The 119750-nt window shown below is 45.7% G+C and overlaps 2 protein-coding genes, 1 long non-coding RNA gene and 1 pseudogene across 4 annotated transcripts; 3 read left to right on the plus strand and 1 right to left on the minus strand.

The window, feature by feature from the left end:
- Positions 1-6006: 6006 nt before the first annotated feature.
- Positions 6007-35291, minus strand: LOC136580465 (zinc finger protein 154-like). Its single transcript, XM_066581053.1, has 7 exons — positions 35195-35291; positions 24370-24513; positions 23499-23690; positions 23130-23253; positions 22392-22489; positions 19468-19576; positions 6007-6903 (listed from the first exon to the last, which is right to left on the minus strand). Exons 2-7 carry the CDS (start codon positions 24445-24447, stop codon positions 6038-6040), a joined length of 1467 nt encoding a protein of 488 aa, XP_066437150.1. The 5' UTR covers positions 24448-24513; positions 35195-35291; the 3' UTR covers positions 6007-6037.
- A 5284-nt stretch (positions 35292-40575) lies between these two features.
- On the plus strand, positions 40576-80021 carry LOC136581054 (zinc finger protein 271-like; annotated as a pseudogene).
- LOC136580467 (uncharacterized) lies at positions 53386-61231 on the plus strand. The gene is made up of 2 exons (XR_010786957.1): positions 53386-53569; positions 60893-61231. It is a non-coding gene; the product is annotated as an uncharacterized lncRNA (long non-coding RNA).
- An 8931-nt stretch (positions 80022-88952) lies between the features above and the next one.
- Positions 88953-99104, plus strand: LOC136580466 (oocyte zinc finger protein XlCOF8.4-like). 2 transcript variants are annotated; one of them, XM_066581054.1, is made up of 7 exons: positions 88953-89049; positions 92010-92143; positions 92240-92428; positions 92508-92631; positions 95991-96088; positions 96172-96277; positions 98110-99104. In XM_066581054.1, the coding sequence occupies exons 1-7, from the start codon at positions 88989-88991 to the stop codon at positions 98769-98771; spliced, it is 1374 nt and encodes a 457-aa protein (XP_066437151.1). In that variant the 5' UTR covers positions 88953-88988; the 3' UTR covers positions 98772-99104. The 2 variants fall into 2 exon arrangements, with proteins under 2 accessions (XP_066437151.1, XP_066437152.1); XM_066581055.1 differs by lacking the exon at positions 88953-89049 and having other exon boundaries at positions 92009-92143; positions 92221-92428.
- The last annotated feature ends 20646 nt before the right edge of the window (positions 99105-119750 follow it).

Below are 119750 nucleotides of genomic sequence, written 5' to 3' on the forward strand. Positions count from 1 at the left end.
GATCCCCCCCTCCTAGGAGTAGGGACTTACGGGCAGTGGGGAAACCCTGACGCAAGGGAGAGACGACCGAGGAAGAGTGCAAGGTCTGGTGCTTGATCTCCATATTAAGTTTTTTAGGGGGGTTTGTGAGGGTATATATATATATTGCCATATGTTTTTTATGCTTTATACCTATGTGCAAGTTCTATTCAATTCCAAATGAGAAAAAAAACTTATATGTCGCCTTACATCAGATATTCCAAAGGCCTTGCAAGGCGAAGACAAAATGTATCTTGAACAAAATGTATTTTAAACACAAGGAATAACCAGACAAGAAGGCCGCGTGTACTTGGCCGTTTTCCCAGAAGCGCCATATTAAGATGTTCAACATCTGAACTTTCACTGTCTCAGGCCGGAAATCCGGACTTCCCATATATGGTTATAAGCCCATCACCCAATTCCTGGTGATGAGACAAAGGGTATAAGATCTCATGTAATCTGTAATAAAGCGCGAAGCGCAGCCATGTCCCCGTGTGAGGAACGATACCAGACCTCCGTGTGGTGTTTCTTTCTTTACGGCCGGCAGCAGGGCAAGTGGGGTGGGCCTGATTGGTGCTGTACTTAGAATTACCCTGACACTGGTAGTGGGGGACTCAATTATTAGGGGGACAGAGCGGAATCTGCCACAAAGACCTGGATCAACAAACAGTATGTTGTCTTCCTGGCGCTCGAGTATGATACATCACGGATTGGGTTGACAGATTACTGGGAGGGGCTGGTGAGGACCTTAAAAATGATTTCAGGGAACTAGGACGTGAGCTTAGGGCAGCATTTCCCAAACTGTGCTCCACGGGGCTCTGACCGAGGGTCTAGATCCCCGATCTACTCACTGATGTAGCAGTGTCCAGACAGACTCTAGCAAGCAACAGGACTTGCGATGGTATATCAATGCAGATCACATGAGCCGGCTCCGGACATGTGATCCGCGTTGCTATGCGACCACAGGTCCTGTTCATATATTTCTTCACTACAGCCTGTCCAGACACTGCTGCAGCAGTGAGTAGAGCGGGGATTAATGGTGGAGGCCAGCAATTGGGGGTAGCCCATTACTACTGGGGACACCATTAGGGGGGAGCCCTGTTACTACCGGGGGGAAAGACATAAGGGGAGACCTTTACTACTGGCGGACAGCAATTGGAGGGAGCCCTGTTACTACTGGGGGACTGCCATAGAGGGGAGCCCATTACTATTGAGGCAGCAATAGGGGGAGCCCTGTTACTATTGGGGGACAGCAATAGGGGGGAGTCCATTACTAACGGGGAACAGCAACAGGGGGAAGCCCATTACTACTGGGGCAGCACTGACAGAAGCCCATTACTACCAGGGTAGCAATAGGGTTGAGCCCATTACTACTGTGGCAGCAATAGGGGTCACCTATTACTACTGGGGCCGCAATAAAAGTCACCTATCACTACTGGGCAGAAATGGGGGACTGTGTTTCTACTGGGGCCGCAATGGGGGAGCCTATTACTACTGGGGCAGCAATTGGCGTCGTTATTACTACTCTACTGGGGCAGCAATAGGGGCTAACTATTACTACTGGGGCCAATATAGAGGGTCACTATTACTACTGGGGGCCACCAATATATGGTGTCACCATTACTACTGGGGCCACTAATATAGGGGGTCACTATTACTACTGGGGCCACCAATATAGGGGGTCACAATTACTATGCGGGGTGGATTTGCTACGGAATTTACAATAGCTGTAGCAGCAAAGTGGATGAGATTTTGAAAATCATCCACATGCTGTGGACAAAATCTGCACAACAAACGTGAGGATATTGATATATGGTGCGGGAATTAATTCCTGTTTTTTTCTTTTAAATGGCCCTGTCCTTTTTACGACGGAGGTAAAAAATATGTTGTGCTAAGCCACACCCCTAATCCCTCCCCTGACCACACCCTCTGTCCCTCTTTGGGGCTCCATGATAAAATTTTGCTTCAAAAAGGGCTCCATTGCTGAAAACGTTTGGGAATCACTGGCTTAGGGCAATGACCTCCAAAATAATATTTTCTGAAATACTCCCTGTATGTGCCACACCAGAAAGTCAGCGGAAGATTAGGGAGGTAAACTAGTGGCTCCAGGAAGGAGGGGTTTGCTTTCCTGGAGAAATGGGCTGACCTTGCTGTTGACTACAGGCTCCACCGTAAGGATGGGCTGCATCTCAATGGGGAGGGGGCAGCTGTGCTGGGGGAGAAGATGGCTAGAAGGTTGGAGGAGTGTTTAAAGTAGGGACTGGGGGGAGAACAGGACAATAGGGGGAATATCGAGTTACCTGGGATTAAGTAATGGAAATGGGGGCGGAACAGTGGGAGGGATTAGTACAGTTAGGACTGACAGTTTAGTTAATAGGGATACACTTGAAATGAAAAATAGCCCAAATCTTCTAATCTGTATGATGAATAATGCTAGAAGTCTGACTAATAAAGTAGACGAACTGGAAGTAATAATATGTGAGGAAAACTATGACATAGTGGGAATAACGGAGACCACAGTAAAATATCAATATTTGCAGATGATACAGAACTATGGTTCTTTAAGTAATTAACACAAGAGAGGACACAAGGCACTTGCAAGAAAATCTAGATAAGGGCTCCTGTCCACAGGCGATGATTCGCTGGCGGTAAATCGCCAGTGAATCACGGTGTCTGAAGCTTTCCATAGCGTTTCTATGAAAAGCTTCACCCCCTGTCCACGAGCGGAGAATCATTGCGATTCTCTGCTCGCGGCCGGCAATTTGCAGCATGCTGTGAATTGCCGTGATTCTTCACAGTCAGTCTATCTGTCAGATAGGCTGACAGCGGAGATCTGTCTGCTGACTCCTGCTCCGGGGCGGCGCAGATCCGCCGTGGGATACCGCAACCCCCCTGGACAGGCAGCCTAAATTGGGGGCTTGGACAGAAAATTGGCAGAAAATGAGGTGTAACACTAATAAATGTAAGGTTCTGCACATGAGCAGGGAAATTACACATCACCATTACACACAAAATGGGAAACCACTGTGTAACCCCGACATAGTAAAGGACTTTTACCGGTAGTTAGCTGTAAGCTTAACTGGAGCAACCAGTGTCAGGCAGCTGCTGCCAAGGCAAATAGGATCATGGGGTGCATCAAAAGAGGTATAGGGGCACATGACGAGAACATTGTTCTTCCTCTTTACAAGTCATCGGTCAGACCACATATGGAATATTGTGGACAGTTTTGGGCACCGGTACTCATTTATCAGGGCTTGAGTGGGTGGAAAGACGGGCAAATAAAGTAATAAATGGGTGGACTACAGTACCCAGAGAGGTTATAAAAATTGGGGTTATTTAGTTTAGAAAAGACTGCTGAGGGGTGAGCTAATAACTATGTATAAATATATCAGGGGACAATGCAGAGATCTCTCCCATCATCTTTTTATACCCAGGATTGTGACTGTAACAACAGGGCACCCTCTACATCTAGTGGGAAGAAGGTTTCTACACCAACATAGGAGATTCTTTACTGTAAGAGCAGTGAGACTATGGAACTCTCTGCCTGAGGACGTGGTGATGGCGAACTCGATAAAAGAGAACAAGAGAGGCCTGGACACCTTTCTTAAGCGCTACAATATTATATGTTATAATCATTAATAACTTCAGAAGGGTCGGTGATCCGGGGATTATTCCAACTGCCAGATTGGGGTCAGGAAGAATTTTTTTCCCTTAAATAGGGAAAATTGGCTTCTACCTCATTGTGTTTTTTTTTTGCCTTCCTCTGGATCAACATTGGGGGGTAATAGGCTGAACTGGATGGATAGGTCTTATTTTGGCCTTATACACTGTGTTGGGCTACCTGTCCACAGGCGTTTCGGTATCCCGCGGCGAAGATCCACCGCCCGGGAGCAGGAGCCGGCAGATGGATCTCCGCTGTCAGCCTATCTGACAGATAGGTTGACTGTGGAGAATCACGGTAAATTTGCAGCATGTTGCGAATTGCCGCCCGTGAGCGGAGAATGGCAATGATTCTCCGCTCGTGGACAGCAGGGAAGCGCTCTCCATATCAACGCTATGGATGCGTTAAAGGTGTTTTCTCACTACTTGAAATTGCTCCACAACCACTCTGTCCCTCCTAGATGCTGCTGACCAGGACTTATGACTGCTGCAGCCAATCAGTGGCTATAGAAGATCACTGCTATGGTCAGCGATTGGCTGCAGCAGTCACAAGTCCTGGTCAGCAGCATCTAGGAAGGACAGAGCACGGTTGTCAATCGAAATGTTTTGTTTTCCTGGACAACTTATCCAAAAAACCACTGAGAGTCAACTTTGTTACAGACACATTGGAAAGCCATAATAAATGATAAAGATTATAAGTGCTGCATGTCTGTAGGTCAGAGACTGATATGACCTCATAATTAGCATTTAGTTGTAAAATGATAATTACTGTGATATTAACCTGTTCAAGTACCTCCAGCCTCAAAACATTCACGGACACTGGAAAAATGTCCTCTATTTTTACTGACTGTTCAGGAATTTCGGAATGGTCGGCAACCCTGGGGCAGAGTGTTGTGAAGAAATTTCAAGTCATGGGAAAATCTCTTGAACCCCTTAGGCTTAGTGCGAAATCAGGCTGTGAATCATGGCCCGATATAGTGCTCGCCAACATGTGATATCCCCGTGGATGCAAGGCGTTTTTACATCAAAGCCGCCTCGCATCACTTCAGGGAAGTAGCGATCCTCTGCCGCAGCTGGGAAACCTTGCATCGCACCCCATGCACCTAGCATGCAGTGCGATACTGCCGCCAGCCCCATTGAAGACAATGGGCGATGCCATAGCACGCTCAAAGATAGGACGTGCCGCGATCGCAGTGCGATGTGGGATAAAAATGCTCATGTGTATGACCCCAAAAGAAGGGGGTTCATATTCATGCAAGATTTGTGTCTCGAAACACAATAATCCCATGCGATTTTGTGGGGTTAAGGATGCAACGATTTTTGGGGGGGATCTTCACCTCCGCTTTTCAAAAGCCGTAACTTTTTTATTATTCCGTCAATATGGCCATATGAAGGCTTATTTTTTGAGTGATGAGCTGTATTTTTATTGCTACCATTTTTTTGCGTACATGTAATGTATAACTTTTATTAATTTTTCGGGAGGGGAGGGAGAAAAAAAACACCAATTCTATGTTTTTTGCTGTTTTCTTTTTTTTTCCTTTTACAACATTAGGGCTTATTCCGACGTGCGTATATCAGCCGGGTTTTCACATCCGGCCGATATATACTGTCCCTCTCTGCAGGGGGAGGAGGCGGGCCAGAAGCAGTGCATAGAGTTCCCGCTCCTCTCCGCCCCTCGACACTGGCTGAAATGGGAGGGGCAGAGCGAAGCTAAGTCCCGTGCACGGGACATAAGTTTTCATCTTGTTGCCTTACGTACCAGGCAGCCAAGACATAAACCTACATCCTGTATTTTTGAGGGGTTAAGACTAGGGCTTAGCAGCAACTTTGGGTGCATCGCACGTCGCATGGCCAGAGATCACAGTGTTGGCCTAACTGCATTGCCTATAATGTAATTGAACGTAGTCACATTTAAACTCTGAAGCGACCACAACATGATAGTCTAGCGGGTTTGATTTTCTTGTGACTGTCGTGTCACTGCACCATGACAATATCGCATTGTCTTTCATTGCAATGCTTGTAATGATGGCAGCGAGATTCTACGATCTTTTGCTGCGTGACTTGTGTTGCGGCCCTTGTCTAAATTCTATGTTCAGAGAGTTCTGGACTCTTGTGGATCTCTGTTCATGGAAAACCCCTCTGATTAAAAGAAAGGTGAATAAACAAAGGACTGCGCCTCAAAATCAACAAAACTAGAGCGCGGCAATTTTTACTATTTGTTGTCTATTCCTCCGATTAAAAGTCCCAAGCAGAAAGAAGGGGATCACATCATTAAATAGTATAAAATATATATTTTTATATCAATTAAAAACCATTTCTTCAATAAATAGTAAAAAAACATGTTGACATTAGGGACTCTTTACGTAAGAAAATCATCCTGTGTGTGGATTGTCTGGTGTTTAACCAGATGTGATTTCAGGGCAAATTTCATACTACAATCAGGACAAGAATAAGGCTTCTCTCCAGTATGACTCCTCTGATGTTCAATGAGAGCCGATTTCCGGGTAAAAGATCTCTCACACTCTAAACATGAAAACGGACGCTCCCCAGTGTGAACCTTCTGATGTCTCAAGAGGTCCGACTTCTGTTTAAAACATTTGCCACATTCTGAACAGGAGAATGGCTTCTCCCCCGTGTGGACCTTTCGATGAATTTCAAGATGTTGTTTCCGTGTGAAACACTTCCCACACTCCGAACAGAAATACGGCTTCTCCCCGGTGTGAATCCTCTGATGTATCACAAGGTCCGACTTCTGGATAAAACCTCTCCCGCAGTCCAAACATGAGAACGGCTTCACCGCGGCGTGGAATTTCTGATGTTCCACAAGGATTGATCTTTGGGTAAAACATCTCCCACATTCCGTACATAAATATGGCTTCTCCCCTGTGTGGATTCTTTCATGGCCAATAAGACCGGATTTCCTGTTGAAACGTTTCCCACATTCGGTACATGAAAATGGCCTCTCGTCTTTGTGAGTCCTCTTATGCATGGTAAGATTAAACTTCTTTTTAAAACCTCTCCCACACTCAGAACATTTGAAAATTTTATTTTTCTGTGAATGGTTAGAAGAAGTTTCCTCGGGATCAGAGGACAGATCTCTGACCGGAGGGACTGACGGTATATGTGGGGTAAATAGATCTTCTCCACACGCATCTTTGAGTTCTACTTCATGCTCTGGATATTTAACGAGATGTCCATCTAAGTTGTTTGTGTAGTGGTAATCTGCTGGAAATTGAAAAACATTTTAAAGGTGTTGTGCAATGGTAGTTTTTAAATTAAGGTTGACACACTAAAAAAGGCTATACTAGCTATTTCATCCTGGACTATCGGTCTGTGTGTAAAATCGTCTGTTAATTGCCAGGATGCACCTACTTGGAGTTACAACTTCAGCCTGGCATTAGGGGCAAATAGTGGCCGACTACCAGTCCTCATGCAATAGCCCCCTAAACAATTGTTGATACTTTTATTTCCTAATGATGGGGATGCTGCTTTACAGTAGGGCTACACAGCGAAATTGGGTGCGTTTAACATTGCATGGCCAGAGATCACAGTATTGCCCTACCTGCATTCCCTGTAATGTTAATGAATGTGGTCACATTTCGACTCGCAGGTTACTGCAACATGTTAGTCGCAAGAAATCCAGCAGGTTTAGTTTTCTTGAGACTGTCATGTCACGGCACCTTGCGAGTCGCAACGAGATCACATTGACTTTCATTGCAATGCTTTTGATAAAGTGAGCACCACTCTATGATTTTTGACTGCAAAACCAGTATTGCGACTACAGTCATTGTGGTGCCCTGGACTAAATGATATATTCTACAGAATCATTCATTGAATGCCCCAATGATTAGGAGACAAGCAGAAATATAAAGGTCACTCTTTTAAATAGTATTAAAAAATGTATACTATTTAAATCAATCAAAAACTATTTCTTCAACAAATACTCAAAAACATTTTACTATCAGGGGCCCTTTAAATAAAACAATTGTCCTGTGTATGAACTGTCTTATGTTTAACCAGATGTGATTTTAGGGAAAAAAGCTATTCCTACAATCAAGACAAGAATAAAGAGCTTCAGATAGTGACCAGTATGGTCGCCAATGTGACAAGAAATTTGAAAATGGCGACAATATTGAAAAATCTTGTTGCCATTTGCAACTATTACCATGGCTGTACTGTAGTTTAAAAATATCTCCCTGAATCTAGTAGATGTTCTCCCCCTGATGCTCACGGGCTACAGAAAAGCAACATGAGATATCAAGTGGTAAAAGCCTAATTATTGATGCCTTAATCTCATTTTGTGCGAGCGCGTGTGAGTGCTTCAGCTTTGGAGATTCACACAAAGCTGTTGAAGACCAACAGGAAGGTAACTTGGCTCTGAAACCTTGATCTGCCACAATCCTGGACAGGGACAGCAAACAGCGGAGCTTCACATTTTCTGAGCTGCAGCTGTGATCAAGCACTAGGTGGAGTAGTTGGCAGGGCTTGACTAGTAGCCAGCTACTTTTTGCCTTCTCACTGTCTAGTAGTGACCTGATCATAGTCCACATCACCTGTTCTGCCATGTGTGGGAATGGTGCTGTGCTCTATCATCCAGCAGGTCATGTTTCTCAGATTCACTGCAAACTGCATTATATTACGTGCTCTCATTCTCATCAAAGAGTAATAATTACAGTATTATATATCGTGACATATTAGTCTCTATCCTCTCTATTTGAAGGGGCTTTCTCACCAAAACTATTTCTTATCCACAGGTTAGGCGATAAAAGTATTATTGCAGAGGGTCTGACTATTCGGACTACCAGGCATCACAAACAGAAATACGGCTTCTTCCCTGTGTGAATCTTCTGAAGCATGATGAGGTCCGGCTTCTGGATAAAACCTCTCCTGCAGTCCAAGCATGAGAACAGCTTTACCCCGGTGTGAAATTTCTGATGTTCAATAAGAATTGATCTTTGGGTAAAACATCTCCCACATTCAAGACTTGAATATGGCTTCTCCCCAGTGTGAATCCTCTGATGTTCAGCAAGAATGGATCTCCTGGTAAAGCACCTCTCACACTCCCCAGTGAACCATCTGAGGACTGGTAAGATGCTTGCCACATTCTGAACATGAGAAGGGCTTCTCCCTCATATGGACCTTATAATTACTCTGAAGATGTTGTTTATACAAGAAACACTGTCCACTCCAACATAAATATGGCTTCTCCCCTGTGTGGATTCTTTCATGGGTAATAAGACTAGATTTCCTGCTGAAACATTTCCCACATTCAGTACACGACAATGGCCTCTCGTCTTTGTCAGGTAAGATTAGAATTCTTTTTAAGGCTGGGTTCACACAGGCAGAAATCTTGTGGAATGTCCGCAGTGGGACCGCACGTAAATTCTGCAAGATTTCTGCAGCTGAAGTTCCGAGACATTTGGCGTGGGTTCTGAAAGCGGCTTATTACGCTGTGGCCATGTCTCCCCATAGAGATAAGAGAGCCTGCAGTGGTAACAGCGATACAGTTGACATGCCGCAGCTTTCAATTCCGCAGTATGTCAGTTTCAGCGAGGCTTGGCAGATTTTTGCAGATTTCGTCGACTTTGCTGCTTAGTCTCAGGCTTAAGATTGCAGGGGGAATTTCTGTGTGAAAGTCTGCACGGAAATTCCACCCCATGTGAACCCAGCCTTAAACATCTGCCATGGTCGGAACATTGGAAATTTTTAGTTTTCTGTGAATAATCAGAAGAAGGTTCCCCGGAATTAGATGGCCGATCTCTGCTTTGAAAGACTGAGGGTATATGTGGGGAAAATGGATGTTCTTCACCTGTATCTCTAAATTCTACTTTATGCTCTGAATACTTAAGACTTAAGTTGTTTGTGTAGTGGTAATCTGCTGGAAATTGAAAAAGATTTTAAAGGGCTTGTCCGGTGGTACTTTTTCTTTTCTTCTCAGGCTGGCACAGGTATAAAATGCTAAACAGAGCCATACTCCCCTGTTCCGTCCCAGATTATCAGCCTGTATGAAAAATCGTACATCTGAATAGTCTCAGACTATTATGGGTTTGTGTTCTGTCCATACAATACATGGAAAGCACACGGCCCAAAAATGCATCCATCTAAATGGGCCCTTTAAAGACACGGTGTTTGATGCATATCATTGTTAAGCACTTTTATCCTCCTCTAAACTCCATAACTCATTTTCTACGGTTGGTCTTCTATTTAGTTAAGTCGATTGGCACGCTAGGGTACAGGTTATGCAGTGAGTTCCACAAGGGACTTTACAACATTCTGTTCTTAGTTCTTCTGTGACCCATTCACACCTGGCCAATGGAGACCCATCCCTCTGTCGCCATTTTGACTTCATATTCAGGAGTAGGTGATGAGGTGAAGCGTTGGAAGCAAAACCATAGGGCTGCTATGCAAGTGCTCCTGTATGCTTTTGAAGCATATAAATGTTGGCAGATGTTAATTGGCATCATAATTTGGTTCCACGCTGAGGGGCATCTCTTATTGGAAGGCACTAATAGATCCCCACTATCAAATACTTATTGTTGTGGTCATCAAAACGGTTGATACATTTTAGGATAATATGAACTCTCTTATGGAACAATTCGGGTCAACTATGGCAGCCGTTGCCCTTCCCTAGCGGGAAAAGCACATTAAAGCCATGTAAATCTGAATTATTTACAGTATCTGCAATATTTTCAAAATCTCATCCACATGCTGCAGAAAAAAATCTGCTGCAGAAACTGAACTGTGGTGCGTATTTTGGATATGTAGCATGTCAATTATAGCACTGGATTTTCAGATCAGATTCCACCTCTTCAAATGAGAAGGTGCACCAAAATCTGTGTTAAAATCTACATATAAATCAACTCCAAATGGTGCAGATTTTGATATGAATATAGAGATGCGGATCTGCTGCAGACATTCCGCAGCAAATTCCATCCCGTGTGCACATGCCCTAAACAAGCAATGATCTATCTTTGATTCCTGTCTAGTAAAACTTGACACCTGAAGAAAAAATGAAAACTAAAAAAAAAAAATGAGACCACTATGAGAAGAACTTTCTGTGCTCTGCTGACTTTAAAAGTGATCAGTGGGGGGCGTGGCCAGCGACCAACATGGCAAGTCGCACTTGAGAGGAGCTCCCCAGGGGAAAAGCTAATCCTGTAAGAATCCTGACCTTAGGGTGCCGTAATAGGACAAAAAAGTCCTCTAATACCTGCTGCTAGAGGCTGGGATGGAACCGGGACTGATTAGACCCGCCGAGCGTGCTGTGGAGCGGCGTGGACCGGCCCGGAGGTGAGACCGCGCCAACGCCCTGTCTGCTTCCCGCCGCTGCCGACGTCCAGAGTGACAGCGCCGGAGTCTTACCCCACCGAGCACCGTTCGGAAAGACAGAGCTGCCCTTCTCCTCTCCCTCCGAAAAACAAGCCGACGCTCGCGGAGCTGAACCGTCGGCCCCGGCCGTCCGGGTGGCCGCCTGGAGCCCCCCCTCCCGCGGCTGCGGGGCGAACACACTTACCGTCCCGACTGGGCGCTGCAAGAGGACGTGTGATCCTTCGCTTTGCGGAGCAGCCACCTCCGAATCTCCTCCCGGATTTACCCCTCCTGCCGCCGCTGTGAGCGCCGCCGCCGGAGTGTCTGAACCCGACCGCGGAGGAGACACAAGCGATCTCTCCTTCTCCTGCTGCAAATCCCCCCTCCCCTCCTTTCCCGCGGGGCGAGCGCCCCTCCTTTCCCGGCTGGGCTCTGCAGGGAGGCAAGCGCTGCTGTACCTTGATGAGCAGCTGCCTCTGAGCTTCCTCCCGTGCCCCCCCTCCCTGCCGCCGCAGAGAGTACCTCCGCTGAAAATCTGGGCCCGACCGCGGGGGGGGGGCACGAGCGGCTTCCTTGCCTCCCGGCACACACTGCTGAGGACCGAATAATCACCAACCCCTGCGCTCCTGAGCAGCCGGCGGCCCGGAGACCGGACAACACCCGAGGGACTGAGATCTCCTGCACCCGGCTGCGCCACCTACTTGCCACCTGAGACAACCCGGCCGACACGAGTTCCGCGGAGGGCCGTGGGCTGACGGTTTGAACGGCCCGACTGACCGGCTGGCGCCTTCTCCCCTGCTGCCGCGAAGACACAACGCACTGGGCCTGGTGGAACAGCCGTCCGGGCGGTCCCGGCGCCTGTTGCTGGGCTTGACGATCCCTGGGAACGCGCTGCTCCCGGCTGTTCGGCGAAACAGAGCCCCCTTGCTGCCGAGGAGAGGCAGAACTCTCGATTCCCCTGCCGCGGTTCGTCTGCCGCGGAGCTGCCGAGAACCGTGACTCGTCTAACCCCCCGGCACTTTCACCACCGCAGTGAACGCAACTCACCACACCCGGCTGGACGCCGGGGGCAAGACGACCCGCCGACCGTGATCCGGCCCAGCGGAGCCGGCGACAAAATCGTAAGTGGGGACAAAGGTCGGGGGACAACACCTAGCAGCGGCACGCCGCCGAGCTAGACGCCAGGCGCCTGGAGAGGAGAAGCCCGGACGGGGAAACCCCATCCCCTCCAAACTAATTTGGACTTGAGCCAGCAAAACATAAAGTACCCCCCCCCCCCACTCTATGACTCTCCCCTCTGCGGCTCTGTTGAGACCCCCTAACCGCTACAGAGGAGGCCGCTAAGACCCGACGACTATCCGGTTGAGCTACCTGAACTGACCTGAGCCCAAAATAAAATAATATCTCCCCATATTGATAACTCATCTCACCAGTAGGCTAAACTCCGGAAGACGATTGAGACTCTGTGACAGTAAAGCCCCCGGAGACAATAACAATCTAAACTCTCTATTAGAACCCTCACAAGCTACCGGATGGGCTAACCAGCCCTATAAGCAAGTAATCTTCTTCAGAAATACTCACACGTTCACATCACCAAAGAAACCGCTTACGCTTTCAGTCAAACACGTTAAATAACTGCCCGTGAACATGAGCACGCGCGCAAAAAGCGGCCCTGCGGCAGAGAGACTGAAAGAATTCTCACGCACTGAAACTCCGGAGCATACCCCTCGAGTGACGCGACCCGCTCAAACAAAAGAAACCGAAGATGCATCTGGGCAGCCACCGGAACCTACAATGCGTCAACTCCTGGAGGCAATTAACACCTGCAAGACCGCCCTTACAGATAAGATAGAAGAGGTCAAATCAGACGTAGTCCTCCTGAGACAAGATCTACAAAATATGCGCGGCAGGGTGAGGGAGATGGAGGACCGCATTTCGAATGTGGAGGACTCCCTGCGTCCAATCCCCGCAACAGTCAAGAAAGCCATGAGAATAGCGGAATATTGTCAAGCAAAAATCGACGATCTTGAAAATCGGGCGCGCCGCAATAATTTACGCATAATCGGCCTACCTGAGAAGACAGAAGGCTCACAACCAGAACTCTTTGCGGAAAATTGGCTAAAATCATTGTTGGGCGAAGACACCTTCTCTGCCCACTTTGCCGTGGAGAGGGCTCATCGCGTCCCGGCGAAACCGCCACAGCCGGGCGCACCCCCACGCCCGTTTCTAGCAAGAATTCTTAACTGCAGGGATCGTGACGCCGCCCTACGTCAAGCCAGATTAAAAGGCCCACTCAAACACAACAACTCAGTGATATCTATCTTCCCTGACGTTTCTGCGGACTTGCAAAAACAAAGAGCTACCTTTATGGAGGTTAAAAAGAAATTTAGGGATAGAAATATCCCCTATTCAATGGCATACCCAGCCCGTCTGCGCATCGCCGCAGAGGGAAAAGTAATTTTTTTACACTCCCCTACTGAAGCTCTGGAGTGGCTCGAAATGCATCCGGTGTCACCAAGAGGCGCCAATTCATAACATGTGTAAATATGTATACTGAGTTGAAATGTGGCTGAGAAGCTTATTATCCCCCTGACCTACTGGTGGTGTGCCGGTCGTCCATGCCGCGGACCTGTAGCCCGGGACCTCCCGTGTCTCAACGTTACTTTAATTTAATAATCTAAATCCACCAGACAAAGCCAGCCACCCATAGGCCACTGGGACCCTTTCCCCCCCAGTAAGATCAGCTACCTACAGATAGTTTGTAGCTTAAGGTTTTCATCGACTCCTGTCTTTAGATTTACCGGAACCCTAATTTAGGGTTCCTACGTTTATATTCAGACAGGATGCTAATAACCAATGGTTTAAACTGTTTTGAGACAATTGTTGTTATATGTTTTGAACTGTCTATGCCAATGACCCCCACTGCTCTGTACTTGCAAAGTCCTTCCCCCCGTCCTCCCCCAATTATAGGGACGCCGATTGAGACCTATATTTACACCGATACCAATGTCTTTAAAATATCTTAGCTGGAACGTACGTGGTCTCGGCACAACCCTTAAGCGCAGGAAAGTCTTCTCCTTTATTAAACAAACAAACCCCCATATCGTGTGTTTGCAGGAGACCCACCTCACCAGGGACAGAGCCGACACCCTTAAGAAGCCGTGGGTACAGTGGGCGGCCCACTCCTTTCACACCCCCTCTTCCAGAGGCGTTACATTGCTTATACACAGATCCATAAGATGGAACCCTATTAATGTCCGTAAAGACCCGGAGGGTAGATCAATATTCGTGTATGCAGAAATAGATTCCAAACCATATGTCATCTTATGCATTTATAATCCACCACACAATAACCTCTCTCTCCTTCAGACGGCTGTGTCCTTCGCACACCAATACCCCTCAGTAGGGGTACTTTGTATGGGAGACTTTAATCTAGTAATGGACCCGACCAAAGACAAATTCTATGCCCTGGCCAACACAAATACAAGCACTAACTCCTCCCTCCGGCAGATAACCGAGAGCGTGGGTTGGGTCGACCTCTGGCGGCTACATCATCCCAACACCCTGGAATATACTTGCCACTCCCCCGGCCAGAACTCCCTCTCGAGAATTGACTATATATTCAGCTCCGCGGAAGTGGCGGTGTATCTCTCAGATGTAGCACATTGTCCGCGGGGAATATCGGACCACAGTCCGATACTCCTAACACTGAAATTTCCCCAACTCCAAATTTTGCCTACCTGGAAACTACACCCGTTTTGGCTTAAATTGTTGGGCCCAGACGACCAAACTCCGTTTCATATATCCCTCTTCTTAGATGCCCATAATAACAATACCCACCCGGCCCTGAGATGGGATACCCTTAAAGCATACCTTCGAGGGTTCCTTAAATCAGCCATTACATATATCAAACAAACGACAGCCCAGGTGGACAGAGAGATAGAAATCAAGACACTTGAGGCAGAAAAGACCTACACTGATAACCCCACGGACTCTAACAAAGAAGCATGGCTCAGTTGTTCTCGCCTCTACAAACACCAAGTTCACGCTAAGGCCAAACGTAAATTATTCTTTGCGAAGCAATATTATTTCGAACTAGGTAACCAATCCAGCCATTTGTTAGCCAATCTGATTAAACACGAGAAACACCTAAACACGATCCTTAAGATAAAAGATCAAAATGGTGCGGAGCTGACTGACGCCCCAGCCATCACAAATCGTTTTAAAGAATACTACGCTAACCTATATAGCTCACCCACAAATTTTACAAAGGCAGATATCCTAGACTATCTGAGTGACCTGACCTTTCCAACATTGTCCGAAGAACAGGTAGAGTTCTTGGAGGCCCCAATCACCCTAGACGAAATACGGCAGACAATCCGAGACATGGCATCTAATAAAGCCCCAGGCCCGGACGGCCTCCCGATTGAAATGTACCGGAAATATGACGAACAACTGGCCCCGCTGCTATTAGAAACATTACAACAGGCCCAATTAGACCAATCCCTTCCGCCCTCGTTCTACGGAGCATCTATTATAGTCATTTTGAAACCAGACAAAGACCCCACAGATTGTAGCTCATACCGACCCATATCCCTGGTAAATGTTGACTACAAAATCCTAACAAAACTCCTGGCCACAAGACTAAATCAAGTAATCCTATCTATTATACACCCTGACCAGACCGGCTTTATGCCAGGAAAGTCCACAACAATCAACATACGGAGAGTACAGACAGCAATTCAACTGGGCAAACAGTTTAACATGCCCTGGGCATTGGTCTCATTAGACATAATGAAGGCCTTCGATTCGCTGGAGTGGACTTTCCTCGAGGCCTGCCTGGTTCGCTTTGGGTTTGGCCCCCAATTCTTACAATGGGTTAAAACCATTTACAAATCGCCAAGCGCCAACGTAATAGTAAACGGCATCCCATCCACCGAGTTCCGCCTCGCAAGAGGCACCCGTCAGGGCTGCCCGCTGTCCCCGGCGCTATTTGCCATAGCCATTGAAGCCATGGCAATCCGGTTGAGAAGCACCTCTGAAGTAACCGGCATTAAATGGGCGGGCCTTGAAAGTAAAGTGGGCTTATATGCGGATGATACAATCCTATTTTTTGTCAGACCCTATAACCTCCTTCTCCCACGCTATGACCCAAATTGACAAATTTTCCCACCTATCGGGTCTACATGTCAACTGGCCCAAGTCCACAATTCTATATACAAATCTCAACCCAATAATAGACCCTTGTGTCGCCAGATATAACCTAGCCGTGGTTTCCACTTTCAAATACTTGGGAATATATATGTCCCGAAATCCAAACAACGCCATAAAAGATAATATCGACCCACTGCTCGGGAATGTCAAAAATAAACTAGAGCGATGGGCCAAATTGCCGCTTTCGGTGGCTGGCCGTATAAACCTGATAAAGATGGCGATTCAACCTAAATGCCTGTATATACTACAACATATGCCAATAATTGTACCCAAACGCATCTTTCAAGCCCTCAATTCCTTCACTACATCTTTCATTTGGAACTCCACACGATCCAAGCTTAGTCTTTCGACCCTACAAAGACCGAAGGAGCGGGCTGGAATGGCGCTCCCAGACCTGCACGTATATTACCTAGCCGGACAGCTACGCAATGTCCGGAGCTGGTTCCTAGAGCGGGAAATGCCCATCGCTGACCAATACCTGGCAAAACAAGTAAAGGGCAACAACCTTTTAAATTTCCTGGAATTCCCAGAACATACCAACCCTCCCGATATACTGCCACTTCACAAACTAGCTTTAAAGGTGTGGAGGGAGGCTAAGGCCATCCAACAGTACAAAGGAGTAATGTGCGAACTTCCCTTATGGAACAACCCCGGCCTTAAAGCCCTCCAGTCAGTCCCAGACCCTCAATACTGGAGGTCTTTTGGAGTGGTGTCGGTGGGAGACGTGTATACAGACGGGAGTCTCCTCACATTTAACCAATTGCGGGAAAAAACACAGTCCCCACAACTTCAGCTATTTAGATACTTTCAGTTGCGGCACGCCCTGAACTCCCAATTCCCACCTACCTCCACAAACATATCCAAATACCCCACAATTGGTATCCTCAGATCCCAGGGGCCCAAGGGCCTAATCTCGGTGCTCTACACGCACCTCCTTTCAGCCAAAACCGACCATAACCCGCCCTCAGCCTACGATAGATGGAAGACAGCCATTCCGTCCTTAACACCGGAGGACTGGACAGATATATCCGAATCCCATCTCTCAGTTTCCCCTGCAGTCAACAATAAATTGATCCAGCTATATATTATCCACCAAGCATACCTCACACCCAGCCGTCTATATAAAATGGGCAACTCTTCCTCAAACTCCAGCCATAGATGCCGCCAGCCAGAAGCTAACTTCTGGCATTTGATTTGGGACTGCCCCCTGGTAAATGGATTCTGGTCTGAGATTGTATCCTTCATAAACTCACTACTACCATCCCCCCTTAATATTGGGATGGACCCTAAGACGATCCTATTTGGCCTATTGGAGGAAGAGGAATGGCCGTACCACACCCGCACTTTCCTACAGAAGACCTTATTCTTGGCGCGTAAAACAATAGCTACTTATTGGATGGCTGCGGGAATCCCTACGATCTCATGTTGGGTTCGGTCGGTGAACACAGTAATCTCCTACGAAAAAATTATTTACCAAAACAGAGGCTGCCCAAACAAATTTCAAAAAATATGGGATATCTGGCTGGATACCAATTCCACTTTATCTGGAGAATGAACTCCCAGACTCATGTTCCCTCTTTCCATCCCACCCCCACCCCACCCCATACACTCTCCTGTGCCCCCATTTACTAAGCAAATAGCAAACGCAGAGTTCCATCCCATAAAGAATTCATCCAATAGGCATAGACGGTTCGAGTTTAATTGTTTAAGTTTATCGTAACCCAAAAGAAAAAATGTACAAGGAAAATGTTATGTTATTACGTTCAAGCAAGTTACAACACAGTATGTACTATTTGCAATATCGAGTTTGTTTACCATTTGATTTTATTATGTACTGTGCAAATTTTCCTTAATAAAGAAAATAAAGTAAAAAGTGATCAGTGCTCCCAACCAGGTCAGAGGTAATACCCACAACAAGCCTGGTGACTGCATTTCATCTTCAGGTACATTCACACTAGCGTTAGTCTACCAGCCCACTTCTGTTTTGCCTTTATTAACAGAGAAACGGATATAAACACTTCCATTGTTTTCCCCATTTATTTCAATAAGGTTTCTATTTTTAAATTTGTCTCACATTTAGTTAGATTTCTGTGATTTTTGCCAAAAAAAATAGTTCAGTCTGCAACATTATTTTTACAGAGAAAACATAGTGTAAATCTAACGGAAGGGAAGACAAATGTGAAAACTGAGACCCCATGGGGGGAAAAAACTGAAGCGTCTATTTCAATTCTCTGTTGTTATTGAAGACAGAGCAGAAGAATAAAAATGTGCTGGAAAGACTAAGGCCCAATGTCCACGGGCAGGTTTGATTTTCGAGTCCGCAAATCAAGCCGCCCATAGAGAAACATGGGCGTCCGCAAATCAAATAAAGCATGCGGATTCGATTTGCGGACCATTTGATCTGGAAAAAAAAAATCACAGAATGCTCCATTTCAATGTGGATCCTGCACAGACAACTTTCATGGAAGTCAATGGAAGCTGTCCAATCTATTGCCCATCAACAATTGAATTGAGGACGGGCCATAGATTCCGCAAGAAAGCAGGAGTTTTAAAAAAAAGCAAAAACAAGGAAACGTTGCATGCGCACCGGCACTTCTGCACGCACGCGCAGACCCGGAAATAGAAGACCTGGACAAGTAATCACAGTGTCTTCTGTCACAGGCAGGATCGGATTCTGCTCTGGGCTCCTGCATGTTTTATCCGCCCGTGGACATGAGGCCTAATGCTAGTGTAAATGCACCCTTCCTCTATCCAGGATATCACCTATTTTCAAATATTTGTCCAATGTAAACATAATAACACCTTAAAGGAGTTGTGCAAAGATACACACCCAATCCCAAAATACAGGGTAAGAAGTGAACATCTGATCACCCTGGGTCCCACTCTTGGCACCACCAGCAATCTGTCCTATTGCAGGATGCCCATCATTCACAAGGACAGTTAAAGGTCTGTTCTTGGTCATAAAGAGGTGATAGAGCATATGATCAGGGGATGCCATCTTCGCACAACATATTTAACAAAACTTTGCATTCATGTAAATTTCTACTATAGTCCTTATTCCTCTTATTAGAGTGTTCATAACTGTCTGAAGAGAATTTGCGAGTCGCCTCACGGATCATTTTTTTCTGTGCAACTCCACCACTGCCATGAACATTATCAACAACCTGCCACTACACATATCCCCGTATCCTACCTTCTGGCGAATCTCAATGACACGTAATGCCTAGGATAGCTGGGAATGTATAACTAGTAGTGGTTATCACTTACCTTTGCTGAGCTTTGATGGAATTTCCCTGTCCTCGTTTTGCCCATCAGCCCTCGTTTGCAGCTCTTCTCCTACCATAACGTCACCTTTAATATTAATCAGAACTTCACCCTGATTCAACATGTGAAAAGCATCATAGACAGTTAAGCAGACAATTCAAGACATTTAGAAGAAGCTTTAGGCCGCCTGCAGACGGCTGGGTCGGATCCGGCTGCAAGAATTCTTGCAGCGGGACCCGACCCAAGCGTCTGCAGAGAGCAGCGTGACACTCACCTGCTCCCGCGGCCCTGGCTCTTTCATGTGCCGGCTGCCGGGCAGCCGGCACATGCGCAGAGCGAAGCCGGCAGCTGGTAAGTGACGTTTCAGAAATAAAGCATATCGCGCGGCCAAATCGCGGCCGTCTGCATAGGATTGCGTTTGTTAACGCAATCCTATGGCAGCTTCCAGGGGCGGGAATTCCCGCCGCTGAATTTCCGCCTGTCTGCAGGCGGCCATACAGATAATTATGTTACAGGGCGGTTGACTCCAGATATCTGTCGTTATCCTCCTAAAAGTATCACAATTATAATATGCATATGCGATGAAACTAAAATACTGAGTATAAGAAAGAGGATAGATATGCGCTAGATAGTGTTATGCTTGGGAGGTCGTCTGCTTTCTTCGTTGCTGTTGGGGCAGTTGCTATGACCCATTGGAGGGGATCAGCAGACCACACTGCTTAGCCTTATTACAGAGAGGAGTTGTTATGTCCAACCAGGATGCCCTGGATCTGTCACCCGCAGATGTCTCACAAAAGCAAATGAACAAATAACAAAACAGAGAGAGAACCAAAATATGGGAAACACTGTCCCTATATAACCAAACAAAGGCCGCCTGCACACGGGCGGAAATCCTATGCAGACGGCCACGGTTTGGCTGCGCGAAATCTCGTGTGGCAAACAAACCGCGGCATGTCCTATTTTTGTGCAGGGCACGCACTCACCCGGCCACCGGCTCCGGTCTGCGCATGCGCCGGCTGCGCAGCAGCCGGCACATGAAAGAGCCGGGGCCGCCAGGCACGGGTGAGTACGCGCTCGTCCCTGCAGGCTCTCGGGTCGGGTCCCGCGGCGAGAATTCTCGCTGCCGGATCCGACCTGCTCGTCTGCAGGCGGCCAAAGGGAAGGGCCCTGCCTGAACGCAGGCGATCGCCCCAATAAGAACGGTCCTGAATGTAAACCTCAGCCCCTAGCTGACCCTATGTGGGAAAGGGAAAACACAAGAAAAGCAAAACTAGAAATGATAGGAAGCGCAGTACTCAGCTTGAGATGCAGCCTGAATGTTATCTTAGCCAGACAGAGACTGAAAATCAACCGCAGTTCAACTCAGTATCAGGTCAACTTAAATAGTCCTAGAATTACCCACTGAGCCAGACGATGTAGAAACACATCCGAAACCAGCACCAGACTATCCGCAAGGCAGCAATTCCAGAACCGCCGCAACAGGAGTATTGGATTTATTTAGCTCTCTATAAATACTATTGGTTTCTGCAGTGTAGTGTGGTTGATAGCTGTGACAACGTATATTCTATCCTGTATTCTTTGTTCTAATTCTAAGTATCTTATTCTATTCTGTCTACATATTCTCAAAACTGTGTAACATCATTTGGCAGTTGTAGAAAAAATGCTGCAAAGTAAGAATTTTTTTCAAAAATAGGAGCCTGACTCCAAATTTATTTTGCAACAAGATACAACTCCAAACACAAAAACAATGTCATTAGGAATTATCTTCAGTGTAAAGAAGGGTCCTGGAAGTGATGACATGGCCCTCACAGTGCCCTGATCTCAACATCATCAATTCAGTTTGGGATTACATGAAGAGACAGAAGGAATTGAGCAAATCTACATTCAGAGAAGATCCAAGACATTAGTGCTACAAGATGTTTGAAAAAAGCACCAACTCACACTCTAATCTTTGCCAGAAGTGTCAAAAAGATAGCCACCACATATGAAAAACCGCATGCCGTGATTTAGATCCCGCTCGTGGACGCCAGCGCTGCGCTTTCCATAACAACGCTATGGAAAGCTTTACACAGCGTGATCACCAGGGGATCATCGCCTGTGGACATGCAGCCTTACAGAATTGCCAATATTCATCTGGTTTCTTGTGCCACCAATCTCTAAGGGTTCACCATTTTCATTTGGTTCTTCATGCACAAAATCTTCAATAAAAAAGAGAGTGTGCAGGTGTATCTAGAAGAATTGATGCTGCTTTGCAGGTCAAGGGGGGGGGGGGGGGAGTCACAACAAATATTGATTTGATTTAATTTTTCTTATGTGCATTCCCTCTGCATTTTGTTAACTCACCAAAAAACTAATTATCCCTGCTATTTTGGAAAGCATTTTTACCTTACAACATTTTTGCACACCTGCTTAAAACTCTTGCACAGCCCTGTATATTTCTTGCAGCGTCCGATTGCTACACTATTCATTTCTACTATAAGTCCTGGGTATATCTGAGTCCTGACAGACGCTACTAGCACCAAGGAAAGGCGACTGCTAAATGTGAAGTTGAGTTTTGTTGTTTAGTAGAGATGAGCGAGCATACTCGCTAAGGACAATTACTCGAGCGAGCATTGTCCTTAGCGAGTACCTGCCCGCTCGAAAGAAAAGGCTCGGGTGCCTGCGGTGGGGCGGCGAGCGGCGGGGAACGGAGGGAAGATCTCTCTCTCCCCCCCGCTCCCCCTGCTCACTCCCGCAACTCACCACTCACCCCCGCCAGCACCCGAACCTTTTCTTCCGAGCGGGCAGGTACTCGCTAAGGACAATGCTCGCTCGAGTAATTGTCCTTAGCGAGTATGCTCGCTCATCTCTATTGTTTAGCTTTCAGCCGTGTCGTAATAGATGCTTACTTAGATAGATAGAAATGGTCAGACATTGGCTCCATCTACCTGATCATCCTGTGGGACACTATGAACTTCTTCTGGACCGTCTTGAGAATGAATAGGACTGGCACAAGCCTCTGCTGAATTACTTCTACTGTATTCATCTGCAAGAAATACAAACCCAGTGACTGAATACCTTGTTTATACGTGAATATGAAATAATGAGATCCTCAAAAATCCTTCTCGTCCCAAAGAGGTTTTCCCAACTAGCAGTAATGGCATGTCCACAAGACATGCCCTAAATTCCCCACGGGTAAGGATCCTCCCTTTGGCATCGCCCCTACATGCTCTATTGTTTTTGTCTCTTTTTGTCACTCCCATAGACTTAAATGGCTTGTGGCCACCTCCTTACTGAACATAAATGAAATATGCAGCAATCGGCAGTCAGTGAAGGGAGATTATAGGAACCCCTTCACCCGATAGGTTATGGTCTCTGAGGTGGGACAGCACTGAACTGCTATTTATAGCAAATCATTTGAATATGTCATAAATGCTAAAAATGGGAATACCACTTTATATAGAAAGTCCCACCTGAACAACTCCTTTTCTAAACGAGGACCTTCTGACAATCAGGTGATTGTTGTTGGTACGGGAGCTGAAACATCAGCGATGAGCTGTTATTTTTGGGAACGCTGTGAGTAGCCACGCGTTTTTCTTGCAACAGTTCGTAAACATGGAACCCCTTTTGTGATGTCTTTATGCCCCATTAGGGCAACCGCTTTGTCAGGGAACATGTTCTCTTACCCTGTGGTGTGAGGGGCTGGTGGTCCTCCATCATGATGTCCTTGTACTGATCTTTGTGTCCCTCTAAATACTCCCACTCTTCCATAGAGAGATGGACAGTGACGTCCTGACACCTTACAGGGACCTGACAGACACAATGTTACAGTCACCGTCCAGACACAAGATTTATGAAGATGGTCAGAAAGAAAAACTTTTTATTACCTATAGCAACCAATCACCGAGCGCTTTCATTTCTTCTACTGCTGAAAGAAAATGAAAGCTGTGCTGTGATTGGTTGCAATGGGTAATAAGGACCATTTTTCTTTTGGACAGTTTCATAAATCTGCCCTATTTTCCCTATTATGTCTCAGCCTTCCCAACAGCGCTCACCTCTTCAGTCAGCAGCTCAATGATCTTGTTGGTCTTTTGTATAATCTTCTGGGCATCACTTCTTTCATGTACCAGCAACTGAAATGGAGGTAACATCGTTGTGATCTGGGTCTGACTCCATCCTCCTGGCAGACAGGGAAAGTTAAGGGGGGTCAATTGTTCATCAGTCGACTTCTTTACTATGATGTAATCCTGTGGATGTAGAGAGACCTGATTAATGTAATTATATGCCTTGCTACAATTGATCAACCCTCCTGTCATGTCATGGCCTTCTTAAGAGTTGTCTAGAAAATCAACAAAATGGCCATCATTTGCAGCTTGTGAAAAACCCGCGGGTTGATGAGACGGTATAAGGAGGAAAATACAATTGTGTTTAAGCTCAAAGATGCCAAAGTCAATAGCAACCACGGCACCAAAGTGACTGTTTGCAATGGGAGGGGCAAGAAGGGATGGAGCTTAGCTCCGCCCAGTCTCGCCCCTCCCATTGCAAACAGTGGCAGGGGGTGGGAGCTCAGCACACTAGCTCCCGCCCCATCCTGTCTCCTCCCCTTGCAGAGAGGGGCAGCGTATATTGGGGGGGGCGTGAAACCTGGCTGATATACGTCCATGTAAATAAGCCATAAAGATGTAAAAATAAAAACTTATCTATTAAAAATGCTTAATTTGATCAGACAGTCTGGGGGATACAGCAACAAAACGATGTTAACCCGATGCAAGACCCTGATTTTATTTACATCACTATGTACCATGTAAATCCTCTCTGATATGTATCTCATAGACTGTTTATTATTATTTAATAAATAAAACGAATTAAAAAAAAAATGCTTAATTATGAAAACAAGAAGTGTAAGTACATCCCAGAACTCCTCACCTCTCCAGTTAGCAGGTAAATGATCTCCAAGGTGAGTTTTATTATTCTTTCAGTCATTTTGTTCCTGTCTTTTTCCATCTTGGGTGGATCATTCAAGAAAGAAATATCTTGTGGAGGAGACGTCAAATGGTATAATACCGTAATCTAAATGAAAAATAAAATGGTGATTGCGGTATTTTTTATCCCATGTGAAATACAGAAATACTGAGATACAGTTAACCCCTTCCCCCTGCAGTCAGTTTCAGCCTTCCGGACTAGACCCAATTTTCAAATCTGACACGTGTCACTTTAAGTGGTAATAACTTTGGAATGTTTTTACTTATGCAAGTGATTCTGAGACTGTTTGTTTTCATGACACATTTAACTAAATGTTAGTATCGATTTTGGTTGATATATTTAGCGTTTTATCTACCGTATATACTGGAGTATTAGCCGACCTGAGTATAAGCCGAGTCAATAAGTTTTACCACAAAAAAACTGGTAAAACTTATTGACTTGAGTATAAGCCTAGCTATACTCGAGTATATACTAGGTAAAGAAAAAATGCAATACTCACCTCCCAGCTGGAGTCTGTGTCCCTGGCGCGATGGTCTCCCCGTCGGTGTGGCAAGCTGCTTGATAGTTCTCCCCGCTGTCATCTCCGTGCTCGGCTTTGAATTCCCCCACCATCAGCGTTGTGTAAGTAAGCGCTGTGATTGGATCGAGCGCCAGCCAATCACAGACGGCGCTCGGTAAACCAATCACAGCCATTCACAACCAATCACAACCATCCACTGAATAGCTGTGAATGATCGAGCGCCGGCTGTGATTGGCTGGTGCTCGATCCAATCACAGGGCTTCTTCACGCAGTGCTGAAGGTGGTGAATTCAAAGCGAGCAGGGGGAATTCTCAAGCAGCTTGCTGCACCGCCGGGGAGACCATCACGCAGGGGACACAGACGCCCGCTGGGAGGTGAGTATTGCGGGTTTTTTGTTGTTGTTTTTTTTTACCTCACTCGAGTATAAGCCGGGGGGGGGGGGGGGGAAGGGGCTTTTTCAGCATAAAAAAATGTGCTGAAAAACTATGCTTATACTCAAATATATATGGTATTTTTAAAAAATCCTGTGTGCTATTTTCAAACTTTGAATTTTTATATTTTTTAGGCCGCCTGCAGATGGCTGGGTCGGATCCTCTGCGAGAATTCTCGCAGCGGGATCCGACCCGCGTCTCTGCAGTTACCAGTGTCGGTCTCACCTGCTCCCGCGGCTCCAGCTCTGTGATGTGCTGGCTGCTGCCCAGCCGGTGCATGCGCAGGGCGGAGCCGGCGCGCCGGGATTGACATTTCTGTGCGGGTCTCGCAGAGGTAAGCGCCGCACTGGGCCCTGCAGGGGCTTGGGTCGGGTTCCGCTGCAAGAATTCTTGCAGCAGGATCCGACCCGGCTGTCTGCAGGCTGCCTTTCTCTTATATTTTTGCTCTCACTCTCTCCTGCTCAAGGTTAGGCACATCCTCTATATAAGCCACACCCTCTTAGTTAACCCCTTAGATTGCCCCATCCAGGACAGCAATTTATTTTTTCAACCCTGCTTTAAAAAAAAAAAATCAAAAGCTCTCACCTGCTCCCGCAGCTCCAGCTCTGTGATGTGCCGGCTGCCGCCAAGCCGGTGCATGCACAGAGCGGAGCCGTTGCAATTGACATTTCTGTGCGGCCCTCTGTGAGACCCGCACAGAAATAGAACATGCCGCAATTTGTTTTCTGTGTGTATTTTCACGTGGACAAATTGCGGCTGTCTGCATAGGATTGGTTTTGTAATGCAATCCTATGCAGGCAGGCACGGGCGGAAATTCTGCGGGAAATCCTGTGGAGGAATTTCCGCCCGTGTGCAGGGGGCCTAAGACAGATTATCATAGCATGCAAAATAGCTAATAAAAAACATTTACCGTATGTAAATAATACCAGTTCATATTGTGCAGATTGGGTTTGTCAGCAGTCACCCCTCCCCCACCTTGGGTTGAGTTGAGTGGCTGCTCATTAGTCTGCACATGAACAGTTTTGCTCCTCGATAGTGCAATCTGGTTTGCTGCGTGCTATTAGGGCACATGGCGATTGAGCCTTCCCTGTAGTTTATATCTTGTATCTGGCTTCTTTATCTCTGAGTTGTCTTTGTACATTTTTTTCTGATTTTAAATACACAGAGGTTGGAGCGGAAGCAGTGGAAGTCTCCGCGCCGCACTCTGTGTAGTGGCCGGTACTCCTAACTGCAGGCACGGCTCGTGTTGATTTCAATGAGAGTTGTGCTGGGACTTCCGCTCTGACCTCTGTGTATTTGCGGTGCTGACAGCATGCACCTGCTCAGCTGATCGGTAAGGGGGTCTCGAGTGGCAGACCCCAGCCGATCAACTATTGATGACCTATCCTGAAGATACATCATCAGTAGTATTCTCCCTGCGAAACCCCTTTAAGCCTGAGGAAGTACCCTAAGTAGGTTTTAAAGCTCGCTATAACATCATGTATTTTTGTTAGCCATTAAAAGGTATCATATCTACAAGATTACTTGGTTTCTCTTTTTTATCCATTTTTAACATATAAAAAAGGCAAAAAGAAATAAAACAGGTCTGTTGAAATTGGATATAAACAGAACCAAATGAAACTGATAGAATCATATCTATCTACTGAATCAGCTTTTAAAAAACCTATCATTTCCATTTAGTTCCACTGGTTTTGCTATTCATTTCATTAAAAAAAGACTTGAAAATAAAACACTGATACGACCAAGCCCTTAAATGTAGGCCGTATTCACACGGGCAAGTGTGGTTTTTGGTCTGTGAAAAACTGACCATTTTACATGTGATTTTAGTACAGTTTTCATGCATGATTTGCATTCTTTTTAATCTGTCTTTCACTGCTTTGTACTTCTTGTTTTTTCTTTGTGGTCCCCATAATAATGTGTTAAATACGGATTGCAATTGCATGCAGATATCATCATATGCGTTGCGATCCTTTTTTAATGCTTCCATAGATAATAATGAGCAATTCTTGCAGAAGAATCACAAAAAAAAAATCGGACATTGAGTGATTTTTCTAACTCGGATTATCAGTCTAAGGGCTTATCCACACAAGTGCTTATAGGCCGCGTTTTTACGCCCGACCGTATATACTCGACCATTTGAGGCATTGTTTTTTTTTTTTTTAAACTCGTTTTATTGAACAGTGTATATTCCATACAAAACATGAATAAACAACTTTGGTTACATTTTGGCTCCATGTGATCGTACAGTTGCTCTTAAATGCGTCACATTAACATATACAGAGATCATTTACAATGCGTCATTATCTTTGCTAGTGGTGTCAATAATGTTTGCTTATTTTACGGGTTCCTTCTAGGCACAGCTGCTCTCATTAGACTTTGGAATCGGTCTTGCGTGAATACTGTGCTGGTCGATCCACACCATTTTTCCCATATTTTATCAAATTTTTCTGGGCACTTTCTGTTTTTGTATACTATTTTTTCATATGGTAGTATGGCGTTAATTATGTTCTGCCATTTTGTGAGTGTCGGGGGGCGTCTGTCCATCCACCGTAGGGCCACTGTTTTGCGGGCATAGAATAACGCCTTGGTGAGAAATATTTTATCGTGATATTGCCACTGTTCTTCATCTAAGATACCCAGGAGGCATACCGCTGGATCGTATGGTACCGGTACGCCCATCAGTTGGGTTAGGAATTCAGTAATTTCTCCCCAGTATGTGGCTATATTAGGGCAGTTCCATATTAGGTGATTAAAGTTTGCGTTAGGTGCTCTACACCGATGGCATTGGTTTGTGGGTGTCCTGTTCATTTTGTGGAGTCTGGTCGGTGTCAAGTAACATTGATGCAGTATATATAATTGTGTTAATTTATTATTTGCGGCTGGTGAGACCGCGGTGTACGTGGACATCGCGGTTTCCCAATCTTCATTCATGAGGGTGGGGATGAGATCTTTCCATCTCTCCATCACTGTCATGGGCGTATCGGGGATCTTAGATCGTAGTAGATGGGTGTATAGTACCGATATCAGGCCTTTGGGTCCCTGGGTGCGCAGTATACCTATTAGCGGGTAATGGGAGAAAGGCTGCCTGGGTTCTGGGAACTGTGCAGTTAAGGCGTGTCTGAGTTGTAGATATCTGAAGAAACCGGATCTTGGAATTTGGTATAGTTGCTGTAGCTGTTCAAAGGAAGCTAAGACTTGATCGAAGTATAAATGTTCTAGAGTGGTGATTCCCAGGTTTACCCAAAATTGTTTGTCTGGTAGATTTATCAAATGTGGTAACTCTCTGTTATCCCATAGGGGGGTCTCCAGAGGGGTGTCTTCCCGCTTAGTCAAACGCTTGCATGCCTGCCACACATTGGCTGCGAGTCTATGTATGGGGAGCATCTGCTTGGTCAATAGTCTCGGTTTTTCTAGAAGGATCCAGAGCGATGCTTCTGAGAGAAAGAACATCAGGTGGTGCTCGGAGTTTGGGAGAGGGGAGCCCGATAACCAATGTCGGATGTACCTCACTTGTCCCGCTAGGTAGTAAATTTTGAAATCTGGTAGCGCCATTCCTGCCATTTCTTTAGGCCGCTGTAAAGTATCCATACGGAGTTTGGCTCTAGAGTTCCCCCATATGAATGGTATTATTAGAGAGTTGGTTTTTTTGAAGAATTTCTGTGGTATGGGTGCTTCTGCAGGTTCTAGGCAGTATAGATACTTGGGGAGTATTATCATTTTAATGAGGTTAATTCTACCTGCCACAGACAGTGGCAGGGAGCGCCAGGATTTTAATTTCTGTTGTAGTGTTGTCAGTAAGGGGGTAATGTTTAGGTCTAAGCTATGCGTGTGGTCTCTGGTGATCCATATCCCTAAGTATTTAAATTGGGGGCTGACTTGCAGCCCACAAAGTATGTCTCCCATCTGCCATCCTTCTGTTCTTAGGGGCATAAAAACGGATTTCTGCCAATTTATGCGTAGTCCTGAGAAGTTTCCAAATTCGTCTATTAGGGAGATGGCTAACGGGAGGGCGTTTTTGGGGTCCGACATATACAGTATTATGTCATCTGCGTATAACCCGATTCTGTCCTCTCTGGGTCCTATCGAGATGCCTCTATATGCGTTATGCTGTCGGATCTTCAAGGCCAGGGGTTCTATTGCGATCGCAAACAAGAGGGGGGAAAGAGGGCAACCTTGTCGGGTCCCCCTATGCAGCTGGAAGGAGGTAGAGGCCAGGCCATTCACCACTACTTTAGCGGTTGGGGATCTATAGAGTATATAGATCCACTTAATAAATAATTCTCCCAGCCCAAACCTCCGTAAAATCTCCATCAGGTATGGCCATTCGACCGAGTCAAATGCTTTGGCCGCGTCCAATGAGGCCAAGGCCCAGTCTGACCTCCACCTCCATCCCACCTGCGTGATTACTTGCGTCCTTCTAATGTTGTCTGATGTGGACATTCCGGGGATGAAGCCCGTCTGATCGGGGTGAATAATGTCCTTTATGGCTTGGTTTAGACGGGTGGCCAATATTTTCGTAAGGATTTTATAATCTGTGTTTAACAATGATATAGGCCTGTTTGAGCCACAGTCGTCTGGGTTTTTATCTGGCTTTAAAATGAGGACTATATTGGCTTCTGACATCGATTCTGAGAGCTGATTTTTATCAAATATGTGTTCGTATAGGGAGAGCAAGTGTGGTATTATTTCTTTCTTGTATTGTATGTAGACTTCTATCGGCAGACCATCTGTGCCAGGGGTCTTGTTTTTTGCCATGTCACTTAATGTTTCCTCAATCTCCTCTTCTGTAATTGGGGAATCTAACAGGGCTTTGTGGGTGTCTTGCAGTACTGGGAATGTTATGTCTGTCAAGTATGTTTCTAGTTCTTCTGGTAGATAATCAGTTCGTGTTTGATATAGGTCATCGTAGAATTGTTGGAATCTAATTAGGATCTCTTTTGGGTCAGTGAGTGTTTCTCCTTGGGCTGTTTTTATTCTCAGGACGGATGGGGGGGCAGTCTCCTGTCGGGCCATAAGGGCTAGCAGTTTGCTAGATTGGTTTCCCAGCTCGAAAAAGGATTGTCGGGTGTAAAAGAGATTCCTCTGGGCTTTTTCTCTCAAATATAGCAAGTAGTCCCTACCAGTCTGGAGCCATCTGTCTCTTTTAATGTCTGATGGGTCGGCGATAAACTCTCTTTCTAGTAGTTGACATTGCTCTGCTAAAAGCTCTCCTTCTCGCGCAGCGGCTTTTTTGATAAAGGATATTGAGGATCTGAAGCAACCTCTAAGGTAGGACTTAAATGTCTCCCACACTAATAGTTTGTCTATGTGCGCCTCGTGTGCTTCAAAATAGATCTGGATTTGGTCTGGAATACGGTCATTGGGGCCGAGCAGTGACAGCCAGAAAGGGTGTACATTTATTCTCTTGATAGTGGCCTGGCCTTGGTTTTTAAGGATCATGCGGATTGGTGTGTGATCCGAGATCCCTCGAGGCAGAAATTCTATGGAGCTGATTTTGGGGAATAGTGAAGGGGACCCGAATATATAGTCTATTCGACTGAGTGCATTATTGTGGGCTGCGTGGCAAGTGAACTCCTGCCTTTGTGGGTGGAATACGCGCCACAGATCCAGCCAGCCCGTCACCGATATGATAGAGGCGAGACGAGTCCTGCTCGTGTCCCCCTCCCTCCGAGCACCACCGCCGAATCTGTCCACCACAGGATCCATCACTAGATTCATATCTCCCATGCAGACAACTGTTGCGTCTGGTGAGAATGCTGCAAATTGGACGCCCTCTGCCAGAATGGCTGTTGTTGCTGGTGGTGGGTTATAGCAACACAGGAGAACGTATGGGTCATTATTGATTTTGGATCTTACGAAAATATATCTACCATCTGGGTCTCTCTTGATTTGTTCTACTTCCCATCTTAGTGACTTTGCTATCAGCAGAGACACCCCCCTGGAGTAGGATGTGTGACATGAATGAGCGGACCACTGCACCCACGGTTTCGACAAGATTTTTGTGGTTTCAGGTGTGAGGTGGGTCTCCTGCAGGCATAGTACATGTGGTCGCCAGGAGCGTATTAGGGAATTTATCGAGGATCGCTTCCTGGTCGATCCCAGTCCCCTGACGTTCCAGGACACGAAAATTACCTCCGCCATAGGCAAGGACAGGTCAATCGGGTCCGGATAAATTTCTTTATGACATTCTGCCTGTCAGGAGTCCCCCCATGACCCACCATTACATCTCTAACATACGTCATGCAACAGTATTTCAATGCGTTTTTACAGAAAACATGGAGCTCTTGATGCACACAATTCGTCAACATTACGGTAGTTTACTACCAACTTGGAACTCAGATAACTTGTTTCCAACAAACTTTAAGTGCTTCCTCTGCTGGGATAGCGTTCGTGGCCGACTAATATTTGGGGGAACCTACATAGTATAGCTATATCCTAGACTATACCTGAGGTATTATTGGATTAATATGATATTGATAGGAGCCGTTACTAGCTTAGTGGGCTTATACTAGGTGGGCCCCTATAGGGGGGGTAGGGAGGGGGTGGGAACGAAGGGGGGGATCAGGGGGGCACACAATAATAACACAAGGAGGAAGAATTACTAGCGTTGTTGCCAACGCCGGGGGGAGGACAGTCCACCACCCTTTGCAGGGGAGGGGGGCCAGACCGGGCAGTAGTAGTATATAGTCGGGGTTTCAGACCCGTGTCTCGGTCTCGAATCTTGGCAGGGCGCAGCTAGGGTATAATTTCTGGTGGGCATCGGGGTAGCTTTAATTATATATTTACTTATTCACATTAGAGTCCCAGTGCCTACAGGGGGGAAGAAAAGCGGTTATTTATACGTTACAGTCTCTTTGATGGGCGTTTGGTGGCCAGCCACTCCTCCGCGTCGGATGGTGTAGAGAAGAAGTGCGTGCGGTCTCCGTCTATCACTCGTAGTCGCGCCGGATACATCATGGAGTATGGCAGTTGCAGGTCTCGTAGCTGCCTTTTAATTCCAGTGAATGAGGCCCGTTGTTTCTGGAGGTCTGCCGAGAAATCAGGGAAAATGGATATTGCGGCGTTGTCAAATCGCAGAGGGCCTCCTTTTCTGGCAGCTTGTAAGATAGTGTCTCTATCTCGGGAATTGAGTAGTTTTGCCAGCAAGGGTCTAGGCGGTGCTCCTGGTATAGGCGGCTTCATAGGGACCCGGTGGGCTCGCTCAATCACGAATACTTGTGATAGTCCAGCATTTGGGAGGAGTTCGCGGAGCCATTTTTCCATGAATTCTTCAGGTCTCTGCCCCTCAGCTCGTTCTGGTAGACCCACTATGCGCAAATTATTCCGTCTTGACCGGTTTTCAAGGTCGTCCGCTTTTTGTCTCCAGTATTCGGCTTTTTGTGTGAGGTCACGTATTGCAGCCGACATTGGAGGGACGGTGTCGTCTAGTGTGGAGATTCTGTCTTCTGTACTTTTGACTCGTTCTCTCAGGTTTTGGAGGTCTTGCCTTAATAGGCTTACGTCCATTTTAACTTCGTCGATCTTTCCCGTGAGAGTGGTCGTGGATGTCTGTATTGCGGATAGGAGCTGATCAGATAGCTGCTGTAGGGTTTGAACTGAGCCCTCGGGTGGACCTGGGCTAGCGTCTTTCGCCGTTGATGTTCCTGCTATGGTGGGTTCAGGGCCAGGGTCTTTGCGGGTCTCCCCTCTAGCGAACGCCTTTAGTTTGTCAACTGAGGAGCTCTGCCTAGTGGGTCCCATAATGGATCTTTGTGCTGTATCGTTTTTCTTATGGCGGATGACTTTACGGAGTGTTGGATTCCTGGTAGGGGGCCTATAAAGGGCTGTGCTCTGCAGTGTTCTCTTTGGAGCGTGCGCCTTATAATGCCTGTCGCCTGGTGATTCACCTTTTTGTGCCTGTTAGGACTTCAATGGTACCTTTTGGTTTAGGTGTGTAGTGCTCACATTGGAGGGAGCTTGATTTATTTGTGCCTCTCCTCTTCCCCCCTGGGGTGGCAGTTGCTTGTGCTGCACTTCTAGCTGTCTGGGGTTGATGGCTGTGCACTTTGGGACTGGCTGTGGTGTAAGGGTGCCAGCAGGTGTCCCTTTCTATGGGAGAGTATGCAGCTTTGGCTGTGCAGCTTCCCCCTCGGCCCCCCCCGCGGTGTTTGTGGCGGGAAGGAGCGCAGCCCCCACACTCAGCGCTGTATAAGGGCTCCGGTACGGCCGCTCTCTTCACTGCACTGCCGCTCACTCTACCCCTGTCTCAGCGCTGCCCTCTCTGCTCAGGCGGTCTCCTCCACTTCCTCCCTTGTCCTCCGATCCCCCGGCGGTCAGCGCCGCGCTCAAAATGGCGGCGGCAGCGGTCGCGGTATCGCGGGTCTGCTGCCGGCGTTACCTCTGCTGTGGGAGCCGCGCGGATGTTACAGCCGGCTCCTCCCTCTCCCTCTCTGCTTCAGGAGGTGTTCGGGTGGGTTTGGGGGCCCTCAGGATTAGCTCAGGATGGCTGGTAAGTCGGCTTGTCCGGGAGCTACTCTTACATGCGGCCGGTGTCCTCGGCTGCTTGGCCACGCCCCGGCTGCTTGGCCACGCCCCTGAGGCATTGGTTTTTAATGCATTTGTTCACATGGGCGAATATACGGCACGTAAAAATATCAACCTGCTGAAATAGAACATAAGCGACTGAAATATACGGTGCATATATGGTGGCCAAAAAGATAGTTCTGGAACTATCTTTTGCCCAATATACTCCAGCGGGTCCCATAGACTCCTATGGGAGAGGGGAGGCATTTTTGCAGCGTCCAATGCTGCGAAAAGCTCACAGGTGCCTCTATATAGACACTGGAAGGCATCCTTTTTTTTTTGGCAGAGTGAGGGTTTTCCGGGGTGCGGCGTATTTTTTTGCTAAAAAAGCAGTCCGTGATTGCGGAAAAACGCCCATTCACGGGTTTTAATAGCGCCGGCGGGCATAGATAAAAATGTATAACCCGTGTGAATTAACCTTTAAGAGGGAGATATTGCTTCTGTGAATTATCCCATTTAAACGAATGTTGTTGTTTTTTTCCATGCGAGTTCTGTTCACTCGTGTGACTCCAGCTTTAATGTAGTAATGGGTAAGACCAGGAGTACGGCCCTATTCACACCTGCACTTGGGGCTTTGAAACATTTCCATTGTTTCCGCCTTGTCCTCTGGGTGAAACAACAAAAATTTCAGAGTCAAACACCGCTGAAAGGACCCGATTGACTATAATGGGGTCTGTCTGGCTTCCAGCCGGCATTTTACCGGACAGATATCACAGCATGCAGTGCTACTTCATCCATGATTCTCTGCCTGATCTGCACTGCAGGCTCTGAATGGCACCTTGCATGCAGATGTGAATGGCTCCTATTATACTAATTTTAAAGGCTTTATTCACATCTGTGCTAGAGATTATATTTTCCTCCATTACGGGAGCAGGAAAACGGAATTTCCTGGATGAATGGATACGTCTCATACCAGAACCAAACTCTGCCGAATGGACCCCATTGACTATAATGGGGTCCGTTCAGTTCCTGCACCTGTCCAGTATTTTTAAAGTCCTGCACGCACGTGATTTTTGGCATTTCATGCCCGATCTGCGCTGGAGACCGTGAACGAAGGAGGATGTGAATAGAGCCTAATATTTAATATTTTTCTTTTGCATTCGGAGTTGACACATTTCTAACGGCTCCAACTCCACCGCCTTTACAGCAGGACTAGTTATGTACGAGGTTTGCTGAATAAAAATAAGTGTTCTCATTCACTGACAGCAAGCTGCCAAATTAAGTACCATCATTACATACCTTCATCAGTCATTACCTGCACATGTTATATAAAGGATATTGTGGTGGCTTCACAGGAGGGAGGGGTCACACGCAGGGGGCGGGGTCTTCTGCTGTAGTAGATACATGTCCCCTTTTCCAGTGCTTTGTTATATGACAAGCAGTAAGTTAAAGGACCTTTGATGATGTCATGATCATGTGATCAGTTACATACAGAGGGGCATGACAACGAAGTCACGCCAAACACTGGCTCCTCCTGTATACTGTCACGTTGTGACATCATCTAAGGTCCTTTAGGCACTGTGGTCTGGAGTCTTCTAGAAAGTTAGTGTATGTTTTACTAGTGTTTCTTATTATTGTGGAGCTCTGGGATCAGGTATATATATGACATTAATAGGCTGTTTACACCTCTTTGAAGATTTCCATTTTTTTTTTGTCATAGGAACACAAAACCAAAAATAATGGCGTCCCGAATCCATCATTTGACAGGCACGAGTAGTGGCTGTAGAACCACTAACTATAATGGGTTCTGTCATATTCGTAATGTTACCAGAAAAGTAGTGCCGCATGCTGGGCGATCTTTTCTGCAATTATAACGGAGACCCTGGACAACAAAGGGAGCTTTGCATGTAGTATATGTAATTAGCGGTAAATACATATCTGGAATGAACTGTGGGGAATTTTTAAACTTTTGCGTAATTTTAATAACTAAGCGTAATATCATCATCTAATAGGTCAGGCTTAGGTGCCGCAGTGTCCTAATAAAAAGTGATATACAAAGTCAATGCAATAGTGCCAAAAACGTTCCATAGAGTATCCCAAAAATGATAAACCATGTTCACATAGTATGTGCACAATCATTGTCATACACACACACATCTATATATACAATGTCTAAATAGTGCTATGCGTGGGGCAATTCCCTAATACCCCAGAAAGGATCTGTGGCCTAGAGTGTGATGGTGCCACCAATCCCCATACACTATCTTAGCGTGTATGCGTGTGTAATACACGCCAAGACTGTGCATTCTGCAATTATTTTTTTTTGCATGCGTTTATCGCATGGCTCGTGTGAGCGGCACAATAAAAGAGTATGGGAGATTGCTACTGCGTATTAAGCGCAAAAAAAGGCGGGTAATACGGAGTGAGCATATGGTCGTGTGAGCCTGGCCTTTGGGGCGGTGTTTCTACCTCTGCTGTGCCGATTGTCTTACTGGTTTCTGGGCCACTGGTTGCATTGGATCACAGTTCCTGCTATGGGAGAGTAGAGAAGTGGAGGTGCAGAACAGCTGACGTCGTTTTCTGCAAGACCTGTCTGCCGCTCAATTGAAGCTGTGATGATGAGGAGGAGAGAAGCCGTTTGTGCAGGTGTGCTTCAAGATGGCGCTCAGACAAAGGGCGTCTACGAATAGTCAGGAGGCTGCATATGTCACAGTCAGAGCAAACTAGAGTATTGAGCGGGGTGAACGTATGGAATGGTCTGATTGCTTTAATGAGAAATGCCATGAAGCTGCAAGCATGTTAGCGGAGTTGGCTCGCTCATCCCTATCTGCAACCCCAGTAAGAAATGCTAATGAAATAACTACAGCTGTATTTGCCTCCTTTAATGGGACTTTTAATACGTTATCTCACTCCTTAATTGAGAAGGGTAAGCAAGGCCCTGTTTTATATACTTCATCTGCTTTAACTGCCTCTGCGAATACTATTGTGCAGGCACAAACAAGCAGTGTAGATATGTAAAACGATGTACAAAACTAATCTACTTTACATAAAGTTTTTGTAGCTGTGACTAAAAGTAATACTTAGTCAAATAACTTATAACAGTCTAATAGCTATATTAATGAAGTCTCCCAGGCTTATTTTGATTTTCATAGAGATTCAGAATTGCTCATCTCATTTCTTTTTAGGTTCTTCCTCCACAGTAAGATCCACAAGATAATTGTCCTTTTTCTGATTGAGGATGGACAAAGACAGAAACAAGAAGACTGAACAGATATTAAACCTTACTCCAGAGATCCTCTACTTGCTAACTGGAGAGATGAGGGCTTCTGGGAATTATATCACATGACATAACTCTTATCTGCATTAATAAAGCCAGAGCTAGAGGGGAGAGATTCTCAGGACTATGTCACATGACATCACTCTTATCTATATTAATAAAGCCAGGAATAACTAGAGGTGATATGAGAAATATATCACATGGCATCATTCTTATTTATATTAATAAAGCCAGGATTGAAAAGGAGGGATTCTGAAGATTATATCACTGCCATAGTAACATAGTAACATAGTATGTAAGGCTGAATGAAGACAATGTCCATCTAGTCCAGCCTGTCTACCCTCCTGTGTTGATCCAGAGGAAGGCAAAAAACCCCAAGGCCAGAAACCAATTAGCCCTTTTGGGGAAAAAATTCCTTCCCGACTCCCTAATGGCAATCAGACTGTTCCCTGGATCAACCCCTAATAGTTCCTACCTGCCTGTATACCCGGATTGGCACTTAACCTAATATTTATATCCTGTAATATCCTTCTTCTCCAGAAAGACATCAAGTCCCCTTTTAAACTCCTCTATGGATTTTGCCATCACCACTTCCTCCGGTAGAGAGTTCCACAGTCTAACTGCTCTTACAGTAAAGAATCCCCTTCTATGTTGGTGATGAAACCTACTTTCCTCCAATCGTAGCGGGTGTCGTCTTGTTACCGTCGTGGTCCTTGGTGTAAACAGATCGCGGGAGAGATCCATGTGTTGTCCCCTCATGTACTTATACATGGTTATTTGGTCGCCTCTTAACCTTCTTTTTTCAAGAGTAAATAGTCCCAATTTGGATAGCCTCTCTGGGTATTCCAGTCCCGTCATTCCATGTATTAGTTTAGTTGCCCTTCTTTGAACCCCCTCAAGCACTGTGACATCTTTCCTGAGCACCGGTGACCAAAATTGTACGCAGTATTTCATGTGAGGCCTGACAAGTGCCTTATATAATGGAAGGATGATGTTCTCGTCCTTCGCCCCTATACCTCTTTTAATGCATCCCAAAACTTTATTTGCCTTTGCAGCAGTTGACTGGCATTGGTTACTCCAGTTTAGTCTATTATCCACTAATACCCTCAGATCCTTTTCCATATCACTTTTCCCCAGCGGTACCCCATTAAGTGAATATTGGTGACATCCGTTTCTCCTGCCCATGTGCATAGTCTTACACTTTTCAACATTGAACTTCATTTGCCATTTTTCTGCCCAAGCCCCCAGCTTGTCCAGGTCCGTTTGTAGCTGTACATTGTCCTTCGTTGCATTAATTATATTGTATAGTTTTGTGTCATCTGCAAATATTGATATTTCGCTGTGCAGCCCCTCTATCAGGTCATTGATAAATATGTTGAACAGAGTGGGGCCTAATACTGAACCCTGTGGCACCCCGCTAGCGACTGTGGTCCAATCAGAGTATGCACCATTTATTACCACCCTCTGCTTTCTATCATTGAGCCAATTTTTTACCCACTTACACACGTTTTCGCCCAGTCCGAGCTGCCTCATTTTGTATATTAGCCTATTATGTGGCACGGTGTCAAAGGCTTTAGAGAAGTCCAGATATACAAGATCAATAGATTCTCCCTGGTCCAGCTTAGAGCTTACTTCATCGTAGAAACTGATCAGATTTGTCTGACATGAGCGACCCTTCATGAATCCATGCTGGTGAGGAGTTATTCCCTTAATTTCCTTGAGGTACTCATCGATGGCGTCTCTCAGAATCCCCTCGATGATTTTTCCCGTTACTGAAGTGAGACTTACTGGCCTGTAGTTTCCAGGCTCACTTTTGCTCCCTTTTTTGTAAATTGGAACCACGTTGGCAATGCGCCAATCCAATGGTACTATACCGGTCTTGATAGTGTCTAGAAATATTAGGTATAGCGGCCTAGCTATCTCGACACTTAGTTCCCTTAGTATCCTTGGGTGTAATCCATCTGGGCCCGGCGATTTATCAATTTTAGTTTTCTTTAGACGCTTCCGCACTTCCTCCTGCGTTAGGTATGAGATATTTTGTGTGGGGTTCGTTTTATTCCCCCGCATCTCGTGTGGCATTTCCTTTTCGTTTGTGAATAAACTTGAGAAGAAACTGTTTAGTAGATTTGCTTTCCCTACGTCATCATCAATGATCTCTCCTGCATTATTTTTTAAAGGGCCAGTGCTCTCCCTGCAAATCCTTTTGCTGTTGATGTAGTCGAAAAATAGCTTCGGGTTGTTTTTGCTCTCTTTGGCGATCCGTCTTTCTGCTTCCTCCTTGGCAGTTTTGATCATATCTTTGCATATTTTGTTTTTTTCCCTGTATGATTTTAGCGCTTCTTCGCTGCCTTGTTGCTTTAGTAGTTTGAACGCTTTCTTTTTTTCATTTTTTGCCCCTCTTACCGTCTTGTCGAGCCACATTGGTTTCCTTTTACTTGAGTTCCTTTTATTTTTAAAGGGAATGAACTGCTCACATGAGATGATTAGGATCCTTTTGAACTTTTCCCATTTGTCCTCCGTACTGATATTTTTGAGGATGTTGTCCCAGTTAATGTTACCGATAGTAGTTCTAAGCTCATCAAATTTTGCCTTACTAAAGTTTAGTTTCTTTGTCACTCCCTGATAAGGCCTTCTATTGATTGATAGCTGGAAGTTGATTATATTGTGGTCACTATTCCCCAAGTGCCCCTCAACCTGTACCCCCTTTATTCGGTCCGGTTTGTTAGTTAGCACTAGGTCCAGAATGGCCCTCCCTCTTGTTGGTTCCTGCACAAGTTGGTTCAGGTAATTATCTTTAATTACTCTCAAGAATTTATCCCCCCTGTGAGATTTGCAGGTTTCCTTCTCCCATGTTATATCTGGATAATTAAAGTCCCCCATGATAATTACTTCGTTTCGCTTTGACACCTCTTCTATCTGCCTTAGTAGTAAGTTTTCAGTTTCTTCTGTTGCTTTTGGTGGTCTATAGAAGACCCCTATCAGGATTTTGTTATTTTTTCCTCCCTGTATTTCTACCCACAGAGATTCCACCTGTTCGTCTACTACCCCTATATCCTCCCGTAGCCTCGGCTTCAAGTTTGATTTGACGTACAGACATACCCCTCCCCCTTTCTGGTTCCTTCGGTCTCTTCTGAAGAGATTGTACCCCTGCAAATTCGCCGCCCAATCGCACTTATCATCAAGCCATGTTTCCGTAATTCCGACTATATCATAGTTTTCATCAATCATTCTCGCTTCAAGCTCACCCGTTTTATACATGACATTACTCTTATCTGTAATAATAAAGCCACGAATAGAGGGATTCTGATAATGCTTATATTGACATTTATCAGTGTGCTTCTCCATGCACAGGCATACACAGTAGTGAAGAAATCCAATGGGAATATGACTCCAAGCTTCAATCCCATTGTGTCAGGACAATGGAGCGAGAGCCAAACTGCATCCTTCTGCCTCCACTTCCTTCACCAGTACATGAGAGAAGCGATGAGCAGAAGATCCTGGAGCTCACCAATAAAGTCATTGAGCTGCTAACTGAAGAGGTGAGAATGTTGGCACCTAAGGCAGTAACATGAAGGAATAATGTTTCTGGTTAGTGACTGTATCATTGTGTCTGTCAGGTCCCTGTAAGTTGTCAGGACGTCACTGTCCATCTCTCTATGGAAGAGTGGGAGTATTTAGAAAAACACAAAGATCAGTACAAGGAGGTCATGATGGAGGACCACCAGCCCCTCACACCACAGGGTAAGAGGAAATATTGGATTTATGCAGTATAGAAGCTCTGTATGTTGTCCATCAGATGCATTGAGGTGTCACGGAATCTCTCAAAACAATACAATTTTCTAAAATAAAGTATTTATATTGTACAAAACCTAAAATATATAATTTTGGTATCTTTGTAATCACAGTGACCTGTACAAAAGCGTTTTCATGTCATATTTACCACATGATAAATGCCATAAAAAGAAAAGCCAAAAAGCAATGGTACAATTGCTGTTTTCTTCACTCTGTTCCCTACAAAAAAATGTAATAAAAGTTATACAACACATTATATTTACCCCAAAATGGTATCAAAAAATACTATTCATGCTGCAAAAAATAAGACTTCATATTGCTATAAAAGCAGAAAAATTTAAAAGGTTACTGGAAGTTGAAAATCGAAAATGTGAAGATAAAAAAATTGTTGGCTCATTAAAAACGTGGCCTGGTTTGGGGCTTAATGTGTTAACATACATTTTTGTATTTTCATGTAATTCTTGTTGTACTATTGTTACTCTTAAAGGGCTTCTCCACTTTGGACAATACCTACTTATTAGAACTCTCAATTGACAATAATCTGATCACAAAGTGTCCTCCACTGGGACCCCCAGAGACCACCTTTAATCTGTGGGGAAACTTGACAATAAGTGTAAACATTTCTTGCAGCCCCACCACAGAAGAAATCAAGTGTTACACAATGCCTATTCAAATCAGTGGTTGTTGGTGTAATGCAGGATAGGACAGGTTCTCTAGAGAGAGAAAGGAGCTATGTCGTCACCCTCCTGTACTGAGGATCCTCCATTATTGACACAGAATTTCCTAGTAGAGTATATGGAAACAGATTTTCTTAACTGGACAACCCCTTTAATTTGGCACCTTTAAAGGGGTATTCTCATCTTGGTTTTTAATGGCTGAAATGGATAAACCCTAAGGTCCAGTTGCAACTACCTGTTGAAAAGAGATGAGAGTTTAGTGCAGCTCTTATTTACATAGTAACACAGTGTGTAAGGCTGAAAAAAGACCTATGTCCATCCAGTTCTGCCTACTAATCCCCAGTGTTAATCTAGAGGAAGGCATAAAAAAACAAATGAGGTAGGAGACAATTTTCCCCATTTAAGGAAAAAAATTCATCCTAAGGCTGCATTCAGACGAACGTATATCGGCTCGGTTTTCACGCCGAGCCGATATACGTTGTCCTCGTGTGCAGGGGGGAGAATGAAAGAGCCAGGAGCAGGAACTGAGCTCCCGCCCCCTCTCTGCCTCCTCTCCGCCCCTCTGCACTATTTGCAATGGGGAGAGGTGGGCCAGGGGCGGGGCTAAGTTCCAATAATTAGCCCGGCCCACCTCTCCCCATTGCATATAGTGCAGAGGGGCGGAGAGGAGGCAGAGAGGGGGCGGGAGCTCAGTTCCTGCTCCTGGCTCTTCCATCCTCCCCCCCTGCACACGAGGACAACGTATATCGGCTCGGCGTGAAAACCGAGCCGATATACGTTCATCTGAATGCAGCCTAACTCCAATCTGGCAATCGGAATAATCCCCGGATCAACAACCCTTTTGCTTATTAATGATTATAACATATAATATTGCTACACTCAAGAACTGCGTCTAGACCCCGCTTGTACTCTTTTAGTGAGTTCGCCATCACCACATCCTCAGGCAGAGCGCTCCATAGTCTCACTGCTCTTACAGTAAAGAACTCCCTTCTATGTTGGTGTAGAAACCTTATTTCTTCTAGACGTACAGGATGCCCCCTCGTTACAGTCACAGTCCTGGGTATAAATAGATAATGGGAGAGATCTCTGTATTGTCCCCTGATATATTTATACATAGTTATTAGGTCGCCCCACAGCGGTCCTTTTTTCTAAACTAAATAATCCCAATTTTGATAACTTCTCTGGGTATTGTAGTCCGCACGTTTTGTTTATTACTTTAGTTGCCCGCCTTTGTACCTGATCAAGCTCTGATATGTCCTTCTTGAGTACCCGTGCCCCAAACTGTATACAATATTCCATGTGTGGTCTGACCAGTGACTTGTGAGGAGGAGGAACAATGTTCTCATCATGTGCCGCTAGACCTTTATTGATGCACCCCATGATCCTCTTATTGAAGCCACGACAGCAGTTTCCCATCTTGGCTATGAAAAACAAAGATATGAATACCCCTTAAATGAGGAGTATAAATAGATAAATAACTTGTTTTCTTTTTATCTTTTATGAGATTTGTACTATAGTGTTCTGGTGGGAAAAAATAAATCTATAAATAATGCTTTTTTTTCCCCATGCAGATGTCCTTTTTAGCGATCAATGCTTTATTACTAGAGATGAGCGAGTATACTCGCTAAGGCACTACTCGCTTGAGTAATGTGCCTTAGCCGAGTAGCTCCCCGCTCGTCCCTAAAGATTCAGGGGCCGGCGCTGGGCGGGGAGCTGCGGGGGAAAGCTGGGAGGAACGGAGGGGAGAGCTCTCTCTCCCGCCCGCTCTCCCCTGCTCCCCGCCACAACTCACCTGTCAGCTGAGGCGGCTCCCGAATCTTTAGGGACGAGCAGGGAGATACTCGGCTAAGGCACATTACTCGAGCGAGTAGTGCCTTAGCGAGTATACTCGCTCATCCCTATTTATTACCCAAAATCTACCTTCATTAATCCACTCCATAGATCTCTCATCCAATCCTACTGCTGTAGAAGAACCTTCATCTATTCAGTCACAATTTCAATGGTCTGAAAGTGGAAATTAATTTACGCAGAAGTCTCATTCATTTATGCAGAAGACAAGCCACAAAAGCGGAAGGAAATATTCATGTTCCATCTGTGAGAAGTGTTTCACAAATAAACCAAATTTCATTGAACATCAGAGAATTCACACGGGGGGGGGGGGAGCCATATTGATGTCCACAGTGTGGAAAATGTTTTACCAGGAGATCAAATCTCGGTAAACATCAGAAGTTTCACACAGGAGTAAAGCCGTATTCTTGTCTGGATTGTGCAAAATGCTTCACCTCAAAATCCTATCTTGTGGAACACCAGAGAATCCACACCGGGGAGCGGCCATTTTCATGTTTGGAATGTGGGAGAGGTTTTGCAATTAGATCCAATCTCGTGGAACATCAGAAAACTCATAGAGGGGAGCGGCCATTTTCTTGTTTGCAGTGTGGGAAATGTTTTGCACGCAAACCAGATCTGGTTAGACATCAAAAAATTCACACCGGAGAGAAGCCATTTTCATGTTTGGAATGTGGGAAATGTTTTTCAATGAAATCCAATCTTGTTGAACATCAAAAAGTTTCTACAGGGTAGCGGCCATATTCATGTTCAGAATGTGGGAGGTGTTTTTCCAAGAAATCAAATTTAGTTAAACATCAAAAAATTTATGCTGGAAGAAGCCATTTTAGTCTTCATACTTTATAAAATCTTTTACTCCAGGTCCATACATAACAGTAATGTCTGTTGTAGAACCTGCCAGTCCAAAAAAGGCCTTGGGCATTAAAAATGATTAAATTGGTTGTATTTGGTGGGATATGTAATAATGATGGGTTGGTCATAGACAAGCTGGCTCCTTTAGGTGAACTTGAGGAGTCAGAGCCTATCAGTGAGCTGGAAGTGGTGCTTTCAAGGAGGAGGGCAGAGCAGTGAGCAGACAGTAGCCCGCCCCTCCTCTTCATAGAATGGAGTATGAGCCGTACAATGAAGGGAAACAGGTAGCTTGTCTGCTATTCTGACCCTCTCTCAACTTTATAAGAAACAGGGTAGAACAGCCTGTAATGAAGAACCATTCAAGAGCAGAAAACGCCAGCATTGTTTTTAGTGAGCTGAGGCAAATGATCTGGCTCACCAAAATGAGAATCACTTTTCATCCTTAGGCCAACAATCTAACATGTATGGTGCCAGCTTGGCAATTCCCTGACAGCAGAAGTGGAGAATGGCTGATCTGGTGCATTAGATTTCAACATTCCCAGCAGTTTCTTCTCCGGGAAATTAAGTCGAGAGTGGTAATGTTTCTCCATGTGGAGAGCGCCACGTAAACTTGAGGAGACTTGTAGACCAGGCAGTGCTCTTCTGGGAAATTTGCTATACAAATTGGAGGTGACATTGACTTATATGGAAGCTACCTTCCAATAGGTGATGCTGCAGAAGCATTATACCATCTCCTATTTGTATATGCAGAAAATACTGTAAGTTGCTACCTGAAGTATCTGGCAGTAGCTTACCTCTCCCTATTGAAATAAGGTTGGTCAGCATGTTTATGGGGACACTGAGAAGGCTGATGGCTAAGAGGAGCATTAACAGAAAGGTTCCCCTGAAAATATCTCATATCTGAGAAGTTGTAATTTGTAGGGTCAGTATACAATAAGGTCTCAATTACTAGAACAAAGAGGCCACAGCACTGTTCCTGTGGTTATGCCCTTTCGTCCTCTAAACTGGAAATCCTCAGATGCAAATTCAGTCCCATTGCTGGACTCAAATCTGTAAAACTCAGGGTCAGAAGACAAAAGGGCATTGTCGAACCTTCATTCAATCAACTGGGGGTTGACAGAGCACATACATTGTGTGACATGCTTAAGTGGCATCTGAGAAAGATGTTTTAACCCGTTTAGGACCAGGCACTGTAAATTTACGGCGCCTGGTCCTGGGCTTAAAGCCCAGCCGTATGTAAAATTACAGAGGGGATTTAAGCCTCCTGCCCCCTGCAATCAATCAGAAACAGGACAGGTTGTCAGCTTTTAGTAACTGCTGATAACCCGGTGGAGAAGGCAGGAGGGGTTTTTAAGCCTTTCTGCTTTCTCCTTCCCCGAGTACACAGCGCTCAGTAAGCGGTGTGTACTGAAAAGTGGAAGTGTAACCTTCACTATGGGAGCCCGAGGGTCACTTAACCACTGGGATTCCCTGCTACAGCAGAGCTACAGGGCCCCAGAAGACCCTGATCAGCTCTGCCAGTGACTATTGGCACTACAGGGGATGTTTTACCCTGTAACTGGGGCTTCTATGGATGCCCCAGCTACAGTGGGAAAATGTCAAATAAACGAAAAAAACAAAAAATGTGAATGTTCCCCAGGAGGTCTTATATGACGTCATGGGGGACATAGATAGTAAAAAACATAAATACATACATCAGTAATAGAGATGAGCGAGCATACTCGCTAAGAACAATTACTCGATCGAGCATTGTCCTTAGCGAGTATCTGCCCACTCGGAAGAAAAGATTCGGCGGCAGGCGGGGAGCGGTGTGGGAGAGCGGGGAGGAACGGAGGGGAGATCTCTCTCTCCCCCCCTGCTCACTGCCGCAACTCACCTGTCACCGGCGCCGGCAGCCGAACCTTTTCTTCTGAGTGGGCAGGTACTCGCTAAGGACAATGCTCGATCGAGTAATTGTCCTTAGCGAGTATGCTTGCTCATCTCTAATCAGTAAATAAAAGTTACAGAATACAACAATATATACATAAGAAAGAAAATAACTCAAAGCCGACACCAACCAAAACCATCGCCGTATGCACCCTGTAATCCAAAACCATACATATTATATATCAAAACGTCCAAAACAAAATCAGGAACCCGTTACCATACTTTATTTTAGCGTAAATATACTAATTAAAAAAAACAAACAATAAAATGTTACATTTTTTTTTAGCTTTTAACCCCCGATAAAACTAATTTTAAAAAAGGCAGTGAAAAAGATATTTTAAAAATAGCCCTATAATGCACGGGAAAAATAATGCAGCAACAATAATTTTGGTAGCTGAAGGAAAGAAAATAGGAAGTAAAACTACCACACGGTTAAAATCCCTAAAAAATGTCTACTCCTTAAGGTAGACAACAGCCTGGTCCTTAAGGGGTTGAAGTTATCACTGGAAGGCCTTAAGACTAAAATAAGCTTTATTGATATAATAATTAATAAAAAACCACTGAACCTTGAGGGAGGTGGTTAGACTAAACAGACATACAATTACAGACAAAGACAAAAATACCAATCGTCAAAAAGACGAGATAAGAATTAGGGTAGGTTATCACTGGAAAAAGATATATTGATATGTATAAAGCACCAGTTTTTCCATATAAGAATAGTAACAAGGACAAACAAATATTGTCCGATTGGTGGCAGCCAATTTTCTATGCCAACACGTACAAATAATTATATCATATGGACACTATGCTGATATTGCGTGTCCAAGAGATGGAAAACATGAGAAAAAATCCCACGATCATCAAGTCTGTGGTATAATGCGATTATGGACTGTGCTTGTCACTTTTACCGGTAATTTAAACCCTTATTGCTTTACCATTGGGGTCTATACATGACAATACTGAATTGTGTTCCGAGACACTCCGATACTCTTTATTATTAATTAGCCACTGCTCGCATGTAAATCTACAGCAGTGGTAACAGGACGATTAGATTTCAATCAAGACTACAGTTGTTATAATTGATTAGAACTGATAGGTCTGATTATCCAATTGTTCATAGGACTAACGCCTGATCGTCGACGCGTTTCCACAATGTCCCACTGCGTGGGGCACTGCTTCATCAGGACGAATATGGTAAGTATTGATGGTAGTTGTCAGAAAATTATTGACAACAGGTTGTCAGTGACACCAATAAATAGGAACGAAGATTATATAGTTCGTTCCTATATTACTGTTCAATTATAGCTGTAATATCATGCAGCCTGCAGCAGGGGGCAGCAGAGCTTAGATAATTGTGATATTTAAGAAGCACTGTTATGCCTAAATAACCCCTGATGCGATGAGGTGCCAGGAGGGCTGATAACTGTGAAGTATGGAACTAGTTGAAATGGTTTTACTGATACTGAACACATCACTAGCTAACCACTAATAGAGCAACAGAGCCCAAACGGGCAGCACCTCATTTAGACAGACCTCTTGCAGCTCCTTGTAAATTAAAGGGGTTTTCCAGGATTGGTCATAAATAGTTGATCAGTGGGGTCAATCGCTTGGGATCCCTACCGATCAGCTGATTGAAGAGGCTGTGGCCTCTTCTCAGGCATGTAACGTCGCGTTGATTGCTCACATGGCTTGAGAGCAGTTCAGTCTTAATCAAGTGAATGGGATTGAGCTGCAATACGAGGCACAGTCATTATGAAATGTATGGCACTATGCCTGGTATGGACTGAGCGTCGCTGTTGTTGCAATCAGCTGAACGGTGGAGATTCTGAGTGGTGGATTCTCACCGATCAACTATTGATGAGCTATTCTGAGTATAGGTAATCAATAGTTTAGTGCCAGATAACCACTTTAAAGTTGTTTTCCAGGTCTAAAAAATTGATGGCCTAACTTCAGAATAGGCTTTCAATATATGATGGGTTGGGATACTGACTTCCGGCAAGCCTACCGATCAGTTGTATAAAATGGCTACAGTGCTCATGGAAGTACTGCAGCCTCTTTAACGTTTACATCGGAGTATGATCCTGTTCGTATTCTAAACGCCACCCTTTTCATTGCAACCATTCTGAGAACTGAGGCCTTGCCCCATTCCCTTCAATGTATGGTAGGCCGAATGGTCATACACGTATTAAATACAGTGTTTCCCCGATAATAAGACCTACCCTGATAAAAAAGACCCAGGCTAAATGTAAAACAAAACTCACTTAGTAGCCTGCGTTCGGGTCCCTCGCGATGGCCTTCAATGATGTCAATAAATGGCTGTGATTGGTTAATCGAGCGCCTCGTCAGCCAATGAGAGACGGCGCTCGATTAACCAATCAGAGCATTAGCTTGCTGGAGGCGGGGTATTCAAGCCCCGCTTCCAGGGCGAACTGCTCTGTCGACATGGAGCAGGACACAGCAGCATGCAGCAGGTCATTGCGAGGGTCCCGATCTCCGGCTGCTAGGTAAGTATTATTAGACACCCCCAGATAATAAGACACTGTGCCTTTTTAGTTCCGAACACTGATCTTAGAGGTTGCAGCCTCCATAAACATTTAATTTTGTTGAACTCAAAGATAAAGTGTACCTCAGGTCATAACCTCGTAAATCTCTCATATTTGGACCAACAGTCTGTACTTTTTTTTAAATTAAATTCTTCTATCGTTTTGCTCTTGAAGAATTTGTAAGATGACTACTCCGATATTAATAAATTTAGTGTAGTGCTGCACAGCTTCTGTTTGCATCCTAATTACATATTGACAATGTATTATCTCATGAATTACTGTTTTTTATAACTTTTGTATATTCAACTGATTTTCTTGGTGATGTTTAAACTATTAAGGACAATGCTATTCACATGTATGTTGCACCATACTGGACGCCTACTCGCTAGTCCCCAGTTCCCACACCGTGGCCAGGTGTAGAATCATATTTACTCACTCCTGCTGTCTCATACTGCACTCTTTATACAAGGTGACTCCTCCTCCCAACTCCAGCACACTATACTCTGAGAGCAAGAGCCAGGGGGAGGAGTCAGACCATTGGAATTAGTAATTCTGATTCTATTGCTGGACAGGATGCAGGAGCAACAGAGGATGCAGAGGCAGCCTTATTACTAAATAGGGTTACAGAGGGGGCCATAGGGGGCACTATTACTAATTATGACAGGGTGAACTATTACTTTATGGATACATAAAGGGGTACAATTACCTTGTTTCGGCATTATTTCATTGAGGGGCAACAAAGAGCGAATTCGTACCATGAGAGGGCACTGAGACAGGCATTAGGGGAAGCAGGATGATGGAAAGAGTGTGGAGAGCCAAATCATGGCTGGAAGAAGTTTTCATGGCAGTCTGAGCAGATAAAGAGAAGAAAAATATAAGCTGATGACACCAATCAGAGAAGACGTCACCTGTGATCACTGAAGGTTATTGCACTGTATTCGCCATCACTGCGCAGATCTGCTATCTATTATTAGGTGACTGCATTATTTAGAGCAGACCTGGGCAAAGCACGGCCCGCGGGCCACATCCGGCCCGCTGAATAGCTCGGACCGGCCCGCAAAGAGTGTCCTGGTGACTCACCAATGAGTCCGGTGTCAGCAACGGGAAGCAGCGAAACTATGCACTCCGAAGCCTTGTCCATTTTGTTCACTTCTGTGCTGTGCTAATAGTTATTCAGGCCTTACTTATTCAAGCACCTCTACCAATGACGTAGGCTTGAATAACTTTATTAAACAGCACATAAGTTAACAAAATGGACAAGGCTTCGGAGTTTGTAGTTTCACTGCTTCCCGATGCTGAGTAAGTGATGCCACTGTAACTTCTGAGTGCCAGGATGCTCGTTGCGGACCTTGGGGAGTGCCAGGACAATCGTTCCACGCTCGTCATTGGTAAGTGTCAGGACTTTTCCCTTTGCATTGTAATTAGAATAATAATACTAATAATATTCACTTTTTAATCTCTCTTCTTGGGGCAGCTCTCTGTGCCCTCTCCTAGGAGCATACTACTGTGTATTAAAAAAATCTATTTTCCGAGGTTAGCTGTTAACCCTTAAATATGGCGGCTAACATTAAAAAAAGAAAAATTGATGCAGAATGCCGAGTTTTTAACAAAGAATGGACTTCTAAATATCTATTTACTGAAACCAAAGGTAAAGCTGTGTGTTTAGTTTGTGGAGAGCAGATAGCTGTATTTAAAGATTACAATTTGCATCGCCATTATGAGACTAAACACAGAGAGAAATACAAGAACTTGACGGAGGCAGAGCGGGCACGGGTATCTGAAGATTTGCTAGCAAAACTGCAAAGTCAGCAAGGATTTTTTAAAAAGCTTCACTCATCCAGGGATGTAGCCGTAAAGACCTGCCTTGTAGTATCCTACAAAATTGCAAGAAACAGTAAGCCATTCTCTGATGGGGAGTTTGGCACGGAGAGGAGATGGGAGTGCTCCTTACCGCTCCCCTCTCCATTGGCAGACACGGGGGCCGCGCCGTAAAACGGGGTGAAACACCGGGTGTTCACTGCGCCGTATTACAGCGCCATTCATTTTCAATGGCGGCCGTATTCTGGCCGCAAATCGGGCGGCTGGAATACGGCCCCATTAAGGCAATGTGCATGGAGCCTTCGTATGTTGGTCTGGCCCTCTAAAACCATTCCAATTTCTCATGTGGCCCCATGGGAAAATTAATTGCCCACCCCTGATTTAGAGGTATAATAGAACTGAGCTGCTTTATCTAAACCCATTGTGTTATGAACATTCTTATAGAAATACAGTATATATATCCTCCTTGCCCCCCCAAAAATCCAGCTCCTAGAAGGAGTTCTGGTTTTGCAGATATACAAATGATTAGAGCTGTGGCGTGATTAGATGAACGGTCTTGCCACCTGAGGCCCTAAAAGTGGTTGCACCCTTGGCCTATAAAAAGGCTCTCAGAGGCTGCTTATGTGAAGTGACCTCTTCCGCTTGTGTAGAACCTGTTGACCACTAGACGCCTCTATGATGCAATCAAAACTTTGCCCAGTTAAGAGTCTGAGAGGGGGGACATTATTGAAATGCGAGAAGCTGGCTGGTTGTATCGACGAATTGCCGCTCTGACCAGACTTTTAGGTGTTGGGACCAGTGGATGCGTGAGGGCATGTACACAAGGCAATCTAGCTCAGGACGTCCTCAACAGACCACCAGTAGGAGGACCATGCAATCGTCCGACAAGCACTAGCAGCTCAAACTGTTTTGTAGTCTGCCATCCAGAGGCAGGAGGCGCCATAATTACAGGCCCGTGTCTGTCAGAACCATTTCCAGGCCCTTGGCTGAAGGATATTTGGTCCCCCATTTCGTGTACGGCCTTTGACACCCACCGTTATCAGTGGTGTGTCATGAACAATGAAACTGGACTATTACAGAATAAGATTGTCTTCAGCGAAGAATCCAGGTTTAGTTTGGGCACCGACGATGGCAGTGTTCGTGTCTGCAGTGGCATAGTGCCCTGACTGCTAGTGTGGTGGTCTCAGGAAACCATCATATACAACAGTAGTGGTATAAGGGACAATGACAGCTCAGCGATATGTTCAGGACATCCTGCAGCCACATGTGTTCCTTTCATGGCGGCTTCCAAGAGGTATCCAGCAGTATAATGCTCGGCCGCACACACAAGGGGGTCACAGGAATGTCACACATTGTCACATTCCTGTGGCTGTCCGGTCGCCAGATTTATTGCCAATAGAACACTCACTTCAATGAGAGCTACAAAAACAGAGCTCAGCTGAAGTGTTCGGTTCTTTCCGTAGGCTCCACCTGGGTGGCCGGTAATTATAGCAGCGGTTTTTATCTCGACTACAAAAAGTAGGTCTTGTGGAGCCCATGCTTCTATGGGTCAAAGTCAGTATGGTGGCACAAGGGGGAACAACACAATACCGTGTTTCCCCGAAAATAAGAACGTGTCTTATATTAATTTTTGTTCAAAAAGGTTTAACTTTTTTACATGTATAGCTGCCTGGACACTATTTAAATTGACTTTTTTAATTAACTGTTAGCAGGGCTTAATTTTGGAGTAGGGCTTATATTTCAAGCATCCTCAAAAAGCCTGAAAAAATCATTTTGCATCCTCAAAAATTCTGGAAAATCATGCTATGTCTTATTTTCAGAGTGTGTCTTATTTTCAGGGAAACATGTTATTAGGCATGTTTTAATGTTTTGGCTTCAGAAACTGGATCAAAGAACCTGAACAAAATCTGCGCATTTAAAAATACCCTTGGGCCTTTTTCATACTTTAAAAACGGACGAGAAAATTGTGGCGATATCGCAGTTTTGTACACGTGATTTTATCGTGCCAGTGATGCTTTTTCTGGAGAATAATCTTGCATCACTGTCGTCTGCAATAAAATTGCGCAATTTTTTATTGTGAAAGTCAATAGGAGTTTCTAATGTTAAAAATGCATCGCACAAAAATCGCATGTTCATGTGAAGCGATAAACAAGGAGGCTGCATAGGGAAACATGGGAGAGAAAAAATAGCACATCGCAGAAAGATAGAGCGTGCTGCGATTTTTTTTTTTCTCTCGCAACATCGCATCAGTGAAAACATTGCTAAAGTGAAGGAACTAGAGATGAGCGAGCGTACTCGGAAAAGCACTACTCGCTCGAGTAATTTGCTTTATCAGAGTATCGCTGTGCTCGGGTCTGAAGATTCGGGTGCCGCTGCGGCTGACAGGTGAGTCGTAGCGGGGAGCAGGGGAGAGCGGGCGGGAGAGAGGGAGAGAAAGATCTTACCTCCGTTCCTCCCCGCTCTCCCCTGCAGCTCCCCGCTCCGTGTCGGCACCCGAATCTTCAGGGACGAGCACAGCGATACTCGGATAAAGCAAATTACTCGAGCGAGTAGTGCTTATCCGAGTACGCTCGCTCATCTCTAGAAGGAACCCATTGGAAAGCATGGGTTTAACAAACGTGTTCTCTTGCACTATGGTGTCACCAGAAAATTGTGCGATTTTGTCACCCGTGTGAAACCGCCTTGGGAAGATGCCGACATAAAACGTGTTGCTTTACTTTTAAGTCAGAGAAGTCAAATAATTGGCTGCTATGATGCCTAATGATCCCAAATGATCCCAGAAGACAGTTACAATGAGTGGATAGAGGACTGTCATGATCATGTGATCTGCCACACATCTAGAGGCGGTTAGAAAGCTCTGCCACGCCAACATTTAACCCCGCCCATGCCTGATCATATGACTGTGACATCATCAAAGGTCCTTTACACCCTTGCACTCTGAAATCTCCGGAATGTTCCTGGTGAGTGGATGTTTTGCTTGTATTTATCATTTTTTACATGTATGTATGTATGCATGTGTATAAGGTCAGTGTGTACGCTCCTAAAAGGGTTCTACAAATCAGGTCAAGCACAATTATTCATCACAACTAGCAAACTGAGGCTAATTTGCTGTATATTTAGATTTTTGAAAATGTCTGGATGTTTTCATCTGGTTGCATTTCATGCGATTCCCATCAATTAGGTTTTACCTTCTTCCGCTGATGCGCCACCCGTTGGTGCCCACATGGATAATTTATGAGTAGATGGTCATTAGCATTTATGTCTTGACTAAGGATGTGTTCACACAGAGCAGATTTGGGGCAAATGTTGATTTGGATCTGCAGCAGATTTTACTCCTGTAATAAAAGGGTGAATTCTACTGCAGATCTACGTTAAAAACTGTGCTAAACCCGCTACCTGTGTATGCATCCAGAGGCTGTATTCAAATTGGCAAAAGCGTTTTTGGTCAGTGAAAAACTTGACTATTTTCTATGAGATTTTCTTGCAATTTAAAAAAAACACAAAATAATCTGCTCCTCACTTCCTGGATCTTTTTTTTCATGTGGTCACCATAGTATACGGCATTAAATGGTTTGTACCAAAATTGCAATCTATCCCTATCCACCGGATAGGGGATACCTTGCTGATCATTGGGGTCTCACTGCTGAGACCTCCACCGAACTCCAAAATGGGACTCCTGTCTCACGCCCTGACTGTCACTTTGGGGGGAATTGCTTCTTTCCACACAGTGACATCACTGTGAATGGAACACTGGCTGAGCTCGTTTCAATGGGGCTGACTGAAATATCTGAGCAGGTGCCCCTCTGGCATCTCAGCAGTCCCATTGACAGTGAATGGAGCACTAGTATGCTTGTACGATTCAGTCTTCTTCTCACTGTGGTGGGGTTAAAGGGGTTGTCCCGCGCCGAAACGGTTTTTTTTTTTTTTCAACCCCCCCCCCCCCCCCCCCCCCCCCCCCGTTCGGCGCGAGACAACCCCGATGCAGGGACCTAAAGAAAGCTTACCGGAGCGCTTACCTTAAAGGAGATGTCTCGAGGAAGCAGTTAAATTTTTTTTTTGCCCAGTCCCCCCCATTAAGCATACATTACTAAGCCCCCCTGTAAATGACATTTCTAGCTGGTTCGTACTTACCGTTCCAGCGTTTCAGCAACTTATAAAAGTTTCCTCAAGATGGCCGCCGGCTCTTTCCCCGTCGCTCGCTGCAGCCCGACGTGCGCGCTCCCGAGACGCCGCCAGCTGTGTCTCCATGGCAACCGGACGCATCGCAGCCGCCGACCAGACGCCCACCGCCAGGCAGCAGGTAACCGGCGCTAGCCCCCGGCTCCCCAGCGCTAGACCCTCAGCCCAGGTGAAGGCCCCGGAGCCCAGCGCTAGGTTCCGGAGCCCAGCGCTAGTTCCCCCGGCCTAGCGGCAGCCCCCCCCGGCCTAGCGACAGCCCCCCCATCGCAGCGACAGCCCCCCCCGGCCTAGCGACAGCCCCCCCACCGCAGCGACAGCCCCCCCCGGCCTAGCGACAGCCCCCCCATCGCAGCGACAGCCCCCCCCGGCCTAGCGACAGCCCCCCATCGCAGCGACAGCCCCCCCGGCCTAGCGCTAGTTCCCCCATCACAGCGACAGCCCCCCCCCCCGGCGCAGCCCGGCGCAGCGACAGCCCCCCCCCCGGCGCAGCCCGGCGCAGCGGCAGCCCCCCCCCCCGGCGCAGCGGCAGCCCCCCCCCCCCGGCGCAGCGGCAGCCCCCCCCCCCCGGCGCAGCGGCAGCCCCCCCCCCCCGGCGCAGCGGCAGCCCCCCCCCCCGGCGCAGCGGCAGCCCCCCCCCCGGCGCAGCGGCAGCCCCCCCCCCGGCGCAGCCCGGCGCAGCGGCAGCCCCCCCCCCCCCCCCGACAAATCACTTACCTGGGAGGCTTCTCGGGGCTGCTGGGCTGGGCTGGGCTTCTCCGCTGGGCAGCTCCAGTTTCTGCACCTTCCTCTAACAGAGGAAGGTACAGAATGGCCGCTGCAGCGCGCTCCCGAGCAGTGACAGCTCGTCTGCGCATGCGCAGAAGAGCTGTAGCGGGGAGCACACTGAAGCGGCTCGTGCTGAATGGAGAAGACCGGACTGCGCAAGCGCGTCTAAAAAAGCAAGCTGCCAGCGAATTTAGACGGAACCATGGAGACGAGGACGCTAGCAACGGAGCAGGTAAGTGGAATAACTTCTGTATGGCTCATATTTAATGCACGATGTATATTACAAAGTGCATTAATATGGCCATACGGAAGTGTATAACCCCACTTGCTTTCGCGAGACAACCCCTTTAATCCCCGCGCTCCGGTGACTTCTATACTTACCGGTGAAGATGGCCGCCGGGATCCTCTTCCTCCGTGGACCGCAGCTCTTCTGTGCGGTCCATTGCCGATTCCAGCCTCCTGATTGGCTGGAATCGGCATGTGACGGGGCGGAGCTACACGGAGCCCCATAGAGAACAGGAGAAGACCCGGACTGCGCAAGCGCGGCTAATTTGGCCATCGGAGGCCGAAAATTAGTCGGCACCATGGAGACGAGGACGCCAGCAACGGAGCAGGTAAGTATAAAACTTTTTATAACTTCTGTATGGCTCATAATTAATGCACAATGTACATTACAAAGTGCATTATTATGGCCATACAGAAGTGTATAGACCCACTTGCTGCCGCGGGACAACCCCTTTAACCCCATAGTGAGGAGGACGGAGGATCTCTGTTCTCAAGATTGATGGCGGGCTCAGCAGCGAAACCGCCACCAATCAGCAAATTATCCCCAACCCATAGGATAAGGGGTAATTTGCAATAGTTTTTATTTTATAATGAATATTTTTTGTTTAGATTTTTGTTGCTTTTTTTTTTTATTTAACAAAAACATAAAACACTGGTACACCCCCCCCCCCTGAGTCTCTCTCATCTTCGTATCCAATGTATAGACCGTTCAGCTTTCTGAGTAAACAGCAGGAAAAGTAATCCATGGATTTTTCTTTAACTTTGTCCCTTTGAGAATAGTAAGTTGCACTTTCAGTGAGCTTCCATCCAAACCTCAGAGAATACCGTACTTTACCCATCATATATATATAGCTGTGTTATATCACAATATAATGTAGAAATACAATAGCAAAGGTTATAAACTGTCAACTACATATATTTACACGCCTTATGATTATTTCATGGGTCACTACTTTGTTCTCTCTTGTGACAGTAGGATATACCCTTCGTACCGTTTCTCTTGTACATTAAGTTTACTTAATTTGCAAGTTCAGTTGTGCCAAGCCAAATACATCCAACCATTAGGACCGTATGTTACTGTATTTGTGTCCTGCTTTACGTTTAACATATATCGCTTTTTTCCATGGTAAGAGTCGGTTTAGGGGGAAAACTCATCCAGCCAATGCAGCGCTATCAATGTTCTTGCGGTATACAAGAGTCTCGCTACCGCTAGTTGTTCATGCTCCTCCACTGGTAAATCAGTTATATATTCTAGGATACATACTAATGGAGTAAACTCCAGATTTATATTATATACCGTGTTAATTAGAGAGTGGACCTCACTCCAGTATCGGTTCAATTTTGGACAACGTCACATCATATGTATCAGTCCTGCTACTTGTGTTTTACAGCGAACACATAAAGGGCCATTCCTTACCCCTATATCCTGAAAAAAGGCTGGAGTATGATATACTCTGTATCAAATATGTTTGTGACAGTCTATGTGATCCGCTTAGGGACAACTTAGGGGTCATCTGTAAGATTTCATCCCAATGTGAGGACCAACATCAGCCTCCCATTTATTCCTAATCGAGGATTGATTCTGTAGGTTTGTGTCCTTGTATATAATTGTATAACTGCGGTATCTTCCCTGCTGTAGTGGATGCCGTACCTATAATGTCGGCTAATGTAAAATTTGTAGTCTTCATTTCCTTGGAGCTCTCCTCCGCCTGGTACGTGTGTCTCAACTGCAAGTACCTATAAAACGGTGTGTGCAGTAAGTCATAATCACTTTGTAGTTGATCGAATGCCTTTATAACTTCCCCTGACAGTATCTGAGAGATACGTGTAACACCTCTGTTCTTCCAGTATTCAAAATCTTTCACTTTATTTAATATCGTCGACCAGGGGTATCCCAAATAGAGGTATATTGCGTACAACCTTTAATCCCTGCAATATAACTTGGTACAACCCTTTTGAGAACACATCAATCACATGAAAATTACACGCAAATCGCATGGTGTACGATTGTGATGCATTTTTTTACCACTCCTGTAGAAAATAATGGTCGATTCTTGAAGAAGATTTGCACAAAAATAAGATTAGCAGCTATTCTTCTAACTCGGACTGTTGGTTTGAAAGAAGTATGGTTTGTTGGTTTGTGTGAATTAACCCAATCAAATGAATAGGTTCTTTTGCTGTGCAAGTTCTGTCAATCTAAGAACTGGACAGAATTTGTGTGTGAAAATCAACCGTATGAACACGGCCTAAAGATAAGTGCACATAGTAGGTTACGTAATTATGAGAGATTATGCAGACATTGACTGCAGATCTGAGAGCTGTGAGAGTTTAGAATGCCAGTAAAGGCAGCCCTTTCCACACAGCTAAGAAAAAGGTTCTAACATCCTTTTTGCTAAGGAAGCTAAATGCCTAACGACAAGCAGTGGATTGCAGAGGGGATGCACTTCAGCTTTGATTTACAGTGGTAAAACAAAAAACGTTTTTGACAAAGTATATTAAAAGACTGTTGAGATAAACACAAGCTATTAGATGAGCAGACATTGTCTGAAAAGTTAGTGTCCTTTTAAATTTATACAGCTTTATGCTTCAATGTTTCCTATTGACTGCAAATGTATACATCAAGCATACATTTATGGTAGGGCAGAAAAGCTTGTTATGCTATTTTATTTCACAAAAAAAACATATACAAATGTAAGTGAGGTCAAGCATCGTCAAAAGTATCCCTGCCAGTTGGACCCCACGATCAAGGGGATAGGGGACAACTTGCTTTGGTGGGAACACCACCTTAACCAGAAGGCAATGATTCTTATTCACGTATTCTGTCAGCTGAAATTAGATGGGATGATTTTAGAAATCCATAGGTAAGGCGTTCGCCAGTGTTGAATGGGCATTTATATGGGGAGTACTGGACAAGATGGGATTCGGGCAAATCTTTATTCAATTTGTAAAACTTCTGTATGCAGACGTGAAGGCCTGTGTCAAGGTCAACAGAGAGTGGTCTGAGACTTTTCTTTGCATAGAGGGGCGCGACAGGACTGTCCTCGCTTTCCGCTTCTTATGCCTTGACAATTGAAACTGTGGATGCTGTGTTGTGGGGGATAGGGAAGAGAAGGTTGCCCTATATGCTGTTGATTTCTTATTATTTTGGGGAGATGCTGAGGGATCTTTAGATATGGCAATGCAGTTGATCGGAGAGTTTGGGCAGTATTCGGGGCTTACGATTAACTGGATTAAAGGGGTTGTCCGGCTAGAAACATTGCATATCATTACTTCTGTTTGCCCATTTCCATGCACTTTGTAATATACATTGTGCATGGAAAATGAAGCAAACAGAAGTTTTGGACTTACCTGAAGGGGTGCCCCCCCCCCCGGGGTGCCCCCCCCCCCATGTTGCTCCTCTGTCGTCCCTGGTTACGACAAGAATCTTCTCTTCTTCTTGTCGAGCCACAGCAGCTCTCCTCTCCACCCCCCTGCACTATTTTCAATGAGGAGAGGTGGTACGGGGACGGAGCTAATTTGCTCGACTTAGCCCCGCCCCTGTCACGCCTCTCCTGATTGAAAATAGTGCAGAGGGGTGGAGAGGAGGCAAAGAGGGGGCGGGAGCTTAGTTTCTGCTCTTCGCTCTTCCATCCCCCCCCCCCCCCCCCCCCCGCGCACAAGGAGATCGTATATCAGTCCTGGCTGCAGAGAGAAGAACTGCGCATGCGCGGATGAGAAGAGGCTCGTTCCCGCGCCGATGACAGCTGCTGCGGCCCGACAAGAAGACGAGAAGATTCTTGTGGTAACCAGGGACGACGGAGGAGCAACACAGGGGGGGGCACCCCTTCAGGTAAGTCCAAAACTTCTGTTTGCTTCATTTTCCATGCACAATGTATATTACAAAGTGCATGGAAATGGGCAAACAGAAGTAATGACATGCAATGTTTCTGGCCGGACAACCCCTTTAAGTCCGAAATATTGCCTGTAGATGAACCTGATCTGGTGATAGATGGAGGACGGACTACTATGCAATGCAAACCCACTAGCATATATTTGGCAGTGGAGGTGTCGTGGAATGTCTTAGAGTATGGGAGGATGAACTTGGATCCACTGTTAGCTAAATTTAGGCAAAAGCAAGAGGTCTCATGTAAGCTCCCGCTGTCGATTATAGAAAGGGTGAATTTAATTAAAATGGTACGGATGCCGCAGTTGCTTTACCTGCTGCACAACTCGCCTCACTGGATAAGGCCTCCTTCACACGGGAGACACCGCATTGCTGCAACAAAATCGCAGTGATATCTCATCGCTGCACCATACGATATCACTGCGATTTTCTTGCAGCAATACCACGATTTTGTAGCTCTGCAAAGTCTCATGTGACACTACAAAATCACGCAAATTTATAGTATCTGCTACTGTCAAAGTTGCATCGCATTGCATGCAAACCACGTTTTTATGCGATGCAACTGAGAGGAAGGCTCCATAGAGAAACATGGGCTACAAAACCTCGCATGTCGCGGGCATATCGCCGGACCTGCGAGGTTTGTGTGTCGTTTTGTAGCATGCTACAAAACATCTCATGTGTGAAGGAACCCATAGGAAACCATGGGCTTCTCATACATGCGATTTGTAGCAACTTTGTCGCCCGTTTGAAGGAGGCCTAACACAACGTTTTTTTTTCTCTAGAGTTAATGGAATATTTAGAGCACTGATATAAGACCACATTCACGTGGCTATGTTAGATTTGCTCCCATGGAAATTGGGCACAAAATACACCAGAAAGTACATGGATACCCATCTGTGTGCTGTCTGTTGTTCATGAACCATCCACATTACATGTGTTATTCTTGTCTATGAGGATGGGCAAGAATAGGACATTTTTTTTTCTCACATGGATCACACCTGTAAAAACACATTCCAAATTTAGGGATTTGCAGTAGTTTAGTATTTTTTTGTATTTCAAAAGTTCATAATACAGTGTCTAAGATTTCCTAATACCCTCATTCTGATAAAACCTTTTTCTTTTGCATATGAAACGTTATTTATACCTTTTTTTGTTTGTTTGTTTCATACAGGACAAATTTAACCAGAACAATGCCTAGTTGTTTGGTAAACCAGTGCGTTAGCAAAACTGGAAAAAAGGGCCAGAATGAACATGTCATTTTGCACCCTTTTCCAAAGGATTTGTCCAGAATAAAATTATGGCTGCAGCAGACGGGTCAAGTCTTCAATGATCTAAATGCTTTGGCCCAGAAGATACTGGATGAAAACAAAAAAAACAGATACCGCCTGTGCTCATGCCACTTCACTCCGGATTCGTACATTATCAACTGTTGTGGAAGAACTTTACGAGTTAATGCCGTCCCCTCTATTTTTCCCATTGTCAACGAAGGAGAATGCATTATTGAAGAAAATCTGAAAAAAGACCGTGTCAGAAAACGGAAGAGGCGTTTTGACATGGCCATTCCAACCACCATTCCAACCCCAGTTCCAACCCTCCCAACTGATGTAACGGTAAAAATCGAAGAGGTAGATGATGAAGAAGAAGAAGATCCACTTCATGATTTGGAATTGACAAAAATTGGATTCTGCAACATCGGAACACAGACGGACTACACGCTGTCAAATTCAATTCTCATTATGAAAGATCTGATGGTCTGGATGGACCATTCACGCCTGGTATCAACAAATTAGATTTCTGTCTTCTCCTGTTGAGCCAACACCTATTAGTAATCCATCACCAACAAGCATACTTTGTATCGCTTTGGAAATGGAGACCTCACATGAAAATGGGACGAGTCCAAGCTTCAGATGATTTTGTTTTGAAGAGGTAGCACCACTACACCAAATGGTGATGAATGTGCTGCTCTACAGTGAATCTACTCCTGAGACAGATAACCCAAATGACTCAAACTTTGTTCCACAACAGCCAAGCAGAAGCTATTTGGACCTTTTTAAATTGACTTCTCGGTTTTGTGACTTTACAACAGCTCCACCTGTAACTGTTTCCAAACACGAAGAAAGAATAGGTCAAGACAAAAAAGTTCTAGTTTTTAAATCTTGGTTGGATGATCTTTTATTTGTCACACAATTTTTATTGCCGTTCTTTGTCCCTAATAAATGCATGTAAAAAAAAAAGTGATTTTCTTTCTTTTTTTTAACCTTTTCACAACCGCCATACATAATATATAATACATATATATACACGGCGTGGGGGTTTTATGGAGCAGGATTGGCAGTTGAGCCCACTTCATACCTGGTGGGCCTCAACTGTCTTCAACAGCTAACAGTGGTCGGCCTTGTTGTACTAGCTCCGATTGCAGCCCTTGACCCAATCAGATGTCACAATCGAACCTCACTACAGCTAGCCAAAGGAAATGGCACCCCATTGCCTCTCCCACGACAATATCACAGATTTCTGATGGGTTGGTATGGTTGTCCAGGGCCCTGTGTAGGCTCCCAGGGCTGCCATGCATAGATGCCTATAAAAGCCATGGCTGTGACAGTGCTTAAAGGGGTTGTACAAAGATTAGATAAGGAATAACGTGCATAGAATAGGGGATAACTTGCTGATTGGTGGGGGTCTCTGCTGAGACCACTGCCAATCCTGCTATCGAGAGTCCCATGTCCCATCCTCCTCACTATGGGGTTACTGCAACCCCCACAGTAAGGAAAAGACTGAATGGAGCGTTTGTTGAAATAACACATTTCGGCCCACAAAAGATAAGCCCTCATATGGATAAAAAAAAAAGTTTTAATTTTTTGAAAGCAGGGTTGAAAAAACAAATCACTGTCCTGGAAAAGGGTAGTCTAAGGGGTTAACTAAGAGGATGTGGCTTATTTAGAGGCTGTGACTAACCTTGAGCAGGAGAGAGCTAGAGCAAGTATATAAGAGAAAGAAAGACAGTGCTGTCAAGTCCTGTTGCATACTTGGTTTGCCAATAATGCTTTTATATATTTAGTACACCAAAGCATTATTGGCAACCCATCATGTGTTACAGACATTATTACTATGTGAAACTACAACTCTCCGTGTGACCTTAACATAAGGACATGCTGAGAGGTGTAGCATAGCAAACTAGAATGCTGCAGATCTTATATGTGAACACAATACTGATGTAACAGTCAGAGACAAAATACACAATGACACTGAGTGACTCACGGGTGACGTTCCCTGGACTCCTTTTCTTCTTTAACTGTCCCAGACCTTCATGAGTTCTTCCAGCTGATTCTTGCCTCTGCAAAGTTTGGCTCCTCTGAAAATAATAGCATCTCACAGTGTTATCTGAAAATAGTGCTGCTCACTATAACCTAGAGATAAATTATAATCCACACTGTGCCCCACAAATAACTTAACTACGCTGTTCCCCAAAAAAGACATTAGCATGCACTGTGCCCTCAGAAATAAATACTACACTGTGCATCAGAAAAAAATTAATTATACTACACTGTGCTCTAAGTAAATTATACTTCTTTTCTTCTCTATTTGGGCCCAGACCGTCGTGAGGACTTCTTTCAGCCAAAACTCATTTCTACACATTTTCCCCATCATACTACCTTCAGTGCCCCCCACGTAGAAACATTTCCCACAGTGTGCCCTCCATAAAATAATAATTTCCCGTTTGTGGCCTCCACAGTAATCAGGATCCACCTTTTCTGTCCTTCGTGGTGGTTAGGATCCACTTTTTTGCCTCAGCAGTAGTTGGGCACCCCTTTTTCTGCTCCTGCAGTAGTTAGGCACCCCTTTTTTCTAACTCCCCTAGTTGTTAGGTTCCTCTTTTTCATCCCCCTTCCCCAGTATTTAGGCTCCCCCTCAGTAATAATATCTCCTTTTTGTGGCCCAACAGTCTCTGCACTCCACTTGGCAGTCAGTCGCATAATCTTGACCACTGCAGCCAATCGGCAATGGTCACATGATCAGATCACGTGACCACACCAGAAAGTGGACTGAGGACCCAAGGGACAGTGAGTAAAGCAGCCAGCATGGATGACAGAGAGCGGAGTATAGTACGTTCTAAAAAATCTGACAGCTTAACGAGTAAGGTAGTAAACCAGGTCACTGTGGGAGGGGACCCTAAACTGCGTGTCTCCCAGGAAATGTGGGTGACTTGACAGGTTTGCATCAGACAAATGCTGGGAATTGAAAAAATGTGTAATGATACCCACAAATCAGATACTGTATCAAGTCTATCAAGAAAAACTTACAATTATAAGCCATTTAAAGGGATTCTGTCACCAGGCCTATGAAGTTAGCCAGTCTTAAACAAGAACTGCACAAAAATAGAACAAGCAGTAATTTTGAAGTTGTTTTCCCATGCAAGTTCTGTCTATCTCAGAATTGGAAAGAACTAGCATGGGAAAATCACCTTGGCGAATACAGCTTAAGGCCTCATGTCCACGGGCAAAATATGATTTAAAATCCGCAGCGGATCACCCGCATGCGGATCCGCATCCCATAGGGATGCATTAACCACCCGCGGGTAGATAAATACCCGCGGATGGTCAATAAAAGTGAATTTAAAAAAAAATGGAGCATGAAAAAACGTGACATGCTCCATTTTCGTGCGGGTCTCCCACTGCAGGCTTCTATTGAAGCCTATGGAAGCCGTCCGGATCCGCGGGAGACCTAAAATAAGAATAACTTACCCGCAGCGGATCGGGCAGGTCTTCTCTTCTTCACGGCCGGATCTCCTTGCTTCGGCCCGGCGGATGTGCCCGGCGCATGCGCGCGGCACGCCGCCGCCGTGCCGAGTACATCCGCCGGCCGAAGAAATAAGATCCGGCCGTGAAGAAGAGAAGACCTTCCCGGTCCGCTGGGGGTAAGTTAATTCTTATTTATTCTTCTTTTCAGCGCTTATGGAGAATCCGTAGCGGGCCTGATTTCCCCCGTGGACGTGAGGCCTAAGGCCTCCATCACACGGGCGACATGGCATCACCACAAGAAAATCGCAGCGATATCGCATTACTGGTCCGTGCAATATTGCTGTGTTTTCCCGTGGCAATACTGAGATTTTGCAGCACCCATGCAAGGATTTTTTTGGGGGGAGGGGGCGCCTTAAAATATAAGCCCTACCCCGAAAATATACTCTAACTGCAGAAAAAAAGAAAAAAGCATACATTACCTAAAAGCGCTGTATGGAGCTCCGCTGCAGCTTCTCCCTGGGTCCCCTGCACTTGTCGTCTTCATCTCTTCTGGCCGAGGATTGAAAATCCCTACCTTCTGGAAGCGCTGGCTGATTGGCTAAGCGTCAGACAATCACAGCCAGCGCTTCCAGGAGACGGGGATTTTCAAAACCCCGGCCAGAAGAGATGGAGAATAGTGCCAGGGAAGAAGATGCGGCCGAGCTAACAGCGCTTCTAAGGTGATGTACATATATGGGTTTGTTTTTTTCTGCATCTAGGGCTTTTACTACTACTAGTGATTTCCTACTATCAAAGTAGCATCGCACTGCACGAAAATCATGTTTTCATGCGATGCAACAGAGAGGAAGGCTCCATAGGGAAACATAGGCTACAAAACCTCAGTGTCGTGGGCAAATCGCCGGACCCGAGAGGTTGCATGCTACAGAATGCCACATGTGTGAAGTAACCCATAGATAAGCATGGGCTTCTCAGACATGCGATTTGCAGGACCGCTACAAAATCGTGTGACTTTGTTGCCCGTGTGGAGGAGGCCTAAATCAATAGTTTGGTCAAATATAAGAAACTTTGTAATTTATCTTATCACAGAAAAATGTGTTTTTCTTCACTTGTCAAGCTCGTTTGCTCTTCTCCCTCCCCTCCTTAATTGTTGGCTTATTCTAAGGCTGGGCTCACGTGAACGGGTCAGATTCTGCATGCAGAGAAAAAAAACTAATAAAAAATCGTCCATTCATGCAAACTTACGGCACAGACGAGAGAATGAAAAACGCATACAGTCGTGTGACTCCGCCCTAAGATTGGGGTTAAGACAACTGAGGAAAAGAAGCCTGGTGCACGGCGTAACCTACCAGGAAAAAAACAGTTCCTCACAAGTCAATGATTCTTTTTTTCGTGATGTGAAGTACCATCAATAAAACATGTTTCAAGGCACAAAGCCTCTTCCTCAGTTAGCTCACAAATCGATTTCTGCTCGAGCCTAGGAAGTTGCGCTTTTCCATAGCATGCTATGGGGTGGCTTTTGCTGCAGAATCCAGAATTCCGTAATGCAAATCCACCCATGTGCAGGTGGCCTAAAATTGCATATGCCCCATTGTGAGTTGTGTTTTAGTGCGGCTTCACACGGGCGAGAAAATAGTGCAAAATTTGTGCGTTGCGAGACACACAATTCATGCACATTTTAAATATGAACCCCAATGTTTTGAATGCGGGGGTCGTACACATGAGCGATTTTTCTCCCGCATGACACCACGATGCAGGAATCAAACCGCGGCATGTCCTATCTTGTGCATGCTCTTGCAGCGCAGCGCCCATTGTTTTCAATGATACCCGTTGTACGGTAGCATCACGCCACGTGCCAGGTGCACACGATGCGAGGTCTCCCAATTAAAACAATGGGAGAAGCTCGGCGGACCGCCGCTGCCAGCCATGCCGGCCAATGAAAACACCTCACATCCTCGGCGATTTCACATGGATGGCGAGGGCGATATTGGGGTGGGATTCATGGCCCAATATTGCCCTCGCCCGTGTAAGGTTAGCCTAAAGCCGGGAACACACTTGTGTATTTTGGCTCCGTAATACAGAAGTGCGTCCTGGTCTGGCCGCGGGTCACCTGACCCACAATGAGCATAGGAATGTATAATGGTCGTTCAGGTCAGGAGACCCGCGGCCAGGCCAGGGCGCACTTCCGTATTACGGACACAAACATGGAGCCAAAATACACAAGCGTGTTCCCGGCCTTACGCCTAGCTCACACACATGTAATTTCATTGTGTATTACGTGCGCATAATATGCGGTGAATGGAAGTACATTGATGTTCATCGTTCCATTCACACTTGTGTATATTATAATGCGCGCATAAAAAATACTGCATGTTCTATTTTACCGCGATAGACCCCTATTAGAGTTGAGCGAACGTACTCTGCCGAGCTTGATGCTCGTTCGAGCATTAGCGTATTCGATGGTGTTCACTACACGAGCGAGCATCCAGCCGTGTTCGACCCCGCCCCAGTTTTTGGCTCCTCCCCGCTGTGACGCAGCACGCGCGTCAATGGCAAATTTTTTGGAGAGAGGGAGAGACGGACGGGCAGACGAGCCTAGGGAAAAAAAAAAAAGCTCAGCACCCGGCGTCCCACATACAAAAATGCTCGAGTCTCCCATTGTAGTCAGTTGGGTTCGTTACTCGAGTAGAGCCCTCCAATTTTACGAAAAGCTCGACTCGAATAACGCGGACCCGAGCATTTGGGTGCTCATTCACCTCTAATCCCTATTGTTCTCTATGGGTGCGTAATAAACGCTGTAGATATGCAATTATACTGCATATGTGCAGTGTTGCTATACGACAAAGTGGGAAGCTAAAAAACCAAATTGCGTGAGATACGCTGATATGCGCAGTCATAAACCGCAGCGATACGCCAACTCGCACAGCGGTAAAACGTAGTGTAATACACGGTGTTTCACCACACGCTCGTGCGAGCCCGGCCTTGGAATGGTGAAGGGGTTACATGGTAGAATTCACGCTAGTCCGCGGCGGTGAAGAAGCTCCTTTCCTTGCATTGTGCTCAGAAGTCCTGAGGTATTACAGGGGGCTCCCAGGTCAGGACCCCCACGACGAGGGTGTCCACCATGGGCGATTAGGTGTAGTGAACCATCATCCCCAGTCACTCATCCTGGGTATAGACGCTGTAAGGCCGGCTTCACTCGGGCGTCAGTGTATTTGCGCGCGCCTGAACGCTGCGTATTTGTGTAGTGCTCGCAGGACATGTTCATTTGCGCGCGACAAAGATGTACCGATTGAAATAGCTAATTAGTTGTAGATGTGTTCTTTTTCCAGCGGAATTAGGCAGTGTTTCACGTACACATTTGCGCACACCCAACTGACCTTTATGGGGACCTTTGATGCACAAATAGGCAGAACAATAGAGCGCGGTCCGTTTTTGGCGGAACCAAAATGCACAAGGAAAATATGGAAATGTGAAGGAACCCATTGAAATCAGGCGCCTTCACACTTGCGATCGCGATATCGCTGCATTTTTATTTTTTTTTACACGAATGCCAATAGGACTTTTTAATGTTAAAAACGCATCGCACAAACTCGCACAAGTTAAAAAAAACGCAGCGATATTGCGATCGCAAGTGTGCAGGAACCCCGAGAGGGCCTTTACACTTGGGATAAAATTGTGCGATTTTCGTGCGGAGTGAAAATGCATAATTCTGAAACCCGTTTTCAATGGTTTCATTCCTATTTGCGATGTTTTCCCTCATGGCATGTGGAGTGGAAAAAAAATGGCGGCATGTCCTATTTTTCTGCGTTTTGCTATATTTTTTTTAATCGCCCGTGTTTCTCTGTGAAGCCTCCTTTTTATTGCATCACCGCGCACGCTTACGATTTTCACATTAGATAGTCCTATTGTCTTTCTCATGAGAAAATCGTGATCGCCCCTTGTGTGAAGGAGCCCTAATAGAGGCGGTGCTGAACTTGGAGCCCCTTGTATTACCTCCATATAACCCCTGTATTAGATCATTATTCACCAACTACTAGCCTGCACATATTCTCACCCCAGATATTACACATATTTGTGGCCTTCCTATTACTCGCTGTCCCAGCTCAACGTCCCTCTGCTCGCCCCTCCACACACTATTTCCCGCCTCTTCTCACGGTAACGTTCTCCCTGCGCATGCGCGTTTCTCGCGTTTTCCTGCGTCACTGGATTTGTGCTGCCTTGGCTTCCGTAGTTCTTCTCCGGTATCGCTAGGTTGCTTAGCAACCGGACGTTATTACTGCCGGTTTATTCCCCCGTCTTGCTCCGGTCCTCATATAGGGTAGGTTGGCTTCAGAACTATGTTAGACGCCACTGATTTATCTCTTTCCCCGGGATATAACATTATTATAGCCCGCCATTGGTTTTGCATGTTCTCCTATGCTGGCAGCTGAGCTGTAGTAACAGTCTGTATCTGTCATGCAATGACGTTATCTGACATGGTTTACTATTTGTATGATGTAACCATTTAGTGGGGGATAACACAGAATATTTGTTCCGCAGACGACGCGATAAATTCACTGTCTTGCTTCGCTTGTTCTCTATGGGAGAAGAACAAAGGCGCAGTCGTCCTCGCCGGATTTTTAACAGCCTGGAGCTTTGTATTATCCCCAATAGAGAACAGGTAAAATTGTGTTGCAGCCTTATTACGATTCGCGGGTGGCTGATCGGTGCCATGTTGTGTCAGTAGCGAAGATTTTCCGTCCTTGCTCTGTATATCTTCCCATTGATGTGATGCGGTGGTTTTGCTTACGAAAAAGGGCGTCAAATTCACCTTGAAATGCAGCTGTTTGTGAGGGTCATAAATATCGCATGTCCGTACGTTGGACGGATTTGCTGAGAAGTTATTCTGAAAAGTGTGGATTTTGATGCGCATGCGCCGCTTATTTCCTCCCTCCGGTTGAGGTGTCTGCACAAGGCCGCGCTAAAATACACACCTTTTAATGCAGATTTACAAATGATTTTTCTGCTACGAAAAAATCCACAGGAAATCTGCCTGCGCCATTTTACATGGCCGTATTCACATCTGTGCGCCTCAGTGCTGCGTGTTTGTGAAGCAATTAATGCTTTTTTTGCATGTATAACAACGTATTTTACCGCCCTTTTTTCACCGCAGGCCATATAAAATGGACGCACCATTTAAAATGGCTTACGAGTTCCAGATGTGCTCTTCTTCCAGCAGAATTCCGCAGCGTATTACGCATCTCCTTGTGTATTGCACCCCCATTGATTTCTGTGGGGACCTTTCAGGCGCAAAAAAAGTAGATCACGCTGCATTTTTTTTTTGCTAATTGAAATGCGCACGAAAAAAACGGAAATGTGAACAAACAATGGGTTTGATTCTTTGCGTATCGCACTTGCAAATACACCTGTGTGAAGGAGCCCTTGGGCCAATTTCACACGGACGAGATTTGTGCGTTGCAAAACTCACACATCTCAAAACAATATGGCCCTATACTTTTGAATGGTATCATATACATGAGCGTTTTGGGGGCGGGGGGTTGCGGCCTTCAGGCGCCTAAACATAGGAAATTTCCCCAATATCGTGCTTACCACTGTGCGTTTTACACGCGGATGCAAGACATTTTTTTAGGGGCGTGTTTCTTGGGCGAGTGGAGGATCGCAAGCGTTTCCCATCAAACATCACATCGCACTCGCGTGCATAATTTTCACGCAATGTTTTTAAAGGTTCCATCAAAAACAACGGGCGAGGCGTTCTGCCAAAAAATAGGACATGCAGAGATTTTATTATTTTTTTTTGTTTCATTCATGTGAATAACTCCATTCAAAAGAATGCAGTTCGTATTCGCGTGTCTTGCAACACACAAAACTCGTGTGAGAATTGCGCTCGGCGGAGGATTGCGGAGTTTCTCCCACTGCCTTCAATGCGGAAACCTCGCCTTACAACCTCTGCCCCCATAGAAAACAACGGGAGATGCAGTGTGGGAGCGCGCTGAAAGACAGGACGTTCTGCGATTTGTTTACCACCGCACATGACCCCTTTCAATCGCTCTATTCTATGCGCCAAATATAGCAGAGACGCTCGTAAAACGGTTACCATAGCAACTAATGACAGTGACTGAGTTTTGGCACCTATGACAGAATCCCACAACATAGTGAAACACAGTGACGATGAAGCCTTAGGCCGCTCTCACACGACCGTATGCAAAAGTGTGTGTTTACGCAGCGTTTACCGGGTTCAGGGCTGCGTGTTTACTGCATATTTTTGCGCAGTAAAACCGCAGACAAGCAAGCTGATGATGTCACAACGTTTTTCCTTCCTCCATATTGCGTGCGCAATTGTGTATTTACTGCATTTTTTACGCACCCCATTAATTTCCATGGGCAATTTATGTGTGAAATATGTGGTAAAAACGCCTCCAAGGCCGCTCTCACACGTGCGCTTTTTACCGTGATTACCACGGCAGTTTGAATGCCACGCTAATCGCAGTACAACGCTCCCATTGAGTTCACTGGCGCCTCAACTGCACTCGAACGCAGCATTTTCTAACACTGCGATTTTCAAGGGCTGTCTGCTCTATTTTGGCATGATTTCGCACTTGTTAATGCACCTCATCACCCATCAGAATGATGGGGTCTGTTAAAAAAACGCTGTAGAACGCAGAAACCTGAATTAGAAAACGCTGATAAAAATCGCGGTATTTTCCGACTCGCTGTGTGAGAGAGACCTCAATGACATGGCGGTGCACCCACAGTGCGTCTTCCCACACGCTCCTGTGAGCCTGCCCGCAGTCTTATGATAAAATCACCGAAGTTCTGCTGTCGCCGGAAGGACACTTGCAACTTTTTTTTGTTGCTTTTTTTTCACGCACCACTGACAGTCACAGCCTAATGCCACAGCTACTTATTACATGTGATACGGCTATGGGGCATGCTCTATCTAGATGTCATAAAAGATCAATCCAAGGGCTAAACCGCTCGGCCACATTCTCAGACCAGAACATTCTGGCCAGGCCAGGGCTTCCACTACTAATCTTAAACTTGTCGCAATCTATGGAAAACAGAGGCTCCTTGTGTGTAGTGACCTCTTCTTCCGCTTGTGCAGAGCTTGTTGGCCACTAGACGCCTCTACGACGCAGAGAAGAGATGTCACCCCGTTACCAGAGTCTGAGAGGGGCGCATTACTGGGATGGGAGAAGCTGGATGGTCGTATCGTTGAATTCCTGCCACTTGGGCCGTTCTGACCAGACTGTTAGGAGGTGTTGGGACCAATAGATGTGTGAGGGCATACAAGGTGACCGGGCTCAGGATGCTCTCGACAGACCAACAATAGAGAGGATCTTCTGATTGTCAAACAGCACAAGCAGCTCCAACTGTTACATTGTCCGCTATCCAAAGACAGGTGGCATCGTTGATACAGACTCCTGCGTCTGTTGGAACCGTTTCCAGGCACTTGGCTGAAGGACATTTGGTCTCACACTTCTGTGGATGCCCAGTCACCAGATTTATCACCAATAGAACATGTATGGGACCATTTGGGACACCAGCTTCTACAACCTATGAGTTTGTAGGATCTAGAGGCTCAGTTACAGCAAGTTTGCCGAGATATGCTGCAGAATACCATACAAAACCTGTATGTCTCCATGTCCACCTGTGTCAAATCTTACATACAAGCTAGAGGCGGTACAATGGGGTATTAGAGACTCTGTGCCCAACTGTATCACATCTTATATCCAAGATAGAGGCAGCCCAACAGGGTACTAGAGCCTCCATGCCTGCCTGTATCACATCGTACATCCAAGCTAGAGGTGGTACAACAGGGTACTAGAGCCTCCATGCCCCCCACCCCCCGTATCGCATCTTGTATCCAAGCTAGAGGCAGTTCAACAGCGTACTAGAGCCCCCATGCCCGCCTGTATCACATCTTATATCCAAGATAGAGGCAGCCCAACAGGGTACTAGAGCCCCCATGCCCGCCTGTATCACATCTTATATCCAAGATAGAGGCAGCCCAACAGGGTACTAGAGCCCCCATGCCCGCCTGTATCACATCTTATATCCAAGATAGAGGCAGCCCAACAGGGTACTAGAGCCCCCATGCCCGCCTGTATCACATCTTACATCCGAGCTAGAGGCGGCACAACAGGGTACTAGAACCTCCATGCCCACCTGTATCACATCTTGTATCCAAGCTAGAGGCGGTACAACAGGGTACTAGAGCCCTTCATGCACCCCGTATCACATCTTGTATCCAAGCTACAGGCGGTACAACAGGGTACTAGAGCCTCCATGCCCGCCTGTATCACATCTTGTATCCAAGCTAGAGGTGGTACAACAGGGTACTAGAGCCTCCATGCCCGCCTGTATCACATTTGTATCCAAGCTAGAGGCGGTACAACAGGGTACTAGAGCCCCCATGCCCGCCTATATCACATCTTATATCCAAGCTAGGGGCGGTACAACAGGGTACAACAGGGTACTAGAGCCCCCATGCCCACCTGTAGCACATCTTGTATCCAAGCTACAGGCGGTACAACAGGGTACTAGAGCCTCCCTTCAGGTTCAGTTTTCTTCAATAAATCATTCTTTTCCTCTGATATTGTAATCACTTACTTATATCAACATTGCAATCACAAAGAAAGTTTCATTCGATTCTGACAACTTCCAGGTGCTTGATTTTATTTTTTTTGATAATGAGTGTAGTATACTTACTTCTTGTTTAATGTTATATATTTGGTGGTATTTTAGCATCTTTTTTCCTCTCCAGGTTCCTGTAGCGTAGGGACCTTTTATCCTTTACTAAGTAACCGAGGATGGACAAGAACAAAATGACTGAGCGAATAGTGAACCTCATCCTGGAGATCCTCTACCTGCTGACTGGAGAGGTGAGGAATTATATCTGATGAGGGTTCCCAAGAGTGTGTGTAATATTTATCAGTGCGTCTCTCGGTACACAGGATTACACGGTAGTGAAGAAATCTGGAGAGTGTGTGGCATCCAGTTCCCTGCCACGTGAGTCCGGAGGATGGAGCAAGAGCCCAAGCCCCATGAAGGTTCCTCCAGCGCAAACACTGACACATCCTAAAGACAATGAGCAGAAGATCCTGGAGCTCCTCAATAAGATCATTCAGATGCTGACCGGAGAGGTGAGCGCTGCCGGGACGTCATACAATAACGCAAAGGGATAATGTGTCTTGATGGTGACTGTATCATTGTGTCTCAGGTCCCTGTAAGGTGTCAGGACGTCACTGTCCATCTCTCCATGGAGGAGTGGGAGTATTTAGAAGAACACAAGGATCAGTACAACGATGTCATGATGGAGACCCACCAGCCCCTCACACCACTGGGTAAGAGGAGACTGTCATTTAATGGAGAGTGATTAAATCTACTAAATATTCTTTAAGGACCTTTTACATGGCCTGATTATCGGTCACGAACGTTCATATGATCACAAGGCCATATAAAAGAGTCAACGACCATCATATGAATGAACAAATGCTTGTTTGTTAGCTGATGAGCTCACCAGCATAAAAATGCCCATTGATCGGCTGCACATCTTCTCCTATAAACAGGAAGATGTGCACCCAACCAATGATAGCAGTATGGGGACTAATGATCATACTAACGATCTTTTTTCCCTTTACTGCAGATAATCTAACTATGTAGACAAGAGGAAAAAGTGCTGACTACCTTGCTCATTGTCAGTCAGAACTTGTTAGCGTGGGCAGATTATCTACCCATGTAAAGACCACCCTTAGGCTGCCTTTGTACGTAGTGTTTCTCTGCCGCAGAATCCAAGTAGAGAAACGTTGATTTCCGATTGGGACACAGACCGGTCATATAGCTTGAATTGATGAGTCTCGGTGCCGGACAGCAATTAGCAAGGCTCCTCCTGTGTGTTGCAGCAGATAAATGCTGCACATATGGGTACCCTAAGCTGATAATTATATATATTCACTGCATGTGTGTGAATCTTACAGATGGAGCCAGTAAGAGTAATACACCCGAGAGATGCCCCAGTCCACGGGAGGATTCAAGCACAAATCATAATGTGCCACAGCATTATCAGGTAGAAGAATCCTAACCGTAAAGCACTAGAAGACTTCTTAAAGGGGTTGTCTCGCGAAAGCAAGTGGGGTTATGCACTTCTGTATGGCCATATTAATGCACTTTGTAATATACATCGTGCATTAAATATGGCTCCGTCTAACTTCAGCGTCTAATCGCCCGATTAGACGCGCTTGCGCAGAAGGGTCTTCTGCCTTCGGCTCGGTCCGGCAACAGCGGCGTTCTGGCTCCGCCCCCTTCTACGAGTCATCGCGTAGCTCCGCCCCGTCACATGTGCTGATTCCAGCCTCCTGATTGGCTGGAATCGGCACATGTGACGGGGCGTAGCTACGCGATGACGCGTAGAAGGGGGCGGAGCCCGAACGCCGCTGCTGCCTTACCGAGCCGAAGGCAGAAGACCCTTCTGCGCAAGCGCGTCTAATCGGGCGATTAGACGCTGAAGTTAGACGGAGCCATGGAGACGGGGACGCCAACACCACAGGGGGTAAGTGAATAACTTCTGTATGGCTCATATTTAATGCACGATGTATATTACAAAGTGCATTAATATGGCCATACAGAAGTGCATAACCCCACTTGCTTTCGCGAGACAACCCCTTTAATTCACACTTTATGGCATGCCTTTAATTTTTTTTTAGATTGATGGCCTGATTATTGTCAAAGTGGAAGAGACCGAGGGAGACGAGAAATATATTAGAGCTGACCTACCCCATAGGGAGGAAGAAATTGGCACAGGTGCGTAATAACTAACCAATGCACAGTAGAAGTCACATGTTTGACTTGTTTGTTCATGGCAGTGATATGTGCAACCTACAAAAGGGCCTGTGGATGTTTCTGACGTGTCAGTTTAGGTATATATTCATATTGTTCTTGAAATAACAATTCTTTTCTTATGGCCCTTTTACACGGGACGAAATCGGTTAAACACCTGCACGGGCGCTGACATCGCTGCTAAGATAGTTAGCGCTCGTGCAGAGCGTTTACACAGACAGAGTACACCGCTGAATCGTGGCTTCTCGCTCAGCGCTTCACCTTCTATATAAAGCACCTAACGGAGCGTTTACACGCTATTCCTCTTATTCTTTCTGGCAATGTATGAACAAATTTACAGGCTCTGTCCTGTCAAGAGATAAACTGCTGCCGGAAGAAATCCATGTTGGGAGGCCCCCCTTATGCATTAGGCAAGGTACACGCAAAAAAATCGTTTATGTTGCTTCTGCAAAATGATGGACATTTTCCAACTTTATGCGTCCGTATGCAGTCCGTGTATTTGCTTCTTTTTTATTTCGGTATGTAATCCGTTTTTCATGTCTGCAACATATGAGACATGCAATTCTTTTTTTTTTTTTTTAGCCTGTATCTTTTAAGTAATACAGATGGCACCTGAGTGCGGTCCATCTTTTCTGTATCCCCATTTAATCGAATGGGCCAGTTTTGTCTGCAGATTGGATCAGAATAGCGTATGCCATGAGTTTTTTTCACACAGTCCAGAAATACTGTTCGCTGCTATCCTTCTTCTTTGCACAGTTATTGGTTAGTTGTTGAAAGACAACAATTGCCTGTTTACTTATATATTCAAAATGGAAAAAACTCACTTTATGCGCTCCGTCAAACTGTGTCAGAATAGAGAAATCTTACTTGTTGAGGGGTGCCTGGACTCCTGGCACCCCCAATATCCAAGGAAGCAGAAAAACTCCAGTGGAGCAGGCATATTCTTCATAGGTCGGTTTATTGCATATAAAACAAGTGGATTGGCGCTGCAACGCGTTTCGGCTTCTGTCAAGCCTTTTTCAAGCATAAAGGACAATTGGCAAGTGGTCTCTATTTATAACAAACATACACTGAGGGAAAAGGAGGAAAGGGAGGGGAAAAAGGAAACAATCACCCTATGCAACCTCTAAATAATTACATTGCAATAGATGGTATCATATCCCCATCTTAATGACACTCTGTTGCTATTATTTATATGATATGTACAAAATAAATTGTAATAAATAAAACATATCGAGCGGTGCCCGCAAGGTAGCGCGGCGCCGTTCTATGACGTAATCTGAAGTCCAGGGGAAAAGGGGGAAGTGCTATGATGCCACACCGGGGGATGGAACATTCCCTGAAATCAATCGGGTAAGCGTTAGGTATCCCAGGTTACAAGAAGGGGGCGGGGTCTTGTCGCGTCACCCCTAGGAGACCTCCCACCACGTCATTAGAACGGTCACGTGGTGCTGCGCCGGACGTAACGACGTCCGCACATATAGTAACAAGGAGGGGGCGTTATGTCACATGATTGCACCAACGGGGTGCCGCAGAGAAGAAGATGTTTCTATAATATATCATGTGGTTGACTACGGTAACCCCTTTGGATCAAAATTGGATATAAGAAGATTATCAATTAGAAACGGTATCTTACTAAATAGCTATAGAAAGAGGGTCCAGTACTAGATATTAATATCTATTGTATCTCTGCGGCACCCCGTTGGTGCAATCATGTGACATAACGTCCTTGATTTGGGACGTCACTACGCATAGCGTAGCTCCATGTGACTATGCTACGGGAGGAATTCGCATAACTGCGAGACGTGACGCCCCCGTATGAGATCGTCATTACGTTTAGCGTAGTACCACGTGACCATCCTATGACGTGGTAGGAGACTTCTCAGAAGTGATGCGACAAGACCCCGCCCCTTCCTTGTAACTATATGTGCGGACGTCGTTACGTCCGGCGCAGCACCACGTGACCGTTCTAATGACGTGGTGGGAGGTCTCCTAGGGGTGACGCGAAAAGACCCCGCCCCCTTCTTGTAACCTGGGATACCTAACGCTTACCCGATTGATTTCAGGGAATGTTCCATCCCCCGGTGTGGCATCATAGCACTTCCCCCTTTTCCCCTGGACTTCAGATTACGTCATAGAACGGCGCCGCGCTACCTTGCGGGCACCGCTCGATATGTTTTATTTATTACAATTTATTTTGTACATATCATATAAATAATAGCAACAGAGTGTCATTAAGATGGGGATATGATACCATCTATTGCAATGTAATTATTATTTAGAGGTTGCATAGGGTGATTGTTTCCTTTTTCCCCTCCCTTTCCTCCTTTTCCCTCAGTGTATGTTTGTTATAAATAGAGACCACTTGCCAATTGTCCTTTATGCTTGAAAAAGGCTTGACAGAAGCCGAAACGCGTTGCAGCGCCAATCCACTTGTTTTATATGCAATAAACCGACCTATGAAGAATACGCCTGCTCCACTGGAGTTTTTCTGCTTCCTTGGATATTGGGGGTGCCAGGAGTCCAGGCACCCCTCAACAAGTAAGATTTCTCTATTCTGACACAGTTTGACGGAGCGCATAAAGTGAGTTTTTTCCATTTTGAATATATATTTCTCTCCTCTTCAACACGGCTGTTTTGGAGTCGCTCGCTGCTGCTCTCCTTCAGGGGATGTTCTAGGACCGTCAACGTGTACTGTCCCAAATTTGGCTTGAAAGGCCCCTGTGGACCAACGAACTGACCGGTCTCTTAACCATAGGACCGGATCAGTTGCGGTGAGTTGTCTTTCCACACTAGTTCTGTTTTCTACTTTTCCATACACCATTGGAGCGCCGCTTCTGATCCAAATAAATTGCCTGTTTACTGCTGCCGATAATCATCCAGTGACTATTTTTAGGTGGTCTGAAACAAAGTGACTAGTGAACTAATTTTTGCTCATCAGCTGCTTGCTCTGTGTAAACACAGCCACCGGCTTTCGCTTACATTCACTCTGTCGAATGACTGTTTAGACGATAGTTGTCCTGTGTAAACCCACCCTTAGATTGTTGGCTAATCCATTTGAAACAATTGGCATCGTCTGATAATTGTCTGATGTGTATGGGCACCTTCTGGGCTGTCCCTAGGTTCAATGTAGATGAGTTCATTGTTCATGTCTGTAGCCCCCTCATGGTAGGGGAGGGCTACATATCTCAGTGAAATGTCTAGATCAGTTTACAGATAAATAAACATGATGAATGTCTTCTAGAGATGAGCGAATGTACTCGGCCACGCCCCTTTTTCACTCGAGCACCGCGATTTTCGAGTACTTCTCTACTCGGGTGAAAAGATTCGGGGGGCGCCGTGGGTGAGCAGGGGGTTGCAGAGGGGAGTGGGGGGGAGTGTTAGAGAGAGAGAGCTCCCCCTGTTCCCCACTGCTACCCCCCGCTCCACCACGCCATCCCCCGCTCCCCAGCGCCCCCGGATCTTTGCACCCGAGTAGCCAAGTACTCGAAAATAACGATGCTCGATCGAGTAATTATTCGAAACGAGTACGTTCGCTCATCTCTGTCTTCCTAACTTTCTATGAAAATGTAAAATGTTATAAAATATCAAATTTGTTCTAAAAACAGAGAATATTGTATGTTATTTCCAGAAGACGACTGCTCCAGAGGTTCAGAGGGACATCTCCTTTCGTATTCAGATTGTGAAGTAGAACATAGTGATATCACCGAAGATGCTTATGAAGACAATCTTACTACTCCTAACTTACCTTCAGCCCACCACAGTGGAGATCTAGCATCTGCTCTTACGACACTTGCAGAACCTTCATCTGAGCAGTCACAGATCCCTAAACCGTTCCCGTGGGCTGAATATAGGGAGTACTGTAGAAACAAAATATGTCTTTTGAAACAGAAGACAATTCCCAGAGACGAGAGACAATTTTCATGTCCAGAATGTGATAAATGTTTTTCATACAAATCCAATCTTTACGACCATCTAAAAATTCACACGGGGGAGCGGCCGTATTTATGTTCTGATTGTGGGAAATGTTTTACCCGCAGATCTGATCTCGTTAGGCATCACAGAACTCACACTGGAGAGAGGCCATATTCATGTCTGGACTGTGGCAAAAATTTTGCCATGAAATCCGTTCTTGTGGGACATCAGAAAATCCACACAGGGGAGAAGCCGTTCTCCTGTCTGGAATGTGGAAAACGCTTTAACCGAAAGTTCAGTCTTGTTGTCCATCAGAGGACTCACACCGGGGAACGACCATTCTCATGTCCGGAATGTGAGAAATCCTATACAAACAAGAAACAAATGGTTCTCCATCAGAGGCTGCACACCGAGGGGAAGATGCTTTCTTGATCAGAACCTGGGAAATGTCACACACATAAAACTTGCATTTCAGAACACATATATGGGAGCCAAACCACTTCTACTTTTTGGAATTTTTCATTTAACAGAAGAGTCTGACAATTCTCAGTTTTAACATTTTTTGTCTAAAACACGGGAAGATGTTGCCAATATATTAAGTTTTGTTGCACATAAAAATATCACTCAATGGAAGAACCAACGTTTAAGTTCAATGTTTGAAATATCTTCCCTTATGAGACCAGCTACAGCTGTAATGGCTACCACATATCCCACCTTTATAGAGCTTACTAGTGATTATTAGGAAATTATACTACCAGTGTTTCTGGTGGTGCAATGTGCCACACAGCTCTGCTACATGCGTGTCACACACACAGCTCTACTATGTTGCTTTCGCATATAAATTGAATGTGATTTGTGAACTTCAGCAGCTCGCTTGTCGCTTTCGCATATTTGCTGCACAAGATGTACAAACTTCAGCTGCTAGCTTGTCGCTGTATCATGTAAACTGTGTTAGATTCACGGCAGCATTGAACCCTCTGTGGGGACGTGTTTGCATGACCGCGACGGTTTATTACAACACTAGACAACGGTTGATGATTAGATTGAGGCTGGACTTGTGTTTGCGGCATTAGCACTTGAGATGACATAATATCACGTTCAGGATATGTGAAAATAGTGGTGAAGGACTATCCTTTAATATTGTTGGTCAATATGTACCGCTGGCTATGTATGTGGACATTTAGTGGAGTCTCCACACAGGTGTCCAGCTGTCTCACAACCAACTAACAACTGCCAGGCTGAGGACTGCTTTATCCAAAGCAACTGAGGCCACGGGGGTTTGTGGGGAATGTAGTCCGCCCATAATCCCTCATTCAGCTCAGAGACCATGTAACTGATTATATGACAGTGACATCATCACAGGTCCTGTGAGCACACGAGCTATGTATGTGTACATTTGTGAGGGGTCATTTATTGAAGTCTCGACACAGGTGTCCAGCTGTCTCACAACCAGCTACAAACTGGCAGACTGAGTACTGCTGTATCCCTAGCAACTGAGGCTGCAGGGGTTTGTAGGGGATGTAGTCCCCCCCCCCCCCCCCCCTCCTCCATCATAATCCCTCATTCAGTGCACAAGGATAAAGGACCTGTGAGGTTGTCACTATCATCTGATCAAAGGGCGAAGCTAAGAGCCGGTAACTGACATTTTTAGGTGTTGTCAGGCTCTGCCTTTAACTCACACGTCACACACGAAAAAGACGGATAAGTGGTCTTTGATGGACATGGGAAGTTTTCATGTTCATATTTGCAACTGACTGCATGTGGACATAACACTAACTCATTACAGTTAATGGGGCCTTGCAGATTTTTCTTTTTAACCCAGACTGATGCCTTGTGTGGAAAACAAATCTGGTCTGATTTCTTGGAAGTGTTTAATACTTTCAAGTCAGTGGGTGCACAGAAAATACCGGACTGCGCACAGATGAAGTCCTTGTACACTCTGTTTTTCACGGATCATTCATTGCTAAGTAATGCTAGAAAAAAAAGTGGAGAAGGCATAAAATGGTGGGGTGGCCCTGTTGGAGGATTCAGTGATCCATAGAGAAATAGTGAGTTTAAGAAAAAAAATTGAATGCCAGTGGGGGTGATATGAAATGGCTCTGTCTGAAAGTGCTGCAGGCCCAGATGAATGCCATTCTAACAAGAGGAGGTATAAAATGACTAAAAAAAAAAAACACGGCTTGGTGCAACTTGGTAAACCTGACTTTGCAGTTTCAATAAACCGACTACACAACACGTTTCGAGGCAACATGCCTCTTCCTCAGACAAAAGCTGAACTCTATATGGCTATAGTGAACAAATGAGGTTTAGCAGTCTACAGAAACCAGAGCCAGGTATGTCATTACTGCATACAGTCTAGCTTTTGCTTCCTAGGGAAAAAAATTATTATTGTTTTTTTTTTTTTTATGTGCACAAAGAAACGAGAAAAAAAATATAACCCACAAAACTGAAAAACAGCCGCAGTACGGGCGTACATAAAATCTTATGGATAATTAACATCTCTATCGCCACTCTTCTTCCAACTCAGCATATTTCATGTTTAAGATATTTCGCAAAATTATGTTCAGTGTCCTAAAGTCACGGATAATAGTTGGTAGTTTTCTATCCAAATAAGGTATGTATATTCCCAAAATTTGGGACTTGGCAATATTTAACTTGTAATAGGAGACATCGTTGACCTTGAAGTTTGTCTATAACTGCATCTAAAGACATTTCCATGAAGCCATAATTACATCATCTAAGAAAAGTCCTCTGTTGTTCTCTTACCTACTAACGGTTATTCCAGTGAAGCTTGTGCAGATGCTGTTACATAGGAGCGAGTATTGCTGGCATCGCTCACAGCACTGCCGCCATGCCATGGCGGTGGAGCGGGCTGAGGAGCGTTCCTCCCCTGCCCACCTCCACTCACAGCAAGCAGACAGTCGTTCAGAAGTGAATGACTGCTGTTTACACTGAACGGCTGAAACTGAATGATTGAACAATTCTCGTTCCGTTGCTGCATGCGTTTACACGGGACTATTATCGTTCAGATTCCTACAGGAGCACGGGAATCTGAACGATAAGCGGTCCGTGGAAAAGGGCCATTCTGAATACAGTTTGAAAGACCATTTTTAGCTTTACAGAGTTGGATTATAAAGTTAGCTGGTAAGAATAATAAATCAGAATGACAGAGCTGACTGTGCAAGCAAAGAACATGAATCTAAGGAAACAAAATAGAACGACGAACATTTCCAGCCAATTAGCAGTGATATCGCTTTGTCACCAGTGTCGAAGCGTGAAGGAACATAACTTGACATAAACATGTGAGCCATTCCTGGGCCCAACTATACATCTATATATATAAAGACGAAAGCCCTCACTGACTCACTCACTGACTCACTGACTGACTGACTTGCCAAAAGTTCTCCAACTTCCCGATGTCATAGAAACATGAAATTTGGCACACGCATAGATTATCTCCAAAATAGGAAAAGAAATTGGGTCCCAACTCGATTATTCAATTCTAGCGCAAAAAAATTGGCGTCAAAATTTTACGTGTGGAATGTAATTTTTTCACTTTCCGGTGTCATAGAAACGTGAAATTTGGCACGAGCATTGATTATGTCATAAATAGGAAAAGTTAATAGGTCCCAACTCCATTATTCAATTCTAGCGCAAAAGAATTGACGGCGAAATTTTACGTGTGGAATGTAATTTTTTCACTTTCCGGTGTCATAGAAATGGGAAATTTGACACAAGCATTGATTATGTCATAAATAGGAAAAGCTAATGGCTCCCAACTCGATTATTCAATACTAGCGCAAAAGAATTGGCGTCCAAATTTTACGTGTGGAATGTAATTTTCTCACTTTCCGGTGTCATAGAAACAGGAAATTTGGCACGAGCATTGATTATGTCATAAATAGGAAAAGCTAATGGGTCCCAACTTGATTATTCAATTCTATGCACAAAAGAATCAGCGTCCAAATTTTACGTACGGAATCTAATTTTCTCACTTTCCGGTGTCATAGAAACGTGAAATTTTCCCCGAGCATTGATTATGTCATAAATAGGAAAAGCTAATGGGTCCCAACTCCATTCAATTCTATGCGCAAAAGAATTAGCGTCCAAATTTTACGTACATAATCTAAATCTCTCACTTCCCAATGTGCTAGAAACATGAAATTTGGCACGGGCATTGATTATGTCATAAATAGGAAAAGCTAATGGGTCCCAACTCGATTATTCAATTCTAGCGCCAAAGAATTGGCGTCCAAATTTTACGTACGGAATGTAGTTTTTTCACTTTCCGGTGTTATAGAAACGGGAAATTTGGCAGGAGCATTGATTATGTCATAAGTAGGAAAAGCTAATGGGTTCCAACTCGATTATTCAATTCTAAGCGCAAAAGAATTAGCGTCCAAATTTTATGTACGTAATCAAATTCTCTCACTTCCTGATGTCATTTTATATAAAGGAAACGTCGCATGGTTACCTCCCCGTGGTGTTTCCTGGGTAATGCAGAGAACCATGCAAAATGGTGAACATATGTTTTTCCTCAGTATCTCTAAAGTAACCACGACTTCATAAGATTTTCCGTGTGAACACCATATAAACACCAGTACCAAATTAACTCGGGCGAAGCCGGGTATATCAGCTAGTACTAAATAAAAGGCAGTCTAATGTCCATATGTACAAGAAAGTAGACTTAAATGGATTATCCAGAAAGCGGCCACCGGGATACACCTGGGTCAGACCGGAAACACTGCTCTGTGTAACAGCCAGTGCTTGTAATTGCAAGTGCCGCTCTCATTGAAATCTATGTAAGCTGCACTTGTAATCACGAGCGCCGACTGCTACACAGGGGTCGGACCAGTGCTTCCGCACCGACCCCGGTGTATCTCAGCGGCCGCTTCCAGGATAACCCCATAAAGAAAGATATACATGTATTTCTGATGAGGGAATAAAAGCCTGTATCAAAAGATAACTTGCTTGATGCGTAACCCAAGGGCTCGGTCTATAAGAACGGCTGTAAATAATTAGCAGATGTAACAGCAAGAAAATCACTTTTGTAGCCATTGTTTCTGTAATCGTGGAGATGAGCCATTTTGGGGCGGTGGCAAAGTAAGGCCCAATTCCTGATGTAGATGCATCAACTTTGTAGATAGTTTGGTTTTTTTTTTCCCCATCTCTCGTCAGTAGTAGTTTTCGCTGAGAAGTCCCATTTATAGGAAATATTATTGATCCCTGGACTTCTTGTGGGGTTGATGAATTCACGGTGTCTCGCTAAGGTAGCTGCAGATAGATCTGTGAATACAGTCCTGAAATCGTTTTGGGATATGCGAAACATTCCTAGCTGTTAGGAGAAATTTCTCTTTAAGGGTGACTACCCACTAGCGTTTTTTTTTCTGCTGCGAATTTGCTCCTATTTTTTCTTCCAATTGTCAATGGGACTTTCTAATGTTAAAAAGGCAAAGTTGCGATGCGTGGCGTTGCGGTTTTAACATTAGGAAGTCCCATTGATAATTGGAAGAAAAAATAGGAGCAAATTCGCAGCAGAAAAAAAAGCGCTAGTGGGTAGTCACCCTAAAATGGCAGGAATCGAGGCAAGCAGTGGCATCTCTCAGAGTTGCTGCAGGTAGAGATTTAGAAATATGGTGTGCTCTATCAATTAAAAGATCAGTTTGAGACTCCTCTGCTAGAACTACTACAAAATAATCAATTAGATATTCAACGAGCAGGACTGATTTTAATTGTTTCTAGTATATCATGAAATTGCACATTGTTGCAACGTGATGAGTCCTCCGAAATTTGCCAGATATGCACAAACTTCCTCCTCCAGAGCATTGTTCTTATCTACCCATTTGGTCTGCGCTGTTGAAAATTCTGCCATTTTCATTTCAATATGGCAGATACATTCTCCCAATGCTGACAATTCAGCTTGTATAGGTTGAAAAGCGGAATTGATATCCTTTTGTAGTATAGATCCAAGGTTAGAAAGCATGCTTTTAAGAGAGTCTTCAGCGACAGGGTTAAAGATGTAGGGAGATATGTGCCTTGTTATTGCATATTCTGAAGTAAAGCAATAGAGGGAAAGTCTGTGCCTGTAAAAATAGTCCCATCATGTGTAATACCACTTAAAGGGGTTGTCCCGCGCCAAAACGGGTTTCGTTTTTTTTCAATAGGCTCCCCGTTCGGCGCGAGACAAACCCAATGCATGTGTTAAAAAAAAAACGTTTAGTACTTACCCGAATCCCCGCGCTGCGGCGACTTCTTCCTTACCTTAGCAAGATGGCCGCCGGGATCTCCCCCCACGATGCACCGCGGGTCTTCTCCCATGGTGCACCGTGGGCTCTGTGCGGCCCATTGCCGATTCCAGCCTCCTGATTGGCTGGAATCGGCACACGTGATGGGGCGGAGCTACGAGGACCAGCTCTCCGGCACGAGCGGCCCCATTCACCAGGGAGAAGACCGGACTGCGCAAGCGCGTCTAATCGGGCGATTAGACGCTGAAATTAGACGGCACCATGGAGACGAGGACGCTAGCAACGGAACAGGTAAGTGAATAACTTCTGTATGGCTCATAATTAATGCACGATGTACATTACAAAGTGCATTAATATGGCCATACAGAAGTGTATAACCCCACTTGCTTTCGCGGGACAACCCCTTTAAGGCCTATTTACACACAGATATCTTTCAAAAGATTGAAAGATCAGGGATGGTTTTGCATACAGTACTAATAGGCACTAATTGCTACTAGTACTTGATTACTTTCATTTGTATGCAAATGAGCTTCTGGGAGCTGTTACGGAACTCAGCAGGAGGTCTTAGCTCTGTAATTAGCTCCATTGTCCAGCCACTGGCTCCCATTGGAGAATTCAGCACCATAGACAGCATATACAGCTGTTCTGCACACAGGGCTGAGAACTGAGAACAGCTGTAACAATGTTATCAGCTGTTACCAGCTCTTCCCCGCAGAACACAGCGTGCGGTCCTGCTGTTCTGCTGAACAACAGTTTTCAAGCAGAACTGAAAACCTTTGTTCGGCTGAACAGTGTAAGATGGGGCCATTTAGACACAACGATTAACGCTCAAAAGAGGGCTTTTGAGCGATAATCGTTGTGTCTAAATGGGCCTTTAGGCTGGGTTCACATCTGCACTGGAACCTCTATTTGGAAGTTCTGTTGAAGATCCGGCACAAAATACCTTTTTCTTTCGGTAAAATACAGGGCAGCTGAGCAGAAACCGAATGGACCCCATTATGGTCAATGGGGTCCATTCGTCACTGTTCAGTTCTGTCATAAGGCGAGACCATTTGGACAGGGCCTTCCCTTTTCTTGTCCCCTGAACAGAGCAGGAAAACAGATCCCCCGCCACAGATGTGAAAGCAGTCTAACTTGGGTGACAGCAGTCCCAGCCTCCGTGCAGGAAAATAAGAAGGGTTCTCGTGGCTGCCTGGTGAAGAAGAGGATGATGACCCCTATGGGGAGGCATGAGAATGTGACGGACTGCTCTGCATTGCCACGCTCGGCCTGCCGCCAGCGCCATTTTGGGACTCTGTGAGCGCAATGGCAACAGGTCTGTCTGGGTTAGGCAGGGTCCGTTAGACTGCCGTGGAGAGACGGTTTACTGCTTAGGACAGAGGAGCTCACTCAGATGCGCTGCTGGCCACTTCCCTGAGATTAGCGTATTTTAACTCTGTATTTTTTCTACATTGTGAACTGTAATATGGAGCAAATGTTAAAGTGTAACTGAGTCTTCAGATAACTTCAGAATAAGCTCCCGTCTTTCTGGCCATTATATGACTTATATTCTGCATTTTTTCCTCTGCAGGGTGTATATCTGATTCTTCATCCTCTTAGGACTGGTGGGTGGAGCTGCTTCTGTTTTGTGGCTATAGACTGTATACCGTTAATTACAGAACTCTTGTTTCTACATGCTAATTACATGCACAAAGACATGTAGGAGTGTATAGAAAGCTTTAGCAATGTACATGTGTATAAACAGCAGATCTCACCATTAGCTCTACTTGCAGCTCTCCATGTGTCTCCCTCCCCCTCGTCTCTGCATACAGTTCAATAAACACTGATGACTTGTCCCTGTTCTGCCTTCTTAAGGTCCTCACCTGTCAATCAAAAGCTAGCAGACAGTGGACAGCAACCTATGGGGAAGGGAGACAGCACTTAAAGGGGTTGTCCCGCGAAAGCAAGTGGGGTTATACACTTCTGTATGGCCATATTAATGCACTTTGTAATGTACATTGTGCATTAATTATGAGCCATACAGAAGTTAACAGAAGTTATTCACTTACCTGTTCCGTTGCTAGCGTCCTCGTCTCCATGGTGCCGTCTAATTTTCAGCGTCTAATCGCCAGATTAGACGCGCTTGCGCAGTTCGGGTCTTCTTCTTTGCTGAATGGGGCCGCTCGTGCCGGAGAGCGGCTCCTTGTAGCTCCGCCCCGTCACGTGCCGATTCCAGCCAATCAGGAGGCTGGAATCGGCAATGGACCGCACAGAAGCCCTGCGGTCCACCGAGGGAGAAGATCCCGGCGGCCATCTTCAGCAGGTAAGTAAGAAGTCATCGGAGCTCGGGGATTTAGGTAAGCACTGTGCAGTTTTTATTTTTAACCCCTGCATCGGGGTTTTCTCGCGCCGAACGGGGGGGGGCTGTTGAAAAAAAAAAAAAAAATGTTTCGGCGCGGGACAACCCCTTTAAGGCTGCTTGCACACGGCCAGCTCAGATTCTGCATGCAGAACCCCGCAGTGGAATCCAACCCTATACCCGGCTGGTGACCCTGCGTACCTGTCCAGATTCTTCTTTATTCTGTACTGCAGATGTGCCGGCTGCTGCGACGGCGCACATGCGCAGTACAGATCATGCTGCGATGACGTGGGTCCCGCAGCCTTTGATTGCAGAAGAGCTGCGGGTCAGACGGCTTCCATTGACTTCAATGGAAGCCGTCCGCACGTATCTGCCTATAAATAGAGCATGCTGTGTCTTTTCCCCTGCGAGCGGAAAATCACAATTGATTTCCGCTCGTGGGCAGGAAGAAACGCTTTTCCATAGTATGCTGTGGAAGGTATTTGCTGCGGAATGCAAAAGTGGATGCCTGCTCCGGATTTCGCAATGGAAATCCGGCCACGGGCAGGCGGACTGAATAATTTTCACAGCTGAGGGTTTGCTATGACTGCATCCAGTACAGGGAATTCCTCTACAGCAGCAGTACAAATCACTCTCCTGTCCTGCTAGTTTACTTCTTACCTGCACTGATACATTGTATCAACCTGGAGTCCAGACTGTTTAGCTCACAGAGGATTTAATAAACTGTATCAAATTGTAACAGACCCTCATCTGTGGGAAGGATCAGCAATTGTTTGGCCTCCGGCTGTAAAACCAAGAATATCTCCATGCACTGACAGCAAGCAGAGATCTTGAAAATGATGAGAAATTGAACCAAAAAGTGTTATAGAATGTTACAGCTCATTATAGATGCAGCATAATTATAAGCGCTGTAATGAGGCTGTGCGTCACATGACCCGGGCACATATTTATACTACGAAGGCTCCTATAGGATGTCAGCAAGCAGAGATCTCAGGTTTGACACCAAATCTGAAGCGTTACATATACTACACAAAGGACACATATAAAGAGTTCTGGAAAGCAGAACGAGCTTGATGTTGATGAAGACCTTTGATGAGATCAGGCTGGGGTGCGAGCGTTGCTCGGTCACATGATCATGACATCATTAAAGGTCCTTCATCCACCGTGAGCTGGAATTTCCTGGGGAGTCGGTGAATGTTTGCAGGTATTCACCATTTCCCTCCCCAGCGTCTCCCCGAATTCTATAGACGTCCAGGTAATTCCACGTATGGCGGTCTCCGCTCCTACGTTTATACCTTGCTGTCTCCCCTCAAATGTGTTTAGTTGCTTATCAAAACGCAAGGTGTGTGTGTGTATGTATGTATGTGTGTGTGTGTGTGTGTATGTATGTATGTATATATATATATGTGTATATATATATATATATATATATATATATATATATATATATATATATACACACACACACACATATACACACACACAGAATGTCCCTTTATTAGACACCCTTTCACGATTGGTGCTTTCCCGTATGGGAATTGAACCTGTGATCCCGGAGTGCAGCATAAAATCACATGACAAGTTTTCTGTAGATCAGTTTCGGCATAAATCAACATTAGATGGGAAAACCTATCGATCTGAGCGACTTCCCACGAGACCTTGTTATCACTGCTAGACTAGCCAGTGCTGGGATTTCACTGCCAACCGCATGGGGGTTTTCTCGTGGTGTGGAGAGTATACAGAGAATGGCGTGATCAAGGAGAAGCATCCAATGGAAGGGGATCCTGTGGACGGAAACAACTTATCATCGAATACAGCATCGGTGCGCCAGCTGACGTGCCTAAACACAAATCATCGTTCCTTAGAAAGGAAGGCTTCTTCAGACGAGCGTATGCACAATTACACTTGTCTCAGCGCAGCGTATTTGTGCAGTGAACAAGGTTGATTTGCATGCATGTCTGCGCATAGAATGTACCTTTTTGCACATGCAGGACCTGTTTACATACAAGGTTTACTAACACGTGCAGGACCTGTTTACATACAAGGTTTACTAACACGTGCAGGACCTGTTTACATACATGGTTTACTAACACGTGCAGGACCTGTTTACACGCCCGTGCGACACCCCCCGCTCTGATTTAATAGTCTATTTAGCCTAAGTCTTTTGAATGGGCTGATTCACGCTAGCGATGCTTTCCTGCATGGCACTGCGATGCGGGAAACACAGCACAGCATGTCCTATCTAGCTGCAAGATTGCCCATGAAGTCCCTGAAGTGATGTGAGGCTGTTATCACAGGAAAATACCTAACATCCACGGGTCTTTCACATGTTGGCAAGTGTGATATTGGGCCGTGAATCCTGGCCCGATATCACCCTCGCCAGTTTGAAAGGGCCCTAACAAAGAGAAAGGTGAGTCTCCAGTGGGCAAAAAAGTACAAAAATTGGATCACTTAGAGGAAAAACCTCACCTGGTCAGATGAATCCAGATTTCTGTTGTACCATGCTGATGAACGGGGCAGAATTGGGCAGGAGCGGAAAGAATCAATGACCCCTTCCTGTCAGCTGGTCTGAACCTGTCATCTAATTTGCAGCAACTACAAGAAGCTTCCTGTCTGCATGGGCCAATATTCCTGCAGAACAATTCCAACACCTAGTGGATAGAGATGAGCGAGCGTACTCGGAAAAGCACTACTCGCTCGAGTAATTTGCTTTATCCGAGTATCGCTGTGCTCGTCCCTGAAGATTCGGGTGCCGCTGCGGCTGACAGGTGAGTCGCAGCGGGGAGCAGGGGAGAGCGGGCGGGAGAGAGGGAGAGAAAGATCTTACCTCCGTTCCTCCCCGCTCTCCCCTGCAGCTCCCCGCTCCGTGCTGGCACCCGAATCTTCAGGGACGAGCACAGCGATACTCGGATAAAGCAAATTACTTGAGCGAGTAGTGCTTTTCCGAGTACGCTCGCTCATCTCTACTAGTGGAACCTATGTCATGTAGAATTGCTGCTTTTCTGAAGACCAAAGGAAGTCTAACACCCTACAAGATGGGGCCATTCAGTGGGAATATAATATTTGTCTAACCATGATAACTTTATGATTATCCCAAGATAAGGAGTGCTGCATAGAGGGAAACTGTAATCAACTATGAGTACCATAAAGTTATGGTGCTTATAGGACAGGTCCCGAGGAGTTTGAGGCTGTGCTTTGCATAGTTACCTGGCTCCCTGTTCCCATGCTGTCATCTATGGAATTTGGCATGTGGACAGTACAGTGGATTTACCTCTTCAATTGGAGAATAGAGAACATTGTGTGTGCATACATACAGCCTGCAGTCCACTGCGTTGTCCACACATCATCTTCCACAGTGGACAGTGTAGGGATGGGTAGCCAGGTAAGCATGCAAAGCACATCCCAGGACTCCTCGGGACCTGCCCTATGAGCACCATAACTTAGTTTATGGTATTCATAGGTGATGACAGGTTCCCCTTAAACGTATCCAATTGGTGTACCGTTGGGGTTTAATAGGCTGGTGGTGGCAGTGTCATAGTTTGAACAGTGTTTTCCTGGCATGGTCCAAGACTGTTGGTCATCATACCACAATCCTCGAATGGTGAAGACTACAGGGTCCAGTTAGTTGACCATCTGCACACATATCTTCAGGAAGTCTTCCCTGACCTCATCTTCTGTTGAAGATGTTTCAACAGAACAATACTCCGTCATCGAGCTCAGATCACTAGGGAGTGGTTGGAGGAACACAACAATAAATTCTCCACCCTGCCTTGGCCCCCAAATTCTCCGTACTGTAACCCAATTGAACAGATTTGGGATATGCTGGAAAGGACTGAGGTCTGCTCCAACTTATCCACACAATGTGTGCCAAATGACGGAGCTGCTGTAGTGGGCTTGGGTTGCGTTTGGGTATGGCATGGGTTCAGTTGGGTATGGAGAATGTTCGCCACCTTGTTCCCTGATGTCTGAATACTGTGATTGCGCAAAAAGGTGGATCAACCTGTTATTGAGTATGTTCTCCTAATGCAGCGATCATTGTCTAAACCATCAGAGCACAAGACGTCTTCAGCTGCAGGTGATCCTGAAAGTTTGTTCTCTGCTTTCAAATTCAAAGTTCCAGATTTTAGAACTAATTACACTTCAATATACTTGTAGACATTTTCCTTTTTATTCTCATCACAGAGAGGATTGTCGTGTTGTTCTCTCTTTTTCCAGGTTCCCGTAAAGTACGATTCTGCCAATTCACATTCCTTCTGCTGACTGACCACTCCAGGATGGACACCAGTCACAGAATGACTGAGCAGATATTAAACTTCACCCTGGAGATCCTCTACCTGCTGATTGGAGAGGTGAGGAACTGTGACAATTATCTCATGCCATCGCTCTATGGGTAAAGACGATGGATAATGTGAGTGATATGTATCAGTGCGTCTCTTAATACATAGGATTACGTAATAGCGAAGAAATCTGGTGGCTGTATGGCACCCAGCAGCCAACCCATTGTCTCAGGCAGATGGAGCGAAATCAGAAGCCCCAACATAGTGCCTCCACCACCATCACTGATACATAAGGGAAGCAATAAGCAGAAGATCCTGGAGCTCACCAGTAAGATCATTCAGATGCTGACCGGAGAGGTGAGCGCTGCCGGGACCGAATATGGTAGCATAAAGGAATAATGTGTTTAGAAAGTGACTATATCGTTGTGTCTGTCAGGTCCCTGTAAGGTGTCAGGACGTCACTGTCCATCTCTCCATGGAAGAATGGGAGTATTTAGAGGGGCACAAAGATCAGTACAACGACGTCATGATGGAGGATTACCAACCGCTTACACCACAGGGTAAGAATCTATAAATGTGAAGGTGGGTTACATAGATGCACCTCTTATTTAAAAATCACATATAAGACCCTATTGACAGTGTATGTGAGAGGTGTCCGTCAATAGGATTTTCCTGCGTTGACAGTTTGGGAACACCCATACCTGTAAAAGTTGTGAGGTGTTCTCTTATGAGTGAGGATGACAGTGAGCTCACGGCAAGGCAATATGAATTATTTAAGTTAGGACAAGGCATGATAGTGGGTGCCAGATGGATGTGGCATTACATTTCTGAAGTTCTGTGCGTGTTTAACTTTCCTCTATCCACATTGTCATGTGTGTGCCAGGAATATGTCACAGATGGCATTACACCATGGACAGTGGCCGCTCATGGGTACTTCATTATTGCAACCTACACTGTCTAGCTAGCTTCAATTGCCTGTGCAAATAGACAAGTGACTGGCAGAAATCACATTCACATTTAATGCAGGGGCCCCACACACACATCCTGCAGGTCAGTGCAGCGTTCTTTAGCTTCCATGGTATATGGGAGCATGAAGACCCACCAGAGTGTCTCTATTAACACCATAACACCAATAACAATGCCTGGCAACATGTAGTGTGGTCCAATAAAGGCCCATTTAGACACAATGATTATCGCTCAAATTTTGCTCAAAAGACATCCTTTGAGTGATAATCGTTGTGTGCATTTACACCGCAAGATGATCGCTCAAAATTCGCTCAAACGGCAGTTTGAGTGACAGTTTTGAGCGTTCACTTTGCATAAGTGTGTAAATGAAGGAACACTGTATGCAAAAGACAAGCAGAACTGCTATCTTCTGCATACAGCTACTGTCTTCTCTGAGCACTCAGCTGTATACTAGCTCTGAGCGGGGTATTCATAACAGAGCTGGAGTGCTGTCTTCTGCATACTTCTACTGTGTTCACAGAGCGCTCACCTGGTATACAGCTGAGTGCTCTGAGCAGGGTATGCAGAAGAAAGCTGGAGCGCTGTCTTCTGCATACTTCTGCTGTGTTCTCCGAGCAGGATACCAGCTGAAACAATAGTATCAGCGGTATCTCGCTGAGAACTCAGCGCGCGGCACTGATAAGACCCATCGTTGTCTTTCAACTTGCTGAAAGACAACCATGAGCGAATCGTTAACGAAAACTGCACGGTGGCCGTGCGTTTAGACCCAACGATACTCGCTTAAAAGACGGCTTTTGAGTGAATTTTGAGTGAGAGTCGTTGAGTCTAAATGGGCCTTAAAGGGGTTTTGTCAATTAAAAAAAAAATCTATACTTACCTATTCCTTCCCTGTCAGCTTCCTTAGCACATCTTCTCCTAGCTGAGCTTTTGCAGTGTCCCGGGTCACCTCACTGCACGCTCGGCCCAGCTTGTTATGAAGACTGCATTCCTCAAATTCCTTCCGGCCGGGTCATTGAAGGTCACATTCCTGTGCTGTAGCTTCACTGCCCAGGAAGGGATTGTAATCTATTTCATAGACAGCTCGCATGAGCAATCTCTGAAGAAGATAGGCAGTCCCCCTGCTAGCCTGTGAGCTGTGACATAACGTACATTGGTTGGCAGACAGAAGACTGCCAACCAAATGTACATAACCTCACAGGAAGGAGAAGAATCAGGCAGCTGAAGGTGAAGTGACCCTCTGGACTGCAGGAGACAGGAGACGATGGGGGAGGTGAAGATGTGTTAAAGGGGTTGTCCCGCGGCAGCAAGTGGGTCTATACACTTCTGTATGGCCATATTAATGCACTTTGTAATGTACATTGTGCATTAATTATGAGCCATACAGAAGTTATAAAAAGTTTTTTACTTACCTGCTCCGTTGCTAGCGTCCTCGTTTCCATGGAGCCGACTAATTTCCGTCGTCTAATGGCCAAATTAGCCGCGCTTGCGCAGTCCCGGTCTTCTTCTTTTTTCAATGGGGCTGCTCGTGCTGGATGCCGGCTCCGTGTAGCTCCGCCCCGTCACGTGCCGATTCCAGCCAATCAGGAGGCTGGAATCGGCAATGGACCGCACAGAAGCCCTGCGGTCCACCGAGTGAGAAGATCCCCGCGGCCATCTTCATCAGGTAAGTAAGAAGTCACCGGAGCGCGGGGATTCAGGTAAGCGCTCTCCGGTGTTCTTTTTTAACCCCTGCATCGGGGTTGTCTCGCGGCGAACGGGGGGGGGGGGGGGTTGAAAAAAAAAAAACCCGTTTCGGCGCGGGACAACCCCTTTAAGTAGACTGACGGGGGAGGAATAGATAAGTATAGAATTTTTCTTTTTTTAGTGATAGAACCCCTTTAAGTCATGGTACCAATTGTTTCAGGCTGATGGTAGCGTTCACCTGTGGCACAGACTCTATGAAGCCATGAATCAACAAGGCATTGTGCAGGATGGTGGTGGTTCCATACTGGAAAAAGCCAAAAATACAATACCTGAAGGTCTGCAAAGAGACAAGTCTGGCTGAATGCATATCTCCAGGGCTTACGGCCATTGCGCCTGCCCTACGGCGATTGTGCCGATGGCGATTGTGCCTGCCTTATGGCGATCGTGCCTATGGCGATCGTGTCTGCTTTGCAGACCTTCAGGTATTGTATTTTTGGCTTTTTCTGTGAATAATGTCTTTGTTTTTTTCTGTCACCTCTGTGATTTTTGGTTCCATACTGGTGTGCGGTCTGTTCTCATGGCCTGGGTTGGGACCACTGATCCACCTATACACAACACTGAATAGTGCCTGCTAAATTTCACTGCTTGGTAACCATTTGCAGACCTTCATGTACCCTCAAAATGATGGGATATTCAAGTAGGATAATACAACAGGCTCAGGTAGTCCAGAACTGGTATGATGAGCATTCCTGAGAGTTCATATAAATGGTGTGGCCTGTTTGTTCACCCAACATGAGTCCAATTCAGCATTTATGGGATGGGGTAGAGAAGTCCATTTGCACCTGAGATCCTACATGTATGCGGAGGTATGGGTGGCTATCCAGATGGCATGGCTCAATATCCCTTCAGACATCTTCCATCCACTTGTGGAATTAATGCCACATCAAATTGCTGCACTTCGCCGGTCTAGAGGGAGTCCTACACAATATTAATTCCTGTCTCATGACTTTTGGCATATTAGTGTACAGGCATACAGTTTAATTCGTCACTCATAGGCTCCAATGTTTAAAAAAGTAAAAAGCAGAAGAAAAACGTATACCACACAAAAAACTATACTTAGGAATACCAAATTGAAGGAGGATAAAGGATGCTCTCTTCGTTTCTGTATAGTGAATGAGGGGCTATGGTTACTTTTGACATAAATATCATGTATAGTGTGAATGCAGCCTTGATCGCATGTATTCAGTAAACCTGTATGTGTTTCTTACAGATAGATCCACTAATAGTCCCTCATCAAAAAGTTGTCTCCATCCTCTTCATTCTGCAGAAGTTCCGGGGCAAAATCCTAATATCCCACGGGATCAGCAGGTAGAAATAATTAATGGAAAGAGCATAAAGAGACCTAAGTAGACATTACTACATCAAACTATATCTATACAATTCAATTTTAGATTGAGGACCTGATTATTGTCAAGGTGGAAGAGACAGAGGAAGACGAGGAGTATTATAGTGAGCTACCATGTAAGGAGCAGGAAACTCCTACTACGATCAGTACAGGTAAGTAATAACCAAGCGATGCAGAATAGTCACATTCACGGATGGCGGTCTTCTCTGTGCACATCTATTTTTTTTTTTGCATGATAAACAAGTATTCCGTTAATATATACCTTATGATGGAAGCCAACGACATATATATAATGTATAGACATACAACCCCATGTGTCACCATTGACTCTTTGTTAAATAAACAAAAAAATGTATATTGCACATTATTTTTTTTTTTACTTTGCTTCTCCGTTTTTATGTCCCCATACAATGGGAAAAAAGGTTTGTCAACCCCAAATGGCCTAGTACATACCAATAGGATACTCTTTCGGCATATGCTTTGTGCATAGGTCAAAGAACGCAAGTGTGAACTTGGCCAAAAGCAATATCTGCATAGAGTTTGTATATTCTTCCTGTGTTTGCATCCATTAAAGATGTTTTTTGGGTGCAGACGATTTTTTTCAACATGGGTGTAAGTATGTTAAAATACTTACAACAAATCTATTCGCCTGTTCATTCCCCCAATAATCTAGCGATGCAGCGCTCGCGGTCCACCCAGTCTTTTTTTTTTTTCCTACGAATGGCTACCATCTGTTGGAGACCATAGCAGTCATGTGCTGTTCTTCTGGCATCACGGCTCCCACCTTCTGAGCTATGATGTCGGGAGAACAGCATGTGACCACTGCAGCCTCTGATTGGCTGCAGTGGTCCAGTGGTAGCCATTTACAAACAAAGACGAGGAAGATCATGGGAGCTGCAGTACTGGATCGTGAGGGAAAAGACGGGTGAGTACGGCTGCTTTAATTGTTTTAAAAGTGGCATCTCGCCACTGAGACCCCCACCAATCCTGAGAATCGGGGTCCCATGCCTCCCTCTCCTCCTCACTGTGGGCCTGCTGCACACCCAAAGCGAGAAGTGATCACGCATGTACGGCAGCACTCCATTCATTTTCAGTGGGACTGAGCACTTATACTTGGCTATTTCAATCCACCTCATTGAATCGAATGGAGCAGCACCGCACATATAAGAATGCTGCTCCTTTCAATCTGATGTCACTGTGGGTGGGTGCAGCAAGCCCAGAGTGACGAGAAGAGGGGGACACAAGACCCGTTTTCAGGATTAATGGGGGTGTCCTGTAGTTTCAGGTACCATTTTGTTGTACTTACCACTGTCTGGTCACATTTTCTAAAAGTTTTTTTCTTGGAGATGGGGTGACCAAAAAAGCGCAATTCTCACTTTTTTTTCTGGCAACATTCACCATGCTTTACACTGCTAGATCGGACTTTTACAGATGCAGCGATACCAAATTTTTTATTGTCATTTATAATTCTGAGGGTTTCTTTTTTACTTTTTATTTATTTATTTTTTATAATTATTAAAACTTTTTTTTTAAGTCCCCATAGGGGACTTGAGTTTGCGATTGATTGATCACTCATGATGTATTATGTAATACCATAGTATTGTATTTTACCGCAGTCTATCAAGCCACACCTCAGGCATGGCTGGATAGGCAATATGCAATAGCAGCCCTTGGGGCCTTCAAAAGGCCCCTGGCTGCTATGGCAACCAAACAGCACCCTGTGATCTCATTGCGGGGGGTGGGGGGGGGGGGGGATTGGACATAAGTATATGTCTAGAGTGGTAAGGGGTTAATGGTTAGATTGGATTTTTATGAAATTTGCTACCGTACCTATTGGATTCCAAAATTAAAGAATTGGTGCTAAGAAATGATGTGAGTGTTAACTTTCTGTGTAGAACGCCCTCTCCTGACTTGGCATTGTGTTGCAGTTATCTGGTAATTTAAGTCAAGTTGTCCATGTAGCAAAATCTTTTCTTCCCAACAGATGTCCCACTGACCCTTGACTGCAGTCCTCTAGCGTCATCTTCAGACTGTGCAGCAAACCTTGATATGACACAAAGTATTTATGGACAACACTTTATTACTATAAACATTCCTTCTATCATCCACAACAGAGATATGGCGTCCGTTCCCCCTACCCTCATACAACCTTCACAGATTCTACAGCTGCTTCCAAGGCCTGAAGGTGAGAAGCAGAAGAACAGTTCCAAAAACGAGGGTCGATTTCCATGTGCAGAATGTGGAAAAAGTTTTGCAATGAGATCAAACTTTCTTGAACATCTGAAAGTTCACACAATGGAGAAACCGCTTGCATGTACCGTGTGTGGGAAATGTTTCAAGCGGAAATCTGATCTCATTCGACACCAGAAAACGCACACCGGGGAGAAACCGTTTCTGTGTTCTGAGTGCGGGAAACGTTTTGCCGTTAAATCAAATCTTTTTGCGCATCACAGAATCCACACGGGGGAGCGGCCGTTCCCGTGCCCTGTATGTGGGAAATGTTTCATCCAGAAGTCAGATCTTGTTGTACATCATATCATTCATACGGGGGAGAAGCCATTCGCCTGTACAGTGTGTGGGAAATGTTTTAATCGGAAAAGAAGTCTTGTTCGACACCAGAGGATCCACACAAGAGACAAGTCATAGTCGTGTCCACAAAGTGTTGTCCAAGTTCTTGCACATTAGACAATTCATGGGGCGGGAACCATTTTCATGTTCAGACTGTGGGACTTTTTCTTTAAATAAATTGAATCCTGTACCTTGCAGAATCCACACAGAAGAGAAGTTGCTTCATGTTCAGAATGTGGGAAACTTTCCTCTAAGAAAGCAGTTGAACGTCCAAACATTTTCAGCTGAGAAGCTACTTTAAAGGGAACCTGTCCGTAGTTCCCAGCATGTAAAACCACCTATACCAATAGGAAATTTTCTTGTTTCCATATATTCTGCTTGTAGAACTAAGGAAGGCGGCATACTTTGGAAAATAGTTTTTAAAAAGTTCCTGCGCTGTATGTTAATTGGGACCCACTGGTCCAATGAATGGGCCAGACTGTCTCTTCTCCTGCTAAGCTCTTTTGCAAATTCTGCCCCCTCGGCAAGCACGAAGTGGATGACCCCTGTAATGTCATCTGCAGGACAGATTAAATCTCTCGAGATCGCTGGACGGCGCATGTGGAAATGATAGGGCTGAATCTTAACAAAACTAAAATCTCCTGCTTGCGCCGGCAGATTGCAGACCAGTGCATGTGCGAGATTTTAGTCATCCTGAGGAGATTTGACTCTGTCATTTGCTTATGCGCCGGTCGGCAATCTAGCGAGATTTCATCCATTTCGTTCTCGCAGAGGGAGCAGAATTTGTTAAAAAAAACAAAGAAAAAAAAACCTCAACAGAAGAAGAGACAGTCTGGCCCACCCATCAGATTAGCATACGTCATAAGAACTTTTAGGCTGAGTTCACACAGGATGGATTTGCTGCGGAATTTCTACACAGAAATTCCGCACACGGCTCCTAAATCCCGGGATTAACCAGCAAAGTGGATGAGATTTTGCAAAAATCTCGTCTACACGCTGCGGCCAATCCGTTGCAGCCAAACCGGAATGGCCATGCGACGCGGAAATTAAAGACGCAGCATGTCCATTCTTTTTTTTTTCCCGCAGCGGCCTCTCTCCTCTCTACGGAAAAGATGGCTGCAGCGGAAATGCAGGCGGTGAAGCCGCTCCCAAACCCACAGCTGCAGTTTTCCAGCAGAATTTTCGCAGCTCTTCGGTGCAGCCAATGTGTGAGAATTCCGCTGGAAATCCGTCCCATGTGAACCCAGGCTTAAAGAGTTATTTTCCAAGGGTTGGCGCCATACCGCTACAATGTTAGCAACACTGTCTGCTTTCAGCACTGTCCATACTGACAGTGGTGTTGGGAATCAGAGGATTAATGGGGATCCCAAGGGTTGGCCTCTACTGTTCAACTATTACTAGTGATGGACCTATCCATGAAAAGTCCCAGAGACCCCCTTTAAGGTAAGTAGACAGTACAAGTGGAAATCCTGCATTTAGAACCCCCTCTATGAAAAAGAATGGAGAGCCATGCTTTGTACAAGTGCGTCTTGTTCTAGCCAAACTGAACCGTCTCTGCATTATGTGGACGCCCATTTATCTCCAATAAACTACCCAGAATACCCCTAAGGCAATGATCAAACAGCATTCTGTGTATATTAGAAGCACAGTAGGTGTATCCCCCTAGAGACATGGCATGTAACTCCTATGATACACATACCGCAAACTGAGAACCTAGGTATTATAAGAAACTTTTCACCACCATCTCACCCCTAAGGCCCAATGTCCACGGGTGGATTTGATTTAAGATCCGCAAATCAAGCCGCCCATAGGGATGCATTAGCATCTGCAAAAGAATTTAAAGCATGCGGATGCCAATTTTTTCGCGGCATGCAGATCGCATACATGAAAGAAAATCACATCATGCTCCATTTTTCTGCAGATCCCGCACGGACGGCTTCCAATTAGGTCGATGGAAGCCGTCTGATCTGCGGCAGACCCGCAGCTGATGCAGCAGATCCTGCGGGAAAGCAGAAAATGTTTTTAAAAAAGCACTACACATGCGTCGGAAGAAAGACTATGTGTGCTGAAGAAAGAAGATCCAGCCGCGACGGAGAAGACCCACGCTGGATCCGGAGAGGTGAGAAAATGACCCATGGCTGCGGGCACACACAGGTTCTGTGCCGGATTCTGCACTCAGAATCCGTGCGTGCCGTGGACATTGGGCCCAAGTCTGACTTCAAGACTGGTAGGGGATGAAAAATCAATCCCTGCTAAGGTCCTGCCTTTTTGTAATAAACTTGTGTATCTCAGCAATAAGATTTCAAAGTTATAACTTGCTGTATGCAAATCGGAGTAAGAAGAGTCACCTGGCCAAGAAGAGTCATGTTGATTTATTTATTCTTTTGATAGACAGGGTTTACTCTGTAATGGCAGTGTTACATTTGTGCAGGATATGAGAAAAACAACCTACCCAAATGCAGCCTAAAGAAGACTGAAGGGAAGGATATAAGTATAAACACACACGATTGGACACCGTGACATAAACTAACAATGCAAGCAACAAAGGAAAAAGAGGGACACAGACCCCACACAAACACCGGCAATCAAATACTTACCAAATGTACTAATGCAGTAAGACAGATCGGAATATAAATAAGTATGAGGTATTAGTATTTTGGCCAAAATACATAAGCTCATAAGCCCACGTCAAGGATCCTCATCTTGTCAGTCCCTACACTAACAAGATAACTAAACTACAGGAAAGGGAACCCTGTCTACAAGCAGCCCCACGTTGGGGAACCTTGGTCTCGACCTAGATAGAAATAGGCAGGGGAAAACTACACGAAGACATAACACACCACAGGCAGCTGAAGACCTTCAGACACAGAGGAACACCAACATACAACATAATATCAAGTGTCTGGACATCTACAGACAGACACTGAACAAGACATTGTTCAACCAGGTGTCTGCACACAAACTAACAGACACTAAACAAGTTCACACCAGGTTTCTGCACACCTACAGACACAGGGGGTTTCCACCCAGGACCTCATGCATGCATACATACACCAAAAACAGACATAAACATCCACGTAAGGGGTAGAGCATCTGACATCACCCATCTGATGGAGAAGGCACAAGGTATCAAACATCACCCATCTGACAGCGTAAAGGACATCCAATGTCTGGAACCACACCTGACAGAAAGGTAAGGGAACGCGGTCTGCAGACCATCCTCTGGGAGAACAACACAAACAAACCTTACAGCATGCATGACCCCAAACACCATAGTTCTGAGAGGGAAGGATGAGGAATGAATAATGACCAGCTTCATATAGCAAGCGGGGCTGGTATTAATATATACAGATGCATGGTGATTGGCTGGCTGGAGAAATCCACCTAATCAGCCATCTACGCATTGTATATGCAAACCTAATTGTAAGGGTACATAGGCTTAATAAGAAAAGAGAGAACATTAGAAGTAATTGATTTTTCAACTCCTGCAGGTCAGTAAAGTTAGTTTTAGGGGTCAGATATTGGTGACAAAATTGAAAGGTATCTGCAAGATTATCCACAGGATAGGAGATAACTGTCTGATCAGTGGCGGTCCAACAGCTTCCAACCATCACCCCAATCAATCAGTTATCCCCTATACACTAAATAGGGGATACATTGCAATCTTGGTCAGCTTGAATACGCAGTCCAAACTGCAGGCTATCAGTGATTGACAGCTATCAGTGTATGACTGTACATACAGGGGTAGTTGTCAATCACTGGTAGCTCCGCCCATTGGACTGTTCAGCTCAGACTGTGCAGAAATATAAATGAATATTCTGCTGAATCTTTCGCCCTAAAACTATATATCAATCTGCTCAGCTCCTCCTGCTCTATGACATCATGCCTGCAGTTTGGAGATCATGTTCAAGCTGACAAGACTCTCTTTAGGTGTAGCTTTCATTTCTCTGAAGACTGAGGAAGTTGTCGATGATGACATAAGCCCAATCACCTACAGTATATCTAGAAATTTAGATTTTCTTGTCCAATCAAAAAATCCTCTTGTTCTATTTGCGAAAAAACTAGAGGCCTCATTTCCTATTTCGGTCAAAGAAATACTTCAGGAACACCAGGAGAACCAGAATTCTTGTCACCGTTCTATGAATCATCTCTTTGTGAGTTTGAAGAAATTTTAATCTTAGATGACCCCAGAACTTGCTTTTTCCTGGAGGCGCTCAAATTGTCATTCAGTTGCAATCTGACCTACTTCTAGAGAAGGTAATGTACAAGCTCCTATGCGCAAACCATAAAGCTAAGTGCGGTACAATAATAACTCTCGTTATCTTCGGGAATGCAATTTTCTTTACAATTTTATTTTCTTAAATCTAGAAGGGCATGGGAGATCAGAAACATAAAGGCATTGAACCTTATACGAAGAGGAAAAAGGGCCTTTACACACAGCAACTTTCAGTCCCAAGGGGGCCAGCAAGCCAATTTGCTGTAGAATTACCATCACTAAATGAAGAGTTTTCATCCTGATCTGCCTCTTCCTGTTTCAGTGGCACGGTTCTTTTATATCCCTTCGCTTTCCTCTGAGTTTTAGGGCTATGAAAACTCTTGAGTAAATTCTTGATTCTGTGACGTCTACCAGAATGTTCTGGTAGAATAGATCAAAGATGGCATCCTTTATTTATTGCTTTGGAGAAGGATGTGAAGGCACTTCTGCTTTGGGAAAGGACTTTTCTTTTTCTCAAATAAATGGCCGCACAAAACCGGCAACCAAGACTTTATCTTGGTACTGTTGTATCTTGTCTCCACCAGAAGAAAATGGGTGGAGACAAGCTGCACGCCAACAACCAAAATTTGATTGGCTGGGCCGGAGAATGGGTGCCCATTATCTCCCCTCCCGCCAGGTATTACCCCTCCACCGCTGTCCCTTGTCTCCTTCCCGGCTCCAGGGTCACTCACCCTTCCGCCGCTGTCCCTTGTCTCCTTCCCGGCTCCATTGCTGTGAGTCTCCTCACTGCCGTCACATATTGCAACCATTATGCGAGGCCGGCGCGGAGACTAACAGCGGGTGACCGTCTGGGCGGAGCAGGGAGGGGAGAAGGCAGAGCGCCAGTGGCAGCGACAGCAGGGGAATGCAGCGGAGGGGGGAAAATGACAGCACCGATGCTGGCAGGGAAGAAGGTCGCCAGGGGAAGTATGAGAACGGAGCAAGGAGTACAAAGCGGAGCCAGCTTGAGGGGTTGCCAGGCGGGGAGCACCGACGTCGGCAGGGGAGAGGATCGCCAGGGGGGGAAGGAAGTATGAGAGCGGAGCTAGGAGGCCAGAGCAGTGCCGCCTTCAGCAGGGCTTGCTGGGCGGGGATATTCACAGTTGGGAATGCATTGGAGGGGGAGGTGGGAGGAAACTTACAGCTCCAAAGATGCAATGGTAGAAGGTTGCCGGGGAAAGCATGACAGCGGAGCTCGGAGCACACATGGGACACCGGCAGGGTACCAGGGGAGACAGCCTTGACCCATTCTCCGGCCCAGCCAATCAAATTGTGGGCATGCAGCTTGTCTCCACCCATTCTTCCGGTGGAGACAAGATACAACAATACCCTTTATCTCTGCACATCATTACTTGCGACAAAGAGGTCATACAATACTTTTAGGTTCTCCTAGATCCAAAAGATCATCTACTGTCAATGTAACTTATATGCATGACCCTGATAAATTACTGATGGGAAAATCTCTCCCCATAGAGAGAAGAGAGTCTGCAGTGGCGACAGGGATACAATTGACATGTCGCAGATTTGAATTCCGCACCGCATGTCAGTTTCTGCGTGGCTTGTTGGCAGCGTGTGAATTAGATTTTTGCAAATCTCGTGCACTTTGCTGCTTAGTCTCAGGTTTAAAAATGCATGCGGAAAGTCTGCAGGGAAATTACGTTGCAATTCCGACCCGTGTGAACCTAGCCTTAAAGGCGGAGGCTTAGCTCAGGGGTCCTCAACCACCAGTCCGCGGACCGGGCAATTGAGGGCTTGCTGTCGGCCACTCACCCCCTTAGTGGTGAATACCGGCAGGGGCCGCGACAACCCTGCCGGTATTCACTAAGCAACGCTACTAGCAGTGCTGATCCCGGCCACACTGTAACATCAGTGTGCAGCCGGGATCCTCATCCCTCCTCCCCTGACGTCTCCTACTACTTGGTTCCACAAGAGCAGGGGGAGGTGTCCGGCTGCACACCGACGTCACAGTGTACCCCCGGGATAATCGCTGCTAGCAAAGTGCCGGGCAGAGGAGCAGCAGCGCGAAGTGGAGGGGGTAAGTATATGGGTCTCAGGGGGGGCACTGTCACTGCTGGGGGCCGCTGTGGGATGTCACTGTTATACTGGGGGGCCACTGTGGGGTGTCACTATTATACTGGGGGGCCACTGTGGGGTGTCTTTATTATACTGGGGAGCCAATGTGGGGTGTCTTTATTATACTGGGGGGCCACTGTGGGGTGTCTTTATTATACTGGGGGGCCACTGTGGGGTGTCACTATTATACTGGGGGGCCACTGTGGGGTGTCACTATTATACTGGGGGGCCACTGTGGGGTGTCACTATTATACTGGGGGGCCACTGTGGGGTGTCACTATTATACTGGGGGGCCACTGTGGGGTGTCACTGTTATACTGGGGGGCCACTGTGGGGTGTCACTGTTATACTGGGGGGCCACTGTGGGGTGTCACTGTTATACTGGGGGGCCGCTGTGGGATGTCACTATTATACTGGGGGCCGCTGTGGGATGTCACTATTATACTGGGGGCCGCTGTGGGATGTCACTATTACTACTGGGGGCCGCTGTGGGATGTCACTATTACTACTGGGGGCCGCTGTGGGATGTCACTATTACTACTGGGGACCGCTGTGGGATGTCACTATTACTACTGGGGACCGCTGTGGGATGTCACTATTACTACTGGGGACCGCTGTGGGATGTCACTATTACTACTGGGCGCCACTGTGGGATGTCACTATTACTACTGGGCGCCACTGTGGGATGTCACTATTACTACTGGGGGCCACTGTGGGATGTCACTATTACTACTGGGGGCCACTGTGGGATGTCACTATTACTACTGGGGGCCACTGTGGGATGTCACTATTACTACTGGGGGCCACTGTGGGGTGTCACTATTACTACTGGGGGCCACTGTGGGATGTCACTATTAGTAATAATGTCCTCTATATCGGCCTCAGTAGTAATAGCATTACTACTGAACCCACTGAAACCCCACCCCCATATGACCAAAGCCCCGCACCTGCCCCACCCCGCCGGGCCATGGAAAAATGGTCGTGCTTGAAGCCGATCCCTGGTGCAAAAAAGGTTGGGGAGCACTGGCTTAGCTGACTAGTGACAATGAGGCTCCTGCTTTAACCACCAGATGTAAAGAAATCTCAGATCCTGGCAGTTTAATCCCTGCCATGCCACAATCAATAGCAATTGCAGCATTTAAGCAGATGACAGGGGAAGGGAGATTCTTTTGTCATCCATCGGCACCATGTAGTATGATCGCAAGGTTCCAATGGGTTCCCATGGCAGCCGGAAGCCTGACAAAGGCCTCCATGTCTGCCATGTAATTCAGCCTCCAGCAGTCTAATAGGTTGCTGTCATAGGCTTAGTAGTGATCGAACAATCACAAACGCCAGAATTGCTTTTTTCCTTAGGTTCACTTAAAAAAAAAAAAAAAAAAAAGCGATCCAAAAGCTTCATGTACCTCTAAATGGTACCAATAAAAAGTACATCTTCCCCTCAAATAATAAGACTTCACAGAGCTCTGTTACCAGAACTATAACAATGCCATCCACCTGAGGCCCAACGCACACGGACGGGTTTGCATTGCGGAATCCAGAGCGGGCATCCACCTCCAGATTCCGCAGCAAGTAGCACCCATAGCATGCAATGGAAAGGCCGGTTTCCATACAAAAGAGTGGAAATTATTAGTGATTTTCCGCTCGCTGGAGGAGAGTTACAGATTGCTCTATTTTGAGGCGGATTCCGCGCGGGCAGCTTCCACTGAAGTCAATGGTAGCTGTCACTGTGAATGGGCTGCGGAATCCACGTCATCGCCTAGTGGCGGCGCAGCGTCATTTGTACTGCACATGTACTGGCCGGGCCGCAGGGGTCACCGTCCGGGATGCTGCTGCGGGATCCAACCCGGCCTTGTAATACTTGTTCCCAAAAAACAGGCCCTCATAGTTCCACCAACAGGTTACGGCTCTTGCAGGGTCACCATGGCAATTGGTCATTAAAGCAAAAAAACAGGCTTGTCACTAAGGGGTTAACGTATACATTCTAAAATACGTTTTAATGGAGGCCATACATGTGATATGCAGCGAGGACTCCTCATGTTCCTACAGACTGGAGGGCTCCCACAAGAGCAGCTGCTACATTATATGCTTCTTTTGAGCCCCCTTTTTTTTGCATTCCCTCCACAAATGAATGGCCTCCATCCGCCCACAATGGCCGCTGCTGGACCCTCTCTCCCTCCTCCTTCTGACAGCCATCCGCACACCGTCACGTGACCATACATCGTCAGGGAACACGTGATCGTTCTCCAGCACGGCCTCCGTCGCTGCAGCATCAGACTCCGCCCCTGCCGCGTCACGTGGTAGTGACATCATCGCAGGTCCTTTACGCCTTGTGCCGTGCGGTGTCTGGCATGTTCCCGGTGAGTGGGGTTTGTGGTCTTTGTTATGGTCATGTGACCTCCCGCCGGCGGCTCTGTCACACAGTGCGGATGATGACACACTCGTATCTCCCCCGGCGGCCATCACTACTGCATGATGTATGTGGTCCTCTGCTGTGTGCACAGTCTATAGGGCTATGGATGGAGGGGGCTGTGCTGTGACTACTGGGGGGAGGGATTCCTGCTGTTATTGGTGGGCCCTGCTGGGGTGTATGTAAGTGAATTCCTACTAGTATTGCCCTTGGGTTGTGCTGGGACTTCACTGCCCAAGCCGGAGCCCCCTGGAGTCACGCTTACCACAATGGATACAGGCGCGGGGTTTAACCTTTGGGGGTCCATTTCCGTGTTCTGGGCTGACAATAGTTTTTGCAATAGGTTTAATTAAAAGTATTGCAGTGTTTGTCTTCTGCAGCTTCTACCTATCACTGTATATAGACACTGCAGTCAGTCCCTGTAGGAGATCCGTCACTGAGGATGGGCCCACAGCGGCGTTGTTAGCCCTCATCTCTCCTGCACCGTCTTGGCAGCTAATTAAAAAATGAGCCCATACAGAATGGGAGGAATTGGGCTAAATAGCAGCACACATTCAAACGACTTAGGTATACTACCGTGGTTCCCTAAAAATAAGGCCCTGTCTTATATTAATTTTTGCCCTAAAAGGGGCACAGGGTCTTATTTTCAGGGGATGTCTATACATTACCTTTCAGATGCCGTCCGCGTCCTTCCCGCCGGTCTCCGCAGTTCCGTCAGGTGTCTTTGCAGTTCTCAGTGCCAACAGTATTTCACTTGCTGGTCACGGGGTTTGTAAACCCAGCAAATGAATAAGAAAAATTTGCCTCCAGCAAATGATTGCTCTGATTGGCTGAGCAGCGGCACTTGAGATCCAAGCATTGCAGCACTCAATGAACCAATCACAGCCATTCAATGCAATGGTTAATGGAGCACCGCAGTGATTGGCTGAGCCGCGGCACTCAAGAACCAATGTAGTGAATCCTGTACTGAGCAGGGGGTTGGACCCGATGACCCGGGAGGTCCTTCCACAACTCGACCAGTCTAGGATTCTTATTTATGACCCAACAAAGCTGATCTTTGCTGCTAAGAGGGTGCAGGAGAGGAGAGAGCAGAGGGAAACAGCCTTTAGTCCCGACTCACTAATGGCTCTCCTGCTGAGACTTAAAGGGGACCTGACGCCTCGGTGCTGTTTAACGAGGTGACGGGCAGCCGGGGATGTGTTTTTATACTCACCCACTGCCCGTTTCTGCACTGTCTGCCAGTGAAGATTGTGCGCAGTCTGAAAAGCAGACCCTAGAAGTCTATGGGGAGCACGCACACAGCGGTCGGAAATGAGATTTTGTCCATAATCTTAACTGGGTGACAGCACAGGTGAATCTAAAAAAAACACATTCCCCAGCCTTCCCATCATGACCCGGTACAGCGCCATAGCTTAGCTACTGGTGCTGTTCCTAGGGTACAGGTTTCCTTTGAAGGGATTGTCCGGGAGTTTCAGCAGCATAGCTGAACCCACAGCCAAGTATGCTGGAAAAAAAAAATCGATGCTCACCTAGCCGGCGCTGTCCGGGTCTCTGCCGCTGCTCTCTGGAGCTCCCAGCTCTTGTCATCGCCAACTGAGGATCTTTTGCTAATGACAGGGTTTGAAGACCCTGCCTCCAGCAAGAGAGTGCTCTGATTAGCTGAGCCCGCTGAGTTTCTGCAGGCTCAGCCAATCACAGCCAGCGCTGGATGCACCAGTCGCAGCTATTCATTGAGGTGATCTGCGGAGATCCCGTGTGGCAGACCCCCGCCGATCAATGCTAATTCCCAGAGAACCACTTTCAGGAACTTTTAGATGGACTGATCATCAGGCCTAAACTTTCCTCTAAACTGACAGTTGGGACATGTAAAAGGACCAACAATCAGTACATCCATTTTTTAATCTCTTATTTTCTTATTGTAATTTTTCTTATTCTACACATGACTATGGGGGGCGCCATCTTGCCTAAGCTTTTGAGATCTGCTTTACAGCAGCTTTTGTAGAGATGCTTTACAGCAGCCTCATGGGCCAGTCACACAATGGACAGGAGGGGACTCTTTGACCTCTATGAGAAAGTGTTGTGAGCATGCTCAGTGACCTGTGTAGGGGAGGAGGTGAGCTGTAACTTTCACCTATTTTGAATGGTGGATCTTCTGTTACCTACATATAGGCGTTACCTTTCATTGTAATCCTGTGATGATATTAGTTGTTAAATATTTATTGGAGCATCATTTTTTAAAAAATATTTGATCAACAATCTTATTTGCGGGTGTGCGGAGCAGCGATGGCTGCCAAGTGTTCACCGGCGCTTGCAAATAGTGGGAGAGCATAATCAGTACCTCACATACGCGGGTGCGGTCGTATTATTAGACGACATATTGACTCTACGGGACGGAGATACTGCAATCTCACCAGAATTTGTTGCATCGTTTAATGAGATTACTTTAAAATTTACTGGAAATTTTGACAATAACATGTGACACTGGGGAAAGCCGGGACTGCGGCTTATCACAAGGGAATTATGGGAAATCCTGTTCCTCATGCTGCTAGTCATCACCCACATACCGGTAGGGGAACTCACAAGTATTAAACGTGGGTGTGTGGATGATGAACGCTATCTCTTCAGCCCTCTGCTGGTTCTCCTCCTACCTATCTGACCGCTCCTTCAGTGTCTCCTTTGCTGGCTCTACCTCCCCTCCTCTTCCCCTTGCTGTTGGGGTCCCCCATAGCTCAGTCCTCAGCCCCCTCCTCTTATCCATCTACACAGCCCGCTTTGGACAGACCATCAGGAGATTTGGTTTCCAGTACCATCTCTATGCTGATGACACCCAGCTATACACCTCCTCCCGGGACTTCACAGCAACATTCCTCCAGAATGCCACCGACTGTCTGTCTGCTGTCTCTAACACTATGTCCTCTCTCTACCTAAAACTAAACCTCTCTAAAACTGACCTACTGGTGTTTTCACCCTCCACTAACCGACCTCATCCTGACATCTCCATCTCAGTGTGTGGCGCCACCATAACTTCCAGACTGCATGCCCGCTGCCTTGGGGTCATATTCGACTCTGATCTGTCATTTACCCCCTACATCCAATCTCTCGCCCGAACATGTCAGCTGCACCTCAATAACATCACAAGAATCCGCTCTTTTCTCACTGTAGACACGCTAAAAACGCTTACTGTTGCCCTCATCCACTACCGGCTCAATTATTGCAACTCGTTGCTCATCGGCCTCCCCTGCACCAGACTCTACCCTCTCCAGTCCATCCTGAATGCAGCAGCCGGGCTCATCTTCCTGTCCAGCCGCTACTCGGACGCCTCTGCCCTGTGCCAGTCACTGCACTGGCTGCCCGTTAAATACAGAATTCAATTTAAACTCACTACTCTCATCCACAAAGCTCTCCACAGCACCACCATGCCCTACATCGCTTCCCTCATCTCAATTCACCACCCAGCCTGCGCCCTCCACTCTGCTAATGAAATTAGACTAAGTGCCCCTTTAATTCGAACCGCCTCCAAGACTTCTCCAGAGCAGCACCTGTCCTCTGGAACTGATCTGGATTATAGTTTTCTCCAGCAGGTTTTGGGGTATTTTGTAGCTTCCGAATTGTATAGTGTGCACACATCGTCGAGCATATTAGACACAAGCGATCAGTCTCATATCCAAAATGGCTCTCTGCCCAGAAACAGCCAGACAGGGCCTTTTATTGTAAAGACATAGAATGGGCGTGCAACAGGTTACATCAGTAACATATAGGATTCTCATTTGTCGGATCATATAGAATCTCCCACCTCTCTGCCCACCCTCTCCAAGTGCTGATGTGGCATGGACTCTGTCCTCTATGCAGGCAACCTTAAGCAGTTTCTGTGTATGTGGCAACCCATTGTTTATCTAGCTTCAGGATGGGAGGGGTGGAGAGGTCTCTGTGTTATTTAGTAACTTTCTGTGTGGGGGCAGGGCTGGGGATTCATCCAAGATGGGCACAAGCAATATATATATATAACACTGTGATTTAACTCTTTCCTTATGCAGCAGAGTTCCGCATTAGGTTGAAGTCATTACAACAGCATAATACATTTGGTTTATACAAATGAATAGACATTTTATACTAACTAATCATCATGTCTATCACAATCCCCCCTTAAAATGTCTATCCTCTAATTCTCTATCTAATTTTCACAGTTCTCTGCGCATGAGCCTATAACTGGAGCGCGTTGAAGGTTCATTTTAGGGTCTTCAAGGGGGTGTAGGACTTGTCCACTCCTTCTGGGGATGCATCCAGCAAACTCATGGTGGGAGCGGCTTTTCCAGCATCAGTTTCACAGGTCTCTCTGACACAGGGGATAACACAGCAGACTAGAACAGAGAAGGTAACCATCAGTTCACATACAACAGCAACGCCCGTCTGTGCCAGGATCCTTTACCACCCGCTCATCCATGGCGAGTGCTGGTCCCAAAAGTTAGCTCTTTTTAGTTAGTGCGGTCAGCTTCTTTAATGGCAAGTGCGTCTTTACCCACGGGTCACGTGTCGTCTAGGATGTAGGTACAACAAGTCTCCCCTATCATCTTACAGACACTCCCCTTTTTAGCTAAAGTCATATCTAAGGCCATTCTATTTTAAAAAGTCATAGTCGAGGTAGGTCCTATTGGTCGACTAGTCCCTATAAGGCATCTCTAGTATAATTTATAAACCACTGCTAATTATAATAAACATAATTAATCCAATCAACGTTTATTTACCATAATGATCAGGAAAATGGACTCGAATCTAGTTTTAACTTGGTCTCTATTTTTTTAAAACTCGTCAGGTACCCCCCTTGGCTATCCTATGACGTCAATGTACACGTGTAGATCAAAACTACCACCAGGGGTCTCTCTTCTCGCTCTAGTATGATGTTACAATACTAGTAGCGTGCACAGGTACGCACGGCGTGGGACTCCCTAATCTTCACCCACACCAATGTCCCTCCTGGAGATAGTCCTAATGGTGAACACGTCCAGGCCGCCTGCACTGACCCTACACTACCTAGTGACAAGACTGGAAGGAACCGCCGTACCTATGCGGAAAACAAGGATAGACCAACATGACAGGATAACCACAAAACACAGACTGAGATGGATCAAGATAAAGTAACTATTGGGGGTAACCTCATTATCCTCAATGTTGTCTGACAGGATGTGGAGGAGCATAAAGGCTTTACTAAGGCACACTCCCCTGTCCAATTACCCTCCAGGCGGGTCCTGTACCTCATGTCTCCACAAAGCCAGTAAACGTCTCCTAAGGACTGGACCTGATTCTGTGTCCATTCCCCTCCTATCGTACCGTTGGAGGAGCAATACCCCGTTGGTGAGTTCCCCAAAAATCTCCCTCCACCCTGCCTATTTGCCTGGCAGGTGTAGTTTCCAGGGTAGTCAGTAATACTCTCTCCGGTGCAAAACACTTAAGTAGTTATAGAGTATTGCTTCTTCCACTTCTCACGGACAGTGTAATTAGTGGAAATGTTCGTGAAGAGACTAATAAACCACTCTTCAGCATCTACAGGGAGATTTAGGGGGACCATCCCCGAGTGTAGTCGGGCACTACCGCACACGCAACAGTTAGACTTGTTGCTCCTGTTAGCATTGTACCTCATCAACTCCAACCAGAGATTCTGGTCAGAGTAGCCAGTCGCTACTGTCAAGGTGTCCTCAAAGGTAGGGTCGGCTATGATCATCATGTTCGTCAAGGTCTTTATCTTACGACGGAGGGGGTTAATTATGGGCACGGGACTAAGTGAAGGCTTCCATTCGGGTGCATCTACCATATCCCTTATTTTAAACTTCCCTAAGGGATCCGTCCTCTCGTACCGGTATGTCCCCAGACTATAAGTCCCTCCGTCCCCCGGGCTTGGATCTCCCATGGTTAAACCAAGCAACATACTAAGTTCAGCCTTCCAATACCTGCTGTCCTTATTATTCTCAAGGAGGGTTATACGACTAATTAGGGATTTCCCGCTCTTATCTTTCTTATTTAAGGCACTTTGCGGTTTATAGGACCAGTCTATTCCTGGTTCCTGTGTTACATCCCACTAATCCCCAATAACCGCAGTCTTCTCCCCAGACGTTATTAGTGGCGCAAACATATTGTATTCCCCGGGTATATAAGTCATATAACCAGCTGGACTGGGCTAAATCTGGCCTGCGGTGGGATCTTGCGCCTAGACACGGGACCACAGTACAATAGTCGAAGGAATATGCGGCTACTTGAGCATTGAACGAGTTATACTAGAAGGTAACCATACCCTCATATTCTTCCGACTAAGGATTCCAGTTGCCACCCTCCTCTCTCACTAGCCCTAACCAGAGTAATGTCTTTGGCACAACTAAGACTGGTCTCCCAGATCTGAAGCTTTCTTACAGTATGAAGCATGGATCCATGTAAGTCTTTCGGCTAGTTTCACAGCTGTGGCAGTAGTCAGAAGCACCTGGTAGGGGCCATCAAATTGGGGCTCAAGAGGGTGCTTCCTGAGGAACTTCTTGACGCACACCCAATCCCCAGGCTGCAAGATATGTGTCCCAGTGTCTGCCTCTGAGTCTGGAAGAGAACACCTGTGCATAGGCTTTGGTTAGTTCTTTAACAACGGAAATCACATACTTGGTCAACACATCAGATTGTAATTGTAACTACTGAGCATAGTAACGACCTAGCCTTGGGGCTAGCCCAAACAATCTCGTAGGGAGATAATGTATAATCCCCCCCTGGGTTCATATCTAACACTGTATAAGGCTATTGGATGACAGTCTTTCCAAAGTGGCGTCATTTTTAAGTATCTTACTTTTAGCGTGCCACTACGTCTCTCCACCTTTCCACTACTCTAAAGATGGTAGAGTATGTAAAAGGCCTGGGATACACCCAGAGCAGACATGACATGTTACATTCACCTGCGAAGTTTATACCTCTGTCTGACTCTGAATCACTTCTGGTACCCCATATTCACAGTCTACCTCGTTCATGAGCTTCTTTGCGGTTACCTACTTGTTTGCCTTGGTAACAGGGTCAGCCTCCAACCTGCAAAGACATCAACAACAACAAGCACGTATTCATATTTCCCAACAAGTGGGAGCTGAACGTAGTCAATTTGCAATCCCTGAAATGGGTAGAGTGGTCCCGGCAAGTGTGATGTGGCAAATTTACTTCTGCCCTGACTCACCCATGGCATAGATCATGCTAAACTGGACAAATGATGCAGCAGCTACAGAGAACCCAGAAGTCGCCCATCGTCTTTCAAGCGTCGTCGTCATTGCTGGTTTACTAGGTGGGTCTTTCCGTCCATCAGCTGGGCCATCATGGGATACAGGAACTGTGGTAGGCAAGTGCTGTTGACTGTTCACCACACGCTGTCCTGTTTCTGCTGCTCCCATATTAGTCCATTTATTCTTTTCTTCCTTGCTGGCTTGTAACTGTAAAAGTCTTTAGCATATCAAAGTCCAAATTTTTATCAATGTCCAAAGTTTTTTACCACTGACTCATGCTGTCAGTATCTTTCTTCTTTCTTCCACGGCTTGAGGGCCGCTGCCTTTGCTATGCTGTCAGCGAGGGTGTCGTCTCTCGCCTCTCCAGTGTAGGAATCGGTGCGAACTCTCAACTTTGTCAGGTAGAAGTAGGGCCTCCATGCGACTCTGTACCGCTGCACCATTCTCAATTGGTTGTCCTGCTAAGGTAAAAACTGTCTGGCCTTCCATATTGGGCCGTAATCATGAGCTATGCCAAATACATACCAGGAGTCAGTGTAAAGGGTTGCCGTCTTACCTCTCGCCACTCTACTCGCCTCAGTGAGGGCCTTCAATTCCGCTTCTTGTACTGTGACATGCGGAGGAAGAGCTTCTGCTTCTAGGACATCTTGTTGTGTGACCACTGCATATCCGATGTGGAGTCATCAGTCCTCACCCTGGTACCATCTGCAAAAAGCTCAACATATGCATTATCAACAGGGGTTCTGGTAACTGTTTGCATACCTGCAGTTTCTTACTGTATTAGTACTAAATAATCATGTTGATGTTCTATTTCACATGGCTCGGAATCTTGTTATCTTATTCCATTTATTTATTTACTTTTTTTATTTTTTTTTAAAAAGCCCAATAGCTGATCTACAACACCTAGATCATCTATGACCCAGATCACCTATGCCTCCCCCCTTTTGAACCGGAATACTCAATGGAAAAAAGAGTAATTGCGTTCAAACTAGTAAACCAAGAGGCACAAAAACAAGCACCTTGTAGGTCAAGGTGACATTATATGCAGCGAAGTCTGAGCGAAAATATCCTTTAGATTTTTTCCTCAGGTTGCAGTTAGCATTTTTTAACACAAGGGGGCGCAACACAAGTCAAATTTTACGTCACCCAGTATAATAGTATTTCAGGGGAAGTCCAGCGTTTAGCTTTTACTCTTCTGTCGGAATATAATTATAGCTTCAGTGTAGACTGACACTAGAATATACAAAAGACTTAAGGAAAAACTAAAGAATACGGATGAATTAACATCCTACTCTGGGCAATTCAGTCCCTCTTTCTTCACATAAAAAGTAAAATTACTTCACCAAATTGCGTGAAAAAGTTTGCTGGGTGACTATAGGGAAATTATTCCATCTGTAGGAGCCTTCCATAACATCATCTGTCTGAGCATCCATTGGAGAAGCGGGCAGTGGAAAACAGAGCCCCTGGGAACATGAGAGAGCGTCCCCTGTCATGTATTCCCGGCCTCTGTCTCCCATGCCTCAACTCCAATCTTCCATGCACTATAAACCAGCTTAGTCATCTACTATGTCCCAAGCTGCATCTTCACAAAGGTTTGTTTCCCTGAACTTATCACACATCCAAAGTGGCCACATCTTGGAGCGTAACAAAGTCCGGTCAAACAAGACCTTACTTCAGACAATCATGATGTTAGCACTGGATACAGCGGCATTGGGGAATATAGGCCTCCCAAGTGCAGCAAAATGGCCACCAGAGGCAGAAAGGGGCGGAGCTGCAAATCTGCCAGGTGAGGCAAAATGGACGCTGGAGGAGGAAGGGGCGGGGCCAGGTCCTGTCCCGGATGGGGAGGGACCGGAAGTAACATCACACACCCTGAAAGTGAGCACATGGGGGGAAGTGCTGCAGAGTCACACTATGTGGAGTTGTTAACATTGCAAGCGCGGCCGCCATTACAGGGAGGGGCTGTAGTCAACACAAAGGCATTACATTGTTCATAAGCAATACACATACCCCACTACATGCTTTCTCCTCTTGACTCTCTTAACTACGTTATACCAAAAAAACTAGCTAAAAACGCCTTTCTTTCTGCTAGGCTTCCTGCTCATCTTCTGAAAACTTTCTACAGTCTATCTTACCATATTCATTTCTGCTTATCTGTCCATAACCTGACATTTCTTTCTGCAACTTTTCCTGGTCCTTCTCTTTGTATAACATTTCTACATGTTTTGCATATTCTAAAACATCCTGCACTGATCCCTCATTCTATTCTACCTGCTTATTCTATCCTATTTGAACTTTCTAGACACAGTAGTGTTCCTCTTGTAAAATCTGCTTTCTTCAAATCCTTCCAATATAACCTCTCTTTCCCACTCAGATTACAATGCACATTAATTCTACAAAATACAAGACAAAGGGAACAGAAAGGGTTAACTGGGGAATGCTTTCAGTGGCATAACTTCAGTCCACTCTCTTATCAGCACCCCTCCCCCAATAATAAACACTGCACATTCTTTCTATAATACCAAACAGACGGGATTACTGGAGAATACCCACAACGGCTCAAGGTATATATCTCATCTACCTTTATAACAGCCCACCGTCTACTAGTAATCCCCAAGAGCACTCCTTGTACACGATCTAGACAGGACATTTAGCTATACACAGAGACTGACGATTATTTTCAATGACCAAAACCTCAACAATATTCTGGAGACATCAGCCGTCACAAAGCACGGCTATACTTCCCGCGTATATACCTTTTCACATATGAGAACATAACACGCTCAATCATAAAGGTAAATATGCGTATCATAAATCTTCCTAACCTCACACTAGTTACCTAGGAGCAAGTGTCTGGCGCGCTCCCTCAGACTTAAACAGCCGAGTCCGCCCTTCTGACACATTAACCCTTACAGAATTTGTCTCTTGGTCTTGCATACACAATTTTTAACCGTCTCAGACATAGCAGCCACAGCATACAAAATACCCCTTAAGCAGGTTAAAACGGTGGTCTTTTTTCAGAGTAAGAAAGAACTATATTACCTGCCTTTCATTGATTTATCACTCTGGATCAGAAACAGGCAGAAAAGCAGTCAGAACCCAGATCACATCGGTAGATTTACATAAAGCAATCTTACCGTGTTCTGTAGATTTTCGGGCCCCTGAGTTCTGCGTGCCATCCGCCGATCTCTGTATTTTTCCAGAATGAAAGAAATCAAAATCTGTAACTCGGCCCACCCAGGGACGCCACTGATCTGGATTATAGTTTTCTCCAGCAGGTTTTGGGGTATTTTGTAGCTTCCGAATTGTATAGTGTGCACACATTGTCGAGCATATTAGACACAAGCGATCAGTCTCATATCCAAAATGGCTCTCTGCCCAGAAACAGCCAGACAGGGCCTTTTATTGTAAAGACATAGAATGGGCGTGCAACAGGTTACATCAGTAACATATAGGATTCTCATTTGTCGGATCATATAGAATCTCCCACCTCTCTGCCCACCCTCTCCAAGTGCTGATGTGGCATGGACTCTGTCCTCTATGCAGGCAACCTTAAGCAGTTTCTGTGTATGTGGCAACCCATTGTTTATCTAGCTTCAGGATGGGAGGGGTGGAGAGGTCTCTGTGTTATTTAGTAACTTTCTGTGTGGGGGCAGGGCTGGGGATTCATCCAAGATGGGCACAAGCAATATATATATATATAACATTGTGATTTAACTCTTTCCTTATGCAGCAGAGTTCCACATTAGGTTGAAGTCATTACAACAGCATAATACATTTGGTTTATACAAATCAATAGACATTTTATACTAACTAATCATCATGTCTATCACAGAACGTGCTACGAAAAAGTATCCGGGCAATCGCTGACACACTAAACTTCAGGCATGCTCTAAAAACGCACCTCTTCAGGGAGGCATATCATATCCCCTAAACCAAACCCCTCAGTACTCCGCCTGATAACATGCTCCCTGTCCCACAGACTGCAATCGCTGCTAGCCGTAATCAACCGGCACATGCAGTCATCCCGATTCTGCCACTATACGGCCTGACCATTGTCTGTGTGTATTGCATCCCTCACTCTCCACCTCACCATACCGTGCACATCTCCAGCCCCTCTACCTTCAGTATCACCCTATTATCTGTAATATGTAAGCTCGTTGGAGCAGGACCCTCACCCCTACTGTTTCCATCAATTGATTACTACATGTAACCGTGGTCTTGTGTTATTTCCCCTGTATTGTAAGCACTGCGGAATATGTTGGCGCTATATAAATAAAAATCATTATTATTCTCCTTAGGGAGAGCACCTAGAAGGTAATTGAGGAGACTGATAAGGCCATTCATGCTCCTCTGGGTAATATGCAAATAAGGGAGATGGAATAATACCTCTAATATGCAAATAAGGGATTGTTTCATCTCCCTTATGTGCGGATGATGGAACATATTAAAACTCACAAATAATTCATTTAAGGGCTCCTGCCCACGGCCAGATGTTTGCTGCGGAATCCAGAGCGGGGGTTCCGCTCCGGATTCTGCAGCAATAACCCTCCATAGCATGCTATAATAAAACGATTCTTCAGGTCCAGAAACCAGGTGCGGTTTCCACTCGTTAATAAAAAAAATCGCAGCATGCTCCATTTTTTTTGTGGATTCCGTGCGGGCGGCTTCTATTGAAGTCAATGGAAGCCATCTGATCCGCGACCCTTCCGCAATCATATTGCAGAAAGGTTGCGGATTCTGTGTCATCGCCCAGCGATGCTGCTGGAAGAGCAGATGGCCTAAAAGAAAAATCTGCACTGCGGATGGTCCGTACCGGGAGCCCTCAGACAGGTATGTGTGGACGCCACTACTGTCAGGGCTGCGGGATCCGGCTCTGCAGTGTGCAGGGGACCTTAGAGAGATTGGCTACATATGGCTATCCTTCTTAGCATCTTAACACCTTAGTGACAACGCCTGCTTGCGCCTTAACGACCAACTAGTTTTTAAAATTTTTTTCATCATTGCATTCCAAGACCCATAACTTTTTCATTTATTTTATGGACACGACCGTATAAGGGCTTAGTTGTTTGGTTGTTTGCGGGACA

This window comes from Eleutherodactylus coqui, chromosome 10 (genome assembly GCF_035609145.1).
Source record: "Eleutherodactylus coqui strain aEleCoq1 chromosome 10, aEleCoq1.hap1, whole genome shotgun sequence".
In the NCBI taxonomy this organism is placed as follows: Eukaryota; Metazoa; Chordata; class Amphibia; order Anura; family Eleutherodactylidae; genus Eleutherodactylus; species Eleutherodactylus coqui.

Coding starts and splice junctions, on each gene's coding strand:
- LOC136580465 (XM_066581053.1), bottom strand. CDS start 24,447: ATGGAAAAAGACAGGAACAAAATGACTGAAAGAATAATAAAACTCACC. Junction 23,254..23,498: donor TTGAGCTGCTGACTGAAGAG/GTGAGCGCTGTT, acceptor TGTGTCTGTCAG/GTCCCTGTAAGGTGTCAGGA. Junction 6,904..19,467: donor TCCATCAAAGCTCAGCAAAG/GTAAGTGATAAC, acceptor TTCAATTTCCAG/CAGATTACCACTACACAAAC.
- LOC136580466 (XM_066581054.1), top strand. CDS start 88,989: ATGTTTGCAGGTATTCACCATTTCCCTCCCCAGCGTCTCCCCGAATTC. Junction 92,632..95,990: donor CCAACCGCTTACACCACAGG/GTAAGAATCTAT, acceptor TGTTTCTTACAG/ATAGATCCACTAATAGTCCC. Junction 96,089..96,171: donor ATATCCCACGGGATCAGCAG/GTAGAAATAATT, acceptor ATTCAATTTTAG/ATTGAGGACCTGATTATTGT.